This window comes from Bolinopsis microptera, chromosome 4 (assembly GCF_026151205.1).
Source record: "Bolinopsis microptera isolate Bmic1 chromosome 4, MBARI_Bmic_1.0, whole genome shotgun sequence".
NCBI lineage: Eukaryota > Metazoa > Ctenophora > Tentaculata > Lobata > Bolinopsidae > Bolinopsis > Bolinopsis microptera.
The window spans coordinates 11,878,266-12,004,002 of record NC_087075.1 but is presented as its reverse complement, the minus strand read 5'-3'; the positions used below and the strand labels follow the sequence as shown (position 1 = coordinate 12,004,002).

Below are 125,737 nucleotides of genomic sequence, written 5' to 3'. Positions count from 1 at the left end.
TGCTTTAATTGAATATAATTATTATTTAACTATAGAACTATCCAGTATAAAATGTTTGAGCCTTATCACTCGCAATTAGGGGTTAACCCCCTTTGTCATTTCTACACGTGACTAATGACTACAACATGAGATTAAAAACTCGCATGCTTACCTTTTCTAAACCTTCGGAGGCCATCTGCTATTGATAATGATCTTAGTTAATACTTTAATAGTTGAGTGGGTCCCATAACAACTAAGCACTTTGTCGTTTGCACACGTGACTACAACACGAGATTAAACCTCGTGGTGTCATCACATACTTACATTTTCTAAACCTTCAGAGGCCATCTACCATTGTAGCAAGTTTGTTCCCTAAACAAAATAAAAACAAAAAATATATAATGGCAATGCTACTAACCACAGCTCAGCCTGCAGTGCACTCTGTTGATGCTCCAAGATGCAGCACGTAGTCGGAGAACAGCGTGTGGAGCAGGTGAAATGAACTTGAAGTGGAGGTTAATAGTATTATACCAGCATGTGTAGCAAGTGAAATGAACCTGAAGTGGTATTTTAAAGTATTGTAACAGCATGTGGAGCAGGTGAAATGAACCTGAAGTGGGAGTTAATAGTATTGTAACAGTATGTGGAGCAGGTGAAATGAACCTGAAGTGGGAGTTTAAAGTATTGTAACAGCATGTGGAGCAGGTGAAATGAACCTGAAGTGGTAGTTTAAAGTATTGTAACAGCATGTGGAGCAGGTGAAATGAACCTGGAGTGGTATTTAAAAGTATTATAACAGCATGTGGAGCAGGTGAAATGAACCTGAAGTGGGAGTTAATAGTCATGTAACAGCATGTGTAGCAGGTGAAATGAACCTGGAGTGGTATTTTAAAGTATTGCAACAGCATGTGGAGCAGGTGAAATGAACCTGAAGTGGGAGTTAATAGTCATGTAACAGCCTGTGGAGCAGGTGAAATGAACCTGAAGTGGGAGTTAATAGTATTGTAACAGCCTGTGGAGCAGGTGAAATGAACCTGAAGTGGGAGTTAATAGTATTGTAACAGCATGTGGAGCAGGTGAAATGAACCTGAAGTGGGAGTTAATAGTATTGTAACAGCATGTGGAGCAGGTGAAATGAACCTGAAGTGGGAGTTAATAGTATTGTAACAGCATGTGGAGCAGGTGAAATGAACCTGAAGTGGGAGTTAATAGTATTGTAACAGCATGTGGAGCAGGTGAAATGAACCTGAAGTGGGAGTTTAAAGTATTGTAACAGTATGTGGAGCAGGTGAAATGAACCTGAAGTGGGAGTTAATAGTATTGTAACAGCATGTGGAGCAGGTGAAATGAACCTGAAGTGGGAGTTAATAGTATTGTAACAGCATGTGGAGCAGGTGAAATGAACCTGAAGTGGGAGTTAATAGTATTGTAACAGCATGTGGAGCAGGTGAAATGAACCTGAAGTGGGAGTTAATAGTATTGTAACAGCATGTGGAGCAGGTGAAATGAACCTGAAGTGGGAGTTAATAGTATTGTAACAGTATGTGGAGCAGGTGAAATGAACCTGAAGTGGGAGTTTAAAGTATTGTAACAGTATGTGGAGCAGGTGAAATGAACCTGAAGTGGGAGTTAATAGTATTGTAACAGTATGTGGAGCAGGTGAAATGAACCTGAAGTGGGAGTTAATAGTATTGTAACAGTATGTGGAGCAGGTGAAATGAACCTGAAGTGGGAGTTTAAAGTATTGTAACAGTATGTGGAGCAGGTGAAATGAACCTGAAGTGGGAGTTTAAAGTATTGTAACAGTATGTGGAGCAGGTGAAATGAACCTGAAGTGGGAGTTTAAAGTATTGTAACAGTATGTGGAGCAGGTGAAATGAACCTGAAGTGGGAGTTTAAAGTATTGTAACAGTATGTGGAGCAGGTGAAATGAACCTGAAGTGGGAGTTTAAAGTATTGTAACAGTATGTGGAGCAGGTGAAATGAACCTGAAGTGGGAGTTTAAAGTATTGTAACAGTATGTGGAGCAGGTGAAATGAACCTGAAGTGGGAGTTTAAAGTATTGTAACAGCATGTGGAGCAGGTGAAATGAACCTGAAGTGGGAGTTTATAGTATTGTAACAGTATGTGGAGCAGGTGAAATGAACCTGAAGTGGGAGTTAATAGTATTGTAACAGTATGTGGAGCAGGTGAAATGAACCTGAAGTGGGAGTTTAAAGTATTGTAACAGCATGTGGAGCAGGTGAAATGAACCTGAAGTGGGAGTTAATAGTATTGTAACAGCATGTGGAGCAGGTGAAATGAACCTGAAGTGGGAGTTAATAGTATTGTAACAGTATGTGGAGCAGGTGAAATGAACCTGAAGTGGGAGTTTAAAGTATTGTAACAGTATGTGGAGCAGGTGAAATGAACCTGAAGTGGGAGTTAATAGTATTGTAACAGCATGTGGAGCAGGTGAAATGAACCTGAAGTGGGAGTTAATAGTATTGTAACAGTATGTGGAGCAGGTGAAATGAACCTGAAGTGGGAGTTTAAAGTATTGTAACAGTATGTGGAGCAGGTGAAATGAACCTGAAGTGGGAGTTAATAGTATTGTAACAGTATGTGGAGCAGGTGAAATGAACCTGAAGTGGGAGTTTAAAGTATTGTAACAGTATGTGGAGCAGGTGAAATGAACCTGAAGTGGGAGTTAATAGTATTGTAACAGTATGTGGAGCAGGTGAAATGAACCTGAAGTGGGAGTTAATAGTATTGTAACAGTATGTGGAGCAGGTGAAATGAACCTGAAGTGGGAGTTTAAAGTATTGTAACAGCATGTGGAGCAGGTGAAATGAACCTGAAGTGGGAGTTTAAAGTATTGTAACAGTATGTGGAGCAGGTGAAATGAACCTGAAGTGGGAGTTAATAGTATTGTAACAGTATGTGGAGCAGGTGAAATGAACCTGAAGTGGGAGTTTAAAGTATTGTAACAGTATGTGGAGCAGGTGAAATGAACCTGAAGTGGGAGTTAATAGTATTGTAACAGCATGTGGAGCAGGTGAAATGAACCTGAAGTGGGAGTTTAAAGTATTGTAACAGTATGTGGAGCAGGTGAAATGAACCTGAAGTGGGAGTTTATAGTATTGTAACAGTATGTGGAGCAGGTGAAATGAACCTGAAGTGGGAGTTTAAAGTATTGTAACAGCATGTGGAGCAGGTGAAATGAACCTGAAGTGGGAGTTAATAGTATTGTAACAGCATGTGGAGCAGGTGAAATGAACCTGAAGTGGGAGTTTAAAGTATTGTAACAGTATGTGGAGCAGGTGAAATGAACCTGAAGTGGGAGTTTAAAGTATTGTAACAGTATGTGGAGCAGGTGAAATGAACCTGAAGTGGGAGTTAATAGTATTGTAACAGTATGTGGAGCAGGTGAAATGAACCTGAAGTGGGAGTTTAAAGTATTGTAACAGCATGTGGAGCAGGTGAAATGAACCTGAAGTGGGAGTTAATAGTATTGTAACAGTATGTGGAGCAGGTGAAATGAACCTGAAGTGGGAGTTTAAAGTATTGTAACAGTATGTGGAGCAGGTGAAATGAACCTGAAGTGGGAGTTTAAAGTATTGTAACAGTATGTGGAGCAGGTGAAATGAACCTGAAGTGGGAGTTAATAGTATTGTAACAGTATGTGGAGCAGGTGAAATGAACCTGAAGTGGGAGTTTAAAGTATTGTAACAGTATGTGGAGCAGGTGAAATGAACCTGAAGTGGGAGTTTAAAGTATTGTAACAGTATGTGGAGCAGGTGAAATGAACCTGAAGTGGGAGTTTAAAGTATTGTAACAGTATGTGGAGCAGGTGAAATGAACCTGAAGTGGGAGTTAATAGTATTGTAACAGTATGTGGAGCAGGTGAAATGAACCTGAAGTGGGAGTTTATAGTATTGTAACAGTATGTGGAGCAGGTGAAATGAACCTGAAGTGGGAGTTAATAGTATTGTAACAGCATGTGGAGCAGGTGAAATGAACCTGAAGTGGGAGTTAATAGTATTGTAACAGTATGTGGAGCAGGTGAAATGAACCTGAAGTGGGAGTTAATAGTATTGTAACAGTATGTGGAGCAGGTGAAATGAACCTGAAGTGGGAGTTTAAAGTATTGTAACAGTATGTGGAGCAGGTGAAATGAACCTGAAGTGGGAGTTAATAGTATTGTAACAGTATGTGGAGCAGGTGAAATGAACCTGAAGTGGGAGTTTAAAGTATTGTAACAGTATGTGGAGCAGGTGAAATGAACCTGAAGTGGGAGTTAATAGTATTGTAACAGTATGTGGAGCAGGTGAAATGAACCTGAAGTGGGAGTTAATAGTATTGTAACAGTATGTGGAGCAGGTGAAATGAACCTGAAGTGGGAGTTTAAAGTATTGTAACAGTATGTGGAGCAGGTGAAATGAACCTGAAGTGGGAGTTAATAGTATTGTAACAGTATGTGGAGCAGGTGAAATGAACCTGAAGTGGGAGTTTAAAGTATTGTAACAGTATGTGGAGCAGGTGAAATGAACCTGAAGTGGGAGTTAATAGTATTGTAACAGCATGTGGAGCAGGTGAAATGAACCTGAAGTGGGAGTTTAAAGTATTGTAACAGCATGTGGAGCAGGTGAAATGAACCTGAAGTGGGAGTTTAAAGTATTGTAACAGTATGTGGAGCAGGTGAAATGAACCTGAAGTGGGAGTTTAAAGTATTGTAACAGCATGTGGAGCAGGTGAAATGAACCTGAAGTGGGAGTTAATAGTATTGTAACAGCATGTGGAGCAGGTGAAATGAACCTGAAGTGGGAGTTAATAGTATTGTAACAGCATGTGAGCAGGTGAATGAACCTGAAGTGGGAGTTTAAAGTATTGTAACAGCATGTGGAGCAGGTGAAATGAACCTGAAGTGGGAGTTAAAAGTATTGTAACAGCATGTGGAGCAGGTGAAATGAACCTGAAGTGGAGTTAATAGTATTGAAACAGCATGTGGAGCAGGTGAAATGAACCTGAAGTGGGAGTTTAAAGTATTGTAACAGCATGTGGAGCAGGTGAAATGAACCTGAAGTGGGAGTTAATAGTATTGTAACAGCATGTGGAGCAGGTGAAATGAACCTGAAGTGGGAGTTTAAAGTATTGTAACAGTATGTGGAGCAGGTGAAATGAACCTGAAGTGGGAGTTAATAGTATTGTAACAGTATGTGGAGCAGGTGAAATGAACCTGAAGTGGGAGTTTAAAGTATTGTAACAGCATGTGGAGCAGGTGAAATGAACCTGAAGTGGGAGTTAATAGTATTGTAACAGCATGTGGAGCAGGTGAAATGAACCTGAAGTGGGAGTTTAAAGTATTGTAACAGTATGTGGAGCAGGTGAAATGAACCTGAAGTGGGAGTTAATAGTATTGTAACAGCATGTGGAGCAGGTGAAATGAACCTGAAGTGGGAGTTTAAAGTATTGTAACAGCATGTGGAGCAGGTGAAATGAACCTGAAGTGGGAGTTAATAGTATTGTAACAGCATGTGGAGCAGGTGAAATGAACCTGAAGTGGGAGTTAATAGTATTGTAACAGCATGTGGAGCAGGTGAAATGAACCTGAAGTGGGAGTTTAAAGCATTTTAACAGCCGTTGACGTTTAATCATAATGAATTGTAGAATGCTATACTTCTATAACAAGAGGAGTTCAAGAAATAAATTCAATTTATTCCAGAAATAAATTCACTTTATATAAAACTCATTCGTTGTATTGCGGGATATACTGATATAATACTGATTATTAAATTCACAAGGTAGACTTTATTCGACCATACCAAAACTGGGAGCACTCCGCAAGGTGAGATCTCTCACAATCCTGGAGATGAAATAGGACCACTGTGTTACAAACTTTTGGGCGTGGTTTTGAAACGTCTCCTCACTATCCCTCTTTTGAAAATGTGTTAACCAAACCAGTTTTATTTCAGTACCACTACCCTCTCATTACTTGTTGTTTTGAACCACAAAGCTTGCAGATTAAATCACTGACTGTGACTAGACCTTGGATTAGATCTAGGTTTAATCTACAATAGCTTACTATATAAACAAGATAGAGTCATCATTAAAATTCACAAAGTCTCAATAGAAATCTGTACAAAATCATTCTGTATTAAACACGATCACTAAATTAAGATAATTCTTCTGAAATGGTTGACCGATCAACTGTAAACTCATAAATAATCTGAAAACAGATGGAAAATTAAAAATCTGTACAAATCACCCAAAGCTATCTACACACCACCCAAACTTTTAGTTCATCATAAATCAGAAACTCAAATATTGCTATTGGACACGCACTTCAATATTTCCTCCATCAAGTTCTCAGAGAGGGTGTCTCCCTCGTTTAGGATGATATCTTGAGTAGTCAGGATATCAGAGGAAGTGTTCTGCAGCATGATGTTCCTGTTAGCTGTTCTACCGATAGTGAGACCGTTAGAGAGGGAGAAAATGCTGTTGTGGGACGAGGAGAGCATACTGGCGTTCCCCTCCTGAAGACAGTGGTTGCATTAGATATTATGCAGGCTGCTATTTATTAAATTATTATTGACTTCCTGGATCTGGTAACTGGTTTGGAATGTGGTTGTAATAATAGATTCTTTAATCTTAAAACTTTAAAAGAAAGTCTTTTGATTACTGATATCCGGGCAATGAATGTAGCAGGTATCTTGGCAAATCTTTGTTGAAAAAAGCAAAGTTTAGTTAAACAATCGAGGTTTACCATATTGATGTCTTCTGTTTCATCGAGTGGGTTCCCCATTATATGAGACATTATCATATCCTCCGGTGAAGTCATCATGACGTCATTTGATGACGTCACAATCTCCAGGGGTTGTGACGTCACTTCAACATAATCGTCAACTACGGAGATTTCTGTTTCGTGCCCAGGAGAAAGGGAAGTTTTGTCGATATTATTGATTCTGGGTTGTATTAAGGTTCCATTACTTTGACATAATGGCGCCATGTTTTGTTGTGATGACATCATGTTTTGCTGGGATGGAGCCAAGTTTTGTGGTGATGACGTCCCCTTACTGTGACTTGTTGGGATGTGTTGGTTAGTTGATGTTTGGTGTTCAGCTGCTACGGAGGGGAATGTGGGCTGGCACTTTTCTCCGGTTAACGAGGCCCTGAAATGTACAATTTACAGAAGTGAATTTGAAGATTTTGTCCAGGTTGAAGGTTTTTGGAAACCGGTTATTTATAAATGTTATTAAATTTAGCTATTTAGCCTTATATTTATTGTAATATTGAGTTTGATTATTCTTAAAACACATTTCTGGTTGTTTTTTATTTGACGCAGTGATAACGATGTTATGATAAAGGTAAGTAGATATTAAGTTACTGATTACAACGTATTCATACTCTGAAAATATATTTATTTGATGCGAACTATCTGCACTCGAAAATTAACAACTGCAAATTTATATTTTATAACTTATACGAACTGATAAAACTATACAGCTACTAAATTGTTATGATATATCATGCAACGTGTGGCAAACACGAGATAAACGATAAGGAACTTATCAAGGTGTCATTGGTAGAAAGATAAAACGTTTAGTAAGGATGATAAGTTCAGTATTATTTTTAGATTGAGTGTTATTTTCTTGTTCATTTAAAAACGGGCCTACTTGATTTCCCTGTTTAAAAAGTGAATTTCCTACTGTCTCGATGCATGGTCTTTAATGTACACTTTACTGTTGTGCATGATATGTTTGTCGGGAGGTTTGGGGTCTTGTTGGATAAAGATTGAATGCACTAGTGCATTCTTGAAGTGAATCCTCTCCAGCTTCTCCAAAAACGAGTATTTATATTCTTGTACAGTTCACTGTAGAAAATGGGGTTCAGAATGCTGTTAATGGGTAGAACAACCAGAGCTAGCACTTCAAACAGTAGAGGAGGAGGACTATCACTAACTATTTGGAAGTACACAGCAGCCCCGATAAAAGACGACCAACTTGCTAGCTGTGTTCCTATCATCAGAGAAACCTTCAGAGCTAATGAGGGGGCTGCAGCGTTCTGTCTGTTCATCCCACCCCCAATGTCTCCCACTTCACGTCGAGAAACTAACTGCTTTCTAACTATGATGAGGTAAGTGAGAGTAACTATGACCAGAAGTAGCGATACTATAATAAGGTAGGAGAGTTTATAGATGAAGTAGGATTCCTGTTCTTTAAAGACGTTGTGGACACACAGACGGGTGTTTCCATAATATCCGATCTCTATGATATCGAATATGTTGTCTTTACTGGTGATGATGTTGAGGTCCCTGACTGTTGTGTACAGATCAGTTTTGTTAGAGTAATATGTTTCATGTATTTGGTCTAACCTGGTCATGTTTACATAGCTAGAGCTGATGAAGGGATTATCTAGAAAGTTTTTAAAGAACACGTCTGTACGGAAGATGTTTTGTATGGCAACCAAAGGAAGGATGGGAATCAATGCGTTGATCACATTTATGGCAATAAGTATGGCAGATGTTATAAATATTGTTTTAAGTTTGGTTTGATGATGTACTCTGACACAATTAATACACCTGACTACACTCATAAGGGCTATTGCACTGAGGGATCCATGTGAAGCTATTGAGAATGTCAGTCCAAGTGCCTGGCAGAAGATACTTGATCTCCAACTTTCATCTTGAAGACAGTAGTTGCCATTCACACGAAGAACCAGGGCTGCCACCACAATACCACAGTTATACAGACCCATACTACCATCAAAGAAAAGAACCTGGAGACACAACAATCTGTCAACTTTGCCGGCTGATGTGGAAGGGTTGCTGTTGAAACATCTGATCCCCCCTCTAAAGTTCAGTGCTATTGCTGAGACTCCTGCAATAGCTGTGAAAGCAAGCAGAAAGTAAGAACTGAGGAGGAGATTGGATAACCCATCTGAGTTACAGGGATCACATTCGTCACGCCCGTTGGAGCAATGTTTGATATTATCACAAGTTTTATCAGGAGTCACCCACTCTGTACTCTCAGAGGTATTGAGGGAGCAATAGAAACGACCTGGACATTCTGCCTCATCCGCACCGTTAGAACAATCTAATTCTCCGTCACATAGTTTAGATAATTGGCAGGTTTCATCATAGTATTTGGGCGTACAAGTGAAATCAATCTGCTTGAACTTACCCATACTTTTTAACACGATTCTGTCGCAAAACTTAGCCCATTTTTCATCATCAAAGTCAGGAGTCTCAGAGCAGTTTGTTTTACAGTAGCTGGAAATATCTTCATTATTATCGACTTCGAAGAGGTGTATGATATTATCGTTGAGGCATCGGTTGATAGGGTTGATGAGACGGTTTTCATTATCCGAAACTGCAGAGCAGTCAACATTTTCAATATTATGAAAGGTGCATGAATAGTTTAACTCTGAAATGGAGTTCTTTTTTCACAGTATTCTCTTTGTGACAAGCAAATACTTGAGGAGTTTAGGATAGGACATTCTACTTCCACAAAACCCTCGCATAAACACTCATCTGCGCCATCAAGACAATCATTCTTACCATCACACAACTGTGGAAAGGTAACACATCCAGTGCGTTTTGGACAAAAGAAAACTTCTTTACTGGTACAGCCACATTCGTCTGTGAGGCAATCAGAAATTGCGTCGCAGTATCGGTTGTTGTTATCGAGTTTGCAGAACCAGGGTACTTCAGAAATTGCTATTATCCACGAAGAAGAAATGTCTTCTCTGAGCACAAGATCCATGGCGCTAACCGGGAATTGACACACACCTTCCGTTATATTTGCATTACGACTAGTATTAATAACATTGAGTAGATGAGAGGAGTCTCCAGATTTGATAAAGATTTTGTGAGTTGGTTGGCACTTTCCTTTGGACTGTTCCTCAAGGGCTGGAATTATCCCAGGATAATCATTTAGGTTAACGATGTTAGGAATAGTTAGTGGGACAGCTGTAGGAAGTTTGTTAGGAGAAGTACTAGTAGAAAGAGTTTCGTAACTAGAACTAGAAGGAGGTTCGTCTGTAGAAGGAGGTTCGTCAGGAGAAGGTTCGTCAGGAGAAGGTTCGTCAGGAGAAGGTTCGTCAGGAGAAGGTTCGTCAGGAGAAGGTTCGTCAGGAGAAGGTTCGTCAGGAGAAGGTTCGTCAGGAGAAGGTTTGTCAGGAGAAGGTTCGTCAGGAGAAGGTTCGTCAGGAGAAGGTTCGTCAGGAGAAGGTTCGTCCAGGAGAAGGTTCGTCAGGAGAAGGTTCGTCAGGAGAAGGTTCGTCAGGAGAAGGTTCGTCAGGAGAAGGTTCGTCAGGAGAAGGTTCGTCAGGAGAAGGTTCGTCAGGAGAAGGTTCGTCAGGGAGAAGGTTCGTCAGGAGAAGTTCGTCAGGAGAAGGTTCGTCAGGAGAAGGTTTGTCAGGAGAAGGTTCGTCAGGAGAAGGTTCGTCAGGAGAAGGTTTGTCAGGAGAAGGTTCGTCAGGAGAAGGTTCGTCAGGAGAAGGTTTGTCAGGAGGGGAAGGCATACCAGGGCTGATAAGACAAAACAAGGTGAATGAGATTAGTGGTATCAATAATCGGAACATTTTCTTGTCTATCTACAAAATAATTAGGTGTTATCAAATAAAGAATAGCAGTTGTTAAATTTACGTTATTCTGATAATTAAACCTAGTATTACGGATAATCTGTATAAATTAGTGCATCAAATTAATTGAAAGCACTGATATAAATTTGTAGATAGCTTTTAGATATAAATGAACAAAGAAAACTTGAAAGAAATATTTATCGGGTCTATGTTATACACTTAATAGCATAAGATGAAGATGTTGGCGCGACCGTAAGATAATAAATTCTAGACATAAGACTGCATACTTAACTCCTCTCACTGTAATTATAACTAATTATAATATTCATAACTATAAGTTTAGAACTGGGGCACTCATGACTCGTTAGACTACAGGTCACTAAAACCTCGTGCCCAAATTAACGCTGCAAATGATCATTTCATTTTCCTCGTTCTATCCGTTTATTCCATGGCAACTGGTAAGTTATCACATACCAATAATATAACAGTACGGGTTGCGTAGTTAATTACAAATTATAAAATGAGCAGGTGCTAGTAATATAAGGGTAGGGCATGGGAGGGTTAAGGTACGATCTGTAAACACAGAGAGCAAGTGGGTTGTGTCGCCATAACTACCCATGACTATCAAGCTACCAATGCCTACAACACGTGGAACACATTGCAACGATCCCAAGACAACTTTCTGCCTAGTACCGAGCAGCTTCTTGGGCTCAAACGATGCTTTAATTGAATATAATTCTTATCTAACTATAGAACTATCCAGTATAAAATGTTTCAGCCTTATCACTCGCAATTAGGGGTTAACCCCCTTCGTCGTTTTTACACGTGACTAATGACTACAACACGAGATTAAAAACTCGCATGCTTACCTTTTCTGAACCTTCGAAGGCCATCTGCTATTAATGATGATCTTAGTTAATAGTTGAGTGGGTCCCATACAAACTAAGCACTTTGTGGTTTTACACGTGACTACAACACGAAATTAAACCTCATGGTGTCATCACATGCTTACCTTTTCTGAACCTTTGGAGGCCATCTACCATTGTAGCAAGTTTGTTCCCTAAACAAAATAAAAACAAAAAATATATAATGGCAATGCTACTAACCACAGCTCAGCCTGCAGTGCACTTTGTTGATGCTCCTCTACAAGATGCAGCACGTAGTCGGAGAACAGCATGTGGAGCAGATGAAATGAACCTGAAGTGGGAGTTTAAAGTATTGTAACAGCATGTGGAGCAGGTGAAATGAACCTGAAGTGGGAGTTTAAAGCATTGTAACAGCATGTGGAGCAGGTGAAATTAACCTGAAGTGGGAGTTAATAGTATTGTAACAGCATGTGGAGCAGGTGAAATGAACCTGAAGTGGGAGTTAATAGTATTGTAACAGCATGTGGAGCAGGTGAAATGAACCTGAAGTGGGAGTTAATAGTATTGTAACAGCATGTGGAGCAGGTGAAATGAACCTGAAGTGGGAGTTAATAGTATTGTAACAGCATGTGGAGCAGGTGAAATGAACCTGAAGTGGGAGTTTAAAGTATTGTAACAGCCGTTGACGTTAAATCATAATGAATCATTTGAATCTCGTAAAATGCTATAACTCTATAACAAGAGGAGTTCAAGAAATAAATTCAATTATTCAAGAAATAAATTCACTTTATATAAAAGTCATTCGTTGTAATTGATTATTAACTTCACAAGGTAGACTTTATTTGACTGTACCAAAACTGGGAGCACTCCGCAAGGTGAGATCCCTCACAATCCTGGAGATGAAGTAGGACCACTGTGATACAAACTTCTGGGCGTGGTTTTTAAACGTCTCCTCACTGTCGCTCTTCTGAAAATGTGTTAGTAAACCAAACCAGTTTTATTTCAGTAACCTCTCCTTCCTATCCTCGTGTGTTTTTGAACCCCACAAAGTTAACAGTTTAAATCACTGACTGTGAGTAGATCTTGGATTGGATCTAGGTTTAATCTACTATATAATCTCTAAATTCTACTAACCTTGACCACGAACTTGTCAATTAGTTCCTTGATCCACTCCGCGTACTCCTCCACGCTTGCTTGTTCCCCTAGCAACTCACTGAACTCACTCTGGATCCTCTTCAGTGTCCCACTACTCATATCACCTTCTGGACTTGTGAATAGGAACATTGCCTGCGGAGTGTTAAAGTAAATATTGGTTCCGATCCTTTGTTCATGAGTCTTTTAAGTGAAAAAAGTAGAGGTGTTTTTGAGATAATTAAACTTGGTCTTGACCAGTTCACTGACTGAGAATCTGGTATGTAGGCATATCTTCAGTTTTAGATGTTAACAAAAAGATTAAAAAGTCATGTTTATATACCTGGTGAGTCATACTATCGATATCAAGGTGACACCAGTCATGTATCATTTGACTCACGGCACTGCTGCTACTCAGTACTGTCCTGAATGAGTGTCATTAGCAATTTTAATTAAACAACTGGATAAATATCGAGCCTTCTTGAAGTACTAATGAGGGTCATTAGCAATGTTAATTAAACAACTGGATAAATATGAAAGCTTCCTCATATTATGCACTTGATGGACGTTAAGTAGCGTGCACAGGAAGAGTCCATTATCAATGGACATTGGACATTACTTATTACAAAGTTACAAGATGCTCATCAGACCCAGTTTAACTGGTGTTTACCTAGTAGCCTGAGTAATGTGAGTTAGAGTGGGTACTAGTAGTGTAACTATGGTTACTAGGAGTGTAACTATGGTAACTATTTGTGTAACTATGGTTACTAGTAGTGTAAGTTACAAGATGCTCATCAGACCCAGTTTAACTGGTGTTTACCTGGTAGCCTGAGCAATGTGAGTTAGAGTGGTTTGAGATAAGTAACCTTATAGTCATGGTTACTGGTACTGCAGTCATGGTTACTGGTACTGTAGTCATGGTTACTGGTACTGTAGTCATGGTTACTGGTACTGTAGTCATGGTTACTGGTACTGTAGTCATGGTTACTGGTACTGTAGTCATGGTTACTGGTACTGTAGTCATGGTTACTGGTACTGTAGTCATGGTTACTGGTACTGTAGTCATGGTTACTGGTACTGTAGTCATGGTTACTGGTACTGTAGTCATGGTTACTGGTACTGTAGTCATGGTTACTGGTACTGTAGTCATGGTTACTGGTACTGTAGTCATGGTTACTGGTACTGTAGTCATGGTTACTGGTACTGTAGTCATGGTTACTGGTACTGTAGTCATGGTTACTGGTACTGCAGTCATGGTTACTGGTACTGCAGTCATGGTTACTGGTACTGTAGTCATGGTTACTGGTACTGTAGTCATGGTTACTGGTACTGTAGTCATGGTTACTGGTACTGTAGTCATGGTTACTGGTACTGTAGTCATGGTTACTGGTACTGTAGTCATGGTTACTGGTACTGTAGTCATGGTTACTGGCACTGTAGTCATGGTTACTGGTACTGTAGTCATGGTTACTGGTGTAGGCAGATCTTCAGTTTACCTGGTTGCCTGAGCAATGTGAGTTAGAGTGGTTTGTCTCCTCATCATAGCTACGAATATATCAGAGGCTTGCAATACTGCCTGGACTATGTTTCCTGGTAATCCTGTAAGAGAGATAAATGAGTTTTGACGATGATGTCTTATTAAAAGTTGCAGTTGTACAATTATTGGAAAAACCCCATAAATGTGCATCCACTATCTGTAACATCTAATTAGTAGCTAGGAAATTTTAACTTACGAACTAACAATTGATTAATAACTAAAAACATTTCACAAAAAGATTTTGATACCTGCAACAGCCATTCTGGTCCAGCCGCCATATTGTTTACAAAAGCTCCTTATAGTTTGTGTTAAGGATGAAGGTATCGGATGAAGGGGTGTCGGGAGAAGGAGTGAGATTATTGTCTGAATTTCAATAACGTTAATTAGTTAATAAATTAGTTAATTCGTGAAATTTTAATTTATTAGTAATAGACAATAGTACTAAGCAGTAAGCTATGAAATCTTTTTATTGATAAGATAATTCTGAAATTAATCGGATAGTAAGTAACATAACGTACCTTTGAAAGTAAAATATCGCAGTAAGCAACAACATCAGAGAAGAGGTTAAGTGAAGAGAGCACCTCGTCTGAGAAGCTACCCCAGAATTTCATCAACAGTGGTTCAACCTAGCGCTAAAGAGTAAGAATTTCTTGTTACAATTATCCCCATACCTCCTGGTATACACTATACCTCCTGGTATATGCGACAAGAGAAACGCCATCTTAGGACGCGAGGAGATTGAGAACTCCTCGAACTAAATTAAATTAATTCCTCCAGTAGCAGAATGCATATTTTAAAACTGGACCTATGTTACGACCTTGAGGAACACAAAATAACCTTGGTGGTTGAAATTAAAATGGTACACTGCATTTTTTTTGTAAAACATGAAGAATATCATGAGTACCTCTGAGAATGCGGCCTTCACTATAACTTCCAGAACATTGTGGGAGTAGATCCTGTACTGCTCTAAAAATGTGGTTATGTGCGCAATCTTTGCCTGCAAAATGTATGTTATCATATCGTTGACTCATCAAATAACTGTACTGACTCGTGACTTGAGATATCTCGACCATTTCCTTGGAAATTTACCCAATATCAAGTTAATTTAATGAAATTGCAGAAGATCGAACAGCTGCGACTTTATCGTTATTGTCTATACATATATAAATATGAAACCATCTAACAACTGAATGATAATGTAATTTTTGCTTTATCAGCCCTAAATAAGGTAGAATTTTACCTGTTTTGGTATTTTGAGGACGTCTGATTTGGGGAAGTCTGGCAGTAGTGACGCAAGCACATCTGCTGGAACTGGTTTCACCTGCAGAAATACCAGTCAATCGACCATAAATCTTACAGATTATACTTACGACGCCCAATTTTGGTAAAAATTGAGAATACTTAATCGGTACGATTAATGACTGCTCACTGCACCGGGCACCCACTGGTATAAGTATAACTATAAGTTGGAATTGCGTTCTTAAAAGATTAAGTATCACTAAGTAAATGAGTCTGTTGGTGTTGTTAAATTAGAGTATTTCCTAACCCCCTTCAATATGGGCCCATATTAGTGCTTGAGAACTATCTTAGGATTTAAGTTGAGCACTCAGTTTGGATATTATTGGTTTCTCATTCTGATCACCAGCAATGGCGTAATGCAAATTTCGATCCTTCACTCGAGAAGAAACCAATAGCGATCAGACTTAAAATATCGGGGTTCAATGCCCTCCCCGCCGTGAGTAGCCGTCGAGATGATGTTGTGGCCAGTCAGTGGCCAGTCAGTAACCAGTCAGTAACCAGTCAGTAACCAGTCAGTCGAGATGATGCTCGAGAGCACTATTTATAAATATGGACCATCGTACTGTCGTCTAGTAGTTGTGAATTGTGCAATATATCACAAAAATTATCACTAAAAACAAAATGAGCGTCTATCAACGTGGGTGGCCGCATAATTTTAAAATGTCTATTCTTACGGGAGATACGATGTTAGATTTAAGGGGTTGGGTTCTGGCGGGGGAGCTGTAAGTGTAGTCGTTCATGTGATACTGGGAGGTCTCCTTTATCGCTAGCCCGTAGTAGTGGTACCTGAACGAATGATGATTTAGAGCTGGAAACGGCCGGGACATGACTTTTCTGTCCGGTGCATGGAAAGAGACACAAGGTTAAACACTGATACAATAATAAGTACTGGTACAATAATTAGCTAATTAGGCTCTCCTGGAAAGTAATTAATATGCACGACCACTGTTTTCAAAACTTTATTTCATTCTTACTTAGATTGGCCTCTAGATCCTAATCTCCGAGTTTTGAGGGTCGGGAAATGTTGTCGAATAATCTGAAACAATACATTATAGTGAGAAAGTATTGTTTTTACTCGGACTCATTTAATCATAATGTCATGTACATCTCACTGAAGTTGCAACGGTTGATTCTTTAATTAAATGTCATGACTATCATGACCTCTGCACGAAAACCACGAGTTATCCCACAATATTCGTAGAAGATAAATGTCAGATGACGTCATGATGGCGCTAACAACATGTGCTTTATTAACAAACTAATACTGCAACCAACCTTGCCGAAACTAGCAGCATTAACAGGCTGCACGCTGTTTCTCACACAGAAGTCCAGGTAGTGTTCGTAGATAACGTTCCGGGGTACACTGCACCCTTCTGATACCTCGTAATTTTCTGATAACCTGCCATGTTGGTTTGTTATTCGAGATTTTCATTAAGAATTAAAACAAGTCCTTCATATAATGGCTCTTGACCGGCTCTTAACCGGTTCTTAACCGGCTCTTAACCGGTTCTTAAGCGGTTCTTAGCCGGTTCTTAGCCGGTTCTTAAACGGTTCTTAAGCGGCTCTTAAGCGGTTCTTAAACGGCTCTTAAACGGCTCTTAACCGGCTCTTAAGCGGTGGTCGCTGTTTGCCCTATTAGCCATAATGGAGCCATTGTTGTGATATTTGTAACCCTTTTTTACCATGTTAGGATTGGAAAGGGTTCTCCCTTGTTTGTTAAAAGTATTACTATTTTATTTTGGAGACCCTATAATATCCACACATTTGATTTTAAAAGTTATCTTACACAGAATAGTTTATCGTTGAAATGATTTTATTCGTTAACAAAACTTTAACATCGCGAGGTGTGAAACTACAACAAAACATCAATTGAGAAATAAGAGCTCAAATCCGATACAATAACAGTCAGAATATCTCAGTCAGATAATAATGAATGATGCACCCACCAGCGCTGAGTGACAGGTGATATGAGCCTGCTGAGTGGCTGAGGGCGAGCTCTGTCTTCGTATTCACATATCCCTCTCATTCTCCCTCCTGAAACAGTGGAGTCAAACTAACCTTTCTATAGTTTAAAAAACAATAGTTGAACATGATGGTATTGGCGAAATTTTGTTAAACACTTCCCTTCCACGGCATGTAAGATGAAAAATTTGCATAAATCTCTAGTCTTATATCATCTTATTACTTTATTAGAAATAAAATATTACCGAGAGGTGAAGGTGATATAATAGCTCCATTAACAAGAGGGGAGGAAAGTATAGTGCCAGTACCCAGGGATGAGGGGGAGAGGATTGAGGTTGATCTGAGACTATCTGCCGCTGCTGAGAGTTCATATTTGTTAATTAAAGAATTATACACAAGTGTATCACTTTTATATTTACTGTTACTACAAGTCTCCAATCAACTATCTAATACATATTTATAATCAATATTTTATATTTCTACAGTTTTAAAATATTTAAGCGATGGAAAGTTCCTTATGGCTTATGAAGCCATCAACTGCGTCTATAAGTGACGGAAATTTGGTTCACAGATATACAAATTTAAATCCGTGAAAATTGGGCGGCAAAATGAGATGACTCACTATTTTTATTTACTGTGGCTGATACAATTAGGTTCAAATTCCGATAATGACCAGCCAGTAGTTAATCTAAGTAATTAATTAGCGACAGTACTTTACCTAGAAAACTGTATCCTGAATTCTGGTCCTCCCAATGCACTGATTCCACCTCCACCTTCAACGGAAATCCTCCTAGCATTCTGCTATCTTTTTGTAAAAACACTTAAAATACCGTTCAACAAAACAAGATGCTCGTCAATTATTTTTGGTAAATTTTGATTTATAACACTCCCCAGCAAGCGATATAGTTGATAATTGCTGGATTCGACTCTTGGTCTTTCCGTGCAACATCTTGGGAAGGTCACTATTTGTCAGCACTCTACAGTCTACAGGGACTGGTCAAGCATACAAACGCTTAGAAAAAGCATTAAAAACATTTGAAAACACGTTGGCAAATCCAAGATAAAGTTGAGTATTCAGCAAACTGAACTGCTGAGAAGAGTTTCCAGCCGCATGTGATACAAAACAGCACAATAGTGTACGTCTACTTATCGTATACATTGATTTTAAAACTCAGAATAAAGAGCTGATCACACAAGAAAACACTGTACACGATACTACAACAAATGTAATTTAGCTGAGCTGATAGAGTTAACAATCGAATAATGAAAACGAGAATATCAAGCTAAAACGATGTGATAAGTATAAGGCGAACGTTGGCGTGCAATGGTTGCCATGCTACTCCGTTCAACAAGCATGCCGTTGCCTTGGCAACCAGCTTGTCATATTTAGAGGAGATTATTGTGTAAAACAGTAACGTTGCATGCAGATGAGACGGCAGCGGTGCAACAATCACTAAGTCATTGTGCCGCTGCAGTTCATTACTTATATCAGAATAATAGCAAAGTTGGTAATTAGTATCTCGATCATATCTAATCATATCAAGATTAGAATCAAAAATTGTTTATCTATTTTTGATGAGTTTTGTCGGCTTTTCACCGTCCTAAGCTGTGCCAAGTAATTGTCTTTGTCAATCATCAGATACTGCAACTGCTGATTATGTTTCCGCAGAATAATTTCAATCACGTATTCAAACTTGTTTTAGTTATTGCCATTTATCATGTTTTTACCGATCTTCTTTGTAGACTTATCAGATCTTTTGGATGTTTATTGTTAACTACTTCAGATAGATATAAATAATAAAATTCAAACTTGTTGTACAGTTGTTGTGTCTGATGAAGTTACGATCAGCTGAGATGAGAGTTCAATAAACAACACTTTGTTAAAGAATGTGCGGCATTTTTTACTGTTATTAACTAGCATTCTGTGATAATTTATATAACAGTGACTTAACACAGGTAGTAGTGACTTAAACCCAACCCTTAACCTAATCAACCTCGTACTGATATATAACCCTAATTCTATTTCCAACCTAACCATAACGTTAATGATAAAAAAAATAATTCATTACAGTGCACCACCACATCAAAACAAATTTTTAAATGAGTTTTTTGGCACAATTTATATCCTGGTTTGTGAAATGATTATAATATATCGTCTCAAAAATTTTATAAAAATACCCAACTTAAAAAGTTTCAAAATTTTGAGTATGCTAAAATTTATGAAATTCGATGCGATTATCTGATATTGAATTGATTTGCAAGTTCCAGATTTTCCATCACGTTATGACATAAAGAAGGTATAAATAATTCAAACAAGTTTGAATAAATCTACAGAAGTTACAACACTCGTATTTGTAATATGAAAACTCACATACAGAGTGTGGTTTTTTCGCCAGAACTCCAGGTGATTACGTCTCTGGGGCTCCAGCTTTTCCTTCAAATATTTGGTAACCTCGTTCCATACCAAGTTGTTCGGAGATCTGGGCTCGTCTGAAGTACTGCGTAGGAGTTTGTCAGTTGGCTCGAAGTCGCTGCATCATCGTCAATATCTCTGACCGAGTCGTCAGTATCACTGTTTCTTCCCTTCTCGACATCACTGTCTACACTGATTCTTGTACTCTTTCTTTGTCGGAAGCCTGCACTTCTCTCTTAGACTTATATATCAGGAACTCTTTGGCGGCTTGAGATTTCTCTCTACAAATAAAAACAGTTGCCTTGTAGATAAAAAGCGGTCCCGGTCGATCCTTGTTTGTCACTTCTGTGTTCTGGTCGCATTTTATACCAATCTGTACAAGAGCCGAAATTGGCAAAACTTTTACCGAGCAACAAAAGTTCATAAATTTATCTAAATGCTCCTTTTTGAATTTTGCAACATGATACTCACTTACTATACCATATACCAAGAGTATAAGGAATACCACACAAAAATGCTGAGTCTTTGTCTAACAGCCATGTTAAGGTCGGGCCTTATTTTTGTCACCCCTACAGCTTTCAGTGGTCGTTTCGCCACTAGGCAGTCAGAAACTTCACCTCGCTATAACAATAGAGGTCTGTAGTACAGGTACTGGTAGTGCAGAAACTTCACCTCGCTATAACAATAGAGGTCTGTAGTACAGGTACTGGTAGTGCTAAATAAACTTGTGAAACACTTGTCATGACGTATTACAGTGTTTGTAGCATAGATAAGGTGCAAGGTTTTTCTTTTTTAAATATTTGAGACAACTCCCAAGTTTGGGCTGAGCCACCTACTGCTGTGGTACAGGAAGTGCTTAGTGACATAATAATTGTGAAACTCTCAGACAATTATCGTTGATCTGGCCTGGGCTGAGCCTACTACATTGTCGATTACAGAATATTGACTACTGGCTGTCTCTTATGGTATAGGTCTGACGACCTCCCGACACTTGAAATTCAGCCTTTGGCATTCGCCGTCTTTGGCAACATAAAAGAAAGAAATGCAATGTAAGGATAGTTAGTTATAGCTGACGTTTGATATGAAATTGACAAGTCAGTAATGATGGTATTCAGTCGCAGTCGCAGTCGTCCTACTGTCCTAAGATAAACCAGGGTCGCCTCAAGATACGTTGTTTTCATATCTACATAATCACTATGATGATGTTGCCATATTTTATATTCTATTCATTGAGTGAATTTCTTTTGCGTTCGTTTTTGCGCATGTCATTGTCAATCAACTTTTGTCTTGATCGACTGTATATGGATGGCCAAAATTCTTATTTCAATTGTATTTCACCTGCTATCCTCAGGGGTATAAAACATGGTATGTCCAAATATGGACATACAATGTTTGTAATATTCCAGAAAGTTCAATATTCTCATGGGTACCAAACATGTCCAAATATGGTCTATATGAACATACAATGTTTGGTATGTGTCAGATAGTGTCAGACAGTTTTACTTTCTCATGGGTTTGTCCAAATATGGGACAATGGACATACAATGTTTGCTCTGTGGTTTTGCTAGCTAATGCTTAGTAAACGCAGTCTCATACGACGAATTCGTTTAATGCAGCTGATCCCGCAAGGATCTCAATAACATTAAAAATACAATACAATTAAAAATAATGGAGACACGATGTTTTGGTCATGTGACCAGCGAATTATGTTTGACAAATCTTAATGACAGCTGTCTGCATGGTTGAGATCACAGATACAGTCACATCCTGTCTGGAGGAAACTTGGTAATTTTTTTATTGAAATCTTTTGAATTAATCAATTACATACAAATTACACAATGGAATAAACTACAGAATATACCCTGAGAGAAAGTGTGGATAAATTCAAGTTAACAGTTGATAGGTCAACTGTTAACTTAAATTTACTGTCCCTGTTACCTGATCTCGAGATGACTTGCTATATTTCGTTAATCCAATCAATGTCTGGAAAACTGCAAATATTTACATGAAGATGACCTATTTTTCTTAAGGAGTTGTGCGCGATGACGATACATATAGAGGCCGCAGAATGATGAGTACTACCAGATCACGGTGGAATTAATTTGATCTAAGATATCACGACAGGCCCTATAACTCCATATAAAGGTGACTTCATGCTCAGGTTTCAGCATCCTTACATTGTTAAAGAATCAGAGTGCCAGACATGTTCATTAATAATGACATCTGAGGGTGGGCAATATAAGTGGCAGTGCCATGTGAATGACATAATCTTTCTAATGTAAGTACCTCAATGATAATCTGATAATGAAATTTGTATGCCATAAATTACTGTAAATGGATACTCATGTGAAGAACAATGCAATCTGTAAGATTGAGGCTATCTGAGTATCCTTAGAACTATGAAACAGCTTCACAATGAACATGACCATAACTTGCTATACCACATACCACCATAACTTGCAATACCACTGCCGACTGCCACACCACAATTTAGACATCTATCGAGATTTTTGCTAAGTTGCTAGTCAATAAATGCTTACATTTTAAATAAATGGTAATTGTTTAATGTTCATAAAATTTTCGTCATATAAATTTATGAAGATTGGTTTCGCTACTTACCAAGCTTTTAACTTTGAAATCGTGCGTAAAGATATTTTCCTTAAATGGAGTGACAAAACAACTTTTGTTAAACTTATGACTTGGCATTTTAATAGGGAAGTATCCTTGATCCTGGAGAGTGGTGGATCTGTTAACACTTAACGTGGCATCAAATACACATGAGCTTAACAACAATTTTATTGTGCTTCTAATTTTCTACGAAAAACACAGCTTTCTTAAACTGTATGTTAGGGACTGTTACTTGGTTACTGACTACTGTTACTTGGTATTTTTTGAACTATTCACAAATAAAACTACAAAACTTAATCATGGTGAAATAAAATTTACAAAATTACAATTACAATAAATAAATTCAATAAAATAATCTGGAATCATGCTCATTTAGATCGAGTAACTGATTTACAAGCTTCTGCAGTTTTTTGAATAAAATCCAATGTTTTAATGGTCAGTAAAGATAGACCAAACCTCACCAATGTTTAAATCATAACAACTCAACCTTTCTTAGCGATGATTTATAAATATAAGTCTAAGAGAGTGTCATCAACATTAACAAATCACTTAAAACTGAATGTCATCGATGATGTTCTGCTGTTATATCACTCAAGTTAGTTAGATCACTAAGACTTGCAAATTGTATCACCGTTTGCTACTCGCCAAAAATCAACAAAAATTTCTTTACAATCATTAACTTCTGCAAATCGGGTCTTCATAATAATTAAAATACAATTAGTTAAATCCCACCTTATCTTAAGATGGCTGTATCAGTAATCATCTTTGAAAAAAACCCTTAAAAGATTTTTACAAAAATAACTCTGACTTAACAACAACATTCCACAATATAAAACTGTCTGGAACCCCGCTTAAAGTATCACAATAAATCTCCATATATTATCAAATCGTTGCTAAATCTTCACTCATAGAATCTGTTTAGATTGTCTGTCTTTCCTGGGACTCTGTAACGTATGTGTAACTTTTGTGACTCTGTGACTGGTGCTGTCATGCAGTCTCCGAAATATCAAAGCAGATCTTTTTGTTCTCCACCAATATGGTTAAATGAGGATTATAGGATGAAAGGATCCCGGTCTTCCTTTATATCTCCATGGTTTCTGACAAAGCTTCCAGATTAATCTTGATGGCGTTTGCTGACTGCTTTCGTAGAGACACATATTTAATGTTTGACGTGATCCTGAAAAATAAATACGGTTAGCTAACTGATATTTAGAATCGTCAATGATGTTTCGACAAATTATGGAAATAAGGCGAATATTTTTGATTGCAGTTAACTAGTTAAGCAACTTCCGCGAAGTTACGTCAACAGTTAATGATTTTACCGCGATCATACTTGTGTCATACAGACAAATTAATCAAATAGCCTGTTAAATGTTTGAAGTTGGATGGTACAATTTTACACATTTGGCTCAATTAAAAGGTCACGAATAGTTGAAATTATGCCATCTAATTTCAAAAAATAAAAACTAAGATGATTAAAAAATAAAATTTTAAATATTGCTAAGTAACTTACTGCTCTTCGAGAGGCATGGGGGAGAGTCCTAGTCTTCTCAGTTTCCTTTGTACAAGTTTCGGTGACACTTCTGCTCGGGACTCCTGAAAAATAGTTTAGGTTAACAAATGAAAATGCTGGTCGTCCAGCTTGGATTAGTAAAGCTCCATAAAGTAAAAATCTAAAGATTATTCTCGAAATCTTAGTTCACCATCTCTATGATCTGAACAATGAATTTACCTCAATAATGGTTAGCTTGTTGTTGACGGCTGCTTTGCAAAACAACTTGCTCTTCAGGTGCTGGAATTGTCGGGGTTCGCTTTGGAATCGTTCTAGCATCATTGTATTCAGTTTGATCGCTATAATGGTGGGTTGGTTAGCATTTTGGTTTAAAACTTTCATCAAATTATGCAGAATTATACAGCAAGGAAACTTGAATAATATCGATGGCGACAAAGAATGTTTAGGAAAATGCTCGGACTGGTACACAGGTCAACATATGTTGATAATTGTTTTTATAATTACGAGATTAAAATATAACAATAATAGCAACTTCAATGCAATGCAAATTAGAAATATACAATCAGTAGTATAATATATTCATGGTGAAACGACGACGGCTAGAATTGTGCAAGACTGACGCGAATATACCATCACATGATGATTGGAATTGAGAAATATTGACAGACAATGGTAGGTATCTACGTCGTAGCACGTAGCTCCATTGAATTAACGTCAGGGGCTAACCCAACAACCCGGCCCCAGATCGTGACGTATGATACTACTCAAATCAATATTATCTGCTCGTGAAAACTTGGTTCGCACAAAATATCACAAATATTTATCAAGTTTGATAAAATTTAAGTTCTAGAATCTAGTGCGTGAGCTGTGAAGGTTGGAAATACAAAGTTGAGTCGCTATGACTTGCGAGGGAGTGAACACTATCATGCATATACGGATATGCTCATATTGCACCACAGCTGCAGGTCAAAACTAAAAGTATTACCAGTCACTTAAAACTTTAAAAGGAAGTAACTGAAGCTACCAAAAAAACAAAAAACACAGAGACCTACACACTAAAGTCCACAGCAACTCACAAAAAGTAGAGTATAAGAAAGGAGAACCAAACGAAGTCCCACTAATTAGTATAAATGTGAGCCAGTTACGTAGAAGGAGAGGGTGGGAGGGTTCTTAAGAATTGTCCCTGGCAGCGTTACAATTTACTTATCTTTTTTATTACTGGGAAATATGATATTCGAGGGAACGGTTAACCGGGTTATATATTCTTTAAAGCAGGTGTCGGAGGGCCCTAATATTGAGCGTGATAACGTGAGCAGTGACTGGTCCAGTGGATCACAATAAGATTATCAGTTATTGCTTTATTAGATTGAGATTTGTTACCAAATTTCTCAGAAATATTGACTGGAAAAAACAATTATTCACTTACAAACAATGGCCATTTCTTTTGCGACTGTCGATGAAATCATGGTTGCTGTTGAATCAACCAATCAGGGAACGAGGGAATCAAGCCGTGAAATAAGAGAACCTTAATCTATGAAGCAAGGTGTGTGTGATTATCCGTTATCATTACTAACACAATAAACCATAGAAAACAGAACAAAGCACACTAACAGTAACACTATGCAGAAACAACTCTCACTTAGCCAAGTTCAAAGCGCGGAAAGCCAGTACATTTACCAGCCCATCACAACTAGCCAGTACACAACTAACTGCAGCGTACTCCGAGAGCAGACCGCAAATAACGTAATAATGTCACCTGTCAGGATACAGCTTCAGGTCGACTAGGGAGAAAAGAATGTTCCGGTACTAGAGGACGCATCTGGTGGAGCATGAAGCTCTGGGTTTCCAGGTAAATGAGATGTTTAACAGTATTTAGCCTAGTGTGTCTTGAAAAAGTCCGCGACCACCTGTCCAGCTCCACAGAACATTGTGTATAAAATATTTTTGGTTGGTTTTTCAGGTAGCTTAGTTTTTGAAAATTCTGAACAAGTTGATCTAAAAATGTACGTTGTAAAATTTTCAGATAACTAATTACAGCTAATTTGATTGATGTTAGTCACAAAAATGGACCTTAAAACTACTGTGTGGCAAATTTATCCTACAACATCAAAGGAAGCGTAATTGAATTCATTATTCAATCTTCCCTGGAAGTTGTATCATCATCAATTTACTTCTGGTAATGACCTAATGTCCCGTACTGAGTGCTTATTTACTAAGGAAGCAAAATAGCAAATATGAAATAGCAATTCATGTAATTTGATCAAATTACTGGGAGTTTGGGAGCAGTTGACTAGTATAGATTACACTCAGTAGTCCGTATCAAAACCAATTATGTCATCCACGTTGAAATTGTTGTTGATAATAGTAAATATCTGGGAGTGCGTGTATGTGGTACGGCCCATAAGAATGGATCTGAGAATATTCCCGTAGAAACATCTTCCGCCCGGAATTTGAGACCTGGACCGACTCAAGGGATCCATTAGAAACAAATTTGGCTTGGTAGACTTTCTGAATATGGGGCAGTTTTGAGCAATTGACCACTCCCTTTTCGTGAACACTAAACCCACATATCTCCACTTCTGATCGGAGAAAGGAGATCAACTTGGGTATGACAATAGCGAGAATCATCACATTTAGGGGGGTAGAACATGGTTTCAAAGTCCTCACATTTAAGGATGATGAGTTATATGACCACACCCTTTTGCGGTCTCGCGAGTAACAATTATCACACTTATTTCAGGATATCTCAGCTTTTGATTGGAGTTAAGCACTCATCTTGGGCATAAAAATGGTCAGAATCATCGCATTGACTGGGGCAGAGTATAGTTTTAAAGTCTACAGATTTCAGATTGTTGAGTTATTAGGTCAAAACGTAATTTTACGCTATCACGCTCTCACGAGGCGCAATTAATGTACTTATCACAAGATATATCAGCTTCTGATGGGCGCTAAGCGCTCATCTTAGGCATAAACATAGTAAAAATCATCACATTAAGTGCAGGTAAAGCATGGTTTTAAAGTCTACAGACTTCAGATTGTTGAGTTATTAGGTCAAAACGTAATTTTCCTCTTCGCGAGTTCCAATTAATGTACTTATCACATTTCACAAGATATCTCAGTTTCTGATGGGAGTTAAGCGCTCATGTTAGGCATAAAAATGGCCAGAATCATCACATTGAGTGGGGTAAAGCAAGGTTTCAAAGTTTATAGACTTCAGGTTGTTGAGTTATTGGGTCAAAACCTCATTTTACACTCTCGTGAGTCGCAATTAATGTACTTATCACAATACAAGATATCTCAGCTTCTGATGGGAGCTAAGTGCTCATCTTGGGCATAAAAATAGTCAAAATCACGACATTGAGTGGGGTAGAGGATGGTTTTAAAGTCTACAGACTTCCAGGTTGCTAAGTTATTAGGTCAGACCTCATTTTTTACGCTCTTGCGAGAAGCGCCTGATGCACTTAGTACAATCATCTGATGGAGCTAAGCGCTCATTTTAGGCATAAAAATGCCCTTGAAAACTGGAAAAGACGACTGTAAACGAGACATTTTCACGAAAGGCCTTACTAGTGGGGCAAAGAGAACCCAAATAAACGGGCTCTCTAAGCCCACAACTAGATGCGAGAAATTTGGACTAGCAAAATGTAACAAGAAACATTTGATGAAAGTGTGTGACGTGTGCATCTTGTTTACAGGAATTGGGCAAATAAACGAATCGTATTTGTATGCCTACTATGATATCTTAGCAGCATGTTTATTTTAATCGCATTGTTATCCAACTATGAGTTCTACATTGATTATGGTATATTATATATTATTACAGCATAACATTAACATTCCTTTATCACGACTTAACTTTACGTACATTAAGTACTATTACCGTTTACAATATACATTAGTTACTCTTATTTTACTCAATACTTTCATTTCGTGTTCTACTTTTTTTCATGTTATATTTCCTTGACCTCTGTGCTCTAAGGTGGAAAGAGAGAGAAGGGCAACGATCCAGTGTATCTATAATTGAATCAGTTACACTATTACACCATTTTGTTACCATTACTCAAAAAATTCGAATGTTGGTTGGATTGGATGATCAAATTAGAATAATGACTGGGCTCCCTGAACCAGGCCCTGACTGGAATCTAATTAGGGCAAATTCCAAGCAATTTTAGGAGAAATCCCATCCTGTAACTGATGCCTCACGTAATTGTAATAAAATTAATTCGCTGCACTCCTACTAACCATGGGGGATCTTAATTAATGGGAAAATGGTTCCATTACAGATGGTATTACAAAAATTACATGATCATGCATCGGCCAAGAAGTGAATATCAGCGATATAAATTTTGGAACCGAGAACCGTTTAAAAGTTGTAGGACAAATTCAAGACACACTAGGCTACTCTATACTATGGCTAGTCCATATACTGTTAACTGTGGGTGGTTCCAGACGTATTATAATGCAGCATTATGGTGACAAGACACGCGGGCAGTAGACCGTGTGTATGCGTAATGTGTCTATCTGGAGATAGACAGGATTAATACTGCGCTGATTGGTTTTATTTAACACATCATTCAGGTCTGATATATAAGTGATAAAGCCTTTTAAACTTCAAGTCAAATGATGATAAGCAAAAAACCAGGGAGTATGAAGAAAAGTAGGAATATTAAAATGACTACGATCAGCACATACGGTCAAGATTAAATGAAGTATATGGGAGGGATGGAATTAATAAGGAAGGGCAATAATCTCTGGCTAAAAGGTTTGAAAATGCTGACGTGCGCAAACGTTATAACTTTTGCGCCAGTTCTGAACAGCATACACATGTCAAAGGAAGCAGCACCATGAATTATGCCAGGTCAACTCTAATCTGATTGAACAGTTCTGCGGTGGGAATGATTAGATTTTCAGATCGTAGTATGTGCGGTATGACCTGCATATTGCAGCGTTATAAGACGAAACCAAATGCAGTCAATGTTATTAATCTTCTGAATACCTGGTCATTTGGAACGCGGATGGAATGTACTGAGATTGGATTTGAAATGTCCCAAAATTTGGAAAGGTACGAATATTATTAATATTGTGAACGTGAGAACTGTAAATTTGTGGCACTCCTTTGTTAATCAAGAGGCGATTGCCTCAAAACGACGGCAAAAAGGAATTTTTGATCAAATTCCATTTATTCATGCAAAGTTCTAATCAATTCATGATCGGGACAATACAAACAGACAAGGTGAGGAATGCAAACGGTAAAATCAATTCTTTAACAATCGAGCAAGAGACAGGTGACTGAACTGAAGCATGATCCCTGAGTTATCAAAATACAGAGCTGCCAAAAGAACTGGCCAAAATAAAACACATTTACAAATCTCATATATGAGATTTGTAAATGTGTTTTATTATTGTACACCACACAGCAGCACCACCAAACAGAACCCAAGCTGACTGCAGGATACTAACGCTAGGTAAACTATAGGTAAAAATATAATATTAATCATAAGCTAGATCACGGAGCAGATATAGTATACCCTTCCTATTTTAACTGACGTGCGTCGTGTAATTCAGTGCGTGGGCTTTAAGCACGCAGTGGGTTATAGTGAGGACGCATATTAAAACAAAATACCCGCACCATAAACGTAACCTTATTAGAGTACACGGTGAAACTATCTGGAGGACCGCGGCCGTCATTTTAAGAGAAGCATACGTTAGCTGTTTAATTCTCAGTCTCTACTTGAGTTGGTACCTAACAAGGTAGCGAATGGAAATAGAATGGGATAACTGCGTCCTGTAGCTGCTTATATGGATGTCTATGCTGTTAACTGTTTACCATCAATAGATTGAACATCAAACACCAATTCAAAAGACAAAAATAGGTCACTGATGATCAGTTGACATTTAAGATCTATTTTTGAATAAAGGTATTATTACAAATCAACGCTGGCCGATCGCCAATATTGTAAGTATTGTTGAGTATATAAGGTATGATCAAGATCAGGCTGACCGCTGACCCCCCTCAAGCGACAAAGGCAAACTGCAAAGCCCCCACTTTAAGAAAAGACAAACATTTCTAACGACCCGGCACAGAAGCAGCACTATGTAACACTGTCGGCTCTCAACTGCAAGGTCTCCCTGTATATATAAATACACCTGCCTCGCAACACTCGTAACTACTACAATTATTTTACCCTCTGTAAGTCATCGGCTATATATAAAATAAAGTTAAAACACACAACAAGTCGCGGATATAATATGTGCATGCAGAATGAACCAACAACAGCTCTAGTTCAAGTACCAAGCACTACAATTGCGTAATAAGAAATTACAAAGCTCTACTTGTGTTAATAACGGTATAATAATTATAGTCCTTCATAATAATACTCCTTCGCAACATGAAGCCGTTACAAGTGACGAATCTATATGTCGAAATACTGTATACTAGCATCTGTTTCCGTGTCAGAGAGCTAACATGGTAACAGGAGGGCTGCAATGCAGTGACGTGGTAGCGTGACCTGTGACGTCATTGTGTGACGTTGTTAGGGTGAGATGGGGCTGCCCCCCATGATGCACTAACAGTGGGGCAAATGCAGTAAGTGGGTGTCAGCACTGAATTGGATTACAATGAGATCGCGGACAGCTGCCTTGTTACTTATTATACTTATTAGTATAGGTGCGGGGGCTATATTATATCAATATGCTTCATTTCATTTCAGACTTAACAAGGTTATTGGATATGAAATATCTGACTTTGAGTCAAAAAGTTTCGATGACACATACTTTAGGGTCTAGACGGTGGGTTTTTGGCCCAATATCTCTGAACAAGAGTGACTTATAGTACAGACCTGTACGACCCACGACGGAGGAATGTAAATAAGAGAAATGAGTGGGGCCCAGAAAGTTATTTAACAGAACACAATACTCGCTATCTTGGGGTCATGAATATATTTCTAATATACGGAGATGAATATTAATATGTAAAATAATATACACGTTCGTATATTGTAAATAAGTGGTTAATAATGTGAGATGTCTAAGTGGTACATTAGTTTATTGCCTATATGGTATGACTTAATGTTAACACTCGTGGCCGACTGACAACTTCAGAGTTGACATACAAAGGCGGGCTTTATTTGCCAACTCATTGGCACTTTAAGTGACTGTTGTCAGATGTAATCATATTCACAAATGCAAGCTATAGCTGCTGACTTACATTGATGTACCTTAAAAGCCATGATCCTAACTGTTGTTGGCATATTTGTGGATTTCGTCATCACATAATATATCCTCGATGATTGATGCCAATATTTACTTTTAAAAAGTAGAAAGCTTAAACAATTGATGATGTGGTGACTTTGTGGTGATTTTCTTAACGGACTTGGTCCTATCCGGATATTAGATAGTTAAATAGACCTGTTGAGCAACATCATGAAAATCTGAAAATCTGAAATCATGATAAAATCATTATGAATATATAAAAATTACCGAGGAATCATGATACCATTATATTATCATGATCATTGATAGTGTCCCCGAGTTTAATAAAACATTACTTAAATAGTATAACTATCCTCCAAGGAAATAGGAACACCTCGCCCCGCTAAACTACTTATAATTAGTTACAACCATGCACGTTGTGAATTAAAATTAAAATAAAAACTTAAAAGCTTAAACTGGTGGTGCATTAGGTAAACCGTCTCGAGTACTGTAGTTATGCAGTCTGATCTACGAAACTATCAATTTTACCATTAGTACGGCATCGCAGGACAGGTCCTACCAAATACTTTCTAATAATGGTAATTACATTACCAATATTACAAAGTATTTGGTATTATATATTACATAATACTAATACGAATCCTAAGCCTCCAACTCCAAGTATTTGACATTATAGTCACTATAAACTATTTATAGTGCTAAATTAAATATATTGCTTCCATGGTTTCCTACCAGCCACGAAGAATCCACTATAACCATCAGTTTAATGACGAAGGTACATGAGCAGAGAGTGACAGCTAGTTGGGCCGAGGTAGCTAGATATAGGGACTTTTAACGGAAGTTTAAAATAGTTTGTCGTCAGTAATGGGGTAGTCAGGGAAGTCAATTTTTGGTAATTTGCCATGCACCGAAGGAACAGATAGCTTATAAGTATAGCTTATAAAGGAAATTAAAAAAATATTCAATATTTAAGTCATTCAGAATTCCGAGAAGTAAGAGAATAAGGATAAGAATTGGATAGAGTCATAGATAAGAATGCAGATTTCCGATTAAAAGTGCAAAATAATTCAAATATTTGGCAAGCATTAAGCAATTGAATCAAGTATTTTTGAGTAGATTAAAAATGGCATGACTTAATATGAACTTAATTGAGAATAATTCAGGGAATTGCTGTGAATTACTTGTTAATCGCAACAAATAAACGATTTGAATATTTTTGAGGGAAAGTCGGAATTAGATTAAAATTAGTACCATTAAAAATGATTACTATAAGGAATATTCAATATCTTTGGATCATTAACTTGATTATAAACATAGCAAAAAAGTAAACTCAAATAGCTATTAAATAATAATAGCTACCGCAGCATAACAAAGAAAAAGGCCGTATTTTTATTGCGGAAAATTATCTCAGACGATTGTTTGCTATTGCTCTATTGACAGAGTGACATGCATCATAATCCACCGCAATAACGAAGTACTGTGAATGTAAGCAAACAAATACACAAATAGATTGCCGTTGAGCACTGAGTACAGTGTGATAGTAGCTCATCACTTCAGCGGACAGTGTATAGTAGCGAGGTTATCTAGAAACTTCCATTATTGCGTTTTAGGCTCGAAAGAAAGTAGTCAAATTTGCAATTTAGTTTCACTTACTAAACTTTTAATACTTTGGGAAGAGGCAAGAGCTCGTCCAAGGCTATATATAATAGTCCTGGTCCAGGAGTCAGAAAAAAGCTCACATGTACAAACGACTGAGGACAGCGTGTATAATTATAATTGTGGAACCCAAACAAATGTAAAGAAATCAACAAAGAGAATAATTGCCCGGATATACCATATGCCCGGAAAATAGTAAAGAAAACGGAACAGATGTGATAGGAAAACGAAATATATACCAACTCGTGTGGAAATGATTTTTATCCTGACACATCTCAGGCGCTATAACTGTCATTAAAATTAAGATCACGCGGCTGGGATATTGCCTCTGAGACGTGCCGGACGGACGGTAACCCTGGTAACGCAGTTCCGTCGGACGTGTCACGTTGCAATAAGGGGGGAAAGTGGTGCAGTAATTTTACAAGAGCTGGTTCCATTTAGTTTAATAAATTATATTACTTTTACGTTTCCAACTGAACCAAAGGCAATAAAGGCATGAAATGGATTAAATTATTTTAAAATAAGAAGATAGTACTACTCCAGCCATCTCAATTAAATCTGAAAAAACCCGTTTTGACAGTGCCGCATGAGAATGATATTTCAGGACCTCCACCATCACCAGAATTATAAGTGACTTAAATAGTGAACTAAGAACTGAGCGGAATGCAGGACTGCAAGAGATAATAATCTAATACTCGCGGAGCGTCGCGTTTACTGCGTCCTGTTGTCACGTGTGCTACGAGTATATCTCACAACAGTTTTACCCCACTACAAATACTAAGATTGCACTAAAATGTCGCACACCTCAACTTGAACTCAATTTTATCATTGAGGTCACTAATATGCTCCACAACTCAAGTTCATATATTAAAACAACATTAGCGTATCTGCAGCACCAAAAGATATCGAGCAAGATATCGCGTATTCTATTACGCTGACAGGCGAGTAAAGGTTTCTACTTCTACCAAAGAGTTGAACACGGGTATTATATACTTAGGATTGGGGACCACCCACTAAGCTTGTTGAGTCTGTGACTTGATAACGTGCCCAGAACATGCGTCAAAGTCCAAAGATCACCAACTCGCTCAAATTCAGAAACGTAAGCTGTAGGACATACCCGTCATTTAATTTAGCTTGCCGAATACTTTATTTTGATGAAATTTTATTAAAGAGAGGCTTTTAAATATTTCATAATTTTAAATACTTCCTTATCCTAGTTGTGACGTCTTAACTTGTTTTATCAAAAGATCATGAAGTGCGGGGGTTACCCAGTAATATAACTAGAAATCTTTGTGTATCCGTAATGATTTAGTGATTGAGCAAGTAATTTCAGTAATTCTCTGTCGGCGAACCTTTTAAATACTTCCATGTATTTATTTTCTGGGTCTTTAACATGATGATGTGCATTATTCAATAATTTATGAGACTAGATGCGTTATTTGACGGATTAAACAAAAAGCCTTAAAAGGCATTTAACGATTGAGTACTAGAGGTTCCAGTCCTATCAGAATCAACTGCTTACTTTGTCACAGATTTGATGAATGTTACTATCCACTATAAAGGTTAAAAGAATTTTTACTAGGAACATCTGCAATGCAAACCGAAATCGAAACAAAATCAGCAAAGAAAAAAAAAGAAAGAAAACACTTGATAGCCAGTCTAGACTCTAGAACGATTGAAACAGGTATCGGAGCATTGATCACTGCTGAGTGCTGGTGCGTTACAATTTGTGCAAGTTCGGTTTAATAATGTCAATAACGGTCAAACTTGATAACCATATCGACTGACTCTCGTTAGACAAGTAGAAGGTAGTGGAGCACTGCTCGCAGCTGATGCATTGCAGCTGTGCAGTACTACGGTTAAATAGCCTCACCCTATCCGTCAAATTATAGTTTTACGTCAAAGATTATATATCACGTGTGTTTAAATATATTGTCTTATTCAAAACTAGACACATTATAATATGTAAAAGCTTTGTTTAATCAAAATGAATGTCGTCCAACACCACTAGCAAAATGGACAGTATATATAATAACTTTAATCCTAAATTCAGCTGAAGGTATTTGTCATGATTTGCTCGGAGCCAATCAGATGCTCGGACTGAATGTCAGTACTTAGGAGATTGCAATACTTATCGCTCAAGGTACAAGACATCAAAAGATATTACAAGAGATCACAAGTTATCACATATCTGGTTGATTTGGGACTGAATCAATTTGTTTCTCTGTCGGTGTACAATTCCTTTTCAAATGAGACAACATTTTGAGAATTGAGCGGTGTCACACGGTACTGGGTGCTCATCGATTATAAATCCACGGAGAAAAGAAAGAAACGTGGCAAGAAATAAAAGAATGTTATTAGAATATGACTCATATAATGGAAGCGATAAATTGTTTGTTCGAACGACTAAAGATATTTAAATAGCCAGAGTTAGGAAGCAACAGAAAACATGGCAAAACTCCAACAACATATATTAGCTAAATGCATTGTTCTGGGAAAGCGTGTTTAAGTGGCGACGAAGGTAAAAAGATTTTACAACGGAAAAAGAGGAATGCTACTATAATAGGAGATGTTTGTAGACATAATTTACCAAAGTAGTAAATCATCTTGTTTATATGCAGTCTCAGCCATGACGACGCGGGTGTTTTTCAGACGTTGGTGGCGTTCTTTAGAATCAAGTATCACTATTAGAATTATTTATGAGTATCAAATATGTGGTTGAATGGGCGATAAATCCAAAGTTATTTTGGCCAAGATTAAATGTGTCTGCGAGGAAGTGGCCATCGATCGTTACTCATTTTATAAGCGACTATTTTTCTTCTGTACTTGAGGAAATTGAGAAAATGGTTATCAAACGCTTAAAAGTTAATACACCCCAAACATGATGACAAAGAACCTAGGAAAACCATCAAAGTTGTGGTAATCAATAAACTAATAAATACTGATATGTAATAACTGAAAAGTTCGGGCCCTTTTATACTACAAAGAATGGTGTGAAAAAATGCTTTTAAACCCATCAAAAAATGAAAACAGGAAATCTTGAGATCCGTCATTAACAGTAACACAACTATATAATGCCGTAATGCGTGTCAATAAAAAATAAAAAATGTTTTCAAGCATCGGCTGGTTCTCACAGTCACTATCCATTGTCGGCGATGCTCTAAGAAAAATATGAAGAAAAATGTGAAGAAAAATGTGAAGTCTGTAAAGTCATCGTCTTGAAATATCAGACGCTAATTTAAATAGTATAGCTGTGCCAAATTTGAAATAGTAGACAATCGTATGAAAATTTAGACACTAGCTTGACATCAACACACCTATTAAACATCTATAAAGAACTTGGCAATCTTAAAACGCTGTTAGCACTATACAAAACAACCAATAACCAGGAAATCTAAAAACAAACGTTTGCCAGAAAACTGTTCCAGCCAGGAAGCGAGGAAGCAGCCTGTCTGCGGAATGAGGAACAATCCCCGCTAGATACTATATAAGTCCTGCAGCTCTGAGTCAGGAGTCAAGTTTCCTGCGTGTCATCATCATAACACGTATACAGTACTACTGGTTATTGTTTAACTATTAACTGTGATTTATAACATGCTCATTTCATTGTTTTGTCGTAATGTTGAGCGTCATTATGATGATATGCGTAGTTGGAAAACATTGGTATCTATAAACATGTCTTAACAGAAGCATGCGAGCTTGACAAAGAGAGGAGGTTTTGGCTCCATAAATGGGAAATGCTGCAAGAGAAGAGTTAAAGCTTTCTCTTTTTAATTAAATGATCTGTTTTGTTCAGCTCATACTTCAGAGGTGATCAGGCCATGTGATGTTAGCTCCATTTTGAGCATATTTGGATGATCTAAAATTATTATTAGCTCAGATGATACCGAAGAATGAAAATGAGTATATAGAGGAATCAAGAATGTTCTAAGTGAAATGCATCAATACACTTTAATAAAAGATACACAGTATTCTGCGAGGTGCTACTATAAGGGTTGATTCTGAGGAACTGCGAACAGGGCAACAGTATTTCAATCAATGTTACTGTTTCTTTCATTGAAAACTAGTTGAATGCTGTCCCCTCATGTGGCATGAATCGACCGTAACGAATATAATTTTATAAATTAAAACATGAGTAATTTCATCTCCAATCAGCAATACAGCACCAAAAAACGCCCGCCTACCATATAGTTCAGCTAAATACTTATTTAATTTTAAATACTGTACGGGGGGGGGGGGGGGGGTTGTTCCACAGTCCACAGGAGCACGTGGACAGGTTGGGCACGAGGCGGGGGCAGGGTTTCTACATAACCAGTAGGGTAGTTCAAAAAGCCAAAGTTTGTCAAATGGTTCCATACCAATTACCAAAGCTTTAATAGTAAAATTGTCGTTTTTGGGGGTGTTTGAGTGACATGGATAAATGGGTAGTTTAGGCACGATCAGGCGGGGGCGTGGTGCCCACCTGATTTAGCTACATAACTTACTAACCAGTTTATTTAGTGCCGCCTTTTTGCCATTTTACTTTTATTATTGGGGCGTGCTTAAACAGTATTTATACAGCACCACCTACGATGCTGACTGTCTATAAATTGTGCTTGAAGATAGTGGGCGCAGCTATTTAGCTAGTCTAGACCTAAGAAGGTTAAAGAATAAAGATACACCGTATGATCAAGACTCAAGAGAAATAGCTCATGCAACTCTTTGTATTCGCATAATTTATACACATTAAACAATAAATATAGTTGACATAGTTATCGACCTACATGGCGGCCAAAATCTGAATTTTCCCGGGGAGATTTCGGATAGTGGCCACCAAATTTCTTTGGAGGCCTAAATGAAACAAGAATTGCGCCGGTTAGCGGACGCTAGATTTCCATCGCCACGTAATTAATTACAATTAACAATTGTTTCATATTGGTTAAATTACCAAATTTCTTTGGGGCGTTACAGAGAACAAAATGGAGGGATTGCCGTTGTCAATTATTTGAATCGAAAGTTAAACGACCGGACACCGTAGTGTAGCCTGTGCGGTGATATGCATGATGCAGTTAAAAGGACATCTGTCCGACAGCGACTTTTGTCCGACTCAATATGTTACCAGAAAAAAAAGACATCTGTCCGAAATCGTGATCTAATTGCAATAAGACACATTTCCATTTTCCAATTAGAGACATGATCTGAACTGAGATATGACCTGAGCTGAACTCTACCATAGTTTATTTTCATTTGATGTCAAAAATTGGACAATAGTTTAAATGTTATATAAATAACTGATCTCCATACCGCTCTCCTGCGTGTAATGTAGGCTGTGATGTGATTGGCAGCTTGTTACAGCTTGTTAGTGTACGGCTAGTATAGCATGATCCTGTCCTCAAATAGTCAATCACGTATCGATGGATCAGATCTCAATGGATCAAATCAGCATTATATTAGGACTGTGGGAGCAACGTCACAAGATTACACGTGAGCTTGTGAAATACGAACGTGATTTGAAATTGCGATTGTGATCCGAAAGTTGGACAGATGTCGCCAAAAACGACTCCTATCTGACAGCGACTCTTGTCCGAAACCGGTAATTCGACTGTCGGACAGATGTCACCCAATCAAATCTGTGGTAGTTAATACAATGTGAATCATAATAAAATGTATCGTTCATTTCGTCTAAATATAATGAATCAATCTATGGGCAATCATGTTCAACATGATAGTCATAACATCATAATTTATACAACAACATAACGGATTACTAATATCGGGTTGCACCAAGCACCCACAACAAAATGAGAAGTTTGTATCGCATGAAGTTAACGAAAGCTTAAACGACAAATATCAATGCGAATCAAAATGTGTAATAGCGAAAAGAGATATACATGCGCGCCGTACACGATTTATTAGCTCGATTCTTGGTATAGAGTACACCTTGACATAAAAGCATTGTAAAATGCGCGCGCGACCATCAAAAGATAATTTGTAAAGGAGCACGTGTTTGCGGAGGTTAATGCATGTTTTGCTTTGTGACACCACGAAAAACCTATACCCACTATACCCATTCTCAAATCCTACCACTTCTAACCATCTATTGCCTTTTTAGGCGATGGAAAAAATTTGGTATTCATACCTAAATATGGGCATATGGTTTTTGGCCCATTATTTGGTCAAATTGGGATCAAATATGGGCGCGCCTGCCCTGCGGGGCTGCGGTCACCGGTACGTGGACGGTTGGGGTCCGGGACCCCCTCAAAAGTTCGGTCACCAGTCCTGGTTTGTTGGTCAGACTGCTATCTCAAAATCAAGTTTCACAAAAAAATACCCCTTGTGTATACATTCCAGATTTCTCAGAAATACAGAATCTCACGTTGAGTAAAAGTGCCGTCTATGACCCATTGAATTTGTGTAGACTTTAGTTAGACCCTTAGTAGATCCCTCTTCGAGTTGAGTAGGTTCAGACGAGAAGAACCTGTTACCGTCAAGATGGCTGGGATGAACCATAAGTTTAACCATGTATCGTTTATTTGCTACCGTTTTACTTCTCATCGAATTTGAGATCAGTCAACAAAGTTAGTACCTATTATACGTTTTATACTTTTCTTGTCTATAAATCATACTCTGGACAATGGTTTGGGAATGGTTAGATTTATGTTCAGGTCAGCTTATGATAGTATATTTCTTTAATGACTGTATGAGCGAATAATGAAGTGATACTTACTTCACTGGCTCTGGTTTTCATATAAGCATATACTAGCGTCTGAGGAATCTTAGTCTTTGGAAGTCTCTGGCAGGGAAATTGGTCTTGATCGTTTTCTACCAACATTTTATTTTAGTTTGAAATATTTCTTATTCACGAAGCCTTAAACTTATAAGCAACGTTTTGCTCTTATAGCGGTTGCGCAAACTTAGTGAAAGTCTTAATTTGAAGCTCAATTAAAGTCATAAGTCTTTGACGTTTTATATATTTTACGTCGGATACTAATTACAGAATCCAGTAAGTGTACCGGAAGAAAATGCCGAAACAAAGTTGAAGAACTCGCAGAACAACCGGTGCCCGAATGGATTGCTAACTGCTCCTACGAGTCAAAAAGGTACGGGGAAAATCAATATTTATAAACTTAGTCATAAAATAGGGAAGCCCATAAAGAAGCCAAGCACATCAGTAATTATATACATTCACAGCAGACTTATTAGTCTTAATATAAGACGGAAAATTTAAAACGTAGCTAATAGTGACAATTTTCCGTCTCAATTTACAAAAACTGTACCATATGGAGTTCGTACAATTCGATATACTCAACCACCTTAAAATTTGTGACCGTTAAATGCATAGATTCTGGCCATCTTGTAGATGTTGTCGAGTGACAACGTACAAGTTGTACGTTGTCACTCGACAAAATTATATTTAACGGCCGCACTGGGACACTTTGACTTCAAAGAATAAATGGTTTTCGGTAAGAGGCGCCATGTTCCAGATAATTTAAAAGCTCAACCTCAACTAGTTTTCACTGTAGCGGAGGTGATTATTCGATGTCGAAGCATTTTGTACGGAATCTGACACAACCAACACCAATCCATTTTAACGGATATCAACTCCGTTTTAAAATTATAACTTAACAGGGACAAACAACATTACTGTGGAATGTTCTCCCAAAAACTGATAAAAATCGAACAAAATAGAGTTGATAGTTCATACACAAATAAAACCCCGATTCACAGTACAGTCTGGGGGAAAAGGAAATAATACGGTAAATGGGGGTTTAACAACTGCAATACCATAATGGGGAACCGTAAAACCCCGATTTACAATACAATTTGGGAATCAGGAATCGGAGAAGCAGTTTGCGATCTAAACCACTTACTGCAGCGGTAACGGGGCTAATTGTATCATATTACTACTCAAAATAAAATATATCTCTTATATCCACTTAGCATGCTAAATTGAATCCTTACATGCTCTAGAAATGTCCAATTCGAGTTAAATAAAATCCTGCCAGATTTTTAATGGATTTCTTCTTACCAATCCAGGCACTGGATACAAATTGCATTAGTTACTTAGTTATGTCAAAAAATTGCCTTTTCCTATGCCATTATTCATTTTTGAGAAAAATGTGTGAACTGTATCAAGACTATATTTTTACAAATAATGTTTAAACTCAGCTTATTTGCGTTGACTTTACATTTTTTTCCAGAAAGCCTCAAGATCAGACGGAAACAGTAGGAAAGAAAGACTACTCAACAAACTATAAAACATCCAAATGCAGGTATAAAATATGAAAATCAAACAAGAACTTAAACGAACGTGTAATAATCTTATAAACTTTGAAATGAAGTGCAGACAGGTGATACACGTTATTCAGACTACACACAGACTATATACTTCCTGACAGGGCCTCTCAGCTTTTAATAACCGTGAATCACTGAAAAGTTGAAAACGTGATGATTGCTCTATCTTCATAAAGTAATACACAAAATTAGGAGACTTACAGTTGCACAATTACAAACATTAACCTTGGAGAGAACGTTCGACAAAGTCGCAAGAAATTTTGGCACCGGTTACAATCCACACGGCAGAAATCCAGGAACATTTCACGAAACACGGCTCATATTAATGTCAAAGTGTTGAAAGAATTGGTCTAAAAGTCTAAAGACCGGCAAGTAAGGAGAGCTCCAAGTTCTGGAATGTTTCATCATAAAAGCAACTCGCCGGGAGATGAAATCACCTCTGTAAAAGTTTCTCGTGTGTTAAGAGAGGGTATTTATTGCTCTGACACGGCTCTGTCTCTCAGAGTTAATGTAGGAGCTCGACCAGTCGCGTTATAGCTCCCAGAGGTAGAAAAAGTATGGAAATAGAAGCTTTTAAAGGGTATTTTTAGTAAAAAGGCGCTGTATTATGAGCTGGACTTGTAATTATGTATAATATGAGCTTATAAAGGAGACTTTTTTCAAGACTTCCTCCGAATTGCCCTCGTACAGGAAGATTTCTGTCGAATATGCTCATATTTAAAGAGTGTGATTGTTAACAATTTAAATGAAAGATTTGTCGCTGTTCTAGCAATTAATTTTGCTTTTATTCAAGATTAACTTAGAAATACGTAGAATCACGCACAGGGAATCTACTTATCTACAATGCTCGACATAAGTGTAGGGCAGTCGTCAAGATTCTTTCGCATGTCGCCATGACTACGTATCAAATTCGTAAGAGCTACGTATCCATGAGCAATATGGACTATGGTTGTTGGTTACTGAACTTGCTCTAAAAACAGTATCAGTGCATTGGAACCTGATAAGTTACGTTTCCTCATGTTTGATAGAGACAAATAGCTGTCACGCGGAAACTTGTTTCAGACCATATTAATTGGGTAGTCAGGTACCAACTCTCTCCCACATCCCCGTCACTTGAATTATGTCTCAGGGTTAAAAAGTCAAAGTCAAAAGACGGCGGAACTTTAATCGAGTGTCAGCGGAGAAAGAAGAAAGCAAGTTTACTAAAATGCAAAGGTATATTTCTAGCTAAGTCGCGTCGTGAGACAGAGAACTGATCAATGATTATATTTTCTCTCCCCGAGCAAGTCATATAAAAACCTTAAAATAACCATAACCTTTCCTCCCAAGAAACCCCAATAATTTGCGAGAAGCCTTAGTTTTGTTCTTTCTACTGCAAATAGAAAAATGAAACAGCGACATTAGACTAATTTTCCCACGACTCCAACTGACTTAATCTAAAAACGATTTAAAATAAGAAATTACGTACCATTTTATGAGCATCTAATATATGAACATTTAAGCACTTACTTCTTTACTTGATTAACTTATTGTGTAGTCAATTGTAAAAGTCTGGAACTTTTTGTCATTTTTACAGTGAGCTAAAGTTAACCTCATATTTCAGCAGTGGGAAGAGTTGATAAGTTCTACTACAAAAGGCTTGTTGATACAAAGTTGGTCAACAAGACTAACTTTTTAAAATACAACAGAAGATCTTACTACACAGAAACAAACTTTACAGGTAAACAATGAAGATTTTGAATGTTAGTTTTTAATCCACGCTATACCCCCCTCCCTTGTCACTTATAAATTTCACTATTGACATTTTCAGTCACAGTCACTTAGTAATATATGAAAACATTTCCTGATCATCTTAATTCCTGTTGAGACATCTCCCTGATCTTAACTCCCCAACTACTTGATAACTCCAGGGTAATTGAGTCCCTTATTAACTCCAGATATACTGGGGCCGCTCTAAACTTTATTTTATTTTTATTTTTACCGAACATTGTCCGTGAGTAGGCCTTTACGAGTTCAGGATCTGTCTAGTCGTTATTATTGGGTAGACTATGTGTATCTTAGTTTATAAATTGGCCCCCCGATCAGACTATGATGTTATCTATAGGTATTACTTTAAATGAAACAGTGATGTATAGTGCTACAATATGTTGTATTTTAGAAGATATTGATCTCCGCGGGAGAGGTCTATCGATAAATAGTGGCGGAGAATCTTAAAGTTGTGATCCCTGATCGCTGGTTCATCCATTCCATTTATCTCCCATCCATAATCAATGAACTCTTGGTTTTGGCAAACGATATACTTTTTTAGATAAAATGAAAAGTTGTTGGCAATGTGACCTACGAATACCATTAAACAATACAAGAAGTATCGGTGAACTGTTACGAGGGGCGGAGGGGTGTTCAGAAAAACAAATGAAGGATATTTACAGCTACTGCAGGTTTTTATGGAAATGATCTATCATTGACAATATCATATCCTGGAAATAAATCAACGTTACGATAAATCTGTCGATAATAATTGACTATTAATTAGACTAATGAATTGAATGACTAATTAATCCTCAGTGCAAGAGTTGTGCAGAATCCTGAATGGGGTTTCTACAAACTTTATGCTAAATTGCAGAATATTAAAACCGACGATTACTCGAATTCTCCGATTGAAACTCGGTTGGACAATTTTTATAGGTGAGTGGATTTTTAGATTCTTATAAAGTTTATGTTAAGTTTATCGTAAGAATCTTTTACTCTGCCTTAATTCGAGATGATCATGATATTGCTATTACATGTGCAATCTTTGATTTTGTTATGATCAACAAACATAGCTATTTTCTCGAAAAAAATATGGTAATATTCCTAATAAACCATTCCTCAGATTCAATAGAACGAAGAGAGAACCATCAACCCAGTACTACTATTGTAACGCACACAACTGCAACGAAAGATTAATAGTGGAGAACTTCTCCAATATTAATCTCCAGGAGAAGTTCCATAATTCCTCCAGTCGTGAGTATATTCTCATATTATAACAATTGTCAGCTAATTTAAGTAGTTCTTCTAACGAAATACCGTATTATATTTGGGCAATGATTCATCATTCATTGGAGGGTAAAATGTGTTTAAAAAATTATGATTGGTTTAAATCATAAACGCACAATTGACCAAACACAAATAGATCAATGTCTTTGTCAAATTAAATTGAACGCCGTGGCCTTATAAGTTATAAATCATAACCACTAAGGTTTAACTGATCTTCAAATAATAATAACGGCAATGTTCTAATTTATCAAGTTAACATGGCGGCAGCCTCCATAACGAAAGTTTTTATGACGACAGCTTCATTGACGACAGTTTCGTTGATGACAGTTTCGTCATCAGTGCCCATACTGAGTCATGATCCTGTTCAAGTTGCGAGGCTGGGAGTCAGAGTTCTGGTTCTTATCACCATGGGGACAGTATGTGTTACTTCTATCCTGGTGCTCAGTTACTTTGTCTTCAGAACTCGGAGACGACGGAAGGTAGCAAGTTATAAACAAGTTAGTCTGTTGTTGTTTTAAATTCAACAATTAATATTTTTATATTTATGTATTGAACAAAAATAAAGTTAACAATCTTATAAAATGTAATATGTATGGGCCAAAATTCGGATTTTATTTGATGAGCTAATGCTTAATGGGGATAAAGTTATGAAGTCTCTGAATTATTGATAGTGATGAAATATGCTGACTGGCTTAGATTTAAACACATATCTAGGTTTTCAACATGGTAATTTCCCAGGAAAAACGCTACGTGTTGAAACTTATTTTGGTCTTGTCAATTAATATTTTCATCTGGTATACATCACTGGAGTTTGGCCCAGAGGTATTAATATAAAGAGATGCAACACATGGCTCCATAGACAGAGGAACGAGACAGAATAAAGTGAAACACTTTTAGTCCTTCCGTTCAACTTCATAGTTCATATGAGTCTATCAGGCATCAGTCCATAAGACTGCATAAATTTTCATATTCTGGAAGAAAAAAAAAGTTGACGCGTACACCAAAGCACCTAGCACTACTCTTTAGCTCCGGAAAGTAGATGAAAATCTAGTGATTAGGACGGCGCCTTCTCAGAAGGCGGCCTTCTACCGGCCCAGTCTAATAATTGCATCCAACTAGATAGATACCATCATGTCATAAATAGTCCGCACACAGGGTCGTGCTGCTTGAACACTGCACCTATAGTAGTCCCTTACTGCTAAACTTCCAGGTAGACGGAGATATAGAAGTCGGGGAGTCAGAGCACAGCTCTCCTGAGGATGACACTGCTAACTTTCAAGATGAGATCTTCATCAAGAATGGGCGATTTTGTAAAATTACTCTCGTTAAAACTAGAGGTTAGTTTTATAAAAATATATAACAATAGTTTCGAAGAATTAAGAATGCAAATTGTTTGCAAAAGAATAATTGCAACAAAAGGCGCACAAAAAGAGAAAATTGTGAGGTCGTACAAAGTAAAAATGACTGTATAGTAAGCCTTTGTTTCGGACAAAATTGCATCAATTACAAGGGCATAATAAAAATATGTTTTTAAATTCAAAAAACGAATATCTATAGGACTAAAAGAAGGAATTTTGAGGTCGTAAGAAGTAATAATGACTGAAGTAAGACTTTGTTAGTTTATTTGGGACAAAACTACATCAATTAAAAGGGCATAATATGTTTTATAATTCAAAAACAGATATTTATAGCGCTGAGGTAATACAGTAGTAGTGTGGTGTTGAAGGATGCAAATGCTGCAAATTTGTCAAATTAATAATTTAATTTGTCAGAATAGTAATTTTCCATTATAATGTGATTACTTTATTAGGCAGAATATGGCCGGCCTCAAGCTCTCAAGGCAAAGGGACATGCAACAGATGAAACTGGTGCCCTAATTATACGCTAATTAGTCTAATGCATTGTACTATTACTCACAAAAATAAGTGTTTTATTTTCAGTTGTCTGACATGTAACCATGCCAGCACTTCAATACACAGTTAAGAAATAAAGTATACAGTTACTGTCTGAAATTACAGCACCACGGTTTATATTCAGAGTTGTAAAAGAAATGTAGGAGTCAAGTATTACCGTCAGATGATTACCTATCACAAAACCTTTTTCTTCATGAAAAATAAGTCTTGCTGTCATCTTCAATCTTGATATCAGTCGTCCCTTGAACAATGACAACCATTTAACCATGACAACCATATTGTAACCATGTGACAACCATGTAATCACTTGCCCAAGACCAAGACAAACGGATCAAGGGTAATGCTCATGATTGTCTTGACATCGGTAACCATGTTCAATGAGACATCTCATTTTGGACATGTTTAAAACCATTAACAGAGACATAATCCTGACTCCAACTTTACGATGCTGCAATGCTTCAGTGGTCGAGAATGATGTAATGGTCGACAATGAGTTGAAATATACAAAAACATTCTGCCCAAAACCTTGAGGCTCTTTGAATTTAATGAACGCTAAGCTGGTTTTAAATTAAGCACGACATCATTTGCACACAAAGCGAATTACAGGCAATATCCAAAGTTCAAAGAGTACTTTGCTTATAATTTAGATTTTAAAGAGATTATTGTATGTGAATAGCTTGGAACGAGAAATGCTAAGCTGTGTTTTCTCCAGGGGTCACCGAGTAAATATAGAATTTTACAGTGACCATATTGCATCATATACAGTAGTAGTAGATGAGTAATGGTTCTCCGTAGAAAATATATTGCATTGTTTTTTAACTGTTGGCTTTGCAAAAAACAATCGAATTTTGCTGCGAGTACGAGCAAAATATTATTTAACAAAATAGAATGCGGACTGTCCACCACTCCCGTGAAGTCTAACAGATCAATAACGCGTGTTCTCAGTTCTGCCATACAAAAGGCACACAAAGTTGTAAAATAGTGAGCTGCTAGATAGTTAACTCTTCATTACCTTCTAACTACGTGATAATTTGGGTCAAATTAGACACATTAGAGGATTACAGGGGACTTGGGCCGTCCTCGATACAGAGTGTGAGCTAAAATTGAGGCCTCCGGCATGATTCTAACGGCTTCTAGATCAAACATCATTCGGGGCCTTACCAGATGGATTAGAAGAAAATAATTCGATCCGACCTGCATGATCAGCGGGAATTGACAGAGAATATAGAATCATGATAATATGTTAGGTCACTATTTCCTTCAATAGTGCTTTACTCAATACTCATCTATTAGTATTTTACAATACCTTGTTGTTAAAGTTGGTCACTGTCCACTAGTTTATTTAACAATAAAACGTTGAAATAATGCTTAATCACTTTCGGCTGACGTAAGTCTGACAGTCTACAGTCCAAAAGTATATTAAAGTCATGACGATAAAATCAAAAAAGCCGCAGATGGAATCTTCGTGCTAACCATTACCAAGCTTACAGTAGCACAATTAGTTCGAGACAAATCGAACTGGAACCTTCCTCACTGAATGACACCATTCTCTAGTGCATCTACTAAAAACTACATCATAATACCATAAGCAGGTGGCCGTGATCAGACAGACTTCCTTTTGACAAAAGATGTAAGTTGATATTGTATAGATCAGCTCACAGGTGACATTTATATTGGATTCATTTCAACAGACTTTATTACAGACAGCCCTTCAAGTTCGAATGAGAGTTGGCACAATTGTTCAGTTATTACTTTACTGCGAGGATTGGGGGCTGTAACATTGTAATAAAGGTTGATTTAAGGTGAACGTATTACATAAAATGGTAAAACAAGGAAACTGATGGCTGTATTGGAAAGGTGAACACATACTGGTACCTATCACAAATATATCTGCAATAGCGACCTTTGTTCACAGCTCATGTAATATATGGGCACTTCTGCCGATGCAGGAAAAGCAAAGCAAACGAAATACTAATTTCTAACAGTTTCTACTTTTCTAGAGCAAGCCATACGACTGTGACAGTGCAACCATGACAGCAACCGTACAAGTGTGACAGAAACCATCACATTCAATTAGTTTTAACCCTATCGACTGCCATTTTATATTGCTGCCTTGCAAATACAACAAATGTAAATGTAGAGACAGTTACTAATGTATAACGTCAAAGCGATCAGAGTCAAACTTTCAGAGCACCACGATTGTGATGTTAACAGGGGTTTTAGTGCAGAACTGCATTTAAACTGTTCATTAGCATTTGCACCTTTTTAAGCAAACCTATAAGAAATTGAGCAAAGCGACTAGAAAAATAATTGCCCTTATTGCACTAATATACCAATGCACACGGCTCCACGCAGAGCCATTCCAAAAATGAGATGTCATTTAGCAGCAAATTAGATGCAGTAATTGTGACACGAGTAGAAAAAGTTCGTCCAAAAGAACTGCAGTTCCAATTTGACTGGCACCGCCTGTCAGTTAGATAGAGATAAATGTGGCTGTCTGTACCGACACGTGGGCTGTTAGTACCGACACGTGGGCATAAAGTCTCGTGACACATTACAAACAGCTGCAGACTAAAACCATTTCTCTACGGAATATTCCCTGCATTTCATTGCACGAGCTGCAAGATTAACAATCACGTCATCTTGACAGAGCCAATTAGACTCGTAATGCCTACTGTTAACAGAAAACGGGTTAGTCACGTGACGTGTTACAAACTGTAAGCAGAAAACGAGAGAGCTGTTACCACTTTACCGCTGGTGCTGAAGTAGTGGTGAAGTGAGGGTTAGTTGACGAGTTGTTAGTATGATGTCAGCTCGGTTTGCTCGCGTGGTAGTTTACTTAATCATCAGGAAATTATACGTGCTTTAGAGGCGCGGGTCTTTTAGTGGTGGATATAGTGAGGAAATGATTTGAATTATGAAATTGTGCCGCTGTGAGTTGTGACGCTGTCAGGATAAAATATCGTAATGTAATTGACGAAACTAAACCATGCCTCTTTCCGGGATTCATTAGATATAATTATAAATCAACTGTAATAGCTCAATGATCAGTCCTCATTCCTCAAAACAAAAGTACCCCACAAAACTAAGAATTACTCACCACTCACCGCATATTTCCAATAAGATCATCATTCATCAACATGAGCTGGTTATTATTATTGATGACCTCACCACAATACCAAGCTGGAACTTGTACAACAGAAAATGACCAGCAAACTGTACTCGACAACTATGCAGCAAACACATGGCTACAAATAACGAAGATTTAATTGTAATCGTAAATATTGTAGCCATCAAAAGTTAATATTTCCAGAGTTCAGATTTAAGCATCTGTCAAACTAAAAATATCAAAAAATGGTTAATGTCTGTTCCAAGAGCTCATGCACATGTTTAATCCGCACACGATGATTTAAGCACAGTTGTAAATAACTTAAATATTTATGCGTAGATTTTCGTTGGTTCAGTTGAACAGGTTGAATTCATTCAATTTTCTATATACTCTATTTATGCTATTTTTCCTAATACGCTCTATTTAGGAAATGGTAAAATGTTTAATTTACATGGCTCTCTCAATCAAATCTTGAGAAGCAAGCTTATAGCTTTATAGCCTATAAGTGCTTAAGTGGACGCGTTAAAGCAAAACGATCTTCCTAACTTTAAACCTTGTAAACCTGGTAAACCTTGTAAACTCTAATTTAAATTGGATCGTAGTCTGCCTCCTTGATCATTTAATCAATTAACTTATTATATGTAGACCACTCTGGTATTGTTAGAGCTAATTCAACCTCTGATTGAGTTTAAATACTAAAATGCTATGAGGGCATCACAAAATGTTGGAGGACATTCAGAGTAATGTAATAATTATCTAATGACCATCTTTGAAGTTCAGTTTTGAAAACCATATATTTTTTGGCACCTGATAGTGATCCTGGGTTCTGATTCGTCCCCACATCTATTTCACAAAAAATGTGCAAAATTCAAAGAATTATAATACAAATCAAAAGCATGAGAGGCGGTTCTGTAACGACGGGCGGTGTCATAGTAACAGCTCAAGCAATTAACAAGTTAACATCGCTTATCATGAGACACGCCCGAATTTATTCCCACCGCACGGTAAAGCAGAATGTTGATTGTCTCCATGGCAACTAAATAGCCAGCCTATTGTCCTCATCTGGCGTACCCTTGAAGTAAAGAGTTATTGTAGACTGTTGTACACACAGTCCACAGAGGTACAGCTGCAAGTTCACACTAGCAAGGTGGTACTGGTATACTCAATAATTACTCATGTATAATCTTGATTGACGATGTCAACCCTTCCAGATCGTTGCTCTGCGAATTAACAGAGCAACGATCTCGTCAGATCTCATTGATTACTTTGATGCGAAGTAAGAACGATACTGATAGTTTGCGCGGCGCGTCGAAGCGGCTAAGTCCTTCGAGTATAATTTTGTAATAAGACTGTGAAGGTTTAAATTGCCGGCTAATATAAGCCGTCTAATATTTTGATATAACAGCCTGTTGGCATTGTACCTACTTGCCGACTGTGATATAATTAATATTCATTATGTCATGAATTATGTAATGAGGTGAATTGTATACTAATAAATATGTTGAGTTAAACGACATTTAGCTTTAATTTTGTGTCAGGTGGTAAGATGCTGGTGAAGAAGCAACACGTGCAAAGTCGTAACTTTGAGAACGAGAAGACAGTATTTGAGCTGTTCAAAGGACACCATCCCTCGATAGTTTTCTGTTACGATATCTTGACTAGTAAGTAATGGACCAGTAAGGAAATTAAAATTGTTTTTCATCACCATATTTTTACGTGACAAAACGATTTACTTAAATTAGGCTTTTGAATTTGGATTTGATTTAAAAAAATTGAATTTCGAATGACAAGAATACGACCAAAATTATGATAATGCAATATTTTGTAATTATTATGTAATTATTATGTAATCGTGACTGATATTTTCATGCTGCGATTTATAGTACTTTACAGGTGATATACGTTAAGTGTCCGTTAAGTTTGCCTTAACCGTGCCTTAAATCTTAACCGTGCGGTATGTGACCATCGACAGATTACCGAATTGCCCTTTGTGTTAGAACTTGATAACTGGATAACTTAGTAGTTAGCCATGGGGGGTCATGATTCAGTTTTAAATTGGGTTTTAAATACCATAGTAGATAACTGTGATGACCATGATAACCATGATAACCATGATAACCATGATAACCATGATAACCATGATAACCATGATAACCATGATAACCATGATAACCATGATAACCATGATAACCATGATAACCATGATAACCATGATAACCATGATAACCATGATAACCATGATAACCATGATAACCATGATAACCATGATAACCATGATAACCATGATAACCATGGTAACCATGTTAACCATGATAACCATGATGACCTGCGATTTTACTGGTACCGGCAATTACTAGCTGAACAGTGAACAACTCATGAACAACACATGAACTGTAACCTGTTGGTTAGTAGAATGAAACCATGCTGCTTCCCATACTAAATATGGAGATATAATTTAAAAGCAATCACTTTCTGGCAGGTACTTTGGTTATAATTGCAAGTTCCACTTCGGATGCTCATGGTAAAGAGATTGACAATTACGATTTCAAAACTATCTAAACGTATTGACTTATTAACTTAATCTGTCAAAGTGGGAATATGTTTAGCGTATTTATTTAACTGCGTCAAGTAAAGTACAATCACTTTAACAATGTTTAAGCATGGTTTGGTTGTAATTACAAGTACCACTTCACCGGTTTAGACCATTCTTTTGCTCATGCAGTTATACAGGGTGTACCGTAGAAAGTGTGACTTTTTTCCACTTCTGTAATTTTTTTACAAAATCAAACTTCATAGTTATTTTTAACTAAATTTTGTTGGAAATATATTTGAATTAATGATAGTAATAAAAAATATGGTTAATAGTGAAGCACCTTCCAAAAAAAGCCACCCTTCCCAAAAATTAAATATTTTAGTCTGAAATTGACATTATTCATGGCTGAGGTCCAAGATTTTCAAAATATAATAAAAACGTTTTAAAGACCTTCCTCAAAATTCTGCCCGGACAATCTCTTCTAAATGATCCCTAACACATATTTTGAATGTTTCAGGGTGATTAATCAAAAACAGTCGGAGAAAAAATATTTTTAGACTCGATTTTCACTACGCCAGATAAACTCGATTTTCACTACGCGTGATAAAAAATCGCTCGCACAATACAATTACTTATGAGCGCTGACCTTTGACCAGCGATAACTTCGGCTAGGAACAAAATTTTTTAATAGGAACAAAAGCAGATGATAGACATTACTCTTTACTGTCAAAAATAGCTAAAATATTGATTTCGAAAAATTTTTTCTTGAGACCCCTAAATTACAGCAAGCTTAAGTTCCTAAATTAGCACCATAACAAAATAGCAATTTGTGAGAAATCAAAAATTGATGGGGACTTGAAATTTGGTATGCATAAATTCGACACCTAGTGACACAATGTGATGAAGAGTTTTTAGCAACTGCTCCTTCATAATATTTTGTATCATTTCTCAAAAAAGTCACACTTTCTATGGTACACCCTGTATACTTATAAAATCAAAAGATTGAAAACTATCTTATCAAACTTTACACAAATCCAAAGTAGTTACTAAGAACATCCTAAAGACCTGATAAGTCTACTTAAAAGACTTGTAGGAGTGTTATAAAGTTGTTGTACTCTATAAGTGTATATTCACCTACAAGCATAACTGCTTGGCGTGATGAGGTACATCTTTGATTGGTCGAAGGTCTTTCAACAACACAGCATCATCATTTTCATAGTAGTCCCCGGCTTATGACGGGTTCATAGCGGTATTAAACATGTTTTTCTGGGCCCAAACATTCTACGCTCCTACTATGCTATTACTGGTCTCTTGACTAACTCCCAATCATCTGTCCATATGGTAGTGTTTCTGGACAAATAGATGGTATACGATGCCCTCAGGCTGATCTCAGCGATCTTCATGCAGGCCTTCTTCTTCTCTTTGTTCTTTACGTTCAGGTGGTTCATAAATGTTGGGAGGCTATAGTTGTAAATGCCTCGAGCTCCCACTTCTACTGTCTGGAGCTTGCAAGCCCATCCGTTGGCTTCTATCTCTTCTGTCAGCTGCTGATATCTCTTCATCTTTCGCTTCTCTTGATCAGCAAAGTTCTGCTCATTTCCACAAGTCAGCTCCATTAGATAAACCTTCTTTGCTTTATCTGAATAGATCACTACATCAGGTCTTAGTGGTGTAGCTGCAATGTGCTGCGGGAAGTTCCTCTGTCTCTCATCCTCATTAAATATTATCTTCCAGTCGTTGGCATCTGAAAAGAAATATCTTTGGGTCTTATGATGAGTTGGGTCAGCTAAGGTAACCTTCTCGCGCTTATTGCCTGCCTTGTGAAAGACCGACGGTGCCCTCTTCGATTCCTTGGCGATGTCGGAATTAAACTCGTCAATCTGTGATGAAACAGTCTTCATGATTTCACGTAGGACCTGATCATGGCGCCAGTTGAAACGTCCCTGTCTTAGTGCACTAAAAACTTACTATAAATGCAAAAAATGGAACTTAAAACTGAACTTATCAAAATCAAAAATTATGCAAAAAATTGAACTTAAAACTGAAATTATCGAACTAATCAAATTTAAAATAAATTTCTCCACAATTGGCGGTTCGAGGCTAAATACCTTAAGTCTGTCAAGTCGTCACTATTATTCAAATTAATATTTCTTTTATTCAAATCGTCTAAAATAGTTTTAAAAATATTACATTGATGTCTACCAATCCTTCCCTCATATTTGACATACTATCAACAGCAAAATTTAGAGCTAGTTGTGGTGGTGAGTTGCAGTCGCTACGAAGAATGTGCCCAAAAGCTATTAACTTGATCGGTTAAGAGTTGGAACATGTTCTGCGTATTTATTTAACTGCGTCAAGTAAAGTACAATCAATTTAAGCATGGCTTGGTTGTAATTAGTAGTACCACTTCAGCGCCTACCATTCTTGTGCTCATGGTTAAAAGATCAGATTATTAAAATTACAACTTGAAAACTATCTAAACTTATTAACTTAACCTGTAAAAGTGCAGGCAACATGGTTAGCGTATTTATTTATTTGCGTCAAACCCAACCCAGCTACTAGGCTAGTTTAACCCGAGTTAAACGCATAATCTTTTATATAATCGTATGTAGGAGTCCCTGCTTTGCAGAAAACGTAAGAAATCATCATGTCTCAAGGGTAGGAACTAATAGTTCTAGTTCCAGACAAATATTGACATTTCTCAGACGAATCAAATATTTGATTTATGTTTTATATGATATTGATATTATGATGCATATTGAATTCTTATCTGCGTCAATAAAATAATGATAACGTTGGATAAATCATAAAATTCATGGTTTTTTCTTAAAATTCGGTAGCTTTTAAAAAATTCGTACAGTTCGGCACCTTTTAAAAGTTCGTACAGTGCGTACTGACCAACTATGATAAAATTGACGGTGATGGTCAAGAGAATAAGGCAATGGTTTTGTTAAATTAGTCATAGCATGCTGAGACTAATTGAGCAAACCCTGCGCGTAGTCACATGCAGATACCCTCGCCGAATGGTTGTATAACGTATAACAATTAACTAAGATTAACAAGAAGAATGTCCATGTCATAAATTAATTAACTGGAGCAGACGAGAAGAGGGGCAACAATCAAGATGAAGATGGTATAAAAGTGTGCTGTTAGAAGAATGCAAAAGATTAGATCGCGTGATCAATCAAGAAATATTTTCTAGGTGCATGACACAAAAAAGTAAACGAGAAAATTCTAGAATTGTCTATATTGCTCCGAAACTTGTCCTCCAAGCAAATAGTTGTGTAGTTTAGGTGAGAAACCTCAAGATTAAACATATCAGGTGAGAAAATAGTAACGTTGTGGTTGTGGAAGTATGTTAAATAATTATCTTGTGAGATAACGTAGTAAAGATCAGGTCAGAAAGTGAGGGATATACTGGAATATTGCCAAAAGTTTTAATTAAGAGATAAGTGAGATAAGACAAGGTTTTGTGTTGTCTCCTTCAGTTGTGGTGGGTTCCTCAGGTTTGTATATATGGCAAGTTACTGTAAACAAGCAATGAAATAACCTAGGTTAATTCAAACATTCTAATCACAGATAATTTAATCTTATCTAAAAATTACCTTATTTAGGCAAAAAGACGTTGCTGATGGGTTACTACGAGAAAGGAAACTTGAGAGATTATCTTTCCAGCGTGTCTTTATCATGTTCACAACTTATCAGTTAGTAATTTGTATTAATCGGTTGAAGGGTTAACTAGCAAATTTATAAATGTGGTTATGGTTAGAGTTTTTTAAATACTTTCTTCTCTTTGTTCGAGACTAAATGAGTTTTAATAAACTTCTATTCCAAAAAATTTGTATTTCAAATAATTTTTTTCAGTCTTCTGATGGTAGCTTGTCGCTAGCTTCACTAGTCTCACTATATTCTCGCTAGTCTGTTATTTCTTTATTTTAACTGTCCCATTCTAGATCTAGTGCGGGACGTATTCACTGCTGTTTCCTACATTCACGGTTTTGACATTCTACAGAATTCACCTTCAAATATCAGGTAATAAAAAGTACTGAGAATTAAAGCTTTAAGATTTATAGCTTCTAAATCTAGAGTCTAGACTAAAATCGAGAATTTGAATATTTTGATAAAGTGATAATAATTGCAGTGTCAAAAAGTACCCATACCAGTAAAGAGGTGTGGCAATATATAACATGTGAGTCTAGCAAAGTAGTTGCACATGACAGTACCACTTAAATCCACTTAAAGTATCAAATTTTGAAGTAATATAGAATTATCACTCCGCATAATATTTAAAGTGCATTATTGCAGCAAATTCATTTCGCAGAAATAATAAAGCAGCTGTTTTTAAGACTCAAAAAATTAGTAGGGTTATATTACCTTTTATTAATCAATAGTCATCTAGATCATTTTCATTAAAGTTTATTGAGGTCACAGCAACACACTGACGCTGTGCGGTTAGCCGTTAGAAATTAGTTCGAATGTCTGCATTGGCAACAAACCATGTCTAGACATGAAAAAGATACATTTGAAATTTAACTTTAATCCTAAGTTCCATTAAACTCCTAAAGGACCTAATCCAGCAAAACGTACAAAAAAAAATTTCTGATCTTAACAGAAATAGACCTTGCTGACAGGAACGAGTGGCCGGGAATCTCTGAAGGGTTGTTGAAGTACTCTGGGATATAGTCGGCATACAATAAGCATTGCATGAACACTGCTGAGGGAACTCCCTACTCGAGTCTAGCAAGATATGAAGGGAGGTGTAAATGTCTATAATAGTTGGGTAAAGCCACGTGAAAGAATACCACATTGTGATTTTTACTGAGGGTCGTTGATTTGTATTACCATGAATGATAAACATCAACAATAGAACTATTTATTTTATTGAGACAACTAAGAAATTTACCAGGTGGCATTCTATGATCGTTGACCGATATCTCCTGTATAAAGTTCGGATTTCCGATACGAAAGTTAACCTCGTGGTATTAGTCTGGTATATCAAGCATGTTTGGGGTTAGGTATAAGTTGTGGTTTACAAATTACTATCTCTTGGACAGCAGACAAATAGTATTTATGACACTTATTACTGGAGTACTGTAACAAAGTGGGTTTGAACAGGTATAAACAGCCGATATTTCCTTGCAAACCTTTTTATACTTTACATTTCAGATACATGAAACAAAACGTTGAGATATAGCTGATAAATTAATTGCGATCACAAGATGACGATTTAGTTTTTGTTTAGAGCGTTTACGCAAATCATTTGCGTAAACGCTCTAAACAAAACTAAATCGTCATCTTGTGATCGCAAATGTTCTGATAGTAATTCGATCAATGCTCATTCGCATTATCTATTATCAAGTGCTGAATATAATATACATTGTATCTTCTAACGTTACCTTGGTAACGTGGGACAACACTTTTTATATTAAATACTTCAAACCTTCGGAATAAAATCCTCTTTTGGCTAAAGCTTCGGAACTCCGTATAAATTCAAATAAATGAAGGTCCGAAGAAATGTGCTAGAAACTTCAAAGCAGGTCTCATTAAAGTTAATGACGCTAAATAAAACGACAAATTCTTTGAATGACAGCATCTTTGAGGTAATTTAAAAGTATGTCTCTCCGAAAGTGTCTCTCATGTCCGGATGTATTGTGGTATGTAGAGTGACCACTTTAAATTTGTATGAGCTGGTATTAAACCATGAAATCAGATAAATATGTGCTTGTCAAATGTTTCCTTATATATTAGAATATTTTTAGGTTTAAAAATAAAGAACAGCCGAAGAAGAACAGCTAAACAATGACAAAAACTTTAAAAAATAACATTGTTGTTTCAGTTTGGCGCACAGAGACATCAAGACAGCTAACTTCCTAGTGCAGGACGATGGCAGATGTGTGCTCTCTGACTTTGACCTGTCCATAAACCTAGATACATTAGAAGAGGACTGCTCCTTGCGGCAGGTGATGGCTAATCAGTCGATTGGAAACGCCATCGTTTCCCGCCATTTTACATGTTCTAAACACAAAACTTAAACCCCTCATATTTCAAATTATAAAATTTTTGGAATTAGCTTTTCTTAAATTTATGAGGCGAATTTTTCCCGAACTAATCCCGAACTGAAAAAAGGTGCCGAACTGTACGTAATTTTTACGACTTTTGTACGAACTGACTAACTATGTCTTACTCTTAGCATACTGATAACGTTGTGTGTAGTAGTTCGAGGAGTCCTTAAATAACTCTCCTCGTGTCCTAAGATGGCGTTTCTAATAAAGCTTTCTGTTGGATCATGGTTATATAAACTGATAAAGAGATGTTGCTTTATTATAGTGAAGAGTGGGTAGATAAACGGTATTTTAACACGCGACACAACTCAATAACTGTGAGTGCAGCGTGTGATGGGATCAGTGACAACCAATCAATCGGCTGCCACTGCAGAAATTAGTATTTGATGGTGGGATAAAAATAAAATTGCCATGATTCCTGAATGTTGTGTGGTAAATTAGATCGACGCGCAGTTGGCAAATGAAACCGTCATACTATTTTGGTACAGCAATTTATTTGATGTCACTTGTGCCCTTCAACAAATTCGACTGATGAAGTTTATATTGCTCAGGTTGGTCATGATTGCCTTCGTGATCCTGTCACGTAAATTCAATATAAATATAATTGAAGCTGCCTCCTCTCAAGTTCATGTACTTTGCAAACATCGTAACTTCAGTTAAACTACCACTTCCAAAATCTGTGATTTGACCGAGTTCTTTTTCTGAAAATGAATTTTCATAGATGGGAACAATGCTGTACGTTCATTTCATTTTATACTACCACTTCCAAAACTAGGTGGGAACAATAATAAAATGATGATGTACAATGTAAATGTCCCGCTGAAGTTTTACAAGTTGCTGCTAGGTAACATGTGATGTTGCTAGGTAACACGTGATGTTGCTAGGTAATATGTGATGTTGCTAGGTAACACGTGATGTTACTAGGTAACACGTGATGTTGCTAAGTAACACGTGATGTTGCTAAGTAACACGTGATGTTGCTAGGTAACATGTGATGTTGCTAGGTAACACGTGATGTTGCTAGGTAACACGTGATGTTGCTAGGTAACACTTGATGTTGCTAAGTAACACGTGATGTTACTAAGTAACACGTGATGTTGCTAGGTAACATGTGATGTTGCTAGGTAACACGTGATGTTGCTAGGTAACACGTGATGTTGCTAAGTAACACGTGATGTTGCTAGGTAACACGTGATGTTGCTAGGAAACACGTGATGATGTTAGGTAACACGTGATGTTGCTAGGTAACACGTGATGTTGCTAGGTAACACGTGATGTTGCTAGGTAACACGTGATGTTGCTAAGTAACACGTGATGTTGCTAGGAAACACGTGATGATGCTAGGTAACACGTGATGTTGCTAGGTAACACGTGATGTTGCTAGGTAACACGTGATGTTGCTAAGTAACACGTGATGTTGCTAGGTAACACGTGATGTTGCTAGGTAACACGTGATGTTGCTAGGTAACACGTGAATATTCCTAGGTGGGAACAATGCTGTACATGTCCCCTGAGCTACTGGACTGTACTATGCTGTTATCTGCTGCAGGACTAGTGGATTGTGATCTCTACAGTTTAGGAGCTGTGCTGTGGGAGATTGGAAACCTTTATTGTCAAGTTGCAGGTCAGAACTCAGATTTGGACGTTATTTAGAAGCTAGGATATATTTTTGTTATCATGTTAGTTGAATTTTGAGATAAGTTGAAACATGGAATATGGCATTTCTACGATCGTTAAATTATATGATACTCTGAGTTTTACATATACTGTAGCCTTTATGCCATATCTCCATATGTAACCCAAGGATGCATCTCCACTCTTCCCTCTCCACTTCGTGAAACACAAGGAAATATCTTATATCCCCTTTAGTTGGAGCACCAGCGGCAGGCTACGTCCACGTGTACCAACCACAGCTCCCAGCCATGTACACGTACACTAACATTGTGAACCTTGTGGTTATAGACCAGTTCCGACCTGATCTCAAGAAACTAGAGCTCGACACTGTTGAGAGCGAGGATCAGGTTAGTTGGGAGTGTTTCATGTATAGTAAATTTATCTTGCTCAGATTATAGGTTTAACACTTTTGGGTTTCGTCAAAACTGAAAAATGATTTAACCGACCAATAGCTATGGTGTTTTAGTTCAACTTGTAAAACCTACTATACAGAAAAGGTGACAGTAAAAAAATCCAGTGATATAAACCTCCTTTTCAGACGATAATAGAGCGACTAGACGAATGTATCAGCGACATGATGGACACAGATTGTGAGAGTAGGATATCCGCACACTGTGCCTTTAACCGAATATTCGGGATCACCAGACAAACACCAACACAACTCTTTGATACGTGAAGTTACTAGGTCTCACGTGATGTTGCTAGATAACACGTGATGTTGCTAGGTAACACGTGATGTTGCTAAGTAACACTTGATGTTGCTAGGTAACACGTAATGTTGCTAGGTAACACGTGATGTTGCTAGATAATACGTGATGTTGCTACATAACACGTGATGTTGCTAGGTTACACGTGATGTTGCTAAGTAACACGTGATGTTGCTAGGTAACAAGTGATGTTGCTAGGTAACACGTGATGTTGCTACATAACACGTGATGTTGCTAGGTAACACGTGATGTTGCTAGGTAACACATGTTGCTATTCACCTGATCCGGAAATGGCATGCTATTAGCGATCAAAGTGCTGCTGAGAAAAGTGAACAGCTGAGCGTTACAAGAAATAGAACTGGTAATGTGATGTACGGAGCTTAGAAGTACTGGACTCTAAAAACGAACTATCGAACCGAGGAAGCGATTTTGAACGAGAAGACTCGTTTGTGTCAGAAGGGATAACAGAGATATATCTAATCTTTTTTAATTTTTTAATTTTTTTATCAATTTTATATTTATTACAAATTTGAACAATATTGATTTCTTTTCCTTTCAGTTTGGAGAAGTAAATTATTAACTTATTGATATTTTAACTTTATCATTAATTACTCCATTTTATTATCACAGTATTCTATTTCAAATGCTAAAAATCAAAATATGAATCAGTCTGATGATACAAAATGTTGCGTTTAAAAAATTGGGTTTGATTCGCCCCTTCGAGTTCGAGTCCTATCTTTGGGTTCCATCAATCTACTTGCTTTTTGTCAAAGCAAATCATATCAGCCCAATCGTAGAACAAGCTTGCAGCTTGGTTCGCTTCATACACCTCATCCGAAGTTAAACCCAGAATTTGTTTTTCTGCCTTTGCCGCCATTTCCTCTGTTACATCCTCGACTTTTAACCCCTGGACTTTTCTTTTGACAGATTCTTGTCCAGTTTTACCAAGAAGGATCGCTATGTTGTTCCAATCTCTAAGGTCCTCCCGATTCTCGCCCATCAGTATGAATGCTGCTGTCATAGATCGGTGAACGTCGACAGGAGGGCTGGACATACTTTTTAGTTCTGCGATTAAAGGCCGTTTTAGTTCTTGGATGTTTTTCTTGATTTTCTCAATCTTTTGGAGCCGTTCAAGCATGGCGGTGGCTTGCTTGTGAAAATCGGCAAAGTCGTCCTCAAGATTGTTGTCCTTGACTTCGGCGATTGACTTTTTCAATTTCTCGATGTCTTTTTCCGATATGGCTGTCTGTATGGAAGCCTTGATGTTTGCAAGTTTAGCTAAACCAGCCAATCTCTCGTCCTCTTTTATTTTTGCCTCTGCTATTCTCTCGTCCTCTTCCCTTTTTTCTTCTGCCTCCTTTTCCCTTTGAATCGCCTCAAGTCGTTTAGCCTCTGCCAATGCTTCTTCCTCTTTTATTTTTGCTTCTGCTGTTCTTTCTTCATCTTGTTTCTTTTCTTCTGCCTCCTTTTCCCTTTGGATTGCCTCAAGTAGAAGTGCCTCTGCCAATTCCTCATCCTCTATTTTTTTGGCCTCTGCTATTTTCTTTTTCTCTTGTCTATTTTCTTCTGCCTCTTTTTCCTCCTCCTCTTTTCGTTTTGCCTCTGCTATTCTCTCTTCCTCTTGTTTCTTTTCTTCTGACTCCTTTTCCCTTTGGATTGCCTCAAGTCGTTGTGCATCTGCTAATTCTTTCTCATCTTTTATTTGTGCCTTTGCTATTCTTTTTTCCTCTTGCCTTTTTTCTTCTGCCTCTTTTTCTCCTGTTTCCTTCGCCCTTTTCGACTCTGCCTCCTTTTGGATTGTCTCAAGTTCGTTTCTCGCTTTAATGTGAAGATCTCGCAACTCTTCATCATTATCCATTATTGTGGTCTGAACTACGGTCAAATCAGTCGTTTTAATTGCTCTCTCCAAATTTCCTTCGTCAGCAGCTGCTGCTAAACCGTCTTTTAAAAGCTGTTTACAATAAGCTGCTTTTTTAGCTTGATCCTCTTCAAATCTTTTCGCCCTCTCTTCCTCTTCTCTTGCTTTTCTAGCTTCTTCCGTTGCTTTTGCTACCAACTCCCCATTTATTCCGTTTAGAGCTCTAAGTATTTGCAACCGGGGCCATATTCTCGCCCACCTAACCTTAGCAACATCTCGAGCCTCAATAGCCCTTCTCAAAGCCGCCTCCTCGTCTGCCTTTTGTCTTTTCAAAACCTCCTTTTCTGCCTCCTCTAGAGCTTTCTTTGCTTCATCCGCCTTTCTTTCTTCTTCTTCAAGCTCTTTCCTTTTTATTTCTGCATCCCTTGCCATCACGTCCTTTAGTAGCCTGACAGCTGTATCGTACTTTTGTCTGAGCTCCTCTTCAAAACCTTCCTGCTCGATGATATCAATTGTCAAATTCAAATCAAGGTATCTTTCAATCTCTCTAAGTCGTGCAATTGTTGGGTTTCCGACATCTTCCAAGTATATTTCAGCTTCGTCGTCTTTAGGATGAACCGAATCTTTTTTGCAAAACATCCAATACAGAGCAAAAATGTCTACTACAATAATGAGTATCAGAATAACTATCAACAATATCCCCCACCATAACAGTCCTTTTTTTTCTTCGGTCTGTGTTCTTCATACACACAATTCTCTACACACATATCCAACTTGCCACAATCTATTTGGATACTTGATAACTCAATCGTGGAAACAGCGTAGAGTGTATCAGACAGACTGGTAAACTGTTCCTTGACAATATTGCACTTGATTTCTGGTTTGATATCATCGTCTAATTTGCCGCAGTAAAAGGCTCTGATGTCCATGTCACCTGGCGTAGTGATGAACCCTTGTGGTGTTGGGACGGTGATGTCTGCTTTGAAGCTTACGTCGAGAAAAAGGCATACTTCTTCGGTAGTTGCTGAGCATGAGCTGACGTTTTCTTTTGAGCACGATGCTGAAAATATATTATTCTACATTCAGGCTTAGCGTAGTCGTAAAAAGCTATAAAATTGGATAGTGATTGATGGTGATAATGTACGAACTACGAAGGACATTTATAAGCTTACTTTGATTTAATTAAACAAGGTAAAGTAGTCAATAGTCAAACGTAAATTGTAATTGTAATTAAATTCTGTAATTAAAGTTTTGAAGACTTACGCCAATTGAGGTCGGCGAGGTCTTCAAGTTCAATTTCAAGGCCGAAAACACTAGAGCTAATGACTGACATGCAGTTCTCGTAGCAGTACACATTTCTCGAAGTTAAACTAGAGTCGTCTTGATAATTTTTTAGATCTTCCTGACCCCATATGTCAAAACCATCTTGTCCGTTATACTTTATGCAGTTGCCTGGAACTGGGTGTTACCAAACATGATCAGCCATTTCAATCGGTATTTCATGTTTAACAATACTTCATAATTTATGTCAAATCATAATTTAATCTTGACTGTTAAAACCCTTAAAATATCTCACTGTGACAGAATACCTCATAATTGGAATCACAAAACAGAAAAAAACAATCATGGAGTTATTGATACTAAAGTTAATTACCTAAAACTTAACGAACTAACCATCAGAAGTACACACAGCATTCTTTCTCGGAACTTGGTGTTCAAACTCAGGTACCGGTTCGTTCAGTGGATAGCAGCAAGTTTCCGACACACCACACTCGTACATTTCGAACTCTTCGTGTACCTTTATTGGACAGCTGTTGTGGTTGTTTATTTAATAACTTGGGTTGAATATAATCAGTTAATTTAGTCATTATCTTAGTTTATACTTTCATATAAAGCGAGACATTATGAATTGATTGAAACTCGCCTGGTTGGAATCGTAAGTTTATCATTGTAACATTTCTGGTTTTCATCGGCGCAGACTTCTGTTTCGTTTAGGTTTATAGCGTAGCTGCCACCGCTCAAACAACAAGCATATGCACACTCTCTGTGGAAAAAAGGTGTAATATCGGCGAAGTAGCTTAATATTTAGTGCAGTCATTACTGTAAGTTTTCTAAAGATAGGATCAGATCTAATTATAACTATAATTTTGGCTCCGTTCTCTATTCTTCAAAATTTAAAAAAATTAAAAAGATTTGATGATATTTGTAAACAAATATGGCATAAAATCTTAAATCCAAATAATAATAATGATTGAACGAATTAACCCCAAATATTTTCGACAGTTGCCCATGACAATCATTTAAAAAATAATAAAGTCACCATAAAAACTGAAAGAGAGAATCTCTCATGATCAGTGTGTAATTGTCCATAATGCAAAAGTTGTTATCTCACTCTTGTTTACGATAATATAATGCATTAAATAGGGTTGCAATAACTGGGAGGGCAATATTTATTGTTCGCTAGCATCATTATTTTCACAACTTTGAGTTGTGAAAATTGTTTTATCCAACGAGTTTGACGAGTTGGATAAAACGAGATACATACCGAGTTTGACGAGGTGTGTAACTCATGTTATCATATTATAACTATAAGGAGTGATGTAAATGCATTCTCTGATGATCAACGAAATGATGCTAGCGAATGCAGTGATGTAACTGCTTATTATCACCTGGTATCCTCTACCCCGTTAACATAGTTTGTGCAAGTTGTGACACTGGAGACTGGACTGTAAAGGGTCACAATCACCACCAGGATTGGTAGAAGAGAGGTAAGATTAGCTGACATGGACCAGTTGTGAATACTGACGGAATCGGGTATACTTTTTTAAGGACGTCTCTCAAAACAAGAAACATCAATTCATTTGTAAATAACAGCTCAATTCAAACAGTTCAATAGATTACAAATTATAAAACTTTGGGGGTGGGCTCATGTTTTTTTGGTCCGTTTTTCCCCGTTTTTCTCCGTGGGATTTTGTCCGTTATCAGAAAATAAAGTACCGCACGGACAAAAACGGACAAAAACGGACAAAAACGGACAAAAACGGACAAAAACGGACAAAAACGGACAAAAACGGACAAAAATTGTAACTTTTGATTTAAATTGTCTCCACAATTTGTGACAGGCTATTTGCAGAAATGGGTAGCACGGTTAATGACAATGGTCCTTTCTCAAACTTTCAATCCTCAGTTAGGTACAAAGAATAGTCTACACATTTTTTAATAACATAAAAAGGGATACAACTTTATCACTTTATTTATGAAAAATATCATTCGGTAGATCAATATTCGCTTGATTACTATAGGCTAGGCAAAAACTCGATACTCAGACGAAAAGCTAGTGGGCATCTGCTATATGTGCTATATATTATGATAGTATGTGGTAGATATGGAAATTAAATTTGAATCAAAAGTCAAAATCGCATAGTAACCCAGTAATGTCTTCAAATTACTGCACTATAGGACCTTTTAAAGAGTCTTTTAAATGTTTACGATGTCAAACAAATTTAGATGTAATACGAGAACTGAGAAGGCTAGCGTGCTAAATCACTCCACAGTCGATCTTCGAAATTGTTCTAAAAGGGCCCCCGACAGTTGAAACCTACTTCAATCGATGTATTTTCGGACGCTGAATCCGAATCACCCCCCCATGACATATGGTTAAAATGCTCTCCTGACGAGATATTGGCGAAAAACTGTCTCGATCACGTGATATGACCGTATAAGGAAGTTAGTCTAATTTCTTGTTAGGGTTAGGATTTCAGCATATGCTTTTGTTAAAGATCGGGTTAGGGTTAGGGTTGGGATCAGATTAGAGGGTTAGGGTTTCGAATAGTCGTTAAGTTCAGGACGGGTTGAAAAAGTCACGTGACAGTCGAGTGTAGAGTGATTAATCATCACCCTGAGTATGTATTGTATATACGAGGAGGAGGAGGAGGAGGAGGAGAAGGAGGAGGAGGAGGAGGAGGAGGAGGAGGAGGAGGAGGAGGAGGAGGAGGAGGAGGAGGAGGAGGAGGAGGAGGAGGAGGAGGAGGAGGAGGAGGAGGAAGGATCTTTATGTGTTATTTCAATAACATTTTTTGTCCGTTTTTGGTCCGCCCTACTTTTTGTCCGTTTTGAAAATATAGGGTACTGAATGGGAAAAAACGGACACAAAACATATGGCAGTTGAACGGAATGGCAGTTAGTTTTATGCTTGTTGCAACTCGTTTGGCTCTCAATAGTGTCCTTGTTGCACTGTTGGAAAGTGGTGGGACATGTGAGTTATAATAAGCAAATGCGACACCTTTATATCTGGCACGGATATTTTACATTTTAAAGTTAAATATCCATTCTTTTAAATTAGAAACAGAGTCGTGAAAAGGCGCGCGTTTTATTTTACGTTTCATGTTCATAAGATAGCGAATTTGAACACTATCGATTTAAATAAACCAACTAATAGCTGTGGTACGGTGTTTTAGTTTAACCTATAAAACCTACTATACAAAGAAGGTGACAATATAACACAACTAAATCCAGTGACAGGAACATCCTTTTCAGACGATAATAGAGCGACTATACAAATGTATCAGGGACATGATGGATACAGATTGCGAGAAGTAGAACTGGTAATGTGATGTACGGAGCTTGGAAGAACTAAACTCTAAAAACGAACTTATAGGAACCATCGAACCCAGGAAGAATCACGATTTTGAACGAGAAAACTCGTTCGTGTCAGAAAGGATAACAAAAATGTATCTAATCAGCCTTTTTCAATTTTTTTATCAATTTTATATTTATTACAAATTTAAACAATATCGATTTTTTTCCTTTCAGTTTAGAGAATTAAATTATTATTTTATTGATATCTTTTATTGATTGTTTATTATCACAGTATTCCATTTTAATTGTTGCTAAAAATCAGAATATGAATCAGTCTGATGATACAAAATGTTGCGTGTAAAAATTTAATAAAAAACAGGTTTGATTCCCACATTCAATTTCGAGTCCTATCTTTGAGTTCCATCAATCTACTTGCTTTCTTGCTTTCTGTCAAAACAAATCATATCAGCCCAATCGTAGAACAAGCTTGCAGCTTGGTTCGCTTCATACACCTCATCCGAAGTTAAACCTAGAATTTGTTTTTCTGCCTTAGCCGCCATTTCCTCTGTTACATCCTCGACTTTTAACCCCTGGACTTTTCTTTTGACAGATTCTCGTCCCGTTTTACCAAGGAGAATCACTATGTTGTTCCAATCTCTAAGGTCCTCCCGATTCTCGCCCATCAGTATGAATGCTGCGGTCATAGATCGGTGAACGTCGACAGGAGGGCTGGACATACTTTTTAGTTCCGCGATTAAAGGCCGTTTTAGTTCTTGGATGTTTTTTTTGATTTTCTCAATCTTTTGGAGCCGTTCAAGCATGGCGGTGGCTTGTTTGTGAAGATCGGCTAAGTCGTCCTCAAGATTGTTGTCCTCGACATCGGCGATTGACTTTTTCAATTTCTCGATGTCTTTTTCCGATATGGCTGTCTCTAGGGCAGCCTTGATCTCCGAAAGTTTAGCTAAACCAGCCAATCTTTTTTCTTCTCTTAATCTTAATTCTACTTGTCGTTGTGCCTCTGCCAATCTTTCGTCTTCTTTTCTTTGTGCCTCTGCTATTCTCTCTTCCTCTCGTTTTTTTTCTTCTGCCTCCTTTTCTTTTCGAATTCTCTCATTTCGCAGCCTAGCAAGTTCGTTACTCGCTTTTTTGTGAAGATCTCTTAATTCTTCATCAGTATCCATTATTGTGGTCTGAAATACGGTCAAATCAGTCGTTTTAATTGCTCTCTCCAACTTTCCTTCGTCAGCAGCTGCTAAACCGTCTTTTAAAAGCTGTTTACAATAAGCTGCTTTTTTAGCTTGATCCTCTTCAAATCTTCTCGCCCTCTCTTCCTCTTCTCTTGCTTTTCTAGCTTCTTCCATTGCTTTTGCTACCAACTCCGCATTTATCCCGTTTAGAGCTCTAAGTATTTGCAACCGGGGCCATATTCTCGCCCACCTAACCTTAGCAACATCTCGAGCCTCAATAGCCCTTTTCAGAGCCGCCTCCTCTTCTGCCTTTTGTCGTCTCAAAACCTCTTTTTCTGCCTCCTCTAGAGCTTTTTTTGCTTCATCCGCCTTTCTTTCTTCTTCTTCAAGCTCTTTCCTTTTTATTTCTGCATCCCTTGCCATCAATTCCTCTAGTAACCTGACAGCTGTATCGTACTTTTGTCTGAGCTCCTCTTGGAAACCTTCCTGCTCGACGATATCAATTGTCAACTTCAGATCTGCCATATCTTTTGACGCAATGGCGTCGTCGAGGTATCTTTCAATCTCTCTAAGTCGTACAATTGTTGGGTTTTCGACATCTTCCAAGTACATTTCAGGTTCGTCGTCTTTAGGATGAACCGAATCCTTTTTACAAAACATGCAATACAGAAGAATAATGACTGCTACAATAATGACTATCAGAATAATTATCAACAATATTGCCCACCATGCTACTCCTCCTTTCTTCTTCGGTTTGTGCTCCTCATATACACAATCATCGTCACACATACCCAACTTACCACAATCTGTTTGGATATTTTCAAAACCAATCTTGGAAACAGCAAGTGCATTAGCCAAGCCGTTTAACTGTTCCTTGACAATATTGCACTTGTTTTCCGGTTTGATATCATCGTCTAATTTGCCGCAGTAATGGACTCTGATGTCCATGTCACCTGGCGTTGTAATGAACCCGTCTTGTGTTGGGACGGTGATGTCTGCTTTGGAGCTTACGCCGAGAAAGAGGCATACGTCTCCAGTAGTTGCTGAGCATGAGCTGACGGTTTCTTTTGAGCAAGATGCTGAAAATATATTATTCTACATTCAGAATTATAGTAGTCGTAAAAAGTTATAAAATTGGATAGTGATTGATGGTTATAATGTGCAAAGGAAAACATATATGAATTTACTTTGATTCAATTAAACTAAGTATAGTAGTCACTAGTGAAACATAAATTTTAATTATCATAATTAAATCCTGTAATTAAAGTTTTGAAGACTTACGCCAATTGAGGTCGGCGAGGTCTTCAATTTCAAGGCCGACAACACTAGAGCTAGTGACTGACATGCAGTTCTCGTAGCAGTACACATTTCTCGAAGTTAAACTAGAGTCGTCTTGATAATTTTTTAGATCTTCAAGACCCCATATGTCAAAACCATCTTGTCCGTTATACTTTATGCAGTTGCCTGGAACTGGGTGTTACCAAACATGAGCCATTTCAATCGGTATTTGAAGTTTAACAATACTTCAAAATTTGTGTCACATTATAATTTAATCTTGACCGTTCAAACCCTTAAAATATCTAACTGTGACAGAATACCTCATAATTGGAATCACAAAACAGAAAAGAAACAATTATGGAGTTAGTGATACTAAAGTTAATTACCTAAAAGTTATAAACGAACTAACCATCAGAAGTACACACAGCATTCTTTCTCGGAACTTGGTGTTCAAACTCAGGTACCGTTTCGTTCAGTGGATAGCAGCAACTTTCCAAAACACCACACCCGTACATTTCGAACTCTTCGTGTACCTTTATTGGACAGCTGTTGTGGTTGTTTATTTAATTACTTGGGTTGAATTTAATCAGTTAATTTAGGCATTATCTTAGTTTATATAAAGCGAGACAACATAAATTGATTGAAACTCGCCTGGTTGGAATCGTAAGTTTATCATTGTAACATTTCTGGTTTTCGTCGGAGCAGACCTCTGTTTCAGTTAGGGTTATAGCGTAGCTACCACCGCTCAAACAACAAGCATATGCACACTCTCTGTGGAAAAAAGGTGTAATATCGGCGGAGTAGGTAGCTTAATATTTAGTGCAGTCATTACTGTTAGTTTTCTAAGACTAAAGATTGGAGCATATCTAATTATAACTATAATTTTGGCTTCGTTATCTTTTCTTTAAAATATAAAAACTGAAAAAGATTTGATGGTATTTGTAAACGAATATGGCATAAAATCCTAAATTCAAACATGAACAATAATAATGTTTGAACCAATTACGTCCAAGATTTTTCGACAGTCGCCAATCATTTCAAAATAATAAAATTTGAAGTCACCACAAAAAACTCAAAAAGAGATTATCACCTGGTATCCTCTACCCCGTTAACATAGTTTGTGCAAGTTATGACACTGGAGACTGGACTGTAAAGGGTCACAATCACCACTAGGATTGTTAGGAGAGAGGTAGGATTCACTGACATGGACCAAATGTGAATACTGACGGAATCTGATATACTTTTTAAGGACGTCTCTCAAAACAAGTAAAATGAATTTATTTGCAAATAACAGCTCGATTCAAACAGTTCAATAGATTACAAATTATAAAAGTTGTATTGTGACTCCGCCTCGTCACTCGTGGCCTAACAAACACAGCTGAACGGCTAGTTTTATGCTTGTTGCAACTCGTTCCGCTCTCAATAGTGTGCTTGTTGCACTGTTGGAAAGTGGTTGGACATGTGAGTTATAATAAGCAAATACGACACTTTTATATCTGGCACGGACATTTTACTTTCTACCATTTTAAAGTTCAGTATCCATTTACAAATATATATAGTCGTGGAAAAGGCGCGCGTTTTATTTTACGTTTTAGTTTTTCTAAAAATGACACTTCGATCTTTAAAATAAACAGATAACCACGTCATAAGGACACCGGTTTTGATATTTCTAGTACACTGAAGATACTTCAAGTTCAAAGTCTGAAGGAGAAATTTCCATTAACTCCTTCACTTTTAAAAAGAACAACATTTTAAAGACCAAAATTGCCGTAGGGCGATATATCGTCCCTTTTTTATTTTTTCATCCACTTTTAATTTCATGACCATAAAATAACGAATTTTAACACTATCGATTTAAATTAATTTCCTTTTAATTTTGAGAAGTAGATCATTAATTTATTAATAATTTAGTTTTAGCTTTTCATTTAAAATCCATTTACTTTATTATCTCAGTATTTATTTTCCAGTCTTGCTAAAAATAAAAATCTGAATCAATCTGAGGATAAAACTTTAAAAATATGTTGCATCTAAAAATTAAATCAGAAAACCCTTCGATTTCAACCTCTGAATCAAAGTTTTCAATATCACATTTGAGTCCTATCTTTGACTCTCATCTTCAAGTCATAAATTTGAGCCATATTTCTGACTCCTATATTTTTGAACCCCATCAGTCTGATTGCTTTTTCTCGATACAAATCATTTCGGCCCAATCATAGAAATAGCTTGCTGCTTGGTTCACTACATACACTTCATCCGAAGTTAAACCTAGAATTTCTTTTTCTGCAGATGCCATCATATTCTCTGTTACATCCTGAATTTTTAGCTCCATAACTCTTCTTTTGACGGATTCTCTTCCCATCTTACTAAGGAGGAGCACTATGTTGTTCCACGTCTTGAGGTCTTTCAGATTCTCACCCATCAGCAGGAATGCTGCTGTCATAGATCTATGAACATCGGGGGGAGGGCTGGACATACTTTTTAGTTCCGCGATTAAGGGTCGATTAAGTTCTTGGATGTTTTTCTTGATTTCCTCTTTTTGAAGCCGTTTAAGCAAGGTGGTGGCTTCTTTGTAAAAATCAGTCAAGTCGTCCAATACATTGTTATCCTCGACATCGGCGATTGACTTTTTCAATTTCTCGATGCCCTTTTCCGCTATTGCTGTCTGTATGGAAGCCTTGATGTCTGCAAGTTTAGCTAAACCAACCAATCTCTCCTCCTCTTTTCTTTTTGCCTTTGCTATTCTCTCGTCCTCTTCCCTTTTTTCTTCTGCCTCCTTTTCCCTCTGGACTGTTTCAAGTCGTTCCAACTCTGCTATTTTTTCTAGCTCTTGTTTCTTTTCTTCTGCATCTTGTTCCCTTTGGATTGCCTCAAGTAGTAATGTCTTTGCTAATTCCTCCTCCTCTTTTCTTTTTGCATTTGCTATTCTCTCTTTCTCTCGTCTCTTTTCTTTTGCCTCTTTTTCCTCCTCCTCTTTTCTAATTGCATCTGCTATTCTTTCTTCCTCTTCCCATTTTTCTACTGCCTCTTTTTCCTCCTCCTCTTTTTCTTCCTCCTCTTTTCTTTTTGCCTCTGCTATTATCTCGTTCTCTTTCCTTTTTTCTTTTGCATCCTTTTCCCTTTGAACTGCGTCAAGTCGTTTAGCCTCTTCCAATACTTTTTCCTCTTTTCTTTTTGCTTCTGCCGTTCTTTCTTCCTCTTTTTTCTTTTTTTCTGCCTCCATTTCCCTTTGGATTGCCTCAAGTAGAAGTGCCTTTGCCAATTCCTCATCCTCTTTTTTTTTGGCCTCTGCTATTTTCTTTTTCTCTTGTCTTTTTTCTTCTGCCTCTTTTTCCTCCTCCTCTTTTCGTTTTGCCTCTGCTATTCTCTCTTTCTCTTGTTTGTTTTCTTTTGCTTCTTTTTCCCTTTGGATTGTCTCAAGTAGTAATGTCTTTGCTAATTCCTCCTCCTCTTTTATTTGTGCCTTTGCTATTCTTTCTTCCTTTTGCCTTTTTTCTTCGTCCTCTTTTTTCGTTTCCTTCTCCTCTTTTAGTTTCGCCTCTGCTATACTTTTTTCCTCTTGCCTTTTTTCTTCTGCCTCCTTTTCTCCTGTTTCCTTCACCCTTTTCGTCTCTGCCTCCTTTTGGATTGTCTCAAGTAGTGATACCTCCGCTAATCTCTCCTCCTCGTTTTGCTTTTCTTCTGCCTCCTTTTGGATTGTCTCAAGTAGCAGTGCCTCCGCCAATATCTCTTCCTCGTTTTGCTTTTCTTCTGCCTCCTTTTGGATTGTCTCAAGTAGTAGTGCCTCAACCAAATCTTCCTCATCTTTTTGCTTTTCTTCTGCCTCCTTTTGGATTGTTTTAAGTAGTAGTGCCTCTGCCAATCTCTCTTCCTCTTTTTGCTTTTCTTTTGCCTCCTTTTGGATTGTGTCAAGTAGTAGTGCCTTTACCAATCCCTCCTCATCTTTTTCCTTTTCTTCTGCCTCCTTTTGGATTGTTTTAAGTAGCAGTGCCTCTGCCAATCTCTCCTCCTCGTTTTGCCTCTCTTCTGCCTCCTTTTGGATTATCTCAATTAGTAGCGCCTCTGCCAATCTCTCCTCCTCGTTTTGCTTCTCTTCTGCCTCCTTTTGGATTGTCTCAAGTAGTAGTGCCTCAACCAAATCCTCCTCATCTTTTTGCTTTTCTTCTGCCTCCTTTTGGATTGTTTTAAGTAGTAATGCCTCTGCCAATCTCTCTTCCTCTTTTTGCTTTTCTTCTGCCTCTTTTTGGATTGTCTCAAGTAGTAGTGCCTCTACCAATCTCTCCCACTCGTTTTGCTTTTCTTCTGCCTCCTTTCGGATTATCTCAAGTAGTAAAGCCTCAACCAAATCTTCCTCATCTTTTTGCTTTTCTTCTACCTCCCTTTGGATTGTCTCATGTAGTAATGCTTCAGTCAAATCTTCCTTCTCATTTTGCTTTTCTGCTGCCTCTTTTTGGATTGTCTCAAGTAGTAGTGCCTCTACCAATCTCTCCTCTTCGTTTTGCTTTTCTTCTGCCTCCTTTTGGATTATGTCAAGTAGTAATGCCTCAACCAAATCTTCCTCATCTTTTTGCCTTTCTTCTACTTCCCTTTCGATTGTTTCATGTAGTAATGCTTCAGTCAAATCTTCCTTCTCATTTTGCTTTTCTTCTGCCTCCTTTTGGATTGTCTCAAGTAGTAGTGCCTCTGCCAATATCTCCTCCTCTTTTTGCTTTTCTTCAACCTCCTTTTGGATTGTCTCAAGTAGTAGTGTCTTTACCAATCTCTCCTCCTCGTTTTGATTTTCTTCTGCCTCTTTTTCGACTGTATCAAGTAATATTGCTTCAACCAAGTCTTCATCTTTTTGTTTCTTTTCTTCTGCCTCCTTTTGATTTGTCTCAACTGGTGGTTCTTCTGCCAACGTCTCCTCTTCTTTTTTATTATCTTCAGCTTCCTCTTGGATTGTCTCAAGTTTTAATACTTCAACCAATTCTTCGTCCTCTAATTGCTTTTCCTCTGCATTCTTTTCGATTGTTTCAAGTAATATTGCTTCAACCAATCCTTTGTCCTTTTGTTTCCTTTCTTCTGCCTCCTTTTGGATACTTTGATGTAATAGTGCCTCTGTAAACTTTTCATCTTCTTTTTTCTTTTCTTCTGCTTCCTTTGCCCTCTGGATTGTTTCAAGTCGTTGTGCCTCTGCAAATTTCTCCTCCTCTTGTCGTTTTGCCTCTGCTATTCTTTCTCTCTTATTTCTTTTCTTCCGCTGTCTTTTACATTGTTTCTTTTCATTTGCATCCTTATCCCGTTGTATTGTTTCAAGTCGTTGTGCCGTGGCAAATTCCTCCTTCTCTTTTCTTTTTGACTCTCCTATTTTCTCTTCCTCTTCTCTCTTTACTTCTGCCTCCTTTTCACTTAGGACTGTTTCAAGTCGTTGTGCCTCTGCCAATTCCTCATCCTCTTTTATTTTTGCCTCTGATATTCTATATCCCTCCTGTTTCTTTTCATCTGCCTCCTTTTCCCTTTGAATTGTCGCAAGTCGTTGCGTCTCAGCTAATTTCTCCTCGTTTATTTGATTTGCCTCTTCTAATCTTTCTTCCTCTCGCCTCTTTTCTTCTGCCTCTTTTTCTCTTTGGATAGCCTCAATCCGTTCTACGTCTGCTATTCTTTCTTCCTCTTTTCTTTTTGCCTCTGCTATTCTTTCGTCCTCTTGCCTCTTTTCTTTTGCCTCCTTTTCCCTCTGGATAGTTTCAAGTCGTTCCACCTCAACTATTTTTTCTTCCTCTTTTCTTTTTGCATCTGCTATTCTCTCGTCTTCTTGTCTTTTTTGTTCTGCCTCCTTTTCCCTCTGGATTGTTTCAAGTCGTTCCAACTCTGCTATTCTTTCTTCCTCTTGTTTCTTTTTTTCTGCCTCTTTTTCTCTCTGGAGTTCTTCAAGTCGTTCTACCTCTGCTATTCTTTCTTCCTCTTTTCTTTTTGCCTCAGCTTTTCTCTCGTCCTCTTGTTTTTTTTCTTCAGCCTCCTTTTCTCTCTGGAGTTCCTCAAGTCGTTCCACTTCTGCTATTCTTTTTTCCTCTTGCCTTTTATCTTCTGCCTCCTTTTCTCTCTGGAGTTCCTCAAATCGTTCCACCTCTGCTATTCTTTCTTCCTCTTTTCTTTTTTCTTCTGCCTCCTTTTCTCTCTGGAGTTCCTCAAGTCGTTCCAATTCTTTTATTCTTTCTTCCTCTTTTCTTGTTGCCTCTAGAATCCTCTCTTCTTCTCGCCTCGTTTCTTCTGCCTCCTTTTCTCTTTGGATAGCCTCAAGTCGTTGTTCCTCTGCAAATTCCTCCTCTTTTCTTTTTTCCTCTGCTATTCTCCCGTCGTCTAGCCTTTTTTCTTCGGCCTCCTTTTCTCTTTGGAGTTCGTCAAGTCGTTCCTCTCCTGCTATTCTTTCTTCCTCTTGCCTTGTTTCTTCAGCCTCCTTTTCTCTCCGGAGTTCCTCAAATCGTTCCAACTCTTTTAGTCTTTCTTCCTCTTGCCTTTTTTGTTCTACCTCCTTTTCTCTCTGGAGTTCCTCAAGTCGTTCCACTTTTGTTATTCTTTCTTCCTCTTTTCTTTTTTCTTCTGCCTCCTTTTCTCTCTGGAGTTCCACAAGTCGTTCCACTTCTGCCATTCTTTCTTCCTCGTGCATTTTTTCTTCTGCCTCCTTTTCTCTCTGTAGTTCCTCAAATCGATCCACCTCTGCTATTCTTTCTTTCTCTTGCCTTGTTTCTTCAGCCTCCTTTTCTCTCCGGAGTTCCTCAAATCGTTCCAACTCTTTTAGTCTTTCTTCCTCTTGCCTTTTTTGTTCTACCTCCTTTTCTCTCTGGAGCTCCTCAAGTCGTTCCACCTCTGCTATTCTTTCCTCTTTTCTTTTTTCTTCTGCCTCCTTTTCTCTCTGGAGTTCCTCCAATCGTTCCACCTCTGCTATTCTTTCTTCCTCTTGCCTTTTTTGTTCTGCCTCCTTTTCTCTCTGGAGATCCTCAAGTCGTTCCAATTCTTTTATTCTTTCTTCCTCTTTTCTTTTTGCCTCTAGAATCCTCTCTTCTTCTCGCCTCGTTTCTCCTGCCTCCTTTTCTCTTTGGATAGCCAGTCGTTGTTCCTCTGCAAATTCCTCCTCTTTTCTTTTTTCCTCTGCTATTCTCTCGTCGTCTAGCCTTTTTTCTTCGGCCTCCTTTTCTCTTTGGAGTTCCTCAAGTCGTTCCAACTTTGTTATTCTTTCATAATCTTGTTTCTTTTCTTCTGCCTCCTTTTCTTTTTTGATTGTCTCAAGAAGTTGTGCCTCTGCAAATTCCTCCTCCTCTTTTCTTTTTACTTCTGCTATTCTCTCGGCTTCTTGTTTTTTTTCTTCAGCCTCCTTTTCTCTCTGGAGTTCCTTAAGTCGTTCCACTTCTGCTATTCGTTTTTCCTTTTGCCTTTTCTCTTCGGCCTCCTTTTCTCTTTGGAGTTCCTCAAGTCGTTCCACTCCTGCTATTCTTTCTTCCTCTTGCCTTGTTTCTTCAGCCTCCTTTTCTCTCCGGAGTTCCTCAAATCGTTTCAACTCTTTTAGTCTTTCTTCCTCTTGCCTTTTTTGTCCTACCTCCTTTTCTCTCTGGAGTTCCTCAAGTCGTTCCACTTCTGCTATTCTTTCTTCCTCGTGCATTTTTTTTTCTGCCTCCTTTTCTCTCTGTAGTTCCTCAAATCGATCCACCTCTGCTATTCTTTCTTTCTCTTGCCTTGTTTCTTCAGCCTCCTTTTCTCTCCGGAGTTCCTCAAATCGTTCCAACTCTTTTAGTCTTTCTTCCTCTTGCCTTTTTTGTTCTACTCCTTTTCTCTCTGGAGCTCCTCAAGTCGTTCCACCTCTGCTATTCTTTCCTCTTTTCTTTTTTCTTCTGCCTCCTTTTCTCTCTGGAGTTCCTCAAATCGTTCCACCTCTGCTATTTTTTCTTCCTCTTGCCTTTTTTGTTTTGCCTCCTTTTCTCTCTGGAGATCCTCAAGCCGTTCCAATTCTTTTATTCTTTCTTCCTCTTTTCTTTTTGCCTCTAGAATCCTCTCTTCTTCTCGCCTCGTTTCTTCTGCCTCCTTTTCTCTTTGGATAGCCAGTCGTTTTTCCTCTGCAAATTCCTCCTCTTTTCTTTTTTCCTCTGCTATTCTCTCGTCGTCTAGCCTTTTTTCTTCGGCCTCCTTTTCTCTTTGGAGTTCCTCAAGTCGTTCCAACTTTGTTATTCTTTCATCATCTTGTTTCTTTTCTTCTGCCTCCTTTTCTCTTTTGATTGTCTCAAGAAGTTGTGCCTCTGCAAATTCCTCCTCCTCTTTTCTTTTTACTTCTGCTATTCTCTCGGCTTCTTGCTTTTTTTCTTTTGCCTCCTTTTCCCTCTGGATTTCTTCGAGTCGTTGAGATTCTGCCAATCTCTCCTCCTCTTTTCTTTTTGCCTCTGTTATTCTCTCTTCTTCTTTCTTTTCTTCTGCCTCCTTTTTCCTTTGGATTTCCTCAATTCGTTTTAAATCTGGCAATCTCTCCTCTTCTTTTCCATTTGCCTTTTTAAATATTCTCTCTTCTTCTTTTGGCTTTTCATCCGCTTCCTTTTCTTTTTGGATTAAATCATATCCTTCATGTGCCTCTATCAGTCTCTCTTCTGCTTTGTTTCTATTTGTCTCTGCTATACTCTCTCCCTCTTCTCTCCTTGATTCTGCCTCCTTTTCTCTTTGAAGCATTTTATCTCGTTGTGCCTTTGCCAATCTCTCTTCTCTTTTATATTATATGTGTCTGACGTTCTTTCTTCCTCTTGTCTGTTTACCTCTTCCAATGTTTCCTCCTCTTTTCTATTAGTCTTAGCTATTTTCTCTTCCTCTCTTCGCTTTTCTTCTGCCTCCTTTTCTCTTTGAAGAAGAGGAACGATAAGAGGAACACTATCACTTCGAATCCTCTCAAGTTCGTTTCTCGCTTTAATGTGAAGATCTCTCAACTCCTCGTCAGTATCCATTATTGTGGTCTGAAATACTGTCCAATCAGTCGTTTTCATTGCTTCCTCCAACTTTCCTTCGTCAGCAGCTGCTATACCTTCTTTTAAAAGCTGTTTACAATAAGCTCCTTCTTTAGCTTGAACTTCCTCAAATTTTCTCTGCTTTTCTTCATCCTCTTTTGCTTTTCTAGCTTCTTCCATAGCTTTTTCTGTCAACTGCACATTCATTCCGTTCAGAGATCTAAGTACTTCTAATTTCGGCCACATTCTTGCCCACCTAACTTTAGCTTCGTCTCGAGCCTTAATAGCCCTTCTCAAAGTCACTTCCTTGTTTGCCCTGTGTTGTCTCAAAATATCATTTTCTGCCTCCTCTAGATCTTTCTTTGTTTCATCCGCTTTTCTTTCTTCTTCTTCAAGCTCTTTCCTTTTTATTTCTGCATCTCTTGCCATCAATTCCTTTAATAACCTGACAGCTGTATCGTATTTTTGTCTGTGCTCCTCTTGGAAACCTTCCTGCTCGATGATATCAATTGTCAACTTCAGATCTGCCATATGTTTGGAGGCGATGGCGTCGTCGAGGTATCTTTCAATCACTGTAAGTCGTACAACTGTGGGTTGTTCATAAAAAATTCCAGCTTCATCGTCTTTTGGATTGACTGCACATTTTCTACAAAATATGCAATACAACAGAAAACTAATGACTGCTACAAAACTAATTATCAGAATAACTATCAACAATATCCCCCACCATGCCAGTCCTTTTTTCTTCGGTCTGTGTTCTTCATAAACACAATTCTCTTCACAGATATCCAACATGCCACAATCTATTTCGATATTTTCAAATCCAATCATGGAAACAGCGTAGAGTGTATCAGATAGGCTGTCAAATTTTTCCTTGACACTATTGCACTTGTTTTCTGGTTTGATATCATCGTATAATGTGCCACAGTAAGAGGCTCTGATGTCCATGTCACCTGGCTGACTGATAAATCCTTGTGATGTTGGGATGGTCATGTCTGCTTTGGAGCTTACGTCGAGAAAGAGGCATACTTCTTCAGCAGTTGCTGAGCATAAGTGGACGTTTTCTTTTGAGCATGTTGCTGAAAATGTATTTAAGATTGTTCTTAATTCGGGCTTAGCATAGTCGTCAAAAGTTACAAAAATGGAAAGTGAATGATGGAGTGCTCATTTATGAAGGAGGACATAATATATGAACTTGATTCGATTCAAATTAAAGCATTGGATCCAAATTACTAAATTATAACATTTATTCCTGTATTTAAAGTTTTGAACACTTACGCCATTTGAGGCCGGAGAGTTCTTCAATTTCAAAACTAGAGTCAATGACAGACATGCAGTTCTCGTAGCAGTACACATCTCCCGGAGTAAGAGAGTAATTTCTATCCTTTTTTAGATCGTTTAGACCCCAGATGTCAAAACCATCTGGTCCATAATTTAAACACTTGTCTGGAACTGAGCGTTACCAAACATGAGCCATTTCAATAAGTTGCATGGTATTTTAACAAAGCTTCATAGCTTGTTTGAGGTCACAATAACAAAAGCATACAAATTTAATTTTGATTGTTAAACTCAACAAAAAGGGAATAGAAATGGATTTGGTGATATTGAAATTAACTACCTACAAATTAACAAACTGACCGTCAGTGCTACAAACAGCATTCTTGCTGGGAATTTGATGATTAAACTCTGGTACTGGTCCGTTCAGTGGATAACAGCAAGCATCCAAAACACCACAACCAAATATTTCGATCTTTTTGTTTATTTTTATCGGGCAGCTGTAATGGTTGCTGGATTGATTACTCGAATGGATTTGATCAGTTTAGTAAGTCATTGTCATTTATCATAAATATTTTAACGAAATCTTTGTCATTGATAATGATAACGTTATTGATTATTTTTCGTTTGGGGAACAAATCTTGTCCAAAACAGAACTTTTTCGAAGCAATTTCTTGTTTCTGACGATAATTGTGACTGACCTGGTCGGAATCGTAGGTTTATCATAAAAACATTTCAGGATCTCATCAGAGCAAACTTCCTCATCGTTCAATTTTATAGAAAAGCTCCCACCGTTAAAACAACAAGCATATGCACACTCTCTGCGGAAAAAAGGATGTCAGGATAGTTGAGCTGTTATATCCGGTTTTGTCATCTGAAGATACGATAGGACTAGGAGCATAATTAATTACGCGGACCTCTTTAAAACGCGGACCTCGTTATAACGCAGACCTCGCTATAAAGCGGTTTATTTGAACAAATTGTTTCTGCATTTAGTTGGAATAGTCACCACAAAAAACTGTAAAAGAGTTATCACCTGGTATCCTCTACCCCGTTAACATAGTTTGTGCAAGTTATGACACTGGAGACTGGACTGTAGAGGGTCACAATCACCACCAGGATTGGTAGTAAAGAGGTAAGATTAGCTGACATGGACCAGTTGTGAATACTGACGGAATCTAGTAGAATTACTTTTGGACAAAGAATTACTTTTAGACAAAGTTACATCGAGAACATTATCAAAAAATTGAAAAAGCGGATTGAAGTTTCTAACTGTAAGAACACTGTATTGTTCTTACAGTTAGAAACTGTTGGTAATTGATATTTCAGGAATTTGTAAGATCATTGTTTGTTCATTTGCTGGTGTGAATTTGAAGTACGTGCTGAACATATATATACTTGTGTAAGACTGTTGTCCCTCAATGTATACTTGTGTAAGACTGTTGTCCCTCAATTCCTCAAATCTCCTGGAAATATTTTGATTTGATTGATACGTTCAACCAAACAATGTTTACTAAAAATATTTTATAATCATCTTGGCTATTAAATATCAACAGAAACTTAAATATTATAAAATGAATAGGTAATGTAAGTAAGCTCAAATAAAACTATAATAGATACTCGTCTGATCACTCTGAGTCTGATACTTTAAAGCTTGGATGCAAGCTGGATTCACGATATCTTCATTTATTGAAGAAGTTATTCGAAAGGTAGTTATAATATCTGGCTAGTCAAGCTAATTTTTCGAGAAGAAAGCGGCGCGCGAGCTACTACTCAACTAGTAGTAGTAGTAGTACTTCGAAGAAATTTGGATGATGATTAATCAGTAATCACTAATCACTCTACACTCGACTGTCACGTGAATTTTTTAACCCGTTCGCTATGTCATATGTGGCCCTGGATGACAATTTGAAACCCTAACCCTCTATAGCTCTATAATCTGATCCCAACCCTAACCTTAGTGTGAAATTATACCAACTTCCTTATATGGTCATATCACGTAATCGATACAGTTTTTCGCCAATATCTTGCCAGGGGAGCATTAAGCATTTTAACCCTATGTCATGGGGTGATTCGGAATCAGCGTCCTAAAATTGAAAATACATCGAATCTGGTTAGTTTCAACTGTCAGGAATTAGCACACTCGAAGAAATTTAGACGAGTATCATCTGTGGCAACCATATACAATGAAATTTCTGTAGGGAGATATTTCAGATAAGAGATGTTCATCAACTTTTAGTTTTATATTTATAACTTTATAAGTTCTGCTAAATGGAATGCTATCGATTTAATTACCTTTCCATTGTTGCCAAATATCAAGTTTGAATCAGTCTGACGATTTTTTATTTCAAAATTCAAATAAATTTTACTTCAATGTATTACAATTACATTTACACAAGACCAGAATATCTTCAATGAGGCAACAACAATGCATCTACAAATTCAATCGAAAAATCTTTCGATTCCCATCTTTTGTCATAGCTATGTACCAAACTTGAGTCATATCAAGTTATAACTTTGAGTCATATTCTTGACTTCTATCGTTAAGCTCCATCAATCTAATTGCTTTCTCTCAACGCAAATCATATCGGCCCAATCATAGAAATAGCTTGCTGCTTGGTTAACTACATACACTTCATCCGAAGTTAAACCCTGAATTTGTTTTTCTGCAGATGCCACCATATTTTCTGTTACATCCTCAATTTTTAGCTCCAGAACTTTTCGTTTGACGGCTTCTTTTCCCATCTTACCAAGAAGAATCACTATATTGCTCCACTTTTTTAGGTCTTTCAGATTCTCGCCCATCAGTATGAATGCTGCTGTCATAGATCGGTGAACGTCGACAGGAGGGCTGGACATACTTTTTAGTTCTGCGATTAAAGGCCGTTTTAGTTCTTGGATGTTTTTCTTGATTTTCTCTTTTTTGAGTCGTTTAAACATGATGGTGGCTTGTTTGTGAAGATCAGCCAAGTCGTCCACAACATTGTTGTCTTCAACATCGGCGATTGCCTTTTTAAGTTTCTCCATGTTTCTTCCCGCTATCGCTGTCTGTAGGCCAGCATTGATGAACACAAGATTAGCTAGACCAGCCGAACGTTTTGCCTCGGGTAATCTCTCTTCCTCTTGTTTCTTTTCTTCTGCCTCCTTTTCTCGTTGGATAGTCTCATGTCGTAGTGCCTCTTCTAATCTTTCTCCCTCTTCTCTATTTTCCTCTGCTATTCTCTCCTCCTCTTCTTTTTTATTTGCCTCTGCTATTTTCTCTTCCTCTTGTCTCTGTTCTTCTGCCTCCCGTTCTCTTTGGATTGTCTCAAGTCGTTGTGCCTCAGCCAATTCCTCCTCCTCTTTTCGTTTTGCGTCTGCTATTCTCTCTTCCGCTTGCCTATTTTCGTCTGCCTCCTTTTCTCTTTGGATTGCCTCATGCTGTTGCGCCTCTGCCAATTCCTCCTTCTCTTTTCGGTTTGCCTCTGCTATTTTCTCTTCCTCTTTTCTCTTTTCTTCTGCCTCCCTTTCTCTTTGGATTGTCTCTTGTTGTAGTGTCTCTGCCAATTCCTCCTTCTCTTTTCGGTTTGCCTCTGCTATTCTTTCTTCCTCTTGTCTATTTTCTTCTGCCTCCTTTTCTCTTTGGATTGCCTCATGCTGTTGCGCCTCTGCCAATTCCTCTTTCTCTTTTCGGTTTGCCTCTACTATTTTCTCTTCCTCTTTTCTCTTTTCTTGTGCCTCCCTTTCTCTTTGGATTGTCTCTTGTTGTAGTGTCTCTGCCAATTCCTCCTTCTCTTTTCGGTTTGCCTCTGCTATTATTTCTTCCTCTCGTCTCTTTTCTTCTGCCTCCTCTTCTCTTTGGATTGTCTCATATCGTTGTGACTCTTTCAATTCCTCCTCTTTTTTATTCATCTCTGCTATCATTTCTTCCTCTTGTATCTTTTCTTCTGCCTCACTTTCTCGGCCATCTATTTCATTTCGTTGTGCCTCCGCTGATTCCACCTCCTCTTTTTTATTTGCATCTGCTATCTCTTCCTCTCCTCGTTTTTTTTCTGTCTCCTTTTCTCTTCGAAGAAGAGGAATAATAAAAGGAATAGTATCATTTCGAATCATTTCAAGTTCGTCTCTTGCTTTCTTGCGAAGATCTCTCAACTCCTCGTCAGTATCCATAATTGGGTTCTGAAATATTATCCAATCAGTCGTTTGCATTGCTCTTTCCAACTTTCCGTCGTCATCAGAAGCTATACTTTCTTTTAAAAGCTGTTTACAATAAGCTGCTTCTTTAGCCTGATCCTCCTCAAATCTGCTCTGCTTCTCTTTCTCCTCTTTTACTGTTCTAGCCTCTACCATTACTGTTTCTACCAACTGTGAATTTATCCCGTTCATAGATCTTAGTACTTTTAACTTGGGCCACATCTTCGCCCACTTATCTTTAGTTTCGTCTCGAGTCTTAATAGCCCTTCTCAGAGCCACCTCCTCTTTTGCCCTTAGTCGTATCAAAATATCCTTTTCTGCCTCCTGCAGAGCTTTCTTTGTTTCTTCTGCCTGTCTTTCTTCTTCTTCAAGCTCTTTCAGTTTTACTTCTGCATCCCTTGCCATCAAGTCCCATAGTAGCCTGACAGCTGTATCGTACTTTTGTCTAACATCATCTTGGAAACCTTCCTGCTGGACGATATCAACTGTCAACTTTAGATCTGCCATATCTTTGGAGGCGATGGCGTCATCAAGGTATCTTTCAATCTCTCTAAGTCGTATAACTGTGAGGTGTTCGAAGAAAATTCCAGCTTCTTCGTCTTTAGGATAAACTGCACTTTTTCTAAAAAATATGCAGTACAACAGAAAACTAATGACTGCTACAAAACTAATTATCAGAATAACTATCAACAATATCCCCCACCATGCCAGTTCTTTTTTCTTCGGTCTGTGTTCTTCATACACACAATTCTCTACACACATATCCAACTTGCCACAATCTGTTTGGATATTTTTTAACTCAATCGTGGAAACAGCGTAGAGTGTATCAGACAGACTGGTAAACTGTTCCTTGACACTTTTGCACTTGTTTTCTGGTTTGATATCATCGTCTAATTTGCCGCAGTAAAAGGCTCTGATGTCCATGTCACCCGGCTGAATGATGAGTCCTTCTGATGTTGGGACAGTCATGTCTGCTTTGGAGCTTATGTCGAGAAAGAGGCATACTTCTTCAGTAGTTGCTGAGCATAAGTGGACGTTTTCTTTTGAGCATGATGCTGGAAATATGTTTTATAAATTCGGGTTTGAATTTGATTGATGGTGCTGATGTTTAAAGGAAGAAGTTTATGAGTTTAATTTGATTCAATTAAAAAATTAAACTAGGCTGTCAAACAAAAATTATAACATTTATTATTACTTACGCCAATTGAGGCTGGAGAGCTCTTCGATTTCAAGGCCGTCAAAACTAGAGCCAATGACGGACATGCAGTTTTCGTAGCAGTACACATCTTTCGGAGTCAGAGATTCTTTTTGATCCTTTAGATCATTCAGACCCCATATGTCAAAACCATCTGGTCCGTACCCAATGCACTTGCCTGGAACCGAGCGTTACCAATTTCATAACTTTTGTAACATCATAATTTAATCTTGGATTTGGTGTACTAAAATTAATTAACTACCAGTACCACTTAACGAACTAACCGTCAGTGCTACAAACAGCATTCTTGCTAGGAATTCGGTGTTTAAACTCTGGTACTGGTTCGTTCAGTGGATAACAGCAAGTATCCAAAACACCACACCCATACATTTCGAACTCTTGGCTTATTTTTATAGGGCAGCTGATGGAAATTGATCAGTTAAGTTGGTTATTATCATGCCTATTTCTACGAAATCTTTGTCATTGTCTTGGAAACAAATCTTGCTCAAAATAGAACATTGTCGTAAAAAGTATCAGTGACTTTGTTTATTCCACTGATAATGGTTGAAACTGACCTGGTGGGAATCGTAGGTTTATCATAGAAACATTTCTGGTTTTCATCAGAGCAAACTTCCTCATCGTTCAGATTTATAGAAAAGCTACTACCGTTAAAACAACAGGAATAGGTACACTCTCTGTGGGAAAAGGATGTTATATTAGTTAAGCTGTCAAGGTCAGGTGCCAATCATTTAAAGAATATTAAAATTTGAAGTCACAACAAAAACTGAAAGAGAAATTATCACCTGGTATCCTCTACCCCGTTAACATAGTTTGTGCAAGTTGTGACAGTCGAGACTGGACTGTAAAGGGTCACAATCACCACCAGGATTGTTAGGAGAGAGGTAGGATTCACTGACATCGACCAGATGTGAATACTGACGGAATATTGTAATATGACTTTTAGAGAAAGTTACAACATCGAGAACATTACCAAGAATTAGATTGATCTTCATGAAGTCCATTGTTCTATAGCAACTAAAACTGTTGGTATTTCAGGAATTTGTAAGATCATTGTTTGCCCATTTGCTGGTGTGAACCTGAAGTACGCACTGAGCACGTATATTCGTGTAAGCTGTTGTGTATAAAGACTATTGTCCCTCAATTCCTCAAATCTCCTCTGATCTGTAGCTATTTAACAGGCAAGTAGTAACAATATAGCGGATGCCAATAAAGCAATAAATCTACAGTGCCGATTAAGCCTCTTAAACAAAGGGAAAATAAAGCTGGTAAATTTTGAAGGTTTGTCAGCGAGTTCATAAGGCACATAGACTGAACTAGGCTTAACTACTCGAGCGAGGGACTGTACACATTACAATTCATTTCTCTTAAAGAATCTGCAAGGACTTCTGCGACCAGATTCTGAGACCAGGTTCTGAGACCAGGTACTGAGACTAGGTTTTGAGACCAGGTTCTGAGACCAGGTTCTGAGACTAGGTTCTGAGACCAGGTACTGAGACCAGGTACTGAGACCAGGTTCTGAAACCAGGTACTGAGTCACCGACAGGGATTGTTCTTCAGACGTCCAACATGGTGGGTGCGGTTTAGACAGCTGCTAACTCTGAGAAATAACGGAATTAAAATTACAAAAAATATCCCTTACTCCTAGTATAAAACGTGTACTGATTAATATGAATGACTTTAAGTATAACCCCTTTAAAATTTATCAGGTTTTATTTTAAAGTGCTCATACCTCTTGCCGGAAAGGTGAACATGCCAGCAATTTTTTGAGTTTAAAATTCCTCCGCAGTTTTGTGTAGCGTAACAGGTTCCATCTAGGCTGGACAGTACACACACTCAGTACCTGAGCTATTCTGGGAATTGCTTGTAATTATACATTCTCACAGGTGTAAACAGGATTTAAATACCTTTGTGTATTGTGTAACCACCACTTACTTGACAAATTTTTGGATTTCTAAAGGTTTTGAATGCCTTTGCTCGTTCATTTTGATTTCTGTTAAAATTATTCCCGTTCACGCAATATCCGTGATCCGGTCAAATAACCTCCTATAATGTAACCCGAAAACTTCAAGGTTCGGCAACATCTGGAAGTCATTAACTGGAAACTTTCAACAGCAATGCTTAATTTAGTACGGTATCAAACTATATATCACATTGGCAATATCAAAATACCCAAAAATACTCCTACAGGCTCTATATTTATATTGCATTACAACGTTGCATACCAATGGTATTACCATGGCAACACTGCATACCAATGGTATTACCATGGCAACACTGCATACCAATGGTATTACCACGGCTCAGCCGGAATGAACTTGTTAGCTTATTACTTGGCGGAACTGGAGTAGCTACTTATTAGTGCATTTTCAATATTTTGTATAAATAAGTAAAAGTTTTGTTGCCAATATTGAATACACGTGTAGTAGTGTAATTGTAGTGTGTTCTCCCGTTTTGTTTTTAGATTTTGTCTGTATTTTCTATTTTTACTTTTTTCTTCTTCTTTATAATTTGGACTGTTCACCACTTATGAAGCCAGTAGATGAAAACACGATTATGTGCAATTATGAATCTAATTCAGTTTCTTTGAGATGTTGGACGACGCTTTTTCAAGCCACTATGAGTATGACTTGAGCATGACTATGAGTATGACTACTACTACTATGTCGGAGCTAAGTCCGATCTACGCCAGAAAACCCCCTCCATATATCCCTGTCCCGCATCAGGGTTCGCAGTTCCTCTTTAGAGTTTGTCCCAACTTCCTTCAGTAACATAGACAAGTAGCTTTGTCTTGGTCGGCCTTGCTGTGCTCTACCGTGCGTAGGTTCCCATAAGACTAAATCACTGGCAAGTAGTATGACTAAATTGTAATTTAAAAGGAATTCAACTTGAAAGTTGAAAGTAAACCAGCTTTTGGTGTCATATAATAATTGTGCGTCATTTCATTCTTAATACACAAAAATTCAACCACGATATAATTCCTCTCAACATTTAAATTGATGTTTAAATGGCAGCTGACGTAAAGCTGACCGCGATAAATTGAAAACATTATACAAGTCATATTTCTTATCGTACAAGTAAAAGTTTATAAATCGTTTAACTTACACTTTACTAAAACGCCTTTGTTATTTTAACTGTACCATCGTCATTAACGCGTAACTGTAAGTTTTAAGCTTCAATTTTAAACTTTAATTGTTAATATTCGCTTCACTGGTGAATTAAAAATAAAACAGTCTGACACGTGTTCAATTAATTAATTAATTAAAGGCAATACTCCGTGCAGGCGTCTCACAACACATGCATTATAATTGGTACACACTTCAAACAATACGATCACACCCTCAGTATGGTGTGGGTGGTATTGTCAAGTATATATCTTGTGCTTACAAAGTCACAACACTGAGGAATGCTTGTGTCACCTGAGCAGATGTTGTGATCGGTGTATTGTAGTTGCACATTGTTCATTGCACGCAGGGGAACAGTACTGTGTGGTTCATTGTTTACCGTTCATTATGCTATAATTATATACAGATAATATCGCACGGTTAATGAGATTACATGTGACGGACTAATAAACGAGGGGCTATAGTACTCATAGTCTGATAGTTGCTGATAATAGCAAATAGCCTTGTTGGTTTATATGCTTGTGCGTGTGTTCGTGTCAAGATGATCTTTACTATTATACTTACATTAATTTACTGCGGTTGTTTCCTTTCCCGTAACCGCAAAGTCCGCAGTAAATCGCGATTTTACTCTACATGGTTTTTTTGATTTGTTTATTTTTACCGTAGAAGCATTGAGCATCCTGCTGATTTGAAATAGCCAAGCTGCTTTTTCTCATACAAATACAAAACCTCAGCCTCGGCAGTAAAAACCAACCGTAAAATAGACGTGGCCTTACTTCATGAACGCTCGCTGTGCTGTGAGTGACTTTGTAAATTTGTATAATTATAATGCATTGTGCGGCTTTCAACGTGTGTTCACATCGAGTTTATATTGATTCAAGTTAATTATCAAATGCTTCAAAATTAAGCTGACAACAGCAGAAATGTTTAAAACAATAATTATAAAAAAGTGATGTTAGCGGTAAATAAAGCTATTTGTACTGTGTTGATCTAACGATCCATTCTGGAAGAATTCTGCTAGCTTCTCAATAATTGGAATTTAATACGGCTAATTGAGTCTTGTGAAGCGAAGCAGTGCAGGCTATTACGTATGTACCTTGATATAATTAATAACATTTCATGCTTGAAAACCTGCCCAATTTTGCTCTAATTTAGTCCAAATTTTCTATTCTGGCAGTAGTAGCGAATAATTCGTCTAATTTGTATCTTTCTATGAATATACTTGGCAGCCTTTGTAGTAAATTGTCAATACAATTTTGTCTTGCAATGTACTGTTTTTGGAGCAAGTGACTATCAAATCGAATCCCAAACTCGATTCTTATCGTTTATAACTTTATAATCTTAAAATTGATAAAACTGAACCGAAATTATCTGAAAGGCATAATTTAATACAACACAGAACACAGACAAATATCTTTGGTGATTGATGTATTGTATTAAGAGGCTTCCTGCAAGAGAAGCCGCAATACACTACAGCAATGATTCCAGCTGTGATTCTTTACTTCTGCTACGTTTCACCAGATTCCATACCACCCTCATTTGGGCAAGTTCCTCGCTTCAATGAACCTTTGTCTCCAGAAAAGGAACGGTAGAATATAGTTTAACTCAGTACTATCACGCTTGTAGTCCTACTAATAGTAAAATATTATACCGATAGTAAATGCTATGGGTATATCTTACAAGTTTGTTTTTCTGTCATGTTTCCTTGTTTAAATTTGTCGGCTTTATTTAAAGTAATAATCGTAGTAAGAGTTACAAGAGTTACACGTTATGATTAGCTTGGAGAACGAGGAGGAGGAGGAGGATTACTTATCAGAGAAAAAACAGTTCTATAAGAAGGATTCTGTTTGCTCTTTAAGCAGTATTACTACCCTGTTACCCTCCGGACTTATTGATTCGGGCAACTTTCATCATCAATCTAAGTAATTAATTAATTAGTTATACTGGTTAATTATAGGCTAATGATGCAATTAACTAATTTACTTTTGAGTGTGCGTCAAACTTGAACATGATGAGAAATGAAAATCCTATAAAAAAGCAACGATTTTAAACACCTTACTTTTAACATAACTTTTTATTCATTCGCTTGATAGTTTCCGACAAAATAGTTGACTAACGATTAACCGAATCCAATTTTCAGCATTAAAAGAAAAGAATCCAACGCGAGCACGATAACAACCCTTGCAAAAACCTTTATAGATGACGACATAGTGTACTTCAGTCCTAGCCAGCAATCTCAAAACACTGGGAATTATGCATCTGTTATTTCCTTTAACATGCCTTGTCAGCATACTTATTACAAAGAACACAGGTTAGATTAAGAGAACACTCTCTCACCTCGCCACACCACACAACACCACACCACACCACACCACACCACACCACACCACACCACACCACACCACACCACACCACACCACACCACACCACACCACACCACACCACACCACACCACACCACACCACACCACACCACACCACACCACACCACACCACACCACACCACACCACACCACACCACACCACACCACACCACACCACACCACACCACACCACACCACACCACACCACACCACACCACACCACACCACACCACACCACACCACACCACACCACACCACACCACACCACACCACACCACACCACACCACACCACACCACACCACACCACACCACACCACACCACACCACACCACACCACACCACACCACACCACACCACACCACACCTTAACTAACTGCTCACCAGGTGGACCAGGAACGGAAGGAAACATCTTGAGTTCCACACACCAAACAGTAAAGTTCCCCCAAACATGGCTCAGATATCCATAGCTCTGGAGTTTATTGAGGAAACGTTCGACAACGGCGGTTAGGGAATAATAATAAAATATAATTAGAATTGGATAATTAGTAATAAGGCTTAGTTTAGAGACAAACTTATTTCTTATTATCTGCATCAAAGATACATTTTTCTGCCAATAAGGATGCGCTCTTTTGTGAACCCTCAAGTGATGTCTGATCTAGGGCATAAACTATACAGTAGCATTTCCTCTAGTTACACGTCCTATAATAAGTAGCTAACTTACTAATCGTATTATATACAGGCAAGACGTTTATAAGGAGCTACAGTAAAGCCTGCAGAAGTGCAGTTCTGATGGCATGTTATTTGATGAGCAATCACAGTTTCTCTGTTAAACAGGTAACGTATACATTGTATACAGCGTATACAGTATACAGTATACAGTATACAATGTAATCAATGTATACAATGTGTACAATGTATGTATGTATGTTTATTGTATACTGTAAAGATGTGGATTCTGGTGGGGAGGTGAATCATATATTTTGACACTTGACAGTAATTAGCCAATCAGCATCCACCATTGAGCATTTACCAATCAAGCCCCAGAATCACTGTCACGTGTCAAATGCTTCGCCTCCCCACCAGAATCCACATAATATAGGTATCAGCTTATTTATCTGCACTGTTATTAATTATAATTATAAAAAACGGTTAAATAATCATCACTGTTACAGGCATTGCAAAACCTGAGAGAGATTCAGCCCAACCTCAGTTTCTCAGAACTACAACTGGAATGTCTTAAGAATTTCAGTGTGATGTTGTTGAGGGAATATGATGATGATGCTATTGATGCATTTTTTATTTGAACTTTTTAGTGCCTTCTTATCTTCAGACGAGAGGAGGGTTTTTGTCGACTGGTCTTTGGAGTGATGACTGTTAATGCGGTTCATACTGCCCCTAGAGTGCCACAATTATGATATTTAATGAGTTAATTGAACTGGTATAACCTAAATAAATAATTAAATAATAAATCCAGCTATTGTTTTGACAATACTTATTAACAGATAATGCGAATACAACGTATCCGCCAAAATGTTTTAATCCATACAACCATCCGAATTTCCAGCTGGAAGCAGGACTTTGATTAAACAATTGAGCTTTTAAAGGGAATTTTGACTTGTTTTCCGTTTATAACGGCAATTGATAGAAGTATTACTGTTAGTGGATTTTTGTCTTTTTATCAAACGTTTTAAATTGAATTAATTTATATCTTTAAATCTGTTTAGCTTTAGGTATATCAAAATTTATATGTCAGTAATAGTAGAAGTATTGTTTTTATCTTAAAGTAAGTAATGTTTTATTTTTACTTTAATTAGCTTAGGAAAAGTCTTGCAATTTTCAATCAAGATGTTTCCAGATACCAAATTGTTTCCAACTGGTCTGCTGACACTTGCTATGATTATTCATTCTTCCAATATCTATAATTCTGATCTCTGGTCCCCTTGAAAATTATCAAAAACAAATTAAAGACTTCAATATCAGCTACATTAAATAGAAATATGTTAGTTTAATCTACAATTTATTATTTACAACTCATATTTCAATTAAGCCTGATCTGACACAGTCACAGTTCTAATTGATTAATTCGCCAGTCAATTTCTCATTTAAAAATACAACAGTCTATAAAATATTAAAATAAACTTTATAAATAAGAATAAAAATCATGGTTGCAAACGACTACTAATTGTAAACTCAATTCTGGGTCAAATATCAAATCAATAAAAAGCTAACAATGAATATAATATTGTTGGGTATGTATCTAAAGTAGCACAGCAAACCATACTGTATCTCAGTAGTCTATATGAGGCATCGCAAATCTACTCGACATGCAAAAAGTGGAACTTAAGCGTTCTCTACTCTTACTGAGTAATCACTCTATACCTTAGCTTTTCACGGGGGCTACTGAACGCAAAAAGTAATTTGTTGTCTCCGTAAAGAAAACTCATATAATAGTAGTGATCACAGTCATCAGAGTGGAGCGGTTATCTTGTGTCACTAACCCCCGATTTTCCGCGGAGTTTGGCTTTGGGGAAGAAAACAGCTGCAGTATATCGGGGTGCAGTAAATCGGAGTTTTACTGTACACTAACCCCGTCCCTCATTACCAGGATCTTGTCACTCAACATCCAGGCCTCCTGGTCAACTGCGTTTATTCTGAGAGACTGGACCAGATCCATAGTTCTGTCATCATACAGCAACTCCCTGGTGAATATGTGAATAAGTGAATGATAGCATATTATGTTATTGACTTATATCATCCAACCTGGTCGGCAAGCTAGCTAGCTTAACAGCGAATAAGTGATTTTTTTAATGTTGTTTTTGCACAGATAGCAAATGTTGTTATCTTGCAATTAATAACAGCTGACGCGGTTATCAGTTGACTTTTGAAAGATTCTGAACAAAAATTTGACCGTATAATTCACCAGTTTCCATAACTACCTGTCATTTTCCACCAATAGAAAGAGGATCTTTGCGGCAACACACTGCATAATATTATCCTGGTTGGTAACCAGTTTAAGCAGAACTTCTTTAATGTCCACACTGCACTTCAGTACATCTTTCATCGTCTGGGTTTTGAAAAATTAAGATTTTATAACTATGTGTAAATCAAGGTTTGAAGTTCAATTTATAATTGTCTAGTAATGCAATCGCGAATATTGAATAGTAAAACTTAGTTAAACATTATATTATGATCAGTTAAAAAAAAAAAAAAAATTATAACTCGTGCAAGTCCGAAATGGGCCGTGTGCTGCTTCTAGGAAGTACATATGACAGTGCATATCAGCACACTGTTGGCTTTCTTAGAGACCTGATGAGAACCAAGCGGAAATCATGATTGCCTGGTAAGCAAGTTCACACTCATTCCGAATGGCGGTAGACTTTACAGCTACACTGCAGCTTACACTGTAGTGGGAATCGCGTCACTGATATCCTCCGAGCATAATTACCAGGATAAATCCTGTACCAATCACAGCTTGGTGACCTGGCCTGCCTGCCTCAGACGGGGTTTGAACCCCGGTCTTCCGCTTGGGAGGCGAGTGAATTACCACTACACCACCCGGCCATGATCAGTTAAATTATTGAATATTAAATAATCACCTCGGTATTATCCACGAAGTAAAGTAGAAGTTTTGCTGATATCGTCTTCACTTGAACGTCAGACCCTTTACTGATGCTCGCTAACAACGGCTGAAATAAGTCACATATTAGGACGCAATGAAACTACCGGACCACGATGTATAGGGACTTGCCACCCCATGGCAACATTAAAATATATCGACTCTGTTACATCGTTTCCTGTTAATATAAAACTCCGTTACAAAATGAACTGGGATCTGGCAATACTACACCTTAGTTCGACAAAATATGATAAAGTAATGTATAACTAGACTTAAGTAAAAGTCTGAAAGAATATAGAAAACAAAATAATATACTGCTTGAAAGCTAAATAATAAACTGCGAGATAGTAGTTAACGTGATATAAAACTGTTCCGATATCATCAATACTCTAATTTCAAACATTCTTATAATCAAACAAAATTGTCGACCTTTGAATCACAAAAACTTCCGAAGTTTCTGAAGTCTCCTAAAATATTTAAAAGGTTAACTCACAGCAATAAAGGATGTATGAGCTGTGATAGCTGCAGGTGAAGTAAGGGCTATCATCTCTAGTGTTTGTAAACAAAGTTGTTGGGTGATAGCGTCAGAACACCTGATCATCCGTTCAAATACTGGCACTGAAGAAAGAGAAAATGAAAGGGAAAGTGAAGGGGAAAGTGAAAGGCAAAGCTAATTCGATAGCGAAAGTAAATTATAAAAGGAAAATGCCTTAAAATTTCTTAAAATAACACTATCACTATGACGACAGTTTATAATGTACCGTATTTCCTATGTTTCAGTAGCTCCCCCCGTAAATTATCACAGAAGCTAACATCAAGGAAGATGCCCGCTACAAGTCTGACACAGTCCATCCTACATGTGTTGATCACGTGACACAGGTCATCCATCCTGCAGGCAAGTGAGGAGGGTTACTTTTCTGTACTTATTCGGTATTTTTAGAGGTTGTTTTAACATGCTTTGCTGTAAACAGCCAGTGCGCTTAGCTTCTGCCACAATGGTATCTCATTTTGCCCCCAAGTTATTTATACACGATAGTGAGACAGAGGGTCTGAAAGTGATGTTTAAGATACAAAAACTTACCCATTTTCACCGAGCACATGAACCATAACATCCTCGTTATCTTGACAAAGTTGACAAATAGCCAGCAAGCTCTCTTTAACTATGTGGGTATCAGTGGAGTGTAGAGCGAACATTAGTGTGTTCACTCCTCCTATTTCAACAAACTCGTTCTGAAACAAATAGTTCAGAATACAAGAGAAAGTATTTCAACCATATTTGGTAATTGAAGTGTAATGATTTCTTGTACAGTGTACATTTTCGAACATTGTGTCGTAGCTTTATAAGTTACGTGGTGATTTACTATTTATTTACTCTAGTTTTGAATAAGAGCTCTCTGTTCTCGTTTTCTCCATGTTTTACAAGTTGTATATAATATATACTGTAATACAAGTTACAGTACGTTTCTAATTTTATTACTTTCTAATTTATTACGGTCTTCAGATATTTTATACTTTTATAGCTGCAGACTGCAGTTGTTTTCTTAGTTGTACGGGTATCGGCCTTACAAAATGACAGGCCTCACAAAATGACAGTCCACAAAGACCATGCTGTATCTTAGGTTCCCTATACATTGAACCCTATTCCTTTTACTGTATGAAAGAAAAAGCATTAATTAACACTTCCCAAGGAATGATAATGACATAGAATCTATATTTCTTACATAAATATGAACGTTTTTGCTGTTCAGTCATTGCCCCGCCTAACTGTTACCCAGAATGGAGACCAAAGTTTAGAATTTAACCCCAGAAAACCATGTACTACCATGACTTATATCAATCAAAGACTACTCTGGTCGAATAAAAAAACTGATTTAGTGACTTTGGTAGAAGAAATGACAAAAAAATGACCTAGCCTCACAAAATGACAGTGTTATGCCTCACAAAATGACAGTTTTATTTTATGACACAAAGATGGCATATTTATATTGGATGCCCCTTGCCTAATTATTGGTATTCTTAAACCCAGTAAGCTTATGATGAGCCTAAATGTGTTTGTTTGATCATCAATTTTGATCAAAATGCCTTACAAAATGACACCGAAAAGCCTTACAAAATGACAATGTCTCAGATTGAATTACTTTCAGCATCTAAAATGGATCAGAAGCAGTCAATACAAGAAGGAGTTAAAAATAATCAAAATCTGACAGTTAACAATCAAGTAGCATTACAAAAGTGCAGTTCTGATATCAAAACTTTGATTTCAAACTCTTTGATTTCAAACTCTGATTTCAAATCTCAACAAAATAAAGCTTCTATTTTGTGAAAGCAGAGAGTAATAAAAACTCCTAAAACATGTCAAACGTTAACTAAACACTGAAAAGTGATCTATCCAGTCATAGAAAATATCAAATATAACCAAATACTGTGTTCAAGTATGAAAACAAAAAATGATTTTTACGCCTCACAAAATGACATTTTTAAAAATTTTTCAAAGTATAAAAAATGTTCCTTTTTTAATATATTCTGGTAAAAACAGAACTGGTATAATATAAACAACATATATATCTAACAGTAAGACACGTGAAAGAATAATGAAACTTTTTCCCAAATCGGATTTGAAGTGATGCCGTTTTGGGTTGTCATTTTGTAAGGCACTATCTCACGTGAAATTGCCCAACTTTGTTTAATCATCCTTTTTCCTGTAAAAGCTAATGATAATCTTCAATCTATTATATTTATCTAACTGTCCTAGGTGAAATCAAATTGCTATAGGCTGCTGTTAAAAAATGACAGCCGTGACGAAATTGTCATTTTGTAAGGCATGTTTTTTTGGAAGATTTCAAAGATGACAATTTTTATCGCAAAATTTACGGTTTTTCAATCAAATCAACCCCCGGGAAGAAAAATATACCTGTTGAACTACCTATCTGGATAATAAAACATGAACAAAACTCATTTTTGTGCATTTCAGAGCCATCTCCTTTTTCGTGTCATTTTGTAAGGCCGATACCCGTAAGTTTATAAAGTTGTGAATTTGATGCGCAAACTTTCAAATGGTATGCCTTTAACTAAAACATAAAAGACTTTCCTTTAACCAAAAGAAAGTTCAAAACTTTTCCAAACCTGAATAGATTTTATGGTGAGGAGTTCTGAAATAGCTTCAATTGCATATCCTCGGATACCTTCATCTTCTGATAATGCTAGGTCTATCAGGACCTGTAATCTGAAGAATATTAACTACACATACTGAATTCAAAAACAGATTGCCAAAACTAAATATTGACCTTTTACTCCAGTAGCAGGGAGGAGTTGAGTGTGCACTTCGATGTATAGAGTTTTTTGCTGCTGAATCGGGTTAAATAGGTCATTGGTAACTCAAAAAATCGAGGGCCGCATGTTGTGTCGCTAGTCCCAACCCTGTGGAGCCACGCCCATATTTCATATCAGGTGCGTATATGGGAAATATTTATCTCAGCTTCTGAAGGTCTTAGAGACTCAAACTTGAGTTTAAAATGACCGAAATGCACATGTTTATATTGGTACTATGAAGGTCATGAAAGCTCAAAATGCTTATTTTTGGACAAAATTCAGAAAAACCAATTTTCACTTGGGCGCGAGTAAAAAAATCTACATTAGAAATTGAGTGAAAATCGAGTGAGCAGCTCAGTGTCTACAACATTTCTAGGCACAGGGTCCTCTGTTAGGTCATTCTAAATCAGAATTGATAAAGTAATCAAATTCTATTAGTAGTTTCAACCCTGTGGAGCCACGCCCATATTTCATGTTATGTGCGAATATGGGAAATTTGTATCTCAGCTTCTGAAGGTCTTAGAGACTCAAAGGTGGGCTTAAAATGACCGCAATGCACATGTTTATAATGGTACTATGAAGGTCATGAAAGCCCAAAATGCTTATTTTTGGGAAAAAATTCAGAAAAACCAATTTTCACTTGGGCGCGAGTAAAAAAATCTACACTAGAAATTGAGTGAAAATCGAGTGAGCAGCTCAGTGTCTACAACATTTCTAGGCACAGGGTCCTCTGTTAGGTCATTCTAAATCAGAATTGATAAAGTAATCAAATTCTATTAGTAGTTTCAACCCTGTGGAGCCACGCCCATATTTCATGTTATGTGCGAATATGGGAAATTTGTATCTCAGCTTCTGAAGGTCTTAGAGACTCAAAACTGGGCTTAAAATGACCGCAATGTACATGATTATATTGGCACTATACTATGAGGGTCATGAAGGCCCAGAATGCTTATTTTTTGGAAAAATCAGTAAAACCGATTTTCACTAGGGTGTGAGTAAAAATCGACTCTTAGAAGTTAAGTGAAATCGAGTATGAAGTTCAGTGTCTGCAACGTTTCTAAACACAGGATCCTTTGTAAGGTAATTCTGAATCAGAATTGATAAGGTACGCAAATTCTATTAGTAGTTTCAACTCGGCTTCTGAAGTTCTGAACGTTGTAGGGGCCTCTCTTTGAGCTCAAACTAACTACGATGGCCACATTTATATACCAACTGTGAAGAACCGTAGGGTCTATACTCTATAGTGCTTAGTTTTTAAAAACTCATTAAAAACTGTTTTAACCTTCATGCATCATAAAGTAGTAACATCAAACATGTACTTAATTATGGTATCTCGGGCTAAAAAAAGTCTTATAGACATTTGCAGCACAGTAAAACGTTCAACATGAACACATTCGGATAACATTTATGGAGCAGCACATACCACCTAACTTTAATTTTGGTATAACTGCGAAAATACTCTCCAGTACTGCTTGGCTATTATGGCTAATCAACTTGAATCCAACCTCATGTAGCAGAATCTACTTCTAGCTACCTTCTGCTAACTCCATGTCAAATCTACCCAGCTACCACCACCAGTACGTTATAATTTTAGATCTTTCTAGCAACCTCTGATATGAGTGCTACCTCTTCCTCTATCCAGCTACTATACCACCAGATGGCAGAAACCACCAATTCCAGCTGTTTTCACCTACTTCGGCTACCTCTATTTAGCTACCACCAAGGTTCCTCCAACTTCTGCTATTTCTAGCAACCTTAGCTTAAGCTAGTGGGCTACTTCTTGCCAAGTCTAGCAACCATCAGCAACATTTTATTCTGGCGTTTAGAGGTTGCTAGAAACAGCAAATTTCCTCTTCCTTAATGAGCTGGAAATTGTTGGATGCAGCAGAGATAGCACTCATATCAGAAGTTGCTAGAAAGATCTAAAATTATAACGTACTGGTGGTGGTAGCTGGGTAGAGTTGACATGGAGTTAGCAGAAGGTAGCTAGAAGTAGATTCTGCTACATGAGGTTGGATTCAAGTTGATTAGCCATAATAGCCAAGCAGTACTGGAGAGAGCCCCAGAGAGGGAGCTGAAGGCAGCCTAAGATAGCTGGAAGGAGCTTCTGAAACTGAGTATTTTCGCAGTTATACCAAAATTAAAGTTAGGTGGTATGTGCTGCTCCATAAATGTTATCCGAATGTGTTCATGTTGAACGTTTTACTGTGCTGCAAATGTCTATGAGACTTTTTTAGCCCGAGATACCATAATTAAGTACATGTTTGATGTTACTACTTTATGATGCATGAAGGTTAAAACAGTTTTTAATGAGTTTTTAAAAACTAAGCACTATAGAGTATAGACCCTACGGTTCTTTACAGTTGGTATATAAATGTGGCCATCGTAGTTAGTTTGAGCTCAAAGAGAGGCCCCTACAACGTTCAGAACTTCAGAAGCCGAGTTAAAACTACTAATAGAATTTGCGTACCTTATCAATTCTGATTCAGAATTACCTTAAAAAGGATCCTGTGTTTAGAAACGTTGCAGACACTGAACTTCATACTCGATTTCACTTAACTTCTAAGAGTCGATTTTTACTCACGCCCAAGTGAAAATCGGTTTTACTGATTTTTCCAAAAAATAAGCATTCTGGGCCTTCATGACCCTCATAGTGCCAATATAAACATGTACATTGCGGTCATTTTAAGCCCAGTTTTGAGTCTCTAAGACATTCAGAAGCTGAGATACAAATTTCCCATATTCGCACATAACATGAAATATGGGCGTGGCTCCACAGGGTTGAAACTACTAATAGAATTTGATTACTTTATCAATTCTGATTTAGAATGACCTAACAGAGGACCCTGTGCCTAGAAATGTTGTAGACACTGAGCTGCTTACTCGATTTTCACTCAATTTCTAGTGTAGATTTTTTTACTCCCGCCCAAGTGAAAATTGGTTTTTCTGAATTTTTTCCAAAAATAAGCATTTTGGGCTTTCATGACCTTCATAGTACCAATATAAGCATGTGCATTGCGGTCATTTTAAACTCAAGTTTGAGTCTCTAAGACCTTCAGAAGCTGAGATAAATATTTCCCATATACGCACCTGATATGAAATATGGGCGTGGCTCCACAGGGTTGGGACTAGCGACACAACATGCGGCCCTCGATTTTTTGAGTTACCAATGACCTATTTAACCCGATTCAGCAGCAAAAAACTCTATACATCGAAGTGCACACTCAACTCCTCCCTGCTACTGGAGTATTTTAATTGTTATAGTATAGCTAGCCAGGCTCGCGCGCGCCATGCATGATACTTGTTACACTGGCTGCACCTTGTAAAAACTTAGTTATCAAATGATACATTCGGCGTCCGCGCGTGCGGTCATGTTTACCTAATTAGTTCACAGTAGCGCATATGTGGCATGGCTGATAGGAGGCAAAGTGTCTTGTAAGTGTATTAATGGCTCACGTGAAGCTAACACTATCACAATTTACTTTATACTGTGACGCAAAATAAGAATACGAGGATCAAATGATGTAAATAGGACACATGTCTGAGATATTGAAAAATAAAACTTACCCTCCCTCAGCAACTAAAGCGAACTTGTTGTCTACACTGGAAGCGGCTAGGTTCGCCAGATCCAACCCAGCACTTCTTTGCTCTTTTACACTAAAAAATACCAACTTCAAATTTCAGACAAACTTGAACTTTGTTTTTAAAGTAAGCAAAAACATTACATCAATAATTCTCTCAAATAAATGAGGAACTTTCCAGGGTGGGCTTTAAAAGTTTTAAAATGATAACCTTTTACTTTTTGCTGCTGCAAATATGTACTTAATGTCTCTTATTTCCACAAGCACCGGTTCGATGTAGTTTCCAATCTGAAATTGGGTAATTGTTTATCTTATCTATCACGTACAGTGTGCATATCAATTGAATTAATAGGTATACGCTTTAATATAAAAATTGAATAAGTGATTATTTGTTTAATTCAATATTTTACTCTTTTTACATAAACCAGTATGTTAAAAAAACAATTTCTGAAAACCAAATCAACCCAACGTACCTGGAACTTGAAATTCCAGCTCAGTAGTGTAGCCAGCACGAAAAATCCAAAGTAACCGATTGATTCGAGAACATAAAGTGCAAAAGAGAAGTAGACGATCTCCGAGCAGGGTAGGGATGGTAGTTCAGTAATGTAGGGGCAAATGTTCTGAAATTAATAATATATTACTTTGGAGATCTTCTATCTATTATTAACTGGTTGGAGAGAATTTGTTCGCCCGTATTAGTATTTTGTTTTTCTGCCAATGAATGATCTACAAAAAACATAACACGTATGTTTGTTAAAATTGTGACCTCGCATGTTATTTAACTGATGCATGTAAAGACACAATTTTAACCAAATTGTAACCAATTTTAACAAGTTTTTATAAGAAACATACGTCATACGTGTTTTTTGGCACGATTGCATGACTAAAATGTACGTACGTTTTGGTACGTTTTGGTGAGTTTGGCAGGGCGTGCTCAGGACAACTGCATCGAGTGCGTCCTCCTCCAGCTCAGCATTGAGTTATCGTTTGTCGGAGTGTATCCCGGAACCGGTGGTGTGTCTGGGTACTGTTCCATAAATCTGCCTAGACCAACTTTGAAACTGTCTAGCAATGTGATACTCCGGAGCTCCGATGGGAGCACGTTGAAGAGCTGAGCTGCTTTAACTCTAAAGCTGTTGTCGTAATCTGTTCTTACCGACAACTGTGCGTTTTTGTTCATGGCTGGGATCTCTGCCTTAATACCATGCCTTTGATGAGACTTGAACTCGAAACCCGTATCGTTCGGAGCATGTTCAGTAAGAATTTTCCATACATGAATAATAGAATAACGCTCTCTCCGCCTCTGAAGGGACATCAACTTAAGCTTCTTCAGCCTGTCCCAGTACTGGAGATCACGGCAGCCAGATATCTTTCTAGTAAAGGATCTCTGTACAGTCTCCAGCTTTTGTATCTCTGTGACTTTTGTAGGGTTCCAGACTGGACAGCAGTACTCTAGCTTGGAGCGAACCATGCTTTTGTATAAAGTCAGCATGACTACTTGTGACCGGTCTCTAAAGGCACTCAATGTCCAAGCCGCCATTTTTCTAGCTCCTTGAACTGTCTTCTCGATGTGAGGACCCCATGACCTACTGCTGCTAACATACACTCCAAGGTCTCTGACAGTTTCCTGTGGTGATATTGCGTGTCCTTTTGGTGTAGTATACTCAACAGTCTCTGGGTAGAACGGGAGCTCTCTTAGAGCTTTTGATCCATTCAGGGGGTAGTTTACAACCTCAAACTTCTGTTCGTGTAGCTCCATGTTGTTAACACGTGACCACTCGATGACTATGTTGAGATCATCTTGCAGTAACTCCACACTACTCATTCCTCGGATAGCCCCAATCAGCTTTGTGTCGTCTGCAAAGCTGAATCCGTTACTATAGCTAATGCTGTTCAACAGATCGTTGATGTACAGGATAAATAGGATCGGTCCTAGGACTGTCCCTTGTGGCACCCCACTTGCCACTGGCTGGAAGGATGATTTGCGACCTTCAACAACGACTGTTTGTTTTCTGTTTAGCAAAAACTCTTTGATCCACCTTAAAGCCTGACCACCAATTCCGTATCGACCAAGCTTGGCTAGCAGCACTGCATGGTCGACCTTGTCAAAAGCTTTGGCAAAGTCGAGGTAAATCACATCAACTTCTTCATCATTGTTGAGTGATTTGTAGATCTGTTCGATGTGACTGAGAAGCTGCGTCATGCAACTCCTCTTTTTTCTGAACCCATGCTGGTTCGCATTGATCATCATGTTCTCTTCCAAATGACGAACCAGGTTTTTTCTGATTACACGCTCAAATGTCTTTATGATGTGCGAGGTTAAAGACACTGGTCTATAGTTTGCTGGGTCCGTTCTGTCCCCCTTTTTATAGATAGGGGTGATATATTGGGTCTTTAATTCCGCTGGTATATACCCACTGCTGAACGATTCCTGCTAGAGGAGTGTTAGCGGGTCTGCAAGTTGTTCTTTGCAGGCTGTGAGTATCCTAGCAGGAATCTCCCCGTCAGGTGCGGCCGAATAGGGATCCAGTTCTCCTAATGCTTCAATGATATCTTTTCTTGTGAAGCTTAGCTCGTTGAATCCGGAATCCAGTCCCTGAGGTAATCCTTGGCTCTTCATACATTCATCAATATCGGCACTCATAGGGTTACTAAATACCTTCTGGTACTGCTTCTGAAGTAACTCTGCCTTGATGCTGGGGTCTTCCACTAATGCCCCAGTCTCATCTCTCAACACCGGGATCGTAGATCTGGTCTTCTGGAGACGCTTGGCATACGAAAAGAAGTATTTGGGGTTCTTCTTTATTGCATCGACTGCCCGGAGTTCTTTTTTGTTCAGTTTCTCAAGGGTCCCTTCCTGAATGGAGTAACACAGCAGTGAAACCTCCGTTTTCAGTTTAGGGATTAAACTCGAGCTAGGATTTATTTCCTGTAATGCACGTATCCTAGCATTCATCTTCCTTCGTCTTCTTTTCATGACATAAACGTGCTTATTCCCTCTTCTCTTTCTTGAGGTAATCTCCGCTGCACTCTCTTTCTTTGGGGAGAACTCCAAGGTAATCTGGAGCACTGTTAGCTTGAACAATTCCAGAAAAGCGTTCAAGTCCTCGTCACAGAGTTCCCAGAGCTTCAGCCAGTCGACTTTCTGAAGGCAATCACTGATTGCCACAAAATCGGCTTTGTGATAGTCAACTGCCCTGAAAGAGTTTGGGTCGATCTTGCTGGTTTCGTTCTTCTTTCTTCCAGTCATATTAAAACCAAGCTGAATTTCGACCAAGCTGTGGTCTGATAAAGATGTGGGGTTCACCTTTACTTCTGCGACATACCTAGGAACATTTGTAAGTACAAGATCTAGGGTGCTACCTTCTCTTGTCGACTGGTTTACGACCTGTGTTAGAAAGTTGCGGTCTATAAACTCTATAAAATCAAGACACCTGGCTTCACTTCTTAAGCCTCCATGTTCCCAGTCTATCTCTGGATAGTTGAAATCTCCAACAACGTATATGTCTGGCACCGTTGTATTTTCTGAGATCGCGTCTATTTTGGCTTGCAGTCTGTCTAGTAAGTTCTTCCAGCCTGAAGTATCTGCTCCAGGGGGCCTGTAGACAGTAGCAAAAAGGGTGTTGCATGACTTAACATAGCACATGACCATGTTATTGCTTCTATCCTCGTAGTGATCGGTTTCTGTTACCACTAGCTGGTCATGAACATAGAGGAGGCAACCTCCTCCTACTCTCTCTGGTCTATCAGATCTGAACGATTGATAGTCTTTTATCTGCACCTGAGCGTCAGAGATGTAACTCTTTAGCCATGACTCGGTTATGGCTATGAATGGTGGGGGGCAGCTACTTCCTTCGATGATGGTTTCCTGGATGTAGGGTAGTTTCCATCTAGAGCTGCTAGTAGCTGCCGGAGATACGCTCTGTCCATTTAAGAGGACAATGGTGGAAAGTTCTGGCTGAACCACTGTGGTGCCATCATGTACGGGTATGGGATGGGCGGGTGCAGTCCCGGAAAAGCTCGAGTTGTGGGGTGGCATGGTAGCTCCGTGGGGTTCAGTTGCTGGGGAATCGGTTGGCGTTGGACCTCTTTCCCCCTCCCGATGATAATCTCGTTTCTCAGGCCATCGATTTGTTCCTGAAAACCAGCCTTCATGTTCTCGATGAGCTTCAATAAAAAAGACTCATCTTGGGCAGTCTTCTTCTCTTGGATTTCTACTCGTGGCTTGTTGATGGTTGGGGGATACGTAGTGTATCCTGACGAAGCAATGCTGAATTTGGGAAGCGCATTTCGTCTGTAGGGCTCAGTAGTATTTTCTACTCGTCTGTAAGTCTCTCGTTCTTCTTCTTTTCCGTGGCCAGGACCGTTGCGGGTAAATACCAGGTGTTGAAAGGTACATTGATCGTCTTCACATCTGATGTTTTTAATGGAAAACTTGCATATTCTGGGATGCCAGTATAGGCACTTTTTACCTTTCTTGCACCCATTCTGATGCTTGGCCCCAAAGTCGCAAAACTTGTAACATCTCTTAGGGTGGCTCCTCTCACAGGTTTTGCCGTCTACAAGGACTTTGCCAGTTCGTCCATGTGGGCATGCCCTTTTCTTGAAGAGCTCACAGATTTGTTCTTTCTTGTGCCCTGAGGTATTGGGATTCCTCTCCCTCGTCTCCCTTGTCTCATCACGACCTCTTCGTGGGCTTATCCTCTCTGATGACTCTGCTTTTTCTTCTTCACTTTCAATCTCATGGTCACTTTTACCTGTATTTTCCTCTGACTCTGTAATAGTGTCCAGTTTGTCGACACTAGCACTAAGTGCTTGTTTCGGAATCAGTTTCAGTGAGCCTTGTTTTGGAGGGTTTGATGAAAGCAGCATATCCTCCAATTCATTCTTTTCCAGACACACGTGGCACATCCAGACAAATCCTTTTGGATTTGTTTCACTCATACTCGTTGCCTTTTTCTTCGGCTCCTCACAGTCGTGACTTCCCAATAGGCACAATCTGCAGGTGAAAAGAGGCATGGATTCCAGTGTGTTCTGGTACACATGGATTCCAGTGTGTACACATGGATTCCAGTGTGTTCTGGTATAACATGATAATATAATTACTTAACATCATTTAGTGCTAATTTACTGTCTGGCTGTTTGGTCTGTTAATTACTTTCAAACACCAGAATATTATTAATATATGGACACGTTCATTTGAGTTTGAGGATATTGGTAAATATAAGTGACCCGATTAAAAGGCACAGTGTAGTTGACTTTGTCACACTATGAAATTACTTAAACCCTTGATGGTTAGGATAATCGTCTCATCCTCCAGGCTAACTTTGTCACATAACGATATCTTAATCAGGTGATAAGATATCGCTTAAATACGGCCGGCACGGAAATGGTTACATTGTCACACTATAAACATGTTACATACATGTTACATGGCGAGATCTCCATCCAAAAGGATTAGTCTGCGTCGACTGCGTCATTACTTTGTATTATACAACTTCGGCGGGTAACATTTCTCCATCCCTTTCGGTCTGCAGCTAATCTTCTCATACAATCAATCGTGAGTCCATAACGATCCAATCTCTGCTCAGCATCCTCAATGAATACATCATTTAAGCTCTTCCTAGGCCTGCCTCTTGATCTCTTCCCATGCTTGGGTTTCCATTCAAGTAAATAGTTGGGCAACCGATCTTCAGGCATTCTACTGACATGTCCAAACCAACGCAGCCGTTTTGTTGTTATTATGTCAGCAAGGGCAGTTATTGATGCCCTTCTTAAAACATCCTCATTACTTACTCGATGGAACCACCTCACTCTCAGGATTCTTCTTAAGCAGTACTGATGGAAAGACTCCAATCTTCTTGTCTGCACTTGAGTCGTGTTCCATATCTCACATCCATAGGTCAGAATGGTAAGAACAGCTGCGATGTAGATTCGCACTTTGTTGTTAATGCTTATGTTCTTATTCTTCCAAATGTTGTTAAGTTGGTTAAAAGCTCCGGTTGCTTTTCCAATCCTGACACTTATTTCTTTATCAATCTTGCCATCTGATGTAATTTTGGCACCCAAATAAGTGAATTGAGTGACCTGCTTTGCAGAATTTCCATCGACAGTTATATCTATGGTCCTATTCTCTGGGAGTGGGTGCTGCGATGTATCTTTCCCAATGACCATGATCTCTGTTTTCTTTGCGTTCATCTTTAAACCCCCAAGTCCACAGTATTTCGCAATATTGTCCGTAGTTTCTTGCAGTCCTTCAACAGTGTCATCCATTCCTGCGATGTCATCAGCATAGTCAAGATCAATGACACATTTTTCCGGTTGTCTGGAACTTTGTCTGTACTGAAGTGTAAAACCACGGGATATATTCTTAAACTTCTCTGCAAGTTCTAATCCCCAGTTAAGTACAAGATTAAAAATATGGGGCCCTTGCACATCACCTTGTCCAGTCCCCGAATCGACATCAAACCATCTTGTCAATTCTCCATTGACACGAACTGCACTTTCAGTTGCTCTAAAGAACGCTTTGAAAACATTGATATATTTTGTCGGAAGACCATAATGTTCAAAAGCTTTCCAAATAAAGTCACGATTGATTGAATCAAAAGCAGCTTTAAAATCAATAAAGTTTATGTACAAAGGGACGTTGAATTCTATACAATTGTGTATTATACAATGAAGTGAGTACAGCTGATCTATACAAGAACGGTTTCTCCTGAAACCACACTGATTCTCTCTGAGTAATTTTTCAAGCCCATTACTCAGTCTTTTTAACAATACAATTTGGAATAACTTTGATATAGTTGAGCGTAAAGTTATACCTCTGTTATTGTTGCAATATGTGAGGTCCCCTTTCTTTGGGATGATGGTGATTATTCCTTTTCTCCAATCATTAGGAATATCCTCACTTTTCCACACAGATTCAAAAAGATCCTTTAACCAAGGCAGAAGTCCAGGAGAACCGTACTTTAACTGCTCATTTGAAATTTCATCAATTCCAGCACTCTTGTAGTTCTTCAACTTCTTGATATAAACATGTGACGGAGTAAATATGGACCCCTTGCTGCCGTTTTTGACCAAATTTTTGAATGTCCAGTTGATTGGATGGGTACATATGACCATTGACCATTACCTACATATTTGACGACTTTTTTCGTTAGATGGTGCATTCAGGTTTACTCTGTCACACATTAAAGAAATTATGTGATGAATGTTTAGGGCACCCTGATAAGCAATGCTGAGTAGTGTCAGTTTATTTGATGGCCTGGAAGTGCTGGGAATTGTTATTATATCATATAGTCGTAAGGAATTAAAACACAGAAGGCACAACCAAGCTTACTTTGTCACATAATCTTGATGATATCTGAACATGTGTGAAATTGAACAAATAATGATATACCAGCTTAAACCCCTTATATTATACGTACTATGGATCAAACAACACTGCTAGTACCATGCACCAGTCACATAAATCATTATCAGGTGGTAATATGTTAACAGTGTCACAATTAAACTACCGCTACATGGTCAAAAATAGGGTAATTTCGTCACAAAAAATTATTATAACTCTGTTAGCTCCTTGCTGGCAAAATAACTAGTTTATCGAAATTTTTTTGATGATAAAGTTACATAGTATTCTAATAGAGGTATAGTTCTTCAAAATAGGGGCAAGACATGTTTACTTTGTCACATCAGTTATTATAAGAGTTAGGTAATCGTCATCAGATTAAAAGATATTTTTCGTAGTTTGGATCGATTAATACTTTAATATACCTGTAATAAATCCTATGCCAATTTTAACACACTATCTTGATACTGTTGGGGCAGGGAAAGTTAATTTTGTCACATTTTCAATGTCTTTGACAAATTAATCTAAATTTTTTAAATTGAGTTCTTATGTTCTAGACAATATTCTTCCAATCGTTTATGAAAGAATGTTGAATTCTATTAGAGTTATAGATCTTCAAAATAGGGGCAAGACATGTTTACTTTGTCACATCAGTTATTATAAGATAGGTAATCGTCATCACATTAACATATAGTTTTTTGTAGTTTGGATTGATTTATATAGGTAATAAAGCAAGTCCTATGCTAATTTTTACACACTATCTTGAAATTGTTGGGGCATGAAAAGTTAATTTTGTCACATTTTTAGTGACTTTGACAAATTTAACCTAAAATTGTTAAACTTAAGCTCTGATGTTCTGGACAATATTCTAATAGAGGTATAGAATATAGATCTTCAAAATAGGGGCAAGACATGTTTACTTTGTCACATCAGTTATTATAAGGGTTATTATAAGAGTTATTATAAGAGACTATTTCATTCTATAATCATTGTTTTTAATCTATTTACGATTTCGTATAATTTTTTGTGACAATGTTAACATCAACTGATCTTAACTTGCATCAACTACATTGTCATCATATAAAATTTCCCCGCCTTTCAAACCAAAATCAGATATAAATAATTCGCCCAAAATTTTAAATTCCATATATTGTGACAGAATTAACCTCATTTCCCAATAACCGAGTGCTGTATTAGCTATATATTCAAACCAACATATTTTAGGGCTATGATTGGTAGAGCAACCATCAAATAATGAGTTGAAAGGGTTTTTAGGACACCTCACAGTAGAATAGAGGTATGGTATCATGAGTGTGACAAAGTTACCCAAATATTGCCTTGTAACCGTTCGATCCGTGCCCATTAACCAATGTTGTATCATAATTGTTAGATTGACCTAATTTACTATATTTCAGACCAAGGAATGATAATTAGACAACTGCAGTTAACTAAGTCACACAAAATGTGACATTTGAAACATTATAGTGCCTAACAACAATAGATTTTCTATCTGAGCGGTGCATATGGGAGGATGGGCTACGTGGCTAATGTTCAGAACTTCTGAACGTGCTAGGTTAATAGATGTCAAAATTAAGCCACTATCGTCAAAAACGCTATTATTTTTGTTTACCAATATCCTCAAACTCAAATGAACGTGTCCATATAAAAGCTCACGTAGTTTATTATTTTATTCCTATCATTGTATTGAAAATCTGCTTTATCTCTGCGCTTATCATCTGCTTGACCGATTAAGTAACAACATTTTACTGAGCTTTTTAGTTGAATTCATAAATATTCCTGATGACGTGTGATGTTTGTATCACTATTATTTGATTTGATCTATGATTTGAGTTGTTGTGTTAGGCGTGTTGTTATGGTAGCCGTATTGGTATACTGAACCCTGTCTGTAGCTGGAGAATACGTAATGTTTACATAAGCACCAATTACCAATAAGATCTAGCTCTAACGTTTCCCAGACTTCTAACTGTACTAGAAGTTCCAGTTACGCTCTCTTTATTTGCTGAACAATCACGCGATTGTCTTACTAGTTTATTAGCCGCATTGGATATGTTAGTTTTTAACCAATAGTAATTGTCATCCGCGTCCGGTTTATAAAAACAGAACGTTTCTCACAATGGATCAGTAGACCACAGTTTAAAATTGTTAGTTCTGCTTATTAAGTTATTATAGTCCTCTTGAGTTTTGACTATAAATTAACGTAATTTTCCTCTTTACCAACAAGATCACGTAGAGATCACGGTTAGCGGGTAAGAAGGAATGTGGATCACTGCCAAAAGAATTTATAGTTTTCTTTAATTGATATCGTTCTACAATTACTGTTGCTTCAATTACGTTAGTTCAGGAATTTGAAAAATGTTCTTCTGATGATTACTGCACCGTTCAGTGATGTTTTGCTTCTTTGCCAGATATCATTGCGTCATAGGCGTTTCTCAGTTTTTGTTTTTTGTTTTGTTTTAAAAGACCCGAGGCCTGAGGGACACCCATAAGGTCTTTGAAACCGGTTTATTGAATACAATACAATATAGAAATAAACTGCAATCGTAACATTCATATAGATACTAACTAAAATAATATAATCTATAGGTAAAATAATAATACTGTCACATTATAATAATACATAATTAAGATATATGATATAATAAAATGAACATCTCTTTTATTTCCACTCTCATTCTCACACCAAGCTTTAATTCACACACCAAAACTTTGAATTTTATCAGATTACAAATGTCCTAATAGTTATATATACGTCTCTTATCTTTAGTTAAAAAGTCAGGGGTGCAGCCGCTGTACTTCAATTTAAATAATTGATCACGCCGGATCAATATATTCATAGTATTTCACGGTTTGTTAGTGAATAGCTGATTACATATAGTATAATATATAGTATTGAATGCTCATGATTGTCTTACATTTGCGATGAAGCAATTATAATCAGATATAAAGATATAATTACCGGATAGCACTTATTTCTTTTATGCTGTTTCGTTTGATAATTTTCATTTTGTTTGAGATCAGTTTCACTAGTTTGTTATCGAAACTAAGAATAACTAGAAAGCCAGCCCGTGTCACAGGGAAGAAGCTAACAGTATTACAATCGATTATTTTGAAAACTACTCTCGTTACTATGCAATCTCCGAATTTTTACCCAATTTGCACGTGGGCAATTGCAAGGTACATTTAACTTTTAGCATTTAACTCTGCAGTATATTGCAAAAGAGTTGAACTTAAATATCAATCTTATTAGGTACTCACTACTCAAGTCAATAAGTTCACGGTTAGAAAGTTTGGAAGTTTCAACAAGACAAGTGCAGATGTCGATGATATCGGATTTCCAGGAAGTCGCAGGGTTTCTCCTCTTGTGGGCGTATGACCTTGTTCTTGAAACTGTCTATGCAATATTCAGATGTAGGCCTAGAAAACAGATCGTTGGAGAGAATATCCTTATCACCGGAACCGGTCAGGGACTAGGTAAGCTGATAGCAGGACGACTTGCTCGAGATAACAACACTCTGCACTGTGTAGACATAAACAGAGCGCTAAACGAGGAATCAGCAGCAGAGCTGAGGAAACGGGGAGAATGTGAGGTGTTCACTTACACGTGTGATGTGGGGAGTAAGGAAGGAGTCAGGGAGTTAGGGAGACAGATCAAGGAGAATGTTCCTCACAGGCACGTGTCTTATCTCTTCAACATCGCGGGGATAGTATCTGGTAAGTTATTCTCGGATGAAACGGAAGAGCAGATGGAGAGAGTTATCAGAGTAAACTTGATGGGCACAATGTATCTCCAGAAATTGGTGTTCAATGAGATGTTGGAGAATGAAGGTCACATAATAAACGTTTCCTCGCTAGGAGGGATCACCCCAGGATCCCGCATGTCCAGCTACGCTGCCTCCAAGTTCGCAGTCAGAGGTTTCACTCAAGCAGTACAGGGAGAGTTAGCACTCCTCAATATAAGGAATGTAAAGTTAACGTGTGTGCTACCTCATGTTACCAAGACAGGACTTTTCAACAATGTGCAAGCGAAGTGGCCGCTGATATTCCCCCTACTTGAACCAGAGTGGGTAGCAGATCAGATCATGGTTGCTACCCAGGAAGAGAGGGACCAGGTCATACTTCCTAAGATTTCTTTAGTCTTCATGTTACCAGAACATCTCATGTCTCTCAGAGTTTGGAGAAGTTATTGTGATCTTATGGGCAGCCATCTCATGAACACGTTTGTTAAAATCAGACCTGAATGACACTTATTTGTAAAGTTGTGTGTCTAGAAAGTTGGTTCAACCAGTCAAGATGGACTATGTTTGTACAACTGAAGGAGACCACCCCTGCAGTGGTATCCCTTATTTACTTGGTAGATGTTGTGCCAAGTCTACAAGAACTAAGTCAGCATTAGAATTCAGATATGTACTTATATATTAGATTTTAGTAGTTCAACAAATACCGTTAGTTTCACTTGTTATTGTTAGCTCATGCTCGTAGTTTTAATCTGTTTTAGAACTTTGTGGAAAACGAATAGTCAATTAGTAAAGTGAGAATATGAATTTGAAGTTTTTATAAGACGCTACATTGTTAGTCTTATTTATAGCAATAATGAGACGAGTATGAAATACTGTGTTCATGAAAGGACTAAAATGAAAGGACTAAAATTCGTAAACATTTTTAAATATTTATTATTTAACGATTATTTCTAATTTAAAATATCGATCTTCACAGTTACATATGATCTGTTAAGTTTATAAATATTTAATGCTTTATTCTCCACAGAACAAAAAGCAGGTATTAAAACGAACAACCAAACAAATAAACAAAAACAAAAAAAAGACAAATACATGAACACGAACCTCGTGTAAGCTTGTTAGCAATCCGAGGTTAGATAAGAACATTGCTAGAGCAAAGAGTGAGATCACCAGTATCCGTAAATCATTCCTGTAAGAATATATTTTATTGTACTTTTGAAATCATGAAATTTACCAATTAAACATTGGTTATCCTAATCAATCTTTTAAAAGGGCTGATTAAAAATGAACCTTATAATAAAATCTTAAAACCTTTCGTTCATTCGGAGATAAAACCCAGAGAGTCGTGTGTATTTGGGAGTGAAGTAGAGAGCCAAGATAGCAAAAACACATTTGTAGAACCCTGTGTACCAATATTCGGTGAGGAATGTTATAAAACCAAACACGAACAGAGCCCAGATCCAGACCTGATAAAATAAGTTTTCAACTTTCACGTTTACTTTCACTTTGTTTGATTGATTATGATTATAAGCTGAGTGAACTAGACTGAACCTAGCAGATGTTAACCTGCATCTCGTTGCATAGCTTCTCTCGCCGTTTCAATGTATTAACTTCCCTGAACAGCATCCGTTGTAAAGTGTCTTCATTCTCTCTGAACGAGGTTAAACGTTATAACTATAAGACTTGGACAAAATGAATTTCTTTAAATAAATTATGAACACGTTACTTGAACTGAAAAATACATGCAACAATTAAATGATGTTTATTGTTCCATCAACAATTTCGTCAAGTTTCTAAATTTCCAGGATACAATTATCACCTTGATTGAAGTGATGAAGCTGAGGACATGAGAGGGTGCTCAGTAAAGGACTTGTTGGACAGTGGAATCATGTTGATCACGTGGCTATCAATAATGCCGTAGTCCTGTAAATGGTAATAAACTCAATTTATGGTAACACATTTCCCAAATATTGCGGAGAATTTGTCTTCAAAAGAATCTTTATGGCTCTAGGTTTGACTGTACTTCACTCTCTATGTACATAAGACACTCTTTTTTTGTACCTCAATTGTCGAAGAGTCCTTTAAGTACTGGCTTTTGAACTTCAGACGAAACTGGTGGGATCCTCGGCCCATTTCGTAAAGAATGTGGAGAATGTTTGCTTTAAGACGAGCGATGGAATCTTTACTGCTGCATGATATCACAAATGTCCGTCCCTGAGAAGGCAAACCTTGGTAATTGTTTATTTTTATTGAAATTTGATGTTGTTGATAACAAATTACGAATTCTCTTCTTGAGAATTTGGGAACTTTACTGTTTTTAACTATGCTATGAACAACTGAGAATTCAGGTTAGTACAAGTTAAGTCAGGAAATATTGGGCCAATGAGGAAATACTTGTACATAGTTCAGAATAAACATTCAGCAAAACTTGAAATATAAGATATTTTTTGTCTAGTTTACTTACAATGAATGTTGGACTGCTAATGTACAGTAACATTATCGCTTGATAATCACCTCTTTTTGTCCTTTTCTACTTCATAACATCACTTTCCTATCAGCAATAATATATAGTTGTGGGAGGAAATTATGGTTAGGGAAAAAATTTGTATGGGGTACCATCATGCCCCAAGCCCCAAGCCCCCCCCCCCCCCCCCCCCCTATTAAAAATAGGAATTTTATGGTTTTCTAATTGCAAGATTTTTTCCTTTTCACCCTTTTGAAAAAAGGCAATAGTGAAAGGTTACGAATGGAGGTTTTTGCAGAAAAACGTGGATTTTGGAGAACGAGATAGGTGGGTTTAAATATTTCGTGTGTCCTTCCTTCCGTTCGTTACCATGCAACGAAACAGTTGGCGCGCGCGAGGATTGCTTGCGGAGATGTGATGTATAGATAGCCTGTGATCTATGAATGCGCGGCGCGACTGTGTTTTAATGTATTATATGATGTATGTAATGTATAATATTACTATTAGGTAATACGCCCAATTTGTACGTGGCACGCGTAGTGTATTGATGTGTACACGAGTATAGTTTACATTATAATTTCTTGAATTACAGATACAAGTTAAGTTCTACGGCAATTGAACTGAATTTCAAGTGTTTCCTGTATTTGATGCATAATTTATCAATATTATTATCATGAAAATTGAAGTGAGCCGATTGGAGCTTATACTTAAATTTATAGTAATATATAAATGTGAAATGGAAATCTAGCGTCCGCCAAAACGAAACAACAGGCGCAATTCTTGTTACTATTTTAGCCCAAAAAATCCAAAGTTTTTTCCACTTATTTCAGCTCCCTTGTTACTATTTTAGCCCAAAAAATCCAAAGTTTTTTCCACTTATTTCAGCTCCCTCCACCCATGATTGATCCCAATGGGCCATCTTTTTGCCTAATTTTGCACAATCAGAATCAGACCCCGTTACAAACTACCAAATTGTTTTCGTGTGCATCGCTAAATCACGAAATACACACTCAAATTGGATTTCGAAATATTCTAATAACTCAACTAGTTGCCTACTTGAAAATATTGTACAGCAGTTATATCAGTAATAAGGAAAAACACAATGATTATCTGTGGTTCCATCCTTATGTAGCAAAGAAACGTTTTATAAATCTTTACTCCACTAACTGGGAAGTATGAATAAATTAAATTTTGTAATGTTGTTTTTATTCATGATTAATATTTGATAAATTATTACCTTTAAATTTGATGGAGAAATAGTTATTTTTCCATGTAGTGTGATGATACTTTGTAGACATTAGTGATGATGTTATGTCATAATTTTTACTTTACTTTACTTTACTTTAGCTAGATTTACGGCACTATCCGTCGCGGAATCGAGTCCGCGGCGGAGCCGCCGGACTCCGAGCGGACTCCGGCGGTGCTCCGCCAAAATGTATTTACAGTGGACTCGAGTACATTTTGGCGGACTCCGAGCGGAGCCGAGCGGACTCCGAGCGGACTTTAAAGTCCGCCGCGCGCGGACTCCGAGCGGCTCGGCGGCGGCTCGGCGGCGGCTCGGCGGAGTGTCCGCCGCGGACTAAGCCACTAGGCGGACTCCGGTCCGGCGTCCGCCTGCGGACTCCGGCGGAGTGCTTGGCGGACTCCGCCGGACCTCTCCGCCAGACTTGAATCCGGCGGCGGAGTCCGGCGGAGCTTGGCGGAGTCCGCCAGCTCGGCGGACTCCGCTCGGAGTCCGCCGGACTCCAACAGAGTCCACTGACTTCCGACCTCCGTCTTCCGACCCTCGGCTAAATTTGTCACGTGACATACAACATAGCATTTTGCAATATTGTGGTCAGATGTTGTAGCGCGATGCACTACTGGGTCGCGCGCGCATCAAATAATGCTTCTCGCATAGATCGGTAGATCGGCGAGATGCACCACTGTGCCTCACCGAGCTGCGAAGGATTGACATCGTAAATCAAGGTCAGATGAAAAGGTCGCTAGTGATAAACCTTAACCATTACCCTCTTACTGGGCCGCGCTCAGCCTGTCATTCCGCCTAATAATTCCGCCTAATAATCTCTATTCTATTGTTTACCAACATTAAAGCCTGGGGTCCTCAGGTAATTACCCTCACAATGTCAATAGTGTACAACTCTAGTCCTAACTTTGACCCTATAATGTATAAACGTTGACCCTAACCCTCCACCAAACCGTCCGCAGCGAAATATCAATGTCATTGACTGGTCACGTGACCAAAACAATTTTTGTCATATTATCTCATATGGGGAAGCGTTTTTAGCAAGCAAAAATACGTCGACCATCACAGGACGACGCCAGCCAGCACTCTTTACGCTCTTCGAGCTCCGATCGTCCTGTGACGAAGTAAGGACGAAGCCTGAGGTCCTCAGGTAACATCGACCACCGATTGAAATTCAAAGATTTTTTGACATAAAGGTCAAATGTAAAACTAAAATCTTGATGCTGATTGATTGACGACGTCAATTTTTGAGCACAGCGCGAGCGCATGCGGAAAAAGACCGCGTAGCTAGTCAAGATGTTGATAAATATTTGGCTTGTGGCGCGATGTGTTACTCTAACTATATATAGCCCTCTCGCTTGCAGTAGCGCGCGACCGCCGGAAATGACCTGGTTAGCTAGGTAAACGCGATGTGCCTTGTAGGATGAAATCCTACTAGCTGACGCCATTCGCAGCTGTGCTGCTCGCTGTACGTCAGCGATCGAAATTTCGGCCAGCACAATTTTCTTCAAACAAATAGATATAGAGTATCCTTCCCGACCTCCAATTGCAACAAAAATTGGTAAGCTTATTCATAAACTTACAAGGAAAGTGTCCGAAAAATTTAAAGCATATCCAACCATCAGACATTATGTTACAGCTAAAAGCAGCGTATTTTGCCCCATTTTTATTACTATATCAACTCCGATATCCACCAAAGTTTTCGGACAGTTGTGAAAGCCCAATTGGAAGGTCGTCGCCAATTCCCAGAATGATCTCATTTAAGGAACTGAAGATAAATCCGAATAATACGACACAAATGGTCAAATTTGGACGAATTTAGTCAAATTACGCGACTTTTACAGCTACTTTTGCTCCAAAAGCCGCGCACCATCAAATATGGCACCTAGGCGAAACTCACTGATTTTTCCAAAAAGGTATAACAAATTTGGTATTGTGAAAATTCTCACAGTCTCTAGAAAACAGTGGTACAAAATTTTTTTAAATCCAAGCAACTTTATTTTTATCGTGCACCCCCTAAGCTATAAAAAGAAACCTAGCCAGAGTGGAAGTCGGCGCCCTCATTAAATTTTTGGAGAAAATCGCTCGCGCTCGCCAAAATTTGTTGGACCAGGGACGATGTCCTAGCCTGGCAGCTCATTGCGCGTCGCAACGAGCTTCGTTGTTCGTCGACGTGCGACGAGCAACGAGAAAAATTGCGTGGCGCGTCGGGTGGCACATCTTAAGGGTGATACGCGTATAAATTTCGATCGCTGACGTACAGCGAACATCACAGCTGCGAGTGGCGTCAGCTAGTATAGTAGGATTTCATCCTACAATGCAAGGCACATCGCGTTCATTTAGCTAACCAGGTGCTTTCGCGCCGCTGCGGGCGCGCTTGTTCCACAAGTCATTTCCGGCGGTCGCGCGCTACTGCAAGCGAGAGGGCTATAGTTAGAGCAACACATCGCGCCACAAGCCAAATATTTATCAACATCTTGACTAGCTTGTAGCTACGCGGTCCTTTTCCGCATGCGCTCGCGCTGTGCTCAAAAATTGACGTCGTCAATCAATCAGCATCAAGATTTTAGTTTTACATTTGACCTTTATGTCAAAAAATCTTTGAATTTTCAATCGGTGGTCGATGTTACCTGAGGACCTCAGGCTTCGTCCTTACTTCGTCACAGGACGATCGGAGCTCGAAGAGCGTAAAGAGTGCTGGCTGGCGTCGTCCTGTGATGGTCGACGTATTTTTGCTTGCTAAAAACGCTTCCCCATATGAGATAATATGACAAAAATTGTTTTGGTCACGTGACCAGTCAATGACATTGATATTTCGCTGCGGACGGTTTGGTGGAGGGTTAGGGTCAACGTTTATACATTATAGGGTCAAAGTTAGGACTAGAGTTGTACACTATTGACATTGTGAGGGTAATGGTTAAGGTTTATCACTACACACTAGCGACCTTTTCATCTGACCACAATATTGCAAAATGCTATGTTGTATGTCACGTGACAAATTTAGCCGAGGGTCGGAAGACGGAGGGCGGAAGTCAGTGAACTCTGTTGGAGTCCGGCGGACTCCGAGCGGAGTCCGCCGAGCTGGCGGACTCCGCCAAGCTCCGCCGGACTCCGCCGGATTCAAGTCTGGCGGAGAGGTCCGGCGGAGTCCGCCAAGCACTCCGCCGGAGTCCGCGGCGGACCGGAGTCCGCCTAGTGGCTTAGTCCGCGGCGGACACTCCGCCGAGCCGCCGCGGAGCCGCTCGGAGTCCGCGGCGGACTTTAAAGTCCGCTCGGAGTCCGCTCGGAGTCCGCCAAAATGTACTCGAGTCCACTGTAAATACATTTGGCGGAGCACCGCCGGCGTCCGCTCGGAGTCCGGCGGCTCCGCCCGAGTCCGCTCGGAGTCCGGCGGCTCCGCCGCGGACTCGACTCCGCGACGGATAGTGCCAATTTATTTGTTATACTGGAATAACAACAATTTTCAAACCTTAGATTTTCTTCTCGACAAAATAACGTTACTGTTACAGCACTGTTAACAATGAACAGATTAACTGTTAATACATCTCGTCCGTTGACAATGAACCGCTTCATCGTTCATGCGTCAACTTATCAATCCTCCCAGTTGTACTATAGCAGAGGAAGATAATTATTGATTATACTTTCAATTTCAACGCTAGCAGGGCTCGATAATGCCACCTGCTCACTACTCAGATTAACTGACTGCTTACAGGTATGGACAAGTTCAAAATGAAGATATTACCCAGAGTTACTGATTTTGAACATGAAGTTAAACTTAAAGTTAGATTTATCACGTGGTACAAGTATTAGTATTGGCATTGCTGTACCACTATTAAATATGTACAGTAATACCCAGTGGCGTAGGGGGAGCCGGGGGGAGGGGCAACTTTACGCCACTGCAGGGTAAATGTAATCGCTCCTACTATTAGTAGTACTTAAAATTTGGGCGAGCGATTTTGTAGTACTAAATCGCTCGCCCAAATTTTAAGAAAATTCTTGTAAGAAGGCCCTTTAGGCATGACAGTGATCTAGATCAGTGTATTTTTGGACGCTGATTCCGAATCACCCCCCATGACGTAGGGTTAAAATGCTTCCCTGGAGAGTTATGGGCAAAAAACCGTTTTGGTCACGTGACAGGCTAGTAAAACGTGAATTCGATTATTTAGGGCTCGGGTTCCGGTTAGGGTTAGGGTTGTGGTTAAGATTATGGATAGCTTCGGGGTTAGGGTTAGGGTTGGGATTAGGGTTTATGTAAAACCGTTTTGTGCGGCTGCAAAACCAAAAAAACCAAAGTCACGTGAAATTTTTGGGCGAGCGATTTAGTAAGAGCCAAATGTAATACCCCGATTTACCGCGGAGTTCGAGAGAAAGAAGCCGCGTTAAATCGGGGTTTGGTCCTATTTGGAGGAAGAAAACGGCCGCGTTCGGGGTTTTACTGTATAATATGTCAGTATAGATATTGGGACGGCCAAGTCATTATCAGGGGTCCCACGGAGATCAGATCATGTCACCAATGAGTAACGTAAGCAGGATTAAACAGGATTAAACATAAATTTGTCAATGAGAGCCCTAACACTCACGTCTTGACTATTATATACATCAATAGAGAAGTAAATTAATAAATAATGTGCAAGAGTGTTCTTAAAATAAAAATCATTAAAATTTGACGTCGTCATATCTTTGTCGAAAGAGAAACAAGTGCGAATAAAGCTAATATTTATGAGCTTATAAAGTACGCAATACTCGCTTGAATTAGTTTTTGGCTAGTAGTAGTATAGTTCCTCTCTTTCTTACTATATTGCCTTCTGCGAAGCAAACTACCATTCGCAAATTTAGACTTCCTGCACTTTTATCAACTGGTCAATGTCTGTAAATTGCAGATTATTCACCAAATTAAGCAGTAGTATTTCACAGTAAATTCTAGTCTTGAAGATTAACCTCACACCATCACTGACACGGTTGTTTCTCTTTACTATACCTATTATACTATACCTAATGTACCTTACTTACTGAACGTTTTCCTTGAGACTCGGTTAGTACTTTTACTCCTTAAACTCCTTAAACTCCTTGTGTTACACTGCAAAAAGGTTTCCATAAATATGATCTTAGCCTTATTTGATTTATAATTTGATTATTATATTGCTTGATTAATAACAGTATGATAATTCTGTTGGATAATTATAAATCTGCTTCCATCTAAGAGAGGGTAGTCGGAATTTTGTCGCTATACTATTCTATACTATACTATACTAATAATCTCAAGATACTATACTACAGGGTGGCCCATAAGTGACTACCCACACGCAACCTCTTAATAACTCACGTAATTCGTCTCCAAATTGCACCAAAATTTCAGAGATTATAGATATGGGTCAAACTTAGATTTCCTGAAAGTTTCGTAAGCCACGCCCAATTACAGTGGGCGTGGCGTGACACTCTCTCTTTTTCACTATTGTCTTCATAAAATGAGAACGCTTTAAGCTAAGAACTTAAAATTTTTTGCACACATTTGGCTTGATAATTGAAAACCTTTCCCAAAGTTTCAAGTTCATTGGTTAAAATATGGCTAAGTTATGATCATTTCAAAACTCATCGGATACGTGATCCGAGCACTCAGTCAGTGATCTCGTCACTTGGTTAATGGCCTGTTTGGCTCACATGCACCGCTTGATTGGTTGCAGCCTGCTTATGGGCCAGCCTATACAGCTGACTGCACCTAAAACGCTATCACACGAATTTATGGTGGTGTCACCATTTCAGGGCTTGTTAGCCCTGCTAGTCACAGGTTCCTTACAATCAATAAAAAGGAATGAACCATCCATTGAATCATCGAACCGGGCCTACCGAATCACAAAGAAACACAAACTTTTGGACCGTGATTTCCAATCGAGGATAGATTTCGCCAACACATTCCTGTCCAAGCAGAATGTGGATCCCTACTTTGAGGACGAAATCTGGTACAGCGACAAGGCCATATAAACGGATATGTCAACTCCCAGAATGCAATTCACTGGGGCTCTACTAGACCGGATGAAGTGGTGGAGAGAACGGCTTTTCCTGAAAAGTCACGATCTGGTTTTTATCCTAAAAATTTGTGTTTCCCTTTCTAGCAAAGTCATCATCGGTATCCAATCAAAGCCTAATGAACCTAATTAATACACGCTAACGCCTTACTCTTGATCAGATTGGGTGACGAGATCAATAATTGAGTGCAAATATCACTGACTGAGTGCTCGGATCACATATCCGATGGATTTTAAAATGGTCATAACTCAGCCATATTTTAACCAATAAACTTGAAACTTTTGGAAAAGTTTTCAATTATCAAGCCAAATGTGTGCGGAGTAAATCTGTTTATTAGATCGAATATTGACGCAAATTATGACGACCCATATCGCCACTATTTGATTTGCTTAAATCACAGAGATAAAAGTGTTAACTTCATAAATTCGGTTTGCTGTTGGTTTATTGGAAGGAGTTTCCAGAACAAGGAACCCCTATTCTGGGAGCGTTATCTTAAACATCTTAAGCTTTTCTTATTAGGTGAAAAACCGGATATTATACGGTGCCTTAAAGACGTTATACCTTGATGACCATTTTATACCCAAAGTTCTGGATCCACTATACACTCTTGTTTATTTATTCTCTCGAAATTACAGCCGTGCCTTACCTTTACCCTTTATTTCACAAGTTGTAGCCAGTGGAGTTATCTCCACTACTAGTATTGATATAGAGTCATATTTAAAACCAGTAGTATCTCTCCTTTTTCTCTCCATCTTATGTGCATTTTATTACTCTATATCCACTGACTTTATTCGACGTATTATCTAAAAGAATAAAAAAAATTGTGTGCGTGTGTTTTTATATTTATTTTGCTACGGCGCATGTGAAACCCCAGGGCATCCAGCACCGGAGAAGCTGAAATGACACTCTCTGAACCCTTGGTGCCGCTCAGATTTTGCCTCTTGGCTGGTAAGCCGAGTCTTGATCGATTAACTCAGCTTCTTCGGTACAACACAGACCGGAGGGTACTATTAGCCGCTTTGCCGGTGGTATCCTCCTGGTGTCCTGGGGTTTGGCAGGTTCCTCATTTAAAAAAAAAAAAAAATAAAAAAAAAAAAAAAAAAAAAAAAAAAAAAGCCAAATGTGTGCAAAAAATTTTGAGTTCTTAGCTTAAAGCGTTCTCATTTTATGAAGACAATAGTGAAAAAGAGGGAGTGTCACGCCACGCCCACTGTAATTGGGCGTGGCTTACGAAACTTTCAGGAAATCTAAGTTTGACCCATATCTATAATCTCTGAAATTTTGAGACGAATTACGTGAGTTATTAACAGGTTGCGTGTGGGTAGTCACTTATGGGCCACCCTGTATGTATACTATGGTGCTACTTCCTTTATCTGCACTATTATAACAGTGCTCAATAGTGCTAACAGTGCTGAACTTGATGTCAAGGAGCAAATTATAAAAATTGGTTCGTTTGTTCTATACTATAATGGATGTATTTAAATGAATATGTTCTTACCTAGCGATTGCATTTCATGTTTCAGGTTGGAAGAGAGTATATTTAAAAAAGAACAAGATCTGTCTGCATCTACATTTTACACCAATGCGAGGTAAGATCTGTCTGCATCTACATTTTACACCAATGCGAGGTAAGATCTGTCTGCATCTACATTTTACACCAATGCGAGGTAAGATATGTCTGCATCTACATTTTACACCAATGCGAGGTAAGATCTGTCTGCATCTACATTTCACACCAATGAGAGGTAAGATCTGTCTGCATCTACATTTTACACCAATGCGAGGTAAGATCTGTCTGCATCTACATTTTACACCAATGCGAGGTAAGATCTGTCTGCATCTACATTTCACACCAATGTGAGGTAAGATCTGTCTGTATCTACATTTTACACCAATGAGAGGTAAGATCTGTCTGCATCTACATTTTACACCAATGCGAGGTAAGATCTGTCTGCATCTACATTTCACACCAATGTGAGGTAAGATCTGTCTGTATCTACATTTTACACCAATGAGAGGTGCTCTTTTTACACCAATGAGATTTGAAACTCTCACAATATATACAATACAGCAATAATATAAAAGAAAGAAGTGACATGACGAGGCATTACGTAAGGTAAAAAGTTTCCTTGAAAGACCATATTGTATTAACACCAGATAGATAAACATATTGAGATACTATACTTGTTCTGAAAGATCTGTAACAATGCGCACTGGCTTGACTTTTACAACTACACATATTTTTCCCCATTTATAATTAATTTGAATTTTTGCCGCAGGATTTGCTGGTTTGGGAAGCACAGTGCAGCCAGACGTAAGTTGTTATATACAATATACATTATACAATATACAATACACATAATAGAACATATTATATAGAACATAGTAAAGAACATAGAAGCTACCAAGCTTTTTACGAATAGATCTGAATGATAAACTATCTCTATAAATTTTTTGTTTAACGCGTTAATTTTGTTTGGCTGCAAAACCTTTTAATATGTGTCATAAAATTTGATTTTATTCTGAAAGCTGGAGCATTTGTATTACATTTTCCAACAACCTCGTCAGTTTTAAAATTTAGGTATTTCTCAGCTACTTTTCATAAAATTTAAAACAATTAATATTATCAAATAACAGGGCGAACTAAACCATCTCAATGGAAGATCCTATGGTAAGATAATTTTATAAATTTCATGCCCAATTTTTTCATGTGTATTCCATGCCAGTGTTCCAAAACATTCTAAACTTCTTTAAGTTTAACCAAGAGTTTAAAATATTTCCTTGTGTTTCAACATTATTTCCATGTGTTTCAACATTATTTCCATGTGTTTCAACATTATTTCCTTGTGCTTCAACTGATTGATAATGTCAGGTGATAATTTTGAAGCGGACCAACAGTGGCAGAAGAGCTGCAATGAGGTGATGGCTATATATCGTATGACAACTCTTCTTAGTATGGGATGCAAGATAAAAGTAAGTGCCGGTTGCTAGGATACGCTCATTCAGGTTGCTAGGCTACAAATACACGTTGCGAAAAAGTTAACTATCGCATTTACGATAGTTAACTCTTATAAATATTATAGCTAGTTATGATAGATTTCTACGATGGTTATTTCCAACTATCTCAACAGCACATTATAGTGCATACTTGACCTTAACTTCTTCTTTACTTTACTTCTTCTTTACTTTACTTCTTCTTTACTTTATTTATTCTTTACTTTACTTCTTCGTGGACAGTTAATCTTCCAATATGCAAATGAACTTGAAAATTGTCATTTGAAAATATACAAGAGTTCAGCTAATGAATGAAAATCCTGTCAATATTTAACTTTGAGTTGATTAAAACAACAATGCTGCTCAATACAGCTGCTGACAAGACATATAGTGTATGGTACTGTGTAGGTAATTACATTTCCACCAATGCAATTCCAGCTATTACTAGTAATATTACTATTAATATTACTAGTTACTACTACTAATCCATCCTTAACGGGGAGTTAACTTTGAGTCAAAGTTCAGAAGTTTCATCAGTTCACAGTCGTATTCTTATGCTGTGTTAGCTTTTGGTTGAGACCATTATAACGCTATTGATGACACATATTTGAGAGTAATGGTGGGTTTTAAAAGGCTCAGATAAGAATTGTGGAATGTTTGCTCAAGTTGAACTGTCACCAACAATTTTGGCCATTAAAAATCAAATTTTACAAACAAGAAATAGTCACGTTTTATTTTTTTAATAAATTGTTTAAATATATATAAACAACATTTTCCTCATTCTACTTATAAGTAGTTTTAACTATATAATAGTCTGCAGTTTTACTTACATCTGTTTTATTTCAGCTTTCGGCGGAGAACAAGAATAAGGCTGGAGAAGGTTACTCCTTCCGGTCAGACCCAGATAAGTCTATTGGTAAGTGTACTCCTTATATGGGCATCACGTGCTGAGTATACCCTTATATGGGCATCACGTGGTATAAGCCTGGAGAAGGTTACTCCTTCCGATCAGACCCAGATAAGTCTATTGGTAAGTGTACGTGTAAGTAAAGCGTGTTTATGAATACAGTAAAACCCCGATTTACCGCAAACCCCGATTTACCGCGGAGTTTGGGGGAAAGGAAATAGCCGCGGTAAATCAGGGTTTGTTTACGTATGTTAAGCCCTATTTAAAGTAAGGAAATAGCCGCGGTAAATCAGGGTTTTACTTTACCTAGGACCCCAGACTATCAGTATCATGTTCATAAACCTAGATAAAGATTCGGTGGAATGGCAGTCTGAGCCGCCCAGTAAGGTTTTACTCATTTACTGTATTGAGGTCACACAATC

The 125,737-nt window shown here is 38.0% G+C and overlaps 9 protein-coding genes across 10 annotated transcripts; 3 read left to right on the top strand and 6 right to left on the bottom strand.

Annotated features, from left to right (window-relative positions):
* Positions 1-6,058: 6,058 nt before the first annotated feature.
* LOC134814263 (regulatory factor X 4-like) lies at positions 6,059-18,215 on the bottom strand. Of its 2 annotated transcripts, none has more exons than XM_063822346.1 (17): positions 18,056-18,215; positions 17,583-17,696; positions 17,322-17,409; positions 16,651-16,774; positions 16,350-16,411; positions 16,050-16,161; positions 15,317-15,397; positions 14,981-15,073; positions 14,595-14,702; positions 14,325-14,439; positions 14,036-14,138; positions 12,883-12,964; positions 12,543-12,695; positions 12,261-12,375; positions 11,649-11,739; positions 6,725-7,130; positions 6,059-6,494 (listed from the first exon to the last, which is right to left on the bottom strand). In XM_063822346.1, the coding sequence occupies exons 1-17, from the start codon at positions 18,132-18,134 to the stop codon at positions 6,279-6,281; spliced, it is 2,142 nt and encodes a 713-aa protein (XP_063678416.1). In that variant the 5' UTR covers positions 18,135-18,215; the 3' UTR covers positions 6,059-6,278. The 2 variants fall into 2 exon arrangements, with proteins under 2 accessions (XP_063678416.1, XP_063678417.1); XM_063822347.1 differs by having other exon boundaries at positions 6,069-6,494; positions 12,261-12,372.
* Positions 18,216-39,246: 21,031 nt separating this feature from the next.
* On the top strand, positions 39,247-60,691 carry LOC134814266 (bone morphogenetic protein receptor type-2-like). The gene is made up of 14 exons (XM_063822350.1): positions 39,247-39,316; positions 39,736-39,838; positions 40,940-41,011; positions 42,163-42,248; positions 42,637-43,718; positions 43,906-44,566; positions 45,280-45,406; positions 50,630-50,752; positions 55,239-55,328; positions 55,578-55,656; positions 57,461-57,584; positions 59,172-59,310; positions 59,556-59,707; positions 59,899-60,691. Exons 6-14 carry the CDS (start codon positions 44,327-44,329, stop codon positions 60,034-60,036), a joined length of 1,212 nt encoding a protein of 403 aa, XP_063678420.1. The 5' UTR covers positions 39,247-39,316; positions 39,736-39,838; positions 40,940-41,011; positions 42,163-42,248; positions 42,637-43,718; positions 43,906-44,326; the 3' UTR covers positions 60,037-60,691.
* On the bottom strand, positions 60,663-62,390 carry LOC134814264 (calponin homology domain-containing protein DDB_G0272472-like). The gene has a single exon (XM_063822348.1). It carries the CDS (start codon positions 62,355-62,357, stop codon positions 60,816-60,818), a length of 1,542 nt encoding a protein of 513 aa, XP_063678418.1. The 5' UTR covers positions 62,358-62,390; the 3' UTR covers positions 60,663-60,815.
* Positions 62,391-62,490: 100 nt separating this feature from the next.
* Positions 62,491-64,777, bottom strand: LOC134814267 (uncharacterized). Its single transcript, XM_063822351.1, has 5 exons — positions 64,595-64,777; positions 63,850-63,969; positions 63,600-63,736; positions 63,189-63,383; positions 62,491-62,985 (listed from the first exon to the last, which is right to left on the bottom strand). The coding sequence occupies exons 1-5, from the start codon at positions 64,708-64,710 to the stop codon at positions 62,615-62,617; spliced, it is 939 nt and encodes a 312-aa protein (XP_063678421.1). The 5' UTR covers positions 64,711-64,777; the 3' UTR covers positions 62,491-62,614.
* Positions 64,778-66,736: 1,959 nt separating this feature from the next.
* LOC134813810 (centromere-associated protein E-like) lies at positions 66,737-85,004 on the bottom strand. Its single transcript, XM_063821689.1, is given in 8 exon segments — positions 66,737-68,769; positions 68,972-69,160; positions 69,378-69,514; positions 69,620-69,739; positions 70,059-70,222; positions 71,277-76,761; positions 76,764-77,514; positions 82,290-85,004. Coding segments are annotated over 8 exon segments (10,731 nt in total). The 5' UTR covers positions 84,337-85,004; the 3' UTR covers positions 66,737-66,931.
* LOC134814265 (uncharacterized) lies at positions 77,513-79,089 on the bottom strand. The gene has a single exon (XM_063822349.1). It carries the CDS (start codon positions 78,910-78,912, stop codon positions 77,596-77,598), a length of 1,317 nt encoding a protein of 438 aa, XP_063678419.1. The 5' UTR covers positions 78,913-79,089; the 3' UTR covers positions 77,513-77,595.
* A 4,454-nt stretch (positions 85,005-89,458) lies between the features above and the next one.
* LOC134814220 (uncharacterized) lies at positions 89,459-91,853 on the top strand. The gene is made up of 5 exons (XM_063822285.1): positions 89,459-89,627; positions 89,846-90,016; positions 90,453-90,571; positions 90,808-90,902; positions 91,241-91,853. The coding sequence occupies exons 1-5, from the start codon at positions 89,476-89,478 to the stop codon at positions 91,370-91,372; spliced, it is 669 nt and encodes a 222-aa protein (XP_063678355.1). The 5' UTR covers positions 89,459-89,475; the 3' UTR covers positions 91,373-91,853.
* Positions 91,854-92,086: 233 nt separating this feature from the next.
* On the bottom strand, positions 92,087-114,233 carry LOC134814173 (uncharacterized). Its single transcript, XM_063822221.1, has 16 exons — positions 114,145-114,233; positions 113,742-113,894; positions 113,500-113,603; positions 113,247-113,331; positions 112,992-113,146; positions 112,785-112,869; positions 101,048-101,194; positions 100,786-100,862; positions 100,561-100,650; positions 96,808-96,907; positions 94,766-94,914; positions 94,446-94,573; positions 94,178-94,302; positions 93,665-93,754; positions 93,005-93,132; positions 92,087-92,767 (listed from the first exon to the last, which is right to left on the bottom strand). The coding sequence occupies exons 1-16, from the start codon at positions 114,175-114,177 to the stop codon at positions 92,641-92,643; spliced, it is 1,776 nt and encodes a 591-aa protein (XP_063678291.1). The 5' UTR covers positions 114,178-114,233; the 3' UTR covers positions 92,087-92,640.
* Positions 111,160-112,606, top strand: LOC134813998 (epidermal retinol dehydrogenase 2-like). The gene has a single exon (XM_063821956.1). The coding sequence runs from the start codon at positions 111,258-111,260 to the stop codon at positions 112,182-112,184; it is 927 nt and encodes a 308-aa protein (XP_063678026.1). The 5' UTR covers positions 111,160-111,257; the 3' UTR covers positions 112,185-112,606.
* Positions 114,234-125,737: the final 11,504 nt, after the last annotated feature.

What these genes read in the sequence shown, in the direction of transcription:
- LOC134813998 (XM_063821956.1), top strand. Translation starts at nt 111,258, where the DNA reads ATGTCGATGATATCGGATTTCCAGGAAGTCGCAGGGTTTCTCCTCTTG.
- LOC134814267 (XM_063822351.1), bottom strand. Translation starts at nt 64,710, where the DNA reads ATGTCAGCTAATCTTACCTCTCTTCTACCAATCCTGGTGGTGATTGTG. An exon ending in AACGGGGTAGAGGATACCAG is followed by an intron (nt 63,970 to 64,594) that starts GTGATAATAAGC and finishes TTTTTTCCACAG; the next exon opens with AGAGTGTGCATATGCTTGTT. An exon ending in AAACTTACGATTCCAACCAG is followed by an intron (nt 63,737 to 63,849) that starts GCGAGTTTCAAT and finishes CAACCACAACAG; the next exon opens with CTGTCCAATAAAGGTACACG.
- LOC134814220 (XM_063822285.1), top strand. Translation starts at nt 89,476, where the DNA reads ATGATTAGCTTGGAGAACGAGGAGGAGGAGGAGGATTACTTATCAGAG. An exon ending in AACTTTCATCATCAATCTAA is followed by an intron (nt 89,628 to 89,845) that starts GTAATTAATTAA and finishes TCCAATTTTCAG; the next exon opens with CATTAAAAGAAAAGAATCCA. An exon ending in ACTTATTACAAAGAACACAG is followed by an intron (nt 90,017 to 90,452) that starts GTTAGATTAAGA and finishes ACTGCTCACCAG; the next exon opens with GTGGACCAGGAACGGAAGGA.
- LOC134814173 (XM_063822221.1), bottom strand. Translation starts at nt 114,177, where the DNA reads ATGTTACTGTACATTAGCAGTCCAACATTCATT. An exon ending in TGCTAACAAGCTTACACGAG is followed by an intron (nt 101,195 to 112,784) that starts GTTCGTGTTCAT and finishes TATTAATTTCAG; the next exon opens with AACATTTGCCCCTACATTAC. An exon ending in CATGTGCTCGGTGAAAATGG is followed by an intron (nt 94,574 to 94,765) that starts GTAAGTTTTTGT and finishes ACTTGCCTGCAG; the next exon opens with GATGGATGACCTGTGTCACG.
- LOC134814265 (XM_063822349.1), bottom strand. Translation starts at nt 78,912, where the DNA reads ATGACCATCCCAACATCACAAGGATTTATCAGTCAGCCAGGTGACATG.
- LOC134814264 (XM_063822348.1), bottom strand. Translation starts at nt 62,357, where the DNA reads ATGGCAAGGGATGCAGAAATAAAAAGGAAAGAGCTTGAAGAAGAAGAA.
- LOC134814263 (XM_063822346.1), bottom strand. Translation starts at nt 18,134, where the DNA reads ATGCTAGGAGGATTTCCGTTGAAGGTGGAGGTGGAATCAGTGCATTGG. An exon ending in GCGGAGTGCTCCCAGTTTTG is followed by an intron (nt 11,740 to 12,260) that starts GTACAGTCAAAT and finishes CTCCCACTTCAG; the next exon opens with GTTCATTTCATCTGCTCCAC. An exon ending in GCACTGCAGGCTGAGCTGTG is followed by an intron (nt 7,131 to 11,648) that starts GTTAGTAGCATT and finishes TGTACATTTCAG; the next exon opens with GGCCTCGTTAACCGGAGAAA.
- LOC134814266 (XM_063822350.1), top strand. Translation starts at nt 44,327, where the DNA reads ATGGCGGCAGCCTCCATAACGAAAGTTTTTATGACGACAGCTTCATTG. An exon ending in TACTCTCGTTAAAACTAGAG is followed by an intron (nt 45,407 to 50,629) that starts GTTAGTTTTATA and finishes ATTTTGTGTCAG; the next exon opens with GTGGTAAGATGCTGGTGAAG. An exon ending in AATTCACCTTCAAATATCAG is followed by an intron (nt 55,657 to 57,460) that starts GTAATAAAAAGT and finishes TTGTTGTTTCAG; the next exon opens with TTTGGCGCACAGAGACATCA.